At 54.5% G+C, this 135,817-nt stretch overlaps 12 protein-coding genes across 12 annotated transcripts; 4 read left to right on the plus strand and 8 right to left on the minus strand.

Moving 5' to 3' along the window:
* Positions 1-10,193: 10,193 nt before the first annotated feature.
* Positions 10,194-11,072, minus strand: CAMK2N1 (calcium/calmodulin dependent protein kinase II inhibitor 1). The gene is made up of 2 exons (XM_059830089.1): positions 10,913-11,072; positions 10,194-10,264 (listed from the first exon to the last, which is right to left on the minus strand). The coding sequence occupies exons 1-2, from the start codon at positions 11,070-11,072 to the stop codon at positions 10,194-10,196; spliced, it is 231 nt and encodes a 76-aa protein (XP_059686072.1).
* Positions 11,073-14,673: 3,601 nt separating this feature from the next.
* On the minus strand, positions 14,674-17,515 carry MUL1 (mitochondrial E3 ubiquitin protein ligase 1). The gene is made up of 4 exons (XM_059830065.1): positions 17,396-17,515; positions 17,205-17,292; positions 16,806-16,926; positions 14,674-15,986 (listed from the first exon to the last, which is right to left on the minus strand). The coding sequence occupies exons 1-4, from the start codon at positions 17,513-17,515 to the stop codon at positions 15,257-15,259; spliced, it is 1,059 nt and encodes a 352-aa protein (XP_059686048.1). The 3' UTR covers positions 14,674-15,256.
* Positions 17,516-19,060: 1,545 nt separating this feature from the next.
* Positions 19,061-19,951, minus strand: FAM43B (family with sequence similarity 43 member B). The gene has a single exon (XM_059830084.1). The coding sequence runs from the start codon at positions 19,949-19,951 to the stop codon at positions 19,061-19,063; it is 891 nt and encodes a 296-aa protein (XP_059686067.1).
* A 2,747-nt stretch (positions 19,952-22,698) lies between these two features.
* CDA (cytidine deaminase) lies at positions 22,699-24,546 on the plus strand. The gene is given in 5 exon segments (XM_059830092.1): positions 22,699-22,807; positions 22,810-22,992; positions 23,333-23,444; positions 23,684-23,741; positions 24,433-24,546. Coding segments are annotated over 5 exon segments (576 nt in total).
* Positions 24,547-27,415: 2,869 nt separating this feature from the next.
* On the plus strand, positions 27,416-38,849 carry PINK1 (PTEN induced kinase 1). The gene is made up of 8 exons (XM_059829997.1): positions 27,416-27,721; positions 29,782-30,093; positions 31,086-31,189; positions 33,183-33,365; positions 34,272-34,435; positions 35,705-35,832; positions 36,961-37,197; positions 37,601-38,849. The coding sequence occupies exons 1-8, from the start codon at positions 27,416-27,418 to the stop codon at positions 37,859-37,861; spliced, it is 1,695 nt and encodes a 564-aa protein (XP_059685980.1). The 3' UTR covers positions 37,862-38,849.
* Positions 38,850-40,593: 1,744 nt separating this feature from the next.
* Positions 40,594-43,533, plus strand: AGMAT (agmatinase). The gene is made up of 7 exons (XM_059830087.1): positions 40,594-40,949; positions 41,094-41,296; positions 42,080-42,128; positions 42,265-42,460; positions 42,807-42,986; positions 43,246-43,330; positions 43,460-43,533. Exons 1-7 carry the CDS (start codon positions 40,594-40,596, stop codon positions 43,531-43,533), a joined length of 1,143 nt encoding a protein of 380 aa, XP_059686070.1.
* Positions 43,534-44,105: 572 nt separating this feature from the next.
* DNAJC16 (DnaJ heat shock protein family (Hsp40) member C16) lies at positions 44,106-56,742 on the minus strand. The gene is made up of 14 exons (XM_059829933.1): positions 56,576-56,742; positions 55,577-55,643; positions 54,290-54,620; positions 53,234-53,418; positions 51,802-51,906; positions 51,043-51,201; positions 50,540-50,670; positions 50,164-50,335; positions 49,799-49,981; positions 49,488-49,564; positions 48,923-49,003; positions 48,721-48,819; positions 48,130-48,300; positions 44,106-47,696 (listed from the first exon to the last, which is right to left on the minus strand). Exons 1-14 carry the CDS (start codon positions 56,740-56,742, stop codon positions 47,300-47,302), a joined length of 2,325 nt encoding a protein of 774 aa, XP_059685916.1. The 3' UTR covers positions 44,106-47,299.
* A 207-nt stretch (positions 56,743-56,949) lies between these two features.
* CASP9 (caspase 9) lies at positions 56,950-64,378 on the plus strand. The gene is made up of 10 exons (XM_059830057.1): positions 56,950-57,081; positions 58,177-58,396; positions 58,922-59,002; positions 59,211-59,242; positions 60,196-60,372; positions 61,114-61,203; positions 61,930-62,077; positions 62,620-62,799; positions 62,987-63,096; positions 64,286-64,378. Exons 1-10 carry the CDS (start codon positions 56,950-56,952, stop codon positions 64,376-64,378), a joined length of 1,263 nt encoding a protein of 420 aa, XP_059686040.1.
* Positions 64,379-79,711: 15,333 nt separating this feature from the next.
* On the minus strand, positions 79,712-81,999 carry LOC132319315 (chymotrypsin-C-like). The gene is made up of 7 exons (XM_059829844.1): positions 81,960-81,999; positions 81,750-81,841; positions 81,579-81,676; positions 81,368-81,493; positions 81,151-81,287; positions 80,920-81,065; positions 79,712-80,257 (listed from the first exon to the last, which is right to left on the minus strand). The coding sequence occupies exons 1-7, from the start codon at positions 81,997-81,999 to the stop codon at positions 79,712-79,714; spliced, it is 1,185 nt and encodes a 394-aa protein (XP_059685827.1).
* Positions 82,000-83,728: 1,729 nt separating this feature from the next.
* On the minus strand, positions 83,729-88,080 carry EFHD2 (EF-hand domain family member D2). The gene is made up of 4 exons (XM_059829927.1): positions 87,884-88,080; positions 84,326-84,473; positions 84,038-84,172; positions 83,729-83,863 (listed from the first exon to the last, which is right to left on the minus strand). Exons 1-4 carry the CDS (start codon positions 88,078-88,080, stop codon positions 83,729-83,731), a joined length of 615 nt encoding a protein of 204 aa, XP_059685910.1.
* A 1,728-nt stretch (positions 88,081-89,808) lies between these two features.
* Positions 89,809-116,186, minus strand: FHAD1 (forkhead associated phosphopeptide binding domain 1). Its single transcript, XM_059829845.1, has 29 exons — positions 116,091-116,186; positions 115,648-115,854; positions 112,693-112,963; positions 111,444-111,526; positions 111,270-111,272; positions 110,949-111,179; positions 109,393-109,516; positions 108,442-108,572; positions 107,025-107,090; positions 106,522-106,626; positions 105,967-106,074; positions 104,495-104,578; positions 103,949-104,101; positions 102,863-103,058; positions 100,978-101,048; positions 100,532-100,669; positions 99,523-99,630; positions 99,214-99,303; positions 98,748-98,973; positions 98,153-98,234; positions 97,637-97,752; positions 96,650-96,809; positions 96,203-96,311; positions 94,707-94,842; positions 93,672-93,799; positions 93,204-93,299; positions 92,177-92,397; positions 91,031-91,196; positions 89,809-89,919 (listed from the first exon to the last, which is right to left on the minus strand). Exons 1-29 carry the CDS (start codon positions 116,184-116,186, stop codon positions 89,809-89,811), a joined length of 3,816 nt encoding a protein of 1,271 aa, XP_059685828.1.
* Positions 116,187-119,798: 3,612 nt separating this feature from the next.
* On the minus strand, positions 119,799-121,897 carry TMEM51 (transmembrane protein 51). Its single transcript, XM_009808175.2, has 2 exons — positions 121,557-121,897; positions 119,799-120,210 (listed from the first exon to the last, which is right to left on the minus strand). The coding sequence occupies exons 1-2, from the start codon at positions 121,895-121,897 to the stop codon at positions 119,799-119,801; spliced, it is 753 nt and encodes a 250-aa protein (XP_009806477.2).
* Positions 121,898-135,817: the final 13,920 nt, after the last annotated feature.

Consider the following 135,817-nt stretch of genomic DNA (forward strand, 5'->3'; position numbering starts at 1 on the left):
GGGGGGCCGGGTGGACGGGGAGGATGCTGGGGCCAATATTGAGTACCTAAAGTTTGGAAATGGCATTTTTGCCAAGCCTCCAGGCGCCAGGAAGACTTTGCTCCCTGAAAAACAGCTAAAAAGCAATTCCAGCTGAGATCTGGGAGATTTGGGTTCACCAAGCGTCACCAGATCCCAGCACCCCCAAAACCCAGCGGCTGAGCAGCCCGACGTGAGCAGCCCCGAGTTAATTAGGAGAAACAAGCAGATTATGGGGAAAACAGCTTCTATTTATATATAAATACTCCAGTAATCAGCAGCGAAGGGCAAGGGAAATCCAATAGAAATATGTGGCTGTTTAAGAAGCTTTTTGAGCAAAATGTTACACAATCGGTTGCATTTGCCCGGCTCTATCTCCAAGTCCCAGAAATTAAGGAAAAAAGAGAATGACCCCGTGTGCGGGGAAGGAGAAGGGATTTCCAGAGGCTTCTGCCCGTCGGATAAGGGGAGATGAGGAGTCCCGGGAGCCCCTAAATGCAGACCCCGTGGGGTGGATGCTGCTGCTGGAGCCCAGTGCCCACCAGCAGCTCCCTTTGACCCCAAACTCCCAAGCTTTGCACCCAAAATCAGCGAGCTCCGCGCCTTGCAACCCTGCCGAACGCACCGCAGAGGTAGCGTAGAAATACATACATATACGTGGAATTTCTTACATAAAAACACACCTATAGCTTTGCTGTGCTCTCAGGGGCACTCACGCCGATGCACGGCAGAAGCAAACCACGGCTGCTGTCAGTGGGCGCTGACAGGGCGCAGAAATAGCTGCCGGCCGCCCCGCGTTTTCGCACGCCGCCTTCGCCGCCTCCCGCAGCTCCGCTGTGCAGGAAAACGGAGGGTTTGGCGGGGTTTCGGCAGCCCCACACGTGCGCTTTGCTAGGCATCGCCTTAATAATGTTCATTATTATCACCAGCCTGTCCAATGCTCACCTTGGGGCTGGGAGCTCTTTAAGCACCTGGGGTTTGGGCACTTTGGGGTTGGGTTTTTTCCCCCCCATGCTCACACCCAGGACAGCTGCACTGAGTTTTTGTAATTTATTTATCCTGATAGCTATATAAGGCCTGAGGCTGAGGTTTGGGGTGTCTCAGAAGAGGGATGGGTGCATGCCTAGGGTCTTGGGGAGCCTGATCCTGCCAGTGAGCTGTGGCTGTCCCTGTTCCAGGGCTCTGCTTTTGGGGTGGCTGCTGTCCCCATAGTGCCATTCCCTAGCCCAGGTGAGGAAGGAGGTTGGCAATGTGTTCCTTTACGCTGCAAGGAGCTGGCATCACCACCCCAGGGTCACTGGTAAGTGTTTGTTTTGGCTCTGGGGGTGCCTGTGGCTTTGCAGTGTTGATTTTGGGGGTTGTGCTTAAATTGGGAGAATTGGGCCCCCCCTCTGCAATAGCCTTTTCTGGTTTTCTCTTTTTTTATGCCACCTGCGAAGCCACCTTTGCCGGGGGAAGCGTGCGCTGGGCTGGGACGCACGTGAGCGTGAGTCTTGCAAGCGCTCGTCCCCTCTGTGCGCAGCCTCTCAGGAGGTCCCTTTAATGGTTAAAATCATTAAATCTCCTGAACACACAGATATCATTGCAGATGTTCAAAAAGCTAAGCTAAAGATCTGTGAGCTTCCCCTCTCCCTGGTCATTAAATTAGGGGCTTTTTTGTTGTTAACCCTTTCTGCGCACAAGGGAGGGAAGCAAGGGAATGCAGGTAGTGTGACAAATACGCGTGGGTTTGCAGTGTGGAAAGGTGTCGTGGCAAATGTGTGCGCTGACCCCAGCCCCAACACGCTGGTTAGAGGGGGCACAGCCCCTAAAAGTGCGATTACCCGGGCTGCGGGGTGCAAATCCCTGGGAAGAGGGGGTCTGGTTGGGGCTGCAGCTCCTTGCAGCCCTCTCTTGCCATGCGCTTGTGTGAGCCGATGAGATGAGCCGACACCAAAGCGCTGCGATGGGTAGAAACAACGTATTTTGGTGCATAAAGAGGGTGAGCCTCCCTGTGCAAAATTACTTGGGGTTTGGGCTGAATGCACCCCGTGGTTGCTGATGTGACCCTGGTTTAAAGGCAGTGTATATTCCTCCCGGGGTGGGAGCCGGGAGCCAAAGGCTGATCATTGTGTGCCGCTCCGCAGAGGCTCCCTGGGAGCGGGTGATGCTGCTCCCAGCCTGCCTGAGCCCTGCAAAGTGCTTCCCTGTCGCACACCCCTTCCTACTTGGTTAAAAGTCTTTAAAAATGGTCTTCCCTTGGGGATACCCCCAGTCCCGGGGCTGGAGGTGGAGGCAGATGAGTGCTGGATGCTATAGAGCTGGTGTGCACGCTGCCTTTGGGGTTTTTACCACCCTTTCTCCCGGGCTCGAGCTGTGGCAGGTTGAATTCCTCCTTTTTTGGTTCTTCCCCAGCGAGGATGGTGAAGCAATGGGGTCGGTCATGCCACCGCGTTTAGGGACGGCTCCGGCTGCGGGATGTCCCTGCTGCGGGAAACGGGCTCAGGCCATGGACCCCATCCCGCAGCACAGCTTCGGGGCCGTGGGCCCTGCTCGCTTTTCCTCTCTCCTTGGGGCTGCGGCACGCCGCTGTGGCTTATGCAAGCGCCGGGAGCCTTGTGTAACTGTGCCGCAGCCGGTGGGCACAGCCGTGGGGGCGGGCGGCTGCGGGGGCCCGGCGGCATCCCTATGCCCAGGAGCATCCATGCACCCTCCTGGGCTCTCCCTCCTGCCTGCACCTTCCCTGGGTGTGGGGGTTTTTCCAGCATTTGGGGCTGTAGGATGAATGCTTTGGGGTCCTGTGGCTGTTTGCTTCTGGCTAGAGCCGGGAAATGCTATAGCAGGGCTCCGGATTTCCCAGCCAGGCTGGGAATTGAATTGGGAAGGCTGATACACCTGAAATGGGATGATCGGGATCTGTGCCGGGCAGCATTTGTGTGCTGGGATGGGGGGCACCTCCCAAACCCCGCCGTGGGGGGGTGTCGCTGGGTTGCAGCCTCAGCCTCCCCTTGCACCTGCTCCTGGTGCAAAGTTGTTATTTTTATTAAAACCTGTTGTTTTGCTGTGCCGGGTGTCCTTCCGAGCCCCCTGCTTCCCCAGCACCCGCAGCCAATTTGGGGCTGATCCCGTTGCCATGGAAACCGGTTCAGGATGCTGCCGGGTCTCATCCTGCTCGCAGCGCGGGACAACTCGCCTTCTGCCTTTTCTTAACCCGTGGCGTGGGGACGGTGTGTTAACCTGGGCAGTGAGGCTGGGGGTTCATCCCGGTGGGAGAAACCCGGGAGGTTAAACCCAGCGCGCAGCTCGGCTTTGCACCATGCTGGATCTTGCACGCCGCTCAAGCCAGCGTACAGCACTTGTTTGCTGTAAGGTTTTCCCCCCATGTATTTGTCTGGATCAGGTGAAAATAACCCTTGGGCAGCTTTCCGAAGGCATTTCCTCCAAAATAAGCCCTGGCTCTTGCTGTTTTTCACCCTGCTGGGCATGTTATAGGATGCTGTGGTTTGGGAAGGGCTGGGACTGCATTGCACCCAGCCGGGAGCTGAGCCCTGTCCTAGCTCCGCCAGCACCCACCACCCCTCACAATGCGGGTGTCCCAGGCACGGGGCTTCACCCCATCGTCTCAGCCAGCCCTGGGCAGGGTCTCTGCTCCGTATCTGCTTCCTTTGGCCACGACCGAGGGGAATTAGTTGTGCTTCAGGTTTAAATGATGCTAAGCTGAGGAAATGCTAATTAATTAGAGCTAGTTGGAAAATCCTAAGTGCTTCCTTGCAGTGGCATCAGGGAGAACCTCCCATGTATGTGTCCCCCTCCAAAAATACACATTTTAACAAGCCCCTTCAATGCTTCCCAGGCTTGGCTTTTGCAAGACGCCGGTGTGTCCAGCACCGTCGGGGATTTGGGGATACCGGGGGGTTAGGAGGGGGTGCTGTGGGCGAAGCCCTGCTGCGTGCCTCTGAGTCACGGCGTATTTGTTTGTATTTGTGTGGGGTTTGGAGCAAAAATGGGAAACAGGGAGCTGCGGGGGGGGGACGACACACACAAACACAGCCTGTGCCGGCTGCCTGCCGGGCTGACTCAGAGCTGGATCAGCCCCATCTCTGCACCCAGCGCCATGACTCACCCCCGGGTATTTTGGGGTGTTAAATCACGTGGCCTGCTCGGGGGTTTATTTTTGTGGTTTGGTTATTTTGCTTTATTTTCCTTTGTCCCCAACCCTGGGAAGGGGCTGATGCTCCAAGCCGTGCACACGGAGCTCCGGGGACCCTGGGAGATGCTCCGGTAGCTGCTTTGCTCCCCTTCTTCCATGCTCGCTCCATCAACAGCAATTCCATGGGGAAGGAGGAGTCGGGTGAGAGGATGCGTAAACCCACTGGGATGACCCTTTGCCTTCAAAGCAAAGGGCTCGTACGGGTGTCACACACGCATCTCTGCAAAAATAAAATATATTAATAATGGCAATGCCATAGCGTGGCGGGGAGCCCCAATTGCTCCCGTTTCCTTCGTATCCCCGACGCTGCATCGCTGGCAGGAGGCCGGGAGATTGCTATTGCAGCCACATCCCACCGAAACTCAGGGCAGAAACTGTTGTGGAAAATCTCCGGCAGGGAATCTACTGCCGAGGCCAGTGGGGCTGGGAACTGGGGCAGCCCCAAGAAGGCAGCGGTGGTCCTCGCCTGCCCGCTGAGGGTGCAAGAATGCTCCTGGGTCGCACAAATATGAGGCTGTGCAGGCGTCCCCACCCCCCAAAAAAAAAAATAATCCCCCAAACCGTTAAGATTTTACTGGGAAAACATTGGCGGGGTTGCAGAGCCTGGTGCTCTGCTTGCGCTTGGTTTTTATTTGAGCATCTGCTTCTGCATTTAGCTCAGAGTGAAACTTTTCTCATTTTTTGGTGAGGTGTCTCCCACTTGTTATTGTAATGCAACAGTTTGACACCTTGAGCAATGTATAAATTAAGATGTCTGATGTTTTGCTTAGTCCTCATTAGCAGGAACAGCTGTTTATAATATCTTAGAAATTTTTAACGCCAGGCTAAAAGAAAATAAGAAGCCTGGGGAGGAAGGCAGATCCACTTTCAGGCTCCCTGGAGCAGGCAGCAGGATGGATTTGGGCACTCCTTTTTTTTTTTTTTTTTTGCCAGGATGCTCCCAAGGTGGGAAATGCCACATCCTGGGAGTGGCTGCTTGACCCCCTCCAAAAAATTCCTGGTAAGCCTGGCTCCTCCAAGTGCTGGTGCAGGAGGGAACCTGCATGTGGGGCAGAGTTCCCCCATCCTCTGGAGATGTTTAGCTTGGGGGGGACACCTGAAAACCCTGTTAATGCTCAGCATGGGCCGGGGCAGCTGAGTGGCTGGACCAGATTTGGGGTGAAAAAAGTGCTTTCCCCATCGCTCACGGGGTCCCCGGGACAGGGATGCCCTGGGGATACCGACGGCGCTCGGGGACAAGCCCTTCTCTGCCCTCAGTTTTGCTGCCTCCGTGCATTATATTATTTTTCCCGAAGTTTTAGGCTTTTGGGTACTAATGTTGTGTCCAAATGTCCCAAGCAAATAAATCAGGTGGGATCACAGAGCCTCAGTGGCCTCTAGTGGCTGTGGGACAAAGAGCCCAGGGATAGGGGACCCGCATCCCCCCTAAATCCCCAAAACGAGCGATGGTTTGGGTCCACGCTGCAAGAAACCCTTCTCCCAGGGTAAAACCCAAAGACATAGGGAAACTAAGGAAAAAAAAAGCCCCAAGGCCCCGTTTGAGGGTGCTGCACCCTACATCCCTCTTGTCCAGCCCCATCGCCGCGGCTCCATCACCCGGCAGGGAGATCTCGAGCGTGGGAGCGAACAGCCACTGGGTTGTTCTTATTCCAGGGTTAAAAAAGGGTTGGGGGAAAATGGAATTTTTCAGCAGGGCAAATTTTCTTTCATGTTGTTATCCGTTTTCCATTTTGCTCGAGCGCATTTTATGTTGGTAACGCCGCGATAGAAAACATTAACGACACGCGGCTGAAAACAGCAGAGGTCTCGAGTGAATGGATCAAAAAGGGGTTTGATACTGTTAAAAATGATCGGTTTTGTCTTCCCCACCGAAGGTCACTGAAACTGCCCCCTTCTGAGTAACTGTGATTTTTTTCAAGAAGAAAAGAGGGAAAACTGACCCTGTTTTCTTCCCCCAAACTGTGGCGTTTGGGGCAGGATGGACCATCCCTGCCCTGGACACGCTGCTCTGCAGCCCCCCCCATCCCATATGCTGTCCCTCCTCACTCCCCCCATGATAAATAAATCATTTTGCAGGGGAGCGCTGGCCTAGTTTAACGTGCCCTAGTTTTGGTGGGGAAAAAAAAAAAAGAATATTTATTTTGGGCTGTTGCTACATGGGCATCCTTTTAGGGGAAGCGCTTTGGGGGGCTCCCCTGCTCCCCTGTGCTCTGCTTTATCCCGGCTGCAACCCATTGCCCTCGATTTTTGGGGTGTTTTTCTGTGGGTTATTGCAAACTGCTCTGGTGATATGGGAAATGAGTTGGGGGGAACACTGATGCAGCCCCGAAATGGGCATCGATTGCACTGACACCCTTAGGGCTGGTATCGTCCCCGGGGGGGGGGCTTATGCGATGCAAAGGGCTGATGCCGCAGTTGCTGCGGGGATTTAAAGCCCGCAGAAAAGGAGCGGCTTTAGGGATGGATGAAAATACACCCCCGGCTCTTGGGTGTAAGGGGCTGGGACTGGCTTTCCTGGGGGAGCAAGTGTTTTGGCACCTTCTCCCCATGCCAAAATCCCGGGAGAAATGGGATCAAGGCGCCTTTGGGGGTGGGATTTTGCAAGTGCTCTGGGTGCTGCCAGGACCTTTGCACCTCGCTTGTCCCTCCGTCACCCTGCATCTTCTGAAGTTGCCAAGTTTCCTTCAGTAAATAAACCTGCAAATAGCTCTATTTTTTTTTTTCCCCCTCTATTTTTTTTTTTTTTCCCCACCACTGCCAAGGCAAGCAGCCCATATGGGCCAGGGTTGGGTGGGTTTTTTTGCTGTTTCCATGGGGATTTGGCACTGGAGCTGCTGGGTGCCGGCTCCCCGGGAGGGGTTTTTTTCCTCGGGTCCCCGTAACCGGAGCCCAGCGGTGACACCAGGCTCCCTGCCCGGCATCTCCCGGCCAAGGTCACCGGGGAGACCGTAGGCAGCCAGCCGCCTGCGTTGGGCCATCTGTTAAATAATGGATGCAACAAACTCCTGCCCTGTGGCCAGCTTAATCCTTAAATCCTCCTTCGGAATATCACGTCCCAGTGATGCATGGCCGGGGGATCCCCGGCTCGGCCTCTTGAGCACATCCTTCCCCACCATCCATCCTGCATCCCTCTCTCCTCGCCCCTCCATCCCGCATCCTCCCCGTAAGTGAGCTCGCCGACGCGCCGGGCTCTCCTGCTCCATTATTTATGCGCTGTGCATGAAAGATGCATATAAAAGAGCGGTTTATAATTTAGCACAATCTCCTCTTCTTTCAGCCTCTCTTCCCCCTCGGGTTTCAGGCTTTCTCTGGTTCATCCCCGGCTTCTACCGGGTGTCGAGGGATCTTTGGGGGGCTCCTGGGGCCATGCATCACCCCATCCCCACAGCACCCGGTCTGGCACATCTGGGTTTGGGGGGATTTGGGTACCCAGGGGTGTTTTTTTGATGCATGGGAGACAGCGGGCAGTTGGGTCTGGCAGACCCATAGATCAGGTTTTCACGCAAAACAGGGGCTTTTTGGCAAACTGAATTAACCAGGTGCCGGTGGCCACATCCAGCCCATGGTTATGTGTCGTACGAGCCGCCCAGCGCTGCCTCCTCTGCGGATTTGGGATGCACTGCTCCTCCGTGCGCTGCGTCTGCTCTCCCCAAAGCCCTGGGCTTGTACCTGGGTGCTGGTTGGGGCAAAAACTATTAGATTGGGGGGGGAAAAATCCCTCCCGTGGGCCCATCTCATGTTTTGCAGGTGCATTGGGTCAGGCAGAGGAGGAAATCCCGGGGCCAAAGGGTTGGTGGTGCCTACTGAGTCCGACCCACGCGGCTGCCACCTCGGAGCTGAACCCGCTGGGAAAAAATTAAAATAATTAGGGATTTTTCAAGGGAATACCTCAGCAAGTCTCCCCATCCCATCCTGCACCCATGGGAGGCTGCGAGGGTTAAATGGAGAAATAAATAGTAAAGGCGCTGCGGAGGGGAGTGCTGTGCAAACTCTTCCAGCTTTGGCACCTGGAAATTGGGGGTGTTTGGGCAGCACCAGCACCTTGTCCCAGGACAAATTAACCAATTTGTCCCCCCCAGGTCATCACCGTACAAAGCAGCGCCAGCCCTGCTCAGCAGCACGCTGCTTTTATTGCAATATATTATTTTCTTTGCAACCAAACCCCGTCCCAGGGTCCCGTTTCCTCCGGCGTGATTATTTTCTTCCCCCAGCACAAGGGTTTCCTCGTGCCCTCGGTCGTGCAGGTGGGAGCGATAACAGCTCTTATTAATGCCGCTCCACTCCCGGGCAATGATTAACGACAGCGTTTGCAGGGAATCAGCCAGGATTTGGGGTTTGGTGGGGAGGGAGGTGATGCTGAGATGAAAATCCCCATTTTCCATAGGCTTTCCCAGCAGCGAAGGGGATGGATGCCTTTTTGGGGCCCCAGCAGCTGCTTTTGGGACCTCAGGTTGAATTTTTCCGTTAAATTTGTGCCTTGGAGGCATTTTCCCATCAAACAAACAAAAAAATTCCCATAAATAAATATGAGTTATAATTAATTATTCAGGGCGCAGCGTGACCCTGGTCGCAGGGGGTCCGTGCCAGAGCGTGGCGAGGTTTCCCGTGCTTATTTTCGGCATTATTTGGGTGGATGGGGAGGGATGCTCACAGCGCTGGGCCCCGGCAGCACGCGGGAAAGCACGGCAGATCCGCATTTATTTTATTTTTTTTTCCATTTTGTTTCATTTTCCTTTTTATTTGGACATTGCAGAAATAGCCCTGTGTAGTGGATAAAAGTGCAACATACACAATATTTAAGAAAAGGAGGAAAGAAAACCTGCCTTGAGGTCTGTCAGTCAGTCGCAAACAGAAACAAGACACCAAGCCCTCACGCAAGAGGTGCTATTTTTTCCTTTTTTTTTTTATGCACATCATGCAAAATAGTTAAAAAGAAAGATTAGAAAAGAGAAGTCAAAGAAAACCCCACGAGAGATCGACTGAGCCCTAGAAAGAGCAGAAAGCCCCGAGTGCTGCTCGACTCGGGGAGGGAATCGCTGCCCTCCGGCATCTCCAAGTGTTTGGCACTCTTGTGATTACATTAGATTAGGTTTTTTATATATATTTTTTTAATACAGTCTATTAAAGAGAGGAAACTGCCACAATATAAGGAAAAAAAAAACCAAGATCACCCACACTACAGACTGCATGGAAGTTAGAAAAGCCGAGCGTCCCCCCCGCCCCCCTGTACATATAAAATCTGTCCCTTTGCTCACAGCAACCAAGAAGTACAAGCTTTAAAAAATAAACCAGCAATTCTTCCTCTAGGTCCTTCCGTTATAAAAGTTTTGGTTTTCCCCTCGAGAACCTTAAAACGTGACTAAAATGAAATATATATATTATATCATTTTCCAACATCCCAAGACATCAACATAAAAAATCATAAGGAAGGGGATAGCGTGGTACATCCAAGTGCACGGATTCATTTTTGCAAGATTAAATAATGTAAACAAGGTGCCCGCTGGGAACAACCCTGGCCGGGGGGAGACCCCGGGGGCTGCCCCCCCCCCTTTTGCTGCCCCTTTTCCTCTTACCCCCTGATTTAGCGTGGCGCAAGGTTCGTCGGACCGAGAAAAGAAATCACAAGTAATTCAGGGCCGCGGCGTGACACCTCCGTTCATCCCTCGCGTCGGCGGGTTGGGGTAGGGGGTTTGGAGCAGGTGATTATTTTTCCAATTAATTTTTTTTTTTTAATTTATTATTATTTTTCTATTTGTCGCTGGGCTTTGTCTCGCTCGCCACCCTCCCCTCCGCGCGTCTCCTGGAGGAGCGGGATGCGCTGCTGTGCGGTGGGGATTGCAGGCGGGCGAGGACGGCTCTCCAAGTGCTTGCTCGGCGCGCTCGCTGCGGTGTTGTGGGGCTTTTATTTTTTGCCGATAACCTGTGCCATTGTAAACCGGCCCCCCATGGCCCCCCTCGGCTTCAGCCGAGCATCCCTGGGGAGGCTTTAAACACCGGGAGGGGCCTTTTCCGAGAGATTCTGCAGCACATCATCAATTCTATCATCTTCAATAACCACTGGAAAGCAGAAAAAACCATAAGGGTGATGTATACGCTGCCGCCGTGCTCTCTTCTCCCAAGGTCACCCCGGGGTGGTGGGCACCCTGGGGTGGGTTTGGGGGGGATGGCCCGCATCCCTGGTGCGGCTGGCGGCAAAGCTGGCCCGGAGCCGGCACGGTGCCCCGGGGTGGGTACCGGTACACCATACCTGACATCCCACGGGGTACCCGCTGCACGGTGCCCTGTCCCTGGGGAAGGTCCCTACGCCCTGGCAAAGTCCCAGGGACCCGGTGCCTTGTCCCCAAGGAAGGTCCCTTCACCTCTACGCCCCGGGATGGTCCCCAGGGCGCGATGCCCTGTCCCGGGGGATGCTCCCTGCTGCCCTACACCCCGGCCCAGTGCCCGGGGCGCAGTGCCCTGTCCCCAGGGAAGGTCCCCGCTACCCCCCGCCCCGCGGAAGGTGCTCGGGGACCCCGCTGCACCGTGCCCTGCCCCTGGGGACGGCCCCCGGGGTCCTGCATCCCCGGGGAAAGCTCCCTGGGAGGCGGCGCCCCGCGGGGTCCCCGCTCCCCCCGGGACGGCACCCGGCGCCCCATCCCCGGCGAAGGTCCGCGCGGTGCCCCGGCCCCGGGGAAGGTCCCGGCGCCCGTCCCCGCCGGCACCCACCTCTCTTGCTGCGGCCGATCTGCCCCAGCTTGGGCGGCCGCTTGCCCTGCCCGCCGGCGAGGAGGCCGTCGGGGCCGCGGAGGCGGACGGGGAAGGGCAGCTGCCCCACGGCCGCGTCCCCCGCCAGCTGCCCCTCGCCGTAGGGCGGCCCCTCCGACATGGGGGCGGCGGGGGGGGGCCCGCCGCCGCCGCCGCCCCCCGACAGCCTCCCGGGGCGCGGGGCCCGCGGGCCCGGGGCAGCGGCGCAGCGGGGCGCGGGGCGGCCGCCCCGTCACATCCCGGCCCGGCCCGGCGCTGCTGGCGGCTCGGCGGCTGCGGCGGCGGCTCCGGCGGCGGCGGCGATAGAGGAGCGGGAGGCGGGACCGGGCGGGACGGGGCGGGCGCGGCACGGCCCCCGGCAGCGGCACCGGCACCGCCCCCGGTGGGCTGCACCCCCCCCCCCCCGTACCCCCGGGATCCCCGGGGCGGCCCCGCCGGCCTGTCCCGCAGCGTCCCCGCGGAGCCCGGAGCTGCCGCGCACCGTCCCCAGGGTGCCCTAAGCTGCCCCGCAGCCGCCCTGGGGAGAACGGAGCTGCCCCACACTATCCCTGTAGAGCCTGCAGCTGCCCTACAGCAACCCCCGGTGAGCCCAGGCTGCCCCACAGCACTTCTGGGGAGCCCTGAGCTGCCCCGCAGCATCCCTGGGGAGCCTAGGCTGCCCCACAGCCGCCTCTGGGGAGCCCCGAGCTGCCCCACAGCATCCCCGGGGTGCCCCACAGCACGTCTGGGGAGCCTAGGCTGCCCCACAGCCGCCTCTGGGGAGCCCCGAGCTGCCCCACAGCATCCCCGGGGTGCCCCACAGCACATCTGGGGAGCCTAGGCTGCCCCACAGCCACCTCTGGGGAGCCCCGAGCTGCCCCACAGCATCCCCGGGGTGCCCCACAGCACGTCTGGGCAGCCTAGGCTGCCCCACAGCCGCCTCTGGGGAGCCCCGAGCTGCCCCACAGCATCCCCGGGGTGCCCCACAGCACATCTGGGGAGCCTAGGCTGCCCCACAGCCACCTCTGGGGAGCCCTGAGCTGCCCCACAGCATCCCCGGGGTGCCCCACAGCACTTCTGGGGAGCCTAGGCTGCCCTACAGCTGCATCTGGGGAGCCCTGAGCTGCCCCGCAGCATCCCCGGGGTGCCCTGCAGTATCCCTGATGAGCCCGGAGCTGCCCCACACTATCCCTGTAGAGCCTGGAGCTGCCCTACAGCAACCCCCGGTGAGCCCAGGCTGCCCCACAGCCACTCCTGGGGAGCCTGGAGCTGCCCTACAACATCCCTGGGGAGCCTAGGCTGCCCCACAGCCACATCTGGGGAGCGCAGAGCTCTCTGCAGCATCCCTGCTGAGCGTGGAACTGCCCCACAGCATCCCTGGGGAGCCCAGCACCCGTCCCCAGGGAGTGTGGGCTCAGCCCCACGTCTGCCCTGCAGACCCCAGCAGAAATGAGCCATCGTGGGGCCTCTGGCCCTTCGTGGGGGGCTGCAAGGCGGGGAGTTGTCCGGGCGCTCTCGGTTGTTGGTCCCCAGAATGTGTCCCTGCACAAGCCTCTCCCGGGAGGGCTTTGGGGTCGCTGCAAGCTTTCCATGGGGTTTTCCCCCCGGTGTTGCCGCAGCAGCGCGGGTCATGGGGGTTATTGCCCGGCAAAGCGAGCCAGCCTGGGCAAGGGGCGATGGGAAGGCTGGGGCTATCGTTTTGGGGAAAACCACAGCTATACGGGGGGGTTCGGGCATCCCTGGTGCATCCCCTGCTAAGCAGAGTGTTGGGGGGGGGACAGTGGGGACAGCAGCCAAACACCCATTTGCACAAGGCTGGGTTACATCTCCGCCAGCGGATTTCTCCGGAAGCGGGAGCCCGGCTCGTTTTGGGGCCGAGCAGGATGGGGGCATGGGAAGCACAGGGTGCCCTGCGACGCCGGGGCCGGGGCGCGCTGCTCCGGGGCTGCTCCCATCTCCAAACCCCTCGTTTGCTGAACTCCTCAGCTCCCGGAGCCACACGAGCCCCCCCCTCCCGCGCACCCCCGCACACCCCCGAGCTGTCAGCTCCTTACATAAGGTTGCGTCTACGCCCGAGATATCACGGGGGAAAGCTTGAAAACAGGAGGCAAAAGGTAACGGGGAAAGCACAGCCCCCCCAAAAGCGTATTTTTAGGCTTCGCGTGATGGCTCTGTTCCCTGGGGAAAACACCAAGGCTCGAGGCCGCATCCTGCACCCATCTGCCTGGGGGGGGTGACGTCCCCGCTGTCCCCATCGAGGGGACGAGGCTTTTTGGGGTGGTTGGTCCCCAGGAAACCACAGCCAGGGAGGGAAAGGCAAAGCCTTCATACGGCGCAGGGGGTGATAGGCAGTAATGGAGTGGAAAAGACTCCAGCCTTTAATTAACCGTGGCATGGGGTCATCAATAAACCCCAAAAAAGGGGGGCACCGGGTGCTCCGCACGCTGCCCAGGAGTCCGCACCTGGTAATTTGATCACGCAGAGGCGCGCAGGGACAGCAGAGAGGCTGGAAAAAGCAGAGGCAGCCCAGGTATGGCCAAAAAAAAGCCTCTAAATATGATTTTTTTAACAGCAGAAAACTCCTTTTAAGAAAGGGAGTCAGGGTCTCAGCTGGTCCAGATCCTAAATCCACGCTGTCGGGAAGACGGTGTGTGATTTGGCAGAGCCAATCCCTCGTGGAAAGCCTTGGAGGTTTCTTGTTTGTTTTTTTTTTTTCCCCACGATGCACTTTGAGCCACTGATAAAAGGAGATTTTATTTTCTGGCAGCAGCAGAAGGGCACGAAGGACAAGGCAGGGCGATAACCGCAGGGAGAGGAGGGACACCTTTGCCAGCGAGCTGGATTCTGGCTTTTCCCGCTGGGATACTGGCTTTTCCCACTGGCAGGCAGCGCACAGGCAGGCAGCCTCGCTGCGGCGGGCAGCCACCGCCATCTACAGCCGGTGGGACGGGCTGGATGAGGCCCTTCCCGGCGCTGGGGCTTCCCAAGGCCCCACTCCTCGGGCCGCTGGAGAAATTAAACCCATGGGTTTGTGCCACACAACCACAGCGGCCTCCGGACGCTGCCCGGCCAGTCTAGTTAACGTTTAACGAGGAAACAACTCGTTTCCTTGTTAAATTCACCATTTGTTCTGGCAGCCGATGGAAAATTATTATTTTTTAAATGTGCCGGGGGACGGGGAGCCCTCAGGGGGATGCGAGCAGCTCTGCCTGCCCGCAGGCATCGGATGGAGCGCAGGGTCTTCCCCCAAATCCTGGGGGCCGCTTTGGACCCCGGGATTTTCAACTCTTCCTACTCCCGGCTCCCAAACCAAGGGCTCCCCCACCCCTCCCCTGTGTTTCTCTAATCGAAAACTCGGTGCCCTCCACAGCAAACGTTAATTGAAGCGTCATTAATTCTCTCAGGTGCCATTACCGTACATGATTTACGGCAAAAGGGGGTAGTCAGGGAAGGGAATCTTCCTTTTCTGGGTGAAAGTTTGGGGGTTTTGGTACAGACAAGGGGGAGAGCTGTATCCGTCATGATCGGTATCAGATTCAGTGCAGAGGGACACGATCCCACCCCCCCTTACCCCGACCTCAATCACCGCTCGGGGCGATTTATGTTCCTCCGGTGATTATCAGCACAGCGTGTACCCCCCGGGGAGCGCAGAGGGGCAGCAGATTCCGTCACCCCCCTCAGCGTCATGTAATGATCCGAGACAAACACACTTCTTGTCCTATTTTATTACTTTACATCTCATTTTCTATCCCAGCTCAAGCCAAGCGTGGAAATCGGCCACAGCGTTTTCACCTCCCCATTCTCGTGTCCTGGCGCGATACGTCACAAACTGATTTCGCGGATGATTACAAAATTACTTGTGTTCACGCAAACCCCCCCCCAAGCTCTCTGAAAGCCCATCCTGCTCCGTCAGTCCCTGGAGCCAGGTGGCAGCGTCGCCCAAATTCTGCAGCCCCTGAGAAGCCGTAATATGTCTTTTTTTTTTTCCCTACAACGTTTTTATAAGCTGGGTATTTTAGTAAACCGCAACGCAAACCCCAAGAGTCTGACTCTTAACAGAAGAGGTTGAAACTGCATCCCCCAGCTGAGCGCCGCACCCTTTGCGAGGACTCCTCGTCTCCCGCGCCGAAAGCCTCCGGACTGCGACGTGAGCCCTGATCAGCTGGACCGTCGCCTTTTAAGACTTGGCTCTGCACCCCAGTGGAAGCACCCTGCTCACTCAAGCTCCCTCCCCTTCCCTAAAATCAACCACCCAAGCAGCGAGGCGAGAAAACCCCTTTGCGAGGGGCAGCTTTAATGCCAAAAGCTCGCCCCGGCCACAGAAATTTAACTGTTGTATAAGGGAACCACCCTGGAGATGGCCTGCCTGCAGATGGGGCACATTTTGGGCTCGGGGAGAGCCCGGTAGCACTCGTTGCAAGAGCAAACGTGCCCACACTCCAGGAAGACGCAGGATTTGGTGTTGCTCAAGCAGATGACACAGGCGTTTTTCAGCGTCTCTCCACCCTCCACGTTCATTTCGCGCATCAGGCGCTCCTGGGCCTGCCGGAATTCATCCTCCATTTGCTTGAGGTGCCGCCTCTCTCGGTGATGCCGGTATTGCTTCCGTAGGATGAAGAAGAGGACGGCGCAGGCGGCAAAACCAAAAATGACGGTCAGGATTTTCCAGAACCGGACGTTCGACTCTTGTTTCTGCAGCAAGGAGTTGAAATCCACGCTGCTCAGGTAGTAGGGCATGCCCTGCTTCGGGGGCTGCAGCTTGATCGTGGTGTTGTCCAGGACCAGCTCTCCCACTCCCGTCAGCGCTGTGCCCACCTTCAGCATCTGCTCTGTCTCCTGAATGCCCTTCGGGCGTTCTCCGCTGATGTAGTGTCCGATGACATCAGTGAAGGACTGGACAGAGGGATGAAATTTCTCGTACACTGTCTCCAGGCTGAGCTCGGCGGCGTCCAGTGGCTTCATCACCCTGACGGTGACGCTGGCACCTTCCTCCTGAGGGACCAGGTCGAAGGGAGTGGTGTTGGTTCTCTGGTGGATGATCTTCTCATAGTCGTTCCTGGAGAAGGAGAAGGGGATAAAGCAAACGCGAGCATTAGTGCTTCCCCCGAGGCCGGCAGGGAAACAACTTGTGGGCTGACCTGCCATTTTTGGGGACTGCCAGCCGCCACCTGCCCTGAGCGAAGTTTATCTGGGTGGGACTCACTGGAGAGCGGCGCCTTTCCCCTCATGGCACATCGCCCTCCGCCCTCACCTCAACACTTCTGCAGTCCCTGTGGAAGTAGCATGGGCTTCCACCATCACCGGGAGACCGCTTCGGCCCACCTAATTCCCCCTCATCTCCCTGTGGCATTCCCGGCTGGCAGAAACCGTCCCGCAAGGAGAAGCGCTGCCTGTCACACATGCAAATTTGATAAGCGTTATCCAATTAACCAAGGCTCAAAGAGCATTGCCATGCTCTCCTTTCAGCAGCTCTCATGGGCCAGGCTGCTCTCGGGACCATCCTCAGGTCCCCTGGGTGCAGGTATCACCCAAATCCAACTGAATTTCTGTTTTGAAGGTGCCGTTCTGCTCGGGAAATGCTGTCCTGTGGCCACCTCCATAACAGCAACGTGGGGCTGCTGATAAATGCTCTGCCCACGTTGGGTTACTCTACGTGCTCGTCATCTACAGCCCCTATACGAACGCTGAAAGGCTACAGCCCTGAAAATAGCCAAACGTGCCCCATTTCGGCAGCTGTAACGGGGCCACTGTGGGGTCCTGGTCTGGGGCACCTTGGTCACTCTGGCCACGCCTGAAGTAATTTCAGCATGTCAGGTCCTCCGAGGGCAGCTCAGCCGGTCTGAAAGCCGGATGCTCGTGGGCGCCGGGCACGTACCAGAGGTGCGTTGTTCGGTTCCACACCATCTTATGCTCCTGCAGCGTCAGCCTCTGAACGACACCCTTGCAGTTCTCCACAAACTGGCTGCTCAGGGTCTCCTTAACGGACCGCACCACACCTGAAAGACAAATCCAAAGTGGGTGTGAGATGCTCGTTAATTTTCTGCTCCGTTTCTTATTGTGTACAGTGAGTATGGGCAGTATCTGAACAAGATGGGGGGGCTGAAGAGCCGAAAGCTTGTGTTTTGAGCCATCAGGATAGCCGGTGGCCGCCTGACAAGGGGGAGATGAGCTGATGGGAGCAGAACCGTGGCGCTGGGGATGAAACCCACCCGGTGAGGGGGCAGTTGGGGTGAGGATGCGCCCCCATCGCCCCCGCTTTGGGCCCTGCCCCTACCTTCGATAACCGCGTAGGGGACGCAGCGCCCTGGCGCCTCCAGCAGCACCGTCCGCAAGTCCCCGTCCAGCCGGACCCTCCTGGCGCCCTGCGGGGAGGAAACGGAGGCCGCGGCTCAGCCGACGGGACCAGGCCGCGGTCCGGGCCCGGGCCCGGGCCCGTGCGCGCCGCCCGAGGCCCCTCGCACCCACCTCGAGGCCACGGGCGACGCGGGCCTTCTGCCGGTAGACGGAGTAGACCAGGGCGGTGAGGGCGGTGCTGGCGGCCAACAGCGCGGCCTGTGCGGCCGAGGGCCGCCCGCCGCCCTCCATGGCCGCCGCTGCCGCACCGTTACCGCGGCAACCGGCCGCCGGCGCCGAATGATGACGCAACGCACGACGCTCTGGCGGGCGGACGGCGACCATAGAGACGGGGTCCGCCAGGGCCGCCGCTCCGGGCGGGCGGAGACGGGCGGGGGGAGACGGGCGGGGGGCCCAACCCGGCGCTAAGGGCCCTGAGCTCCCCTCAGGGCTTTGCTGGGGGGCCGGGGGAGCCCAAATCTCAGCCCCACAGGGCCTGGGAGGGGGAAGGCGGGCCGGATCCCGGCCCCACAGGGCCTTAGGGGGGGTAAATCCCAGCCCCGAGGCCTTGGGGGGGGGCAGGCCAGATCCCAGCCCCTCCCGGGGTCTTGGGAGAGAGGCTAAACCCCGGCCCCACAAGGCCTTTGGGGGGGATTAGCCCAAATCCCAGCTCCCCCCCCCGGACTGCAGTAGCAGGGCCCAAATCCCAATACACCCAGGACCCCGGGGGGGTGGGGGGGCAGCTCCAGTGCCCCCCCAGGGCCTTGGTGGTGGTGGGCAGCCCAAATCCCAGCTCCCCGCTAAGTCTGGGAGGTGTCAGGCCAAAGCCTGTCCCCCCCTGAGCTGTGGAGGGGGGTTCTGCCCAAACCCCAGCCCTGTAGCACCTTGGGGGGGGTGGGTTTACACCCCCTCACCGGGGTGTGGGGCAGCAGCACCCCACGGCTCCGAAGGGCCCCCCCACTGCGAGGACATGGCTCAGCATGGGGCCCATAGGGACGCACCCCCAGCCCCATTTTGTAGGGTCGTTCTCCCGCACCCCACGCAGGGCCGCGGCCAGGCTGGCAGGTCCCTGCAAGCCCTGTGCTGGGGGGGGAACATGTCCCTGTTCCCCCCAGCTATCCCCTTGGCATTGCTTATTCTGGGAAAGCAGCAAAAGGAGAGGAAAAAATAGTAATTTTTGGTAAATTATTGATGTTCAAGGCCCTGGCGCTGCTTTTGGGGTGGGCATTGGGGGATGCAGGCAAGCCCTGCTCTCCAATGGGGGTCGGAGGGGCCAAACCCCCATCGCAGCCTCCCTGGCGCAGGCGGCCTTGTGCCGCCCCCCCAGCTCTATATTTAAAAAACCGAGTTGCCATGACTACATGGAGCGGCTCTCACCAGCCCTTGGTGCCGCAGGGAGGGTGCAGAAAGAGCTGGGACCCTGCACCCCCCCCCCACCGCTGGGCTCGGCTTCCCTTTCGAGGGGTAAATTCCATGTAAACCCCCCAAACTACCTCGGTGCTGAGCTTAACTCTTCCTCTCCCGTTTGCCAGGGCTTGGTCCAGGCGAGACAGAGGCACCGTTACACCACAGAAAACACACATCGACTTTATTATGGCCGCTGCGGAGGAGGCACGAGAGCGGGTTTGTGTGCGGGGGCCGGGGGGGTCCCCGGGGTGCAAACCTCCCCCCCAAGGGGTCTTCCTTGCAAATGAAGCCACCGTCTTGTCCAGATTCGTCCCCGAGGAGGGTCCGACTTCGGCTTGGGACGCGGGGAGGGCACCTTGTCCCTGAAATGGGGTGACCTGCTGCTGCTCCTCAGCACGCTAGGGGCCGGGGGCCACGCAGGCTGCACCCCCGCATCTCCCTGGCCAGCCGCAGCACGGCAGCGGGACCGCCGTCCCCCCGGGGTGCCCCAGTGCCGAAGGCCTCCTCCTCCTCCTCCTCCAGGATGGAGCTGAGGCGGGGGGCGCAGCGGGCCCTCTCGGCGGGCGGGCGGTAGGGACACTTGGCGTTGAGCAGCCTGCGGAGGGGCACCAAGGGGACGATGGCGTCGCCAAGGAGCTGCTGCTGGACATGGCGGAAATCGTTCTGCCTCTTGAGGCGCTTGAACTCGTTGAAGGCGGAGGCGGAGGTCTGGTAGAGGAGCAGGGCCATGGCGCGCGCCTTGTCGGCTTTGGAGACCAGGACGGCGTGGCAGCGCAGCACCACCGCCTTGTTCTTCACCTGGTGCCGGTAAACCCAGGCGAAGACCTTGGGGTGCCGGCGGTCAGCAGCGCAGTAGGTGATGCGGTGCAGGAGGTACGCGTGGCCCGGCCGGCGGGCTCCCTTCTCGCAGGGGGTCATACGGATGCCTTGGGGTCCCAACGTCAGCTTCATCTTGGCCCCGCCGGCCCCCGCGTCGCTCTTAGCCCAGATCTTGCCCACCGCCTCCTCCGTGCAGCCCTCGCCCTTGGCATGCAGGGTGACAGCGTTGCCCAGGTACCGCACCGTGTACGTCGGGTCCTCCTTGTTCAGCTCCACTTTCTGGCGTTTGCCGCGGAAGACGCTGCCCAGCCGCTCGAGTGGGCAGTCAGGCAGGAGGTCCGGGCAGGAGCGCAGGAAGCCGGCCAGCAACGCGGCGTAGCTCAGCCCCGGCCCCAGGCTCTTGCCTTTACACTTACGTTCATTTTCTACCAGCACGAACTTGCTCCGGCGCCAGGGCAGCATCTCCGCTCCGCCGAGGGGCCCCTCCGGCCGCCCCGCACACCTCCACTAATCCCAGCCCTGCTGCGATGGCCCCCGCCGACCCCCTTGCGAGCAGAGGGACACCCCCCCTGCCCCGGACCCAAAAGCTGGCTGGGGGGTGCCCCTGCACCCCCCCACCCAGGGGGGATGCCCCTACCCCGACGCGGTGGGATGCAGCTGCCGTATCCGATGCCGTCTGCCCACGGAGGATGCGGAGCCGCTCGGCCAAGGAACCGCCGCGTTCCGGCTGCCGCCTGCGCCTGCTGCGGGAGCGGCAGCGGCTGCGGGGACGCAGCTCTCCGTGGGCTGCTCCACCTCCCCGCGACGCCGCGTCGCCCCGGCCCCGAGCACGCGGGGAGCCGCCGGCGGACGCCCCCCGCCACCGTGCACGCCACCGGACACGCGCTCGGTTCACGCTCCGGCAGGGAAAGAAAGATGCTGGTAAAATAAAGACACCCCCCCACCACCATGCAGCAGCCAGACCCCCAGCACCCACCTGCTTGGGGGGAAATGAGGGCAGGATCCGGGGGGATGATTTTTGGGAGGGTCGGACATCGGCTCCTGACCCCAGCATGAGGAAAGAGGGTTTTTTTCCCCAAACCTAAGCATTGCACGAGGGGGTGTGCCGGGGTTTGCAGATCCTGCAGGTTTGCTGGCGTTTGTTGCCCCAGAAACCCCATTTTTTTCCCCATTATTTCCAAGCCAGCCAGGTCCTCCCTCTTGGGCTGAGCTTTTGGCTTTCAACCTGTTGCTTTTAACTCCGGCCAAGGACCAGGGATGGCTTCTCTCTGGGGAAAATGAAATGCCATTTCGGAGCAGCACAGCCTGGGGGGGATTTTTGGGGAGCGCTGCAGGTTGCCTGTGAGATTTCCGCCCTGCAGTGGAGCCTGAGGCTGTTCAGGATTCAGCTCCTTTCGTTCAAACCCTAATCTCCACTTTTTTTTACCACCTGGGGCTTCTTGTGGGTGCAGTGGGGAGACCCCTGGGTTTGGGGACCCACAAAGATGCTCTGGCTGCCTTGGGATTAAAAAATGGGGAGGAGAAAGGGGTAAAGTAACAGTGTGTGCCCCCAGTTTTAGTCCACTTGGGGAGGAAAACCCGAGCGGGGTGTTGCAGGGAGCGGGAAGCCATTTCCCAGCAGCTCCCCAGCTTTTCTACGGTTTGAGCCAAGCAACTGCAACCTTAAAATAGCTGCTTCGCAGGCAGGCAGCGCCAGTCCCGCTTCTCTCGCTGCCGTGGCCTCGGCAGCATCGTAGGTTTTTGCAGCCAAAATAATAAAAAATGCACGAGTTTGTGTGGTTTTCGGCTTTTCTGCTGCCGTTCGGGGTGTGCGGTTTGCTCCAGGCGTGAGGATGGTTTCAGGGAGGTGCCAATTCGTGAATTAGTGCAAATGAAGAAGTTTTCTATCCACACCAGCCTCTATCTCTTGTGATTTCGCCCTCTCTCTGTTTTCGCCCTCATCAACAGAGGTAAGGACTCTGGATTTCATTGCTTGGTGTTCATATCGACAGGGCAGGTTTAAACCCTCCCCGGGAGCTCATTTATTTATAGATGCCACATTATTTAGGAGGGGGGTCCCCCTGCTCCGGCCTTCTCCTGCAGTGCCTCCCACCAGCTGCTCTGGGGCTGGTTTTCCTTTTCTCTCCCAGGTTTTGGGGCGATCGTGCTGTGTAATGGGGTGGGGGGCACAGGAGTATCGGCAGCTCATTTTAGATGGGAAAACAACCAGGATTTGCACTTTGAAAGCTGAAAAAAGAGCTCTGAGCTGATTCAGGGCTGCCAATCCCTCCTCTAGCTGCCTATTGCCTTGACTGACTGCCCTTGCAAGTAGCTAACTGTTGTCATTAGGTTCCAGGGTGAACAAGCACCTGCACAGTGCGAGGAAGGTGGGTCCCTCAGTTGTCCCCTGGGACAATACTGATCTCAGCGTTCCGGCTTTGATTTCCTGGGGTGCCCGTGGTCCTCTTGCTGCCCCACGCTCCGTTCACAGCGCCCGGCGTTTACACCACATCGGAGGCTGCTGCCAATTCAGGCACCACGTCTCAGCCTGTCATGACTTGTCAGCAGCGCCAAGATTTGCTGGCAAAACCAGCGGATAAGGTCAAAATTCTCCCAAAATCCAGCAAACTGGACAAAAATCCCAGTGATAAATCAATGGGGGCCATGACACCGTCCTTGCCGCCAGAAAATGGGGCATTAAGCTCCTCCAGCAAGGGGAAAAAAAGACATCTCTTTAATTAAAGAGCAATTTGCTGATCAGCCAGACATCCTGGGAGTCCTTTACCCGGCGTGGGCTGATGCCCATGGAAGCACCAGCTGAACCGAACTTGGGCTTGAGCGGCGTGAGGGCATCCCGGAACGGGCTTTTATCGCCTCTGTCTTCAGCCAGCTTTCCCTGCTGCCCAGCAGCCGGTAGTTAAAAGACCTGGGAAAATGTGTGTGAGAGAGATATATATTATTTTTTCTGTTTTCAATCAAATTAATTTATTTCTTTTGATCTCACTAATCAGGAGCTGTTGTTCCTTCCCCCCAGGAGTGATTTAATGACATTTTCCCGTGGAGCCGTGCAACCAGTTTTCAAATGGGGAGGAAAAAACCACCAAGGCGGCGGGGAAAAATGCTCTGCTGGGACAGAGAAGAGGTAAAAAAAAAGAGAAATTGGAAAAAATGAGACAGCAGGCAGGGAGGGGACGCAGGAACCCCCGAGCCCGATGCTTTGGGGGTCAGGGATGCTTCCCGGAGTTCGGCCGCACGCCGGGGCGTTATCCCGGCGGGGCCGGCCAGCCTGTTTTCCAGGCGAGGAAATATTTAACCGCGGCGTCAGCGGGCAGGGCAGGCGGGTGCAGGCATGGAGGGTGACGGGCAGCGCCCGGCCCCCGCTGCCCCCCCGGGCCGCCCCCAGGGTGAGTGCCTGCAGCTCCTGCTGCGCCGCAGCCGGGAGGCCAAAAACTGCGCCTATTGCCCCTACAGCCGCTTCCCGGTGGGCGCCGCACTGCTCACCACCGGCGGGGAGATCTTCTCTGGTAAGCCGGGGCTGTGAAACCCCCCCCTTGCGTTTTGGGGTCCCCCCCCGCAACCCTTTGGCCAGGCATGGGGGTGCAGTGGGGTCGGCACAGGGTGCTGGTCCCCTCCACCCCCGTCTGCCTCTTGGCAGCCGCCATCCCAGAGCGAGCCAAAGATCGTGGCGGATGGGAAAATACGGGAAATAAATAGGGGAAGCAGGGAATGCGTTGGCGAGAGCCTGGGATTGGGCGGTGAGCACGGAAAATGGCTTTTCTTTGCAAATTCCCCCTCCTAAAATCGCCCGGAGGGAAGCCGGTGGGGTTCGGGGTGGCTGAGCGGGTGCCGGTGGCTTCCCCGCAGGGTGCAACGTGGAGAACGCCTGCTACAGTCTGGGGGTGTGCGCCGAGCGCACCGCCATCCAGAAAGCCATCTCCGAGGGGCACACCAGCTTCAGAGCCATGGCCATCGCCAGGTAAGGACGCGCCGGGCTGGGGGGGCCAGCGGGAAGACCCCCGGTGCGCCCAAGGGGCAGCTTCTGCTGCAGCAGCCTGAGCGTTCTGGGGGGGGAGGCAGGTTTTTGTATGATTTTTTGGAGGACTCGGGGGGAAAATCTGCTGTGACTCCGTATTTATTGCTGCATGAAGGTCTTCTGCAGGTGTGTCCCCCCCCTCCGACCGCGAGACTGAGCTCTGTGCCCTTCTCCTTTGGCAGTGACATGGGGGACCAGTTCATCACGCCCTGCGGCGCCTGCAGACAAGTGATGAGAGAGGTGACAGCTCGCGCGGGTGCCCCTTGTCTCCTGACCCCAGGCATCATCCCCTGACCCCAGGCATCATCTCCTGACCCCAGGCATCTCCCCCCAAAACACCCGGAGGTGCAAAGTGGGGGGGTTGCAAGCCCCCAGCCCCAGGGCCACCTCTGGGCTCCTCAAATTGCACTATCCGCTGGGAAAGGGGTATTTCTCCCTGTCCCACGGGAGCGGGTGCCCGGCAGTAATTCATTAACTCACCCTCCCCAGGGGGTTTTATTTCTCCCGGGAGCTGCTGGGTGCAGAGTTCGGCCCCGGAGCTGTCGCCCCAGCCTGAAAATGGGGGTTTTCCTGCAAAAGCCGAGCTCCCCGCGGAGCCTGTCCCGCTCTCGCCTCCCTCCTCCCTGTGGGCACCCCCGCACCCACAGCCCGCTTTTGGGTGGTTAATATTTAACGGGTCGGGGGGCTCGGTTTGAAGGCTGGATTCGGCGGGTTCGGAGGCACCGGGGCTCACCCTGGAGGGGGACAAAACCGCAGGATCTGAACCCAAAATACCTCCCAGGGCAGGTGACGCTGAAAAGCCACCCCAAAATACATGCAATAGAGGGGGATGCTCCCCGCAAACCCATCAAAAAAAAAAGGATTATTTAGGTAATTTGAGGAAGAAGCGCAGGTTTTGTATTGGGCACTTCTCCCCCCTCTTCTCCTCTAGTTCGGCACGGACTGGGACGTCTACCTGACCAAAGCGGACGGCACATATATCGTCAAGAGGTTGGAGGAGCTGCTGCCGCTCTCCTTCGGCCCCGAGGACCTGAAGAAGGTGTGAGCGGCGCGGCCGCTACCGGCCTTTGGCCTTCGGCAGCAGGGGAGGGTGGTTTTCCCCAATTTCCCCAGAGTGTAGCGAGCTTTTTGGGGACGATGCAATGGGAAATGCGTTTATAGTGTTAAGTTATCCGTTCCTCTCGCTCATCTTCTGATTCAGTGCTGATTCACAGATGCCAGACCCACCTCGCCCCAGGGAAATGGGGAAATTAAATCATAGAAATTCCCTTTTATTAGGAAAAAAGTGTCCAGATATCGCTGTAGGCGAGGGGGAAGTTCACAGACAGAAAAGGATTTGATGCACGGCTCAAGGTCGTGCTTGTTGGTACAGAAACCACTCCCGAATAATGCAAAATCATTGTTTGGGAAAATGCTGAATTCTTCAACTCTAAATGAGAAGCAAAAAGGAAAGGCTCCACTGACCCCAGCGGTTATTAATAAGCCAATTCAGATTAGGTGATTTGCTGGAACTGGACAGTTACCATGCTGAGCGTGTCCTTCGCTCCTTTCTCTCCGGCTTATTTTCTTTGCTTTTATGCCATTTGTGGGTATGAAGAGGGACAGGAGTCCCTGAGAGCTTCTGGAGGGTTTTCTGTCTCCAGAGTAATGTCGTTTGCTGATTGTAATATTAATTTAATTATGCACAATGAAAAATGAATGTGTTAAATTTCCCAACCAGCGCTGGGCTGGGCATTACTGCCTATGCCCAAGCGAAATAAAAGCAGTCTTGCTTTATCTCCTGCAGTTGCAGCAAATGCTGAATGACAGGGAATGGGAAGCGGGGCCCCGGGGCTGCCAGGCAGGACTCGACCAGCGCACTGCCTGGCCCAGAGCGTGGCCAGGGCAGTGCTGCCCTGCTTGCCCGTGCACAGGCCGTGCCCAGCTGTGTCCCCGGCTGTGCCCTGCGTGGCACTGCGCTGCGCCCCGCTCCATGCCCTGCTGTGCGCTGGGCTGTGCACAAGCCGTGGCCACGGCAGTCCTCTGCTCCGTGCCGTGCCGTGCATGGGGCTGTGCACCACTGTGTGCTGGGTTGTGCCCTGGTGTGCACCAGGCTGTGCCCTGGCTGCGCGCAAGCCATGCCCAGGGTGGTGCCATGCTCCATGCCCTGCTGTGCACTGGGCTGTGTCCTGGCTGTGCTCCACTGTGCACCGGTTTGTGCCCTGCTGTGCATCCGGCTGTGCCCTGGCTGTACACAAGCCATGCCCAGGGTGGTGCCATGCTCCATGCCCTGCTCTGCACTGAGCCATGCGCAAGCTGTGGCCAGGACAGTGCTCTGCTCCGTGCCCTACCGCATGCTGGACCGTGCAGAAGCCGTGGCCAGGGCCGTGATCTGCTCTGTGCCCTGCCGTGCCCAGGGCTGTGCCTTGGCTGTGCACAAGCCATGCCCAGGGTGGTGCCATGCTCCATGCCCTGCTGTGCGCTGGGTTGTGCCCTAGTTTGCACCCTGCTGTGCATCGGGCTGTGCTTTGGTCATGCACAAGCCATGCCCAGGGTCGTGCCCTGCTGCTGCCTTGCTCCATGACCTGCCCTGCAGCAGACTGTGCCCTGGCTGTGCGCAAGCCATGCCCAGGGTCGTGCCACGCACCATGCCCTGCTGTGCACTGGGCCATGCAGGAGCCGTGCCCAGGGCAGTGCCCTGCTCCATGCGCTGCTGTGCCCTGGCTGTGTCCCACTGTGCACCGGTTTGTGCCCTGCTGTGCATCCGGCTGTGCCCTGGGCCACGCACAAGCCATGCCCAGGGCAGTGCCCTGCTCCATGCCGTGCTGTGCATCAGGCTGTGCCTTGGGCACGCACAAGCCATGCCCAGGGCAGTGCCCTGCTCCATGCCGTGCTGTGCATCAGGCTGTGCCTTGGGCACGCACAAGCCATGCCCAGGGCAGTGCCCTGCTCCATGCCGTGCTGTGCATCAGGCTGTGCCTTGGGCACGCACAAGCCATGCCCAGGGCAGTGCCCTGCTCCATGCCGTGCTGTGCATCAGGCTGTGCCTTGGGCACGCACAAGCCATGCCCAGGCCAGTGCCCTGCTCCATGCCGTGCTGTGCATCAGGCTGTGCCTTGGGCATGCACAAGCCATGCCCAGGGTCGTGCCGTGCTGGTGCTTTGCTCCATGACCTGCCCTGCAGCAGGCTGTGCCCTGGCTGTGCACAAGCCATGCCCAGGGTCGTGCCACGCACCATGCCCTGCTCTGCACTGGGTTGTGCCCTGGTTTGTGCCCTGCTGTGCATCGGGCTGTGCTCTGGCCATGCAGAAGCCGTGCCCAGGGCAGCGCGCTGCTCCATGCCGTGCTGTGCCCGGGGCTGTGCCCTGGCTGTGTCCCACCGTGCACCGGTTTGTGCCCTGCTGTGCATCCAGCTGTGCCTTGGGCACGCACAAGCCATGCCCAGGGCAGTGCCCTGCTCCATGCCGTGCTGTGCATCCGGCTGTGCCCTGGGCACGCACAAGCCGTGCCCAGGGCAGTGCCGTGCTCTCTGCCCTGCTCCATGCCCTAGGCACACCCAGCTGCGTCCTGCTCTGTGCCCTGCACTGCACAGGCTGTACCTTGCCTGCAGCCTGCTGCACGCCCTCTCCTGCACCGGGCCGTGCACCGGCCCTGCACAAGCCGTGCGCACGGCCGTGCCCCGCTGCTGCCTTGCTCCATGCCCTGCCGTGCACCGGGACGCGCTGCCCTGCACGGGGCCGTGCCCCGCGGTGCCCCGGGCCGTGCTCCGCACCGCGCTCCGCACCGCACCGGGCTGTGCCCCGCCCGGCTCGTGCCCGCCCCGCGCCCCGGCGGCCCCGGCGCCTAGGGGGCGTGGCGTTGCGCCGCGCGCGGGTGACGCCCCGCCGCGGCCCCGCCCCCTGAGCCGCCGCGGCCGTTGCGCTGAGGCGGCGGCCATGGCGGTGCGGCTGCTGCTGGCCCGGGCCCTGCGCCTGCTGCCGCGCTGCCGCCCGCCCCGCGCCCCCCGCCACGACCCCCGGCCCGACCCCCGGCCTGCCCCGCCGCCCTCGCCGTGGCGGCCCTGGCTGTCCTGGCTGCCGGCGGCTCGCCGCCTCCTCCTGCGCGGGCCGGCCAGCGGGCTGGCGGCCGTGGCGCGGCGGGGCCGCGGCGGGGCCTGCCTGGCGCTGGCGATGGCGCTGGGGCTGGTGGAGCCGCGCCTGGAGGAGCAGCGACGGGCCGAGGCGGCGTGCCGCCACATCCAGGTGCGGCGTCCCCTCGGGGGGGGCTGCTGCGGGACCCCCGGGCCCGGGGCTCCCTGGGGGAGCCCCTCGGGCACCCTCCGTCGAGGGCAGGGGGGGCCCGTGCTGTGGGGAGCCCCTCAGACACCCCCCGTGAAGGGCAGGGGGGACCTTTGCTGTGGGGAGCCCCTCAGACACCCCCCGTGAAGGGCAGGGGGGACCTTTGCTGTGGGGAGCCCCTCAGACACCCCCCGTGAAGGGGAGGGGGGACCCTTGATGTGGGGAGCCCCTCAGACACCCCCTGTGAAGGGGAGGGGGGGACCCTTGATGTGGGGAGCCCCTCAGACACCCCCCGTGAAGGGGAGGGGGGACCCTTGATGTGGGGAGCCCCTCAGACACCCCCCGTGAAGGGGAGGGGGGACCCTTGATGTGGGGAGCCCCTCAGACACCCCCTGTGAAGGGGAGGGGGGGACCCTTGATGTGGGGAGCCCCTCAGACACCCCCCGTGAAGGGGAGGGGGGACCCTTGATGTGGGGAGCCCCTCAGACACCCCCCGTGAAGGGGAGGGGGGACCCTTGATGTGGGGAGTCCCTCAGACACCCCCCGTGAAGGGGAGGGGGGACCCTTGATGTGGGAAGCCCCTCAGACACCCCCCGTGAAGGGGAGGGGGGACCCTTGATGTGGGGAGCCCCTCAGACACCCCCTGTGAATGGGAGGGGGGGCCCTTGATGTGGGGAGCCCCTCAGACACCCCCAGAAGGGCAGGGGGGGTCCTTGCTGTGGGGAGTCCCTCAGGTACACCTCCCCATCTCCCCCCAAGGAAGGTGGGGGGCACTGCTATGAGCAGCCCTCAGGCACATCCCTGAAGGGGGACTGCTGTGGGCAGCCCCACAGACACCTCTTCCTCCCTAAAAATAGGGTACTGGGGAAGCCTCTCGGTCAGCTGCCCCTCACCACCCCAAAGCAGGTACCGGTGGGGTCCTCACTCCTTGTCCCCCCACAAAGGGAGGGGGGCAAGGCCCTTGTGATGGGGGCCTCATGTCCCAGCAGGCTGGTGTCGAGCCCCCAGGTCTGTCCCCTCTCCCTGAGACAGCCGGGGTCCCTGCGAGGCTGGGCCAGGCCGTGCTTGGCAGGGCACTGGGGACGGACGGTGCTGAACGTATTTCATGGGTAAAAATAGACCTTTGCTGTTCAGAGCCAGCTGTCACCTGCCCCACTAACCGGCAGACAAACACGTTCCCACAGAGGTTCTGCCTTTCCCTGAAGTTTCTCAGGATGCTTTCTCTCCCCTGCCCTGGCTGGGTGGTTAAATTTGCTGTCTTCCCCCTTCCACCGTCCCTGAATCTGTGTCCTTTTGCCACTGGGCCCATCCTGAGGGCAGCCACTGGTGCATCAGGGTCGTAGCCCGTGGAGAAGTGTGCTTGGCTATATCGGTCCAGGTGACAGCTGTGGCACCGCCAGACCTGTAGGATCATGAACGCTATGGTTAAACTCCAGAACAGCCCTCCTGTGCTTTGTCTTCTCTTGTCTTTTTTGATTTCCTCCCTCAGCTTTCTCCCATCAATGATTCACTCTTCTTCTAACTAACCAACCCTCGTACTTGGCTGCCACAAAAGCTCAGGGCATTTTTTTTCCATCTGTTGTTGCTCTTAATTGGATTTTCTTTTAAATGCTATTTGCTCGGTTTATTTATGGAGAGGGAGAAAAGTGTAATAGTGCATCTCTTTTTAGAAGTATTGTTAGACTTGTCTTTACAAAACATATTTATGTTCTGGATTAGCAAATGACTCCCCCTCCCCATTCCTCTTCTTCCCATGCACTTACAGCACCCTTGGAAAGGGCACCTTAGGTAAAGACTGTTTTAGGGGTAATTTGTTTCAGACAAAAATACACGGTCTGCAAATTATTTTCCCTATGGTTACAGTGATTTTGACCTAATGGTTAGAGCCTGACTGTGGCTTTCAGGTTGGACCAACCCAACGGGATGCGTAGTACTGCTTAAACAGTAAGGGAGTTCTCCTTCATTGGGAAGTCTTGAATAACTGAGCAGGTTTTTTAATCATTGTCTTTTCTTACTCCTTTCAGACAGTGTTTGTCGGAAAGAGCAAGCCACAGAAAGATCCCCTGAGCTCCTTCCGCTGGCAGGGCTTCAAGCTGGAAGAGTATCTCATTGGCCAACCCATCGGGAAGGGCTGCAGCGCCGCTGTGTACGAAGCAGCTATTCCTTTCTCTTGCAATCATCAGGGACGTGCAGAGAGAAGCCATCTCACAGGGCAGGGGCCAGCCGTGCAGCGGGATCATGGCTCGGCTTCACAGGCGGCTGAAGAGGAGCCCGTAGAGAAATACCAACCAAAAGAGGCTTTTCCGTTAGCTATCAAAATGATGTGGAACATTTCGGTAAGGGGTCGGTTCTTAATCTGTCTGTCACTTGGAAAGTCGGGCTGAAATGTTTAATGCTTAAGTGTTGAAAGCACTAATTATGTAGTGCACGATGAGCATGTCAAAACAAAGCTGTTGATATGTGACATTGGAGACGTCGATTGTTAGCGAGCAGTCCCAGAGAAAGGTAATTAGCATTCATCTTTCCTCTGGAATCGACATTGAGAGCTGCTGCTGCTGGAGTTGTTGGTTACGGAGGTGATGTTTCCAGAAGAAAAGCTTTTCTGAAGCTGGCTGTAATGGCAGGGTGGAAGAATGGGAAAGCCACTGCTGCCAGTGCTTTAGGAATTGGTGTCCTTGTCGGTGTCAGGATAGAAATAGATTTTCTTCTGCAAAGTGCGGCTGAGGTGCGAGTCAGTGGTCACAGGGGTGGGGCAGTAACCTGCGTGCTGGGTCCCCTTGCCGTGAAGTGAATGGGCGAGATCCGTGCTAGCGTTTCCCAGCCCGAGTGACTCTCTGATGATTCAAACCCTCAGTGTGGCTATTCCACATTTAAAAAAAATCCATGTGGGTTTTGCCATTGAAGAGGTTTTGTGGCACTTGATGTGACAAGTTGATATTCTAAGAAAGTCTTCCAAAATGCCAACATCTGAAACCCCTTGGGCTCCAGAAATACCCTGGCATTTAGCCATGGGCTTTTCCAGTCAGGTCTTGAGGTTGAAAATGAGTGTTAACGTATAGCTCAGAGTGCTAACAGTCGAGGATGCATTTGAAGAGACAAATGGATTTCTTTCTGCAAGTAAAGGCCTTGCCACGTCCCTTGGTAAATTCTTTTAAGTAGTTAATTGCCTTCTCCGATTTTCAGAGTAGAGAAGGGAGCCCCTTTGATCTAGTCTCAGTTGATCTAATTCCAGATACAGTGCCAGCCTCAGGATTATCTGTTTTCAGTCTGTGTTGAGGCTGGATGATTTTGGAGCTTAAACCAACGTGGTGTGTAATTGCTGTTGCAGGCTGGTTCGTCAAGTGAAGCCATCCTCGATGCTATGGGCCGAGAGCTTGTTCCAGCCACGGGGGTTGCCTTAGCCGGAGAATATGGAGCTGTCTCTGGCCACAGGTACAGCCACAATGGAAATGGCGGTGGTTCTCAAATGGTGACACGCTAATTTTATCTATCAATTAATTTTGCAGCACATCTGTGCTGTTAAGAAGATGGCGAGAGGTTTCTGTAATAGTTCCTGAAAGCAGATAAAAACGAAGCCTTGGGATTATTCGTGGCTCAGGAGGCGTGTGCATATGTTTTGTCTAAACGGTGGTGCCTTCAGAAGTGCCGCATGCCTCAAACATCATGCAGGGACAGGCTGCTGGCTGCCTTGGGGATTTTTCTCTGGTGTGCTTTTCTCCAGCACAGTTAGGAAACCGCATAGCAATGCTGCTGTTCAAATAGTGATTTAACACAGTCTTGTTTACTCTGAGGAGCAGATTGTGGCACGGCTTGTTGGCGTGCGGGGAATACCTACAGCTAAGCTGTACCAGCTTTGATGGCGTAGTGCAGAAAATGTGTCGAAAGGATACACCAAGAATTGGGGACCCATCCGTCCTGCCAGTGGTCTGATAGTTGACTGTGGCCAGGCACTTCTGTGCCCTGTGTCTTAGTTTCCACATGTGTGAAATGCTTTGTTATGTGCGGATATTGTTAAAGGCTAAGAGGAGCTAATTAAAAATCATTTAAATGTGTGTCATGGTGCTTTTTAATTACAGAAATATACGCCTACAATTGGTAACAATTTGACTGTATTAAACATCAAACAATTTGACTGTAATACAATTTGACTGTTTTATTTTAGAACTGGTTTGGTTGTAAAATGGGTGCTGGGCAGAGAGGTGGAAACTGTTCTAGTGCAGGGAAACTGGCAAGAAAGAAAATGGAAAATGACTTGGTTCCCATGCTTTCACCCGACTGAGAAGTGAACAAACAGCACGAAGGTGGAAAATTCCATGGAAACTTCTAAATTATCTTGAGTTAGCTTTTTGTTAAAAAATGTGTCTTTTTGTTCGATTTGAAACAATGGAGTCTGCAGTCCAGATTGTCTGATTTAAATTTCAAACACATCTCAGCTGCCAATACAAATGAATAATGAATGCTGTGTGGTACGGCGCTAGCTGAGAATGCAACAGAGCAGCCAAAGGGATGTTTGACATTCAGGGGATGAGAGGGGAGAGAGATCTGTTTTGCAGATACAGATAGGTAACCTGCCTTTCATTGTAGTGAGTGCTTCCTGCCTGTGCCGTAAAATAGAGGGTCTAAATTGATATGCCTAGTGTGAAGTTGACCTTTATTTTGTGTCTAACAAAGTAATTGTGTTTGGTTTTTTTTTTTCTCTAAAGCTGCTGTTGTAGTTCTTTTTGAACTGAGAAGCAGCCTGTGACTAGCTCTGCCTTTGTTAGCAGCATGGAAAGGCTAGTAGGGTTTGGATAAAATTAAAGGCTGCATGTAAAGCATAAGGATTTCCGGCAAAGTTTCGTTTGCAGCACGGGTAAAGCACCAGTATTTCCTGTTCAGCCATCGTATATAGGGAAATCCACTTACAACACAGTCCTTCTAGCAGCCACAGGTAAAGTCTTGGTCTGTGTACCCTCCGCTGGTGTATCAGCACTGCCTTGATGATGGTTCAGGAAGCACCAGGGTAGATGTTGAACTCTGGAGGAAGTGCTGGGTCCTGCCCGCTGCTGTGGTGGACCTGCGCAGGCTGCCGGTGCTCTGCATCAACGTGGGAAACGCTGGGCTGAGGCACCAGTTAGGAAATTGGCCGTAAGGGCAGGGAGGTTGCTGTCCCTGTTCTTTCTAACCAAATAGTTTCCAGGATGTGAACGTTTGAATATTTGCTTAATGTGCAGTCCTGTAATCTGTACTGGGCAGCCTTAATGCTCTCTCTAATAAGGTTTTCGCTGCAGAATAAACGTGTTTGCACGCTGCTTTGGAACCCTTTGGTGGGGAGGACGGGCCATATTAATGAAAAGTAATTCCAGAAATAACAGAGATGTGTCTGTTGTAAATCAGAACTGACCAGGAGATCGATGTAATCTGTGGTATCTATACTTCTGTGTAGAAAACCTGTCCTTGGGAGGAAGAAGTTGCAACCTCATCCGAATATAATCCAGGTGATCCGAGCGTTCACATCCTCAGTCCCTTTGCTGCCTGGAGCCTTCGTGGACTATCCCGATGTTCTTCCGTTAAGCCTGAATCCCAGAGGGATCGGTCACAGCCGCACGCTCTTCTTGGTGATGAAGAAGTAGGTAGAGAGAAGCTTGTTAACATGACTTGGGCTTTTTGTGACACTGCCCAGCAAGCAGGGCTGTATATTCTGCTGCTACACGGGTCCTTGCAAAGATTTGGCCTGGGCTGCTGCCAAAAAGCAGAGTATGCTCTTGGAAACGCTTCCTAAGACCTGTTCCAAGTCCTTGAGATTTTAACTCTAGTTCAACAATGAAGACAAGACGTTCTTTTTAATAATTACCCCAAATTCGAGTAAGAAATGTGGAGCTTATCCCCATTTGTCTGCCTTTCTAAGTCTGAACTTCACCCCTAGTCTGAACACGTCGCTAGAGACGGAGTAGAATCAGTAATGAGATTTATTAGCGGTCGGCATCTCTGGCTTTCTCGGTTGGGTTTTGGTTTTGATTGCCTATTGCAGTGGCATTGACATAAAAGCACCTTCTGTTTCCCACTCCTTTGTTCTGCCTGCGTCTGGAGAAGTGCTCTGTTCTCTCTGTATTTCAAGAACACATTCTTGCTCCTGATTAGCACATCTCCTCATTTTGCTCATACGATCTGCATTATTATCTGCCTCCTCTTTCAAAATATAACACCAGTACATAAAAACCTGTAAGAATGACAACTGTATACCTGTAGCCCCTCGCCATGCTGTTTAAGAGGCTTCTTTTACTTGCAGTTGGTGAACTCGGGCAAGAGCACTGAAAATTCACTGGTGGGTGGTGTTGCAAAAGAGAGGATTTGAGAACAGCAGACAGGGGTGTGGTGTCAGGATGAGGCTGGGAGGTGGGAAGGCATCGCGGAGGTCAGGAAGAATCTGGCACATGCAAGCGTGCTGTATCCCCAGCCAGACAGCACTGAGGTTGAACCGCAAGCGATAAGCTTCCAGGATGCTAATTCTGAGGTTTTCCTTGTTCTGAACTAGTTATCCGTGCACCCTGCGCCAGTATCTGAGGGAGAGCAGTCCAGATGTTTGTCTCTCCACAATGATGATTTTACAGCTCTTGGAAGGCGTGGACCATCTTGTTCGACATGGAATAGCACACAGAGACCTGAAGTCTGACAACATCCTGGTTGAATTTGATTCTGGTATGTAGATCACTGAGTAGAAATGCCAATTAAGTCATGCACAGTAGTGATGCAGTCGTGTAGGCAATTGGGGAAGTCTTACCCAGGTGTGCGTTTGGGGGAAAAATGAGCATCAAACCCTTTGAAGAATCTCAGGTTTAGTTTTTAGCTTTACTGCTTGCTGCCACTGCAGCACTGGGGAAGTAAATTATCCTGTCTTCTGTGCCTCAGGTTTTGGATCATTAAAACGGACTTGAAAGGAGTGTTGCACTGTAATCAGATGGAGAGAGGCAGAGTATTGCTAAGGTGATGCATTGCAGAAGCACAGCAAACGTTGGCTGGAGCAGTTGGGCATATAATAATGCCACACTGACAATTCTGGAGGTGCCTTTGCTTCAGGCTCTTGGCTCTGTCATCTCTCAGTAGCCAAATAACAGGGCGGTTCTTAAAAATCTCACCTGACGGTCAGGTTAATAGTGCTGCACGCTGGATGATGAAACATGAGTTGAAAGGCAAGGGACCCGACAGAGTGTTTAAGCCAAAAGCAGCATTTTCATTGTCTGGTTCTCCTGTCAGCCTCTCTAACTGAGATTTTAATTACCTGAGCTCTTTTTCAGCATGACTGAGATTTAAATGGGCAGGAAACAATAGCAGGCAGCCAGATCTGTGTAATTAAGGGTCTTGGTACAGCAGCCAGGGAAGGTTTTCAGCGACACTAATGCCATCCTTCTTTTCTTGAAGGAAAAGCTTCTCTGGAGCTATGCTGAATGCGGTTAGGAATGATCTAAAGCATCGATTTTTCTGTATTGGAGTCTGGAGAAGTAATGATTCTACTTTGCAATGTTTGACTTGTCATCAGGACAGGGACTGTTAACTAATGCAAAGTTTCTCCAGCCTTTTGCTATAGCTAAATATATAGATATACATCGGTAGCTTTTGCTATAGATAAAAACAAAGGGGAAAAATGAATTTATTCCTCCATCATGGATGAGTCTCTAGCCTTATATGTCTTCAATTTTATGTATCCGCGCGTTTTGTGAGACGCATGTTCCATGGGGAGCAGTCATATCCTCTAAAGAGGAAACGGAATAACAAGTTTTGTTTTAATAAAACCGATATTGCACCTAATAATACAGAGGCAAAGCAGGAAAACAGCATGTGGTTGTGCTGATTCCTGCGGGTTTTGAAATTGTTCCTGAAGACTCTCTGGTGTCCATGTGATGCGGTGTCTAATTCAGCTAGGTCCTCTGCAACTGAACGCTAACTCTGCTAGCCCCGTGTCGTTCGCAGCTGGCTGCCCCTGGCTGGTGATCACGGACTTCGGTTGCTGTTTGGCAGATGAAAACGTCGGCTTGAGACTGCCTTTCACCAGCTCTTACGTGGATCGGGGCGGCAATGGCTGTCTTATGGCACCCGAGGTAAATCCCCCTGTAGTAATGGTTTGTGTTGCTGGTTGTCTGCTTATCCTGCTGTCGGGACTAAAAAGTTGCAGCCCCAGCTGTGGTGCAGGCTGTGATAGGAACTTGAAAAGGGGTGGGATTAGGTCTAGAAGCAGTGGAGGGCATGCGTGCACATCACCTTGCTGTGATTTGTCCCTGAGCCTCCCCCCATGTGCACACACCAATACTTGCTTATGTGGTCTCTGCTGGTGTGTGTTCGCAGTAACAGCAGTAACAGCTGAAAGCCTCTGTGATCAGATCGATCATTTTCTACCTGTTCCTGCTTATTGACATTAACTCAGTCATGCAAGACAGTACCCGTCGCTGGTTACTGCATAACTAACCTCACCTTACGCTCCGTCATGTCCCATAAAGTGGCATAGGATGTCCATGTCCTAACTTGAGTTATGCTTGCTAAACATCCTTGTGTTAATAAAAAAAGTCCTCTTCAGACCTGTGCTGAGCAGTTGTCGAACAGACGCCTTGAGTGCTAAAAGGTGAAACGTAGTCAGTTGGTGTTACGAGGCAGAATTGACCTTTCCCACAAAAAGTCTGCTCTTCAGTCTTTTCTTGGGCCCCTTTCTGTGTAGCTATTAAAGAAGTTTATGCATCAACCTTGTGTTGCGACAGTAGTTTTTGGATGAAGTTCAAGGTGGTTGTGAAATTATTTACAGTTCCTTTTTATTTCTCTGATGATAACCGTAATAAAAGCGAAGACACCCTTAACTGTCCGCTTGACCTGGAGCACCGGGCCTTGCATTGCTTAAGTGCTGATGCAGTTTTGGTTGGTCATCCGCAAGTCTCCTGCCTACCTAAAATCCCAGAGTGAAATAGCTCTTGGGATTCCGTGAATACTGGTCAGGGGCAACAACTAAAGCCTGGGCACAATGACCAAACTCCTCCCGGTATCCTGGTGAGCTGCTCAGTGCCAAAGGCTCCGAGCATGCCAATAGGGAATATTGACAGCAGAGATTTAGACAAAACCTAGCTTTGGTTTCAGCATCTCTGTTTATTACAGCAGAAATACTGACTTGACCCTTGAAGATTAGTTTTAGCACAGAGCCCACACTAGAGCTGTTTATTTGAACATCGCCATCTCTGTGGCAGGTGATCACAGCGTCACCTGGTCCGGGCACGGTGATCAACTACAGTAAAGCCGATGCTTGGGCTGTTGGAGCAATCGCCTATGAAATCTTTGGCCTGCCCAATCCTTTCTATGGCCATGGGGACTCCACTCTGGAAAGCAGAAGTTACCATGAAGACCAGCTGCCAAGCCTGCCCGATCACGTGCCCCCTGAGGTGAAGCAAGTGATAAAGATGCTACTTCAGAGGGATCCCAACAAGGTAAGAAGCTGTTGTCTTGAAGAAGTCATCTAACCAGCCTTTGGAAGTATTGTTTGTAGATCATTTTGCTCGGGAGGGCTCAGGACTGTAATCCTGATGATATTGCTGTCTAGATAACTATCAAAGACAAACAAAAGGTCTTTGCTGAAATACAGTGCGGCCTCTCACATGCGACACTGAATAGTTTCGGGGATTTTAGTGGATGTTTGTGTCAGGGATTGGACCTGGGGGCGTTACGTGCAGTTGCATGCTATTAATGGTCACAAAGAGCTTTTTTATTCACAGGGACTTGGCGGTGCCTTAGAGGAGGCCTGGGGGACTTTGGCAGTGTAGATGCCACATGCTATCGATGTGACAGGATTGCAGCAGGATCAGCTAATCTTCCCTCTCCTTCCTTTTGCAGAGATTGTCTGCTAGAGTTGCTGCCAACGTGCTTCACCTAAGCCTCTGGGGTGAAAGCGTTCTAGCGTCCAAGATCCTGAAACCCGACCAGATGATCGCCTGGCTTCTCTGCCAGTCTGCGGCCGCTTTGCTCATGGATGGACTGGTGGATAAAAGCCGGATAGAAACCAAAATGAAGATGTGCTTTTTGGCAAACCTTGAGTATGAAGACCTCTGGGCAGCAATATTCCTGTTACTGGCCTGGAGAAGTCGGTCTGGGTGAAGAGTACCGTCTGGGACACGACTGTGTGATAGATAAATGGCACTTTCTAAAGGCACATAGGAATCTGTCTTTTCTGTCTGCCTGGAATCCTGTAGTGCTTTAGGGAACAAAACCGCAGGCCTGTGTTTGAGGGGTTGAGTGTTAGTACATGCTGCTTTTCTCTCCCTGCTAGAGGAAATGCCCTTGCTTCATTACTCTCTTGGTGTGAGGGTTTGCGGACCTTGCAGGTGTCCTGAGGTACGTGCCTGGTTTTGCTCACGTTTGGGAATTCATAATTGACTTCTAAGTTGTGTGTTGAATGAAGCAAGTTCCCTTTCAGAAGGGGGTGTGTGTGGGAGAAGGCACTGTCTAGCTGCTCTTTACACGGAAGCATCACGGATTTAAACAATACACCAAGAAAGCTGAGCTGACAGAGGGATGTGCAGTCTTTGTTTTCTTAGGGAAACCAGTGGTGGTCTTAAGATGATATTTGTCTGCAGCCACAGATGGATCTTGCTATAAAATGACCGCCTAAAAGCCTCCTAGTGAGGTGCTGACCGGTAAGGTGAGCGTCAGGAGCTGCTGGCTTCTTACGATAAAGCACCATTACATATCTAGCTAGTTGCTAGCAAAATAGCGCAAGTACAATGAACCCAAAACCTGCTTATGTTTGTTTCTTGACTGTTGTATTTGTGCAGTGACTGCTGCCGCAGGGTCTAAGGCCGAGTCAAACTGTGTCTGGTTAGGGATAATGCTGCAAACAAAATGGGGCTGAGCAGCAGTGCCTGCTTAGAGTTTAGTGGGATGCTTTTCTGTTTTACCTACCTGTTTTTTCTGTTTAACAATGAAGTAATATCCTTTGGTCGGGGAGGATAGGAGACATCGGTGTTTGGACAACAACAGTCGTGTTTATGAAAACATTGTTGGATTTCATGTCTGTAATTGTGTTTAGAGGAACTTGGGGAGAAAGTTATTTATGCTTGCACAATAAATTGAAGATTAAGCTCTGCTGCTGAGTGGGTTCTCTAAATCTGTTCATCTCTGTTCCTCGGATCCAGGCTTTAGGCTGTGGCGGCCTTAGGGGCAATGTAGCCCTGGTTCAGTGGCATCTTAAGAGATCATTTGGCTCTTTTCAGTCCCATTTCCGAAACACATTATTTTATTCCACAAAGTGGAGTTTCCCGAAGAGGAACAGACCTTGCCTTGTGAATGTGCCCATTTCGTACTCTCCTGACAAGTAAATCACTGGCTGCTCCTGCAGTTTCCAGGTCGATGATACCATGTGTCAAATGGCTGATAGCCCTCAGCAAATCATGGTTCAGTAACGTGCCATCAAGGTTTCGCATGCTGAAACGGCGTCTAGTTCAGCAATGGTGCGGGGAATGGACCTGCTCATTTTGCCTGTGAACACAGCACACTGCTGGGGCTGTAAAGAAGGCTCAGCAAAGAGCACAGAGCTTGGGAAATCTCGGAAAATGAGCTCTTTGGGCAAAAAGTTGCAGAAAATGAACTTTTTAGTCTTGGTCTGACCCTAAGCGAAGCTGCTGCTGCTTTTTCTTTGATGCAGAGTTCTTGCAGCGCATTTTTAGCTGGGATGGCTGCCTTGGATTTGTGTGCGCACTCTCCTGTGAGCTCTGTGCCCCTGTATCTAGTGGCGAGGCCAGTTCCCCGGACACTTGTCTCTGAAGCTTTTTGAAGAGTAAATACTGTCGCTTTCCTGGTAGATCTCCACTCTGACCTCTCTTTCTATTGTTCGGCTGTTTCTCTGAGCCAGCAAGAGCTGGGTAGCTCAGCAAGGTGCAGCTCTGCTTGTTCACCTGCTGAGTCTTTCCTTGTCCATGCAGTACTGGGTGTGGAATACACACATACTCCCTATCCAAACCAACTGTGTGGAGCAGGCTTTCTGCTGTGAACATGCTCTGGTTTTCTTTCCCCTTGATTTTCCTCCCAGGTCCAATTGCTACACGAGTAGGGAGCAGAATTAGGAGCCGGAGCCATCTGATTTTAAGCGTGTCGTTATTAGGCCAACCAGGCTTTGATCTGTGCTGGTTAACTGCAGACACTGGAAACTTACTTGCTTCCCCTGGAAATCATCTCATTTCATCTTTCTGTCCTCAAAAATGGCCTAAAACGCTTGTCCGGCAGCACCGCCTCCGGTTCTTAAATCCCTGTTATCGCTTCTCCTTTGCTTGCATTTTGTCTGTCTACGGTTCTGCTGAGGTTGGATAGTTTTCTTGTTTTCTTTCACTGCCCGCCTTTTGTCAATGAGACTTTTTTAATCATTCTTCAGCATTCCGGGTGCTTTTGGAAAGTGCAGTTTAAAAGTATATACTGTTACTGCAACAAATGCTGCCTTACTTTCTGCAAATGCCCAAGGGGAGCAAAACTGGAACATTTCCCAGCATGTCCCTCTCGCCCTGTCGTGCTAATCCCTAGGCAGGCGCTTGTTGGAGACCCTCGAGCTGAAGCCCCTTGCTGCCGCGTTTGTTCCCGGTCTTTGCCAAGAAGCAGACTGTGCCGTGGGGCAAGGGGGCAGCCGGGAGGGGGAACACAAGGCCGGAGCCGAATCTCTGCCCTTCCCTGAGCAGCGGGGTGTCTGGCCGCACTTTGAACCCTGGGGAGGGCGGAGGGAGGGATGGCGGAAGCGGCTGGCTCTCTGCCTGGCTGTGGCACTCCAGCCGAGAAGCAGCAGCCTCTGTGGTGCCGCTCGCTCCGCTCCGTGTGGGGCAGAGGTTCGGAGCCTGTGGGGCAGGATGAGGCGCCCGCTCTGGGCTGGTTGCAGCCAGCTGCTGCCCCGGCAAGCCGGGCTTTGCGCTGTCAAGCTGCCTGCGGCAGCCACCCCACGCCGCAGCCCGTGGGCCCCGGCTTCTCTGGCCGCCTCCGGCTCCTCGCCTGGTGCGTCTGCAGGGCTCCTCCTGGCCCTGGGTCACGGGGCCCCTTGCCGCTGGGGCTCGCAGTTCAACGTGCCCCCCAGTGCCCAGTTCGTGGCCCGGCCCGTGGGGGTCTGCTCCATGATGAAACTGCCCGTTCAGGCGTCGGCGGAGGGACTGGACGCAGCTTTCGTCGGCGTCCCTCTAGACACGGGCACGTCCAACCGGCCGGGAGCAAGGTAAGGGCTAGCCGTGGTGCCAGGGAAGCCAGTGCTTTAGCTCCGGCCGGCATGGCTCTCCTCCTGCGAGAGGAGCGCTGGGTGTGCGGTGCTGGTATCGGGAACTCTGCCCAGCAGCTTTTCCCTGCTGTGCTCTTTTCCCAGGTTTGGCCCACGCCAGATCCGGGCCGAGTTGGCGATGGTGAGGAGGTACAACGCCAGCACCGGGGCAGCGCCTTTCGACTCTTTGCAGGTGGCTGACATTGGGGACGTGAACGTGAACCTCTACAACCTGCCCGACAGCTGCCGCCTCATCCGAGAGGCCTACCAGAAGATAGTGGCCTCCGGCTGCGTGCCCCTCACCTTGGGTAAGGACCCTGCGTCTCCCTGCCCTGCCACCGCATCCCTGCTCATCCAAACTCCGTCTCCTCCTCCCCTCCCCCCGAACGCGGTAGAAGGTGAGCGATGAATCTGTCCCCTGCACGGGATGTTGTGCTAAATCATGGGCTAAATGGATAAATCATGGGTAAATTTACATGCTTTCTGCTAAAATTACTGCTGTCAGCAATGCCTCTTGTGTCAAAAATGGGGAGAATGAGTCAGTCAAGAGACTATTTCAGTGCACAGCCTGAAGCTGAACTGCAAATCCGATCAGCAGTGTGCTTTTGGTGTCCCCTTGAGCAGGACCCAACGCAAGAGCAGTTTGCATCTCTCTGGAAAGCTTCAGGCTTGAGCAAGCGCCTGGCAGAGTGCCACTTTGCACGAGGTGTGATTTGGGGGTGTGTTCGAGTTTCCAGCAGTGGCAGCTTGGCATCACTAAATGACGCGAGTATAGAGTAACGAGGGGCAAATTATCAGTTACAGTGTCCTCAGAAGTGAATCAAGAAACTATTTATAAGCCCAGTGAAGGGTTCCGCTCCATGGACTGCCCCTGCCAGCAGTCATGCATCTCCAGTCCTCCCAAAGAGGGAAGAGAAGAGAGGAAGCAATCTGCACCCGGGAGCCTCAGGTTTTCCTTCAGGAGTGAAGCCCTGGGATGTATAAAAAAGTGCAGGATAAATGCAATGGGGGGGGAATCACCTGGGAGCAAACATAATGAGCGCTGGGCATCTCTTGCAGTGTGTTACACCCTCTTCCCTGTCCTGTTGCAGGTGGAGATCACACCATAACATACCCCATCCTGCAGGCCGTGGCAGAAAAGTAAGTTTCTGACCTGGAGATGTAGAATAAGGCCCTGGGAAGGAGCCTTGGGAAGGCTCCTGGTTTGCTCTCCACGGTGGAGGCAGGGCCATCGCGCACGGGATGGGGAGTAACGTGGCCACCCTGTCTCGACTAGGCACGGTCCCCTGGGACTGGTGCACGTGGATGCTCACACCGACACCGGAGACAGAGCCCTGGGGGAGAAGATCTACCACGGGACCCCGTTCCGGCGCTGCGTGGAGGAAGGGCTGCTGGACTGCAGCCGCGTGGTCCAGATCGGCATCCGAGGCTCCTCCTATGACCCTGATCCTTACAAGTACTGCCGGGACCAGGTAAGTTTGGCCGCAGGCATGCACCGAGTGCCGTTTTCTTTCCCTGCCATTAGTATTTCCACATCATTAATATTCCCTTAGCTTCAGCAGGAAAAGAAATGTCTCTTCTGCATCTTGTCCCACGCCAGCAGCTTGGCCTGCAGGACAAGCGCTCCCGGCGCACCGAGCCGTTAGCTGAGCGGAGAATAAGAAAGTGGGGGTGAGCGGAGGCTGCTTCAAGATGCACCTCTGCACCTTGGCCCTGGGATGAGGATTTATCCCGGCAAGAAATCCCCGGCGGGGCAGGGGATGCTCCGCTTTGCCTGCCTTTCCCTGAGTGGGCGCCTGCGTCTCTGTATGCCCACAGGGTTTCCGGGTGGTCCCGGCCGAAGAGTGCTGGAGGAGGTCCCTGGTGCCGCTGATGGGGGAGGTGAGGAAGCAGATGGGGGACAAGCCTGTGTACATCAGTTTCGATATCGATGGACTAGACCCCGCATACGCCCCGGGCACCGGGACGCCGGAGATAGCCGGGCTTACACCTGCGCAGGTAAGGGGGAACGCAGCTTTGTTGTCCAGTGGGGACATTTTTGCTCCCATTAAAGGAGGTCATGCTGCTAGTGCAGCAAAGCAAAGGGTTAGGGAGGCCAAGGGGCATTTCGTAGTCGTAACGAGGAAAGGAGATGTTGAACTGGTGTGATTTGGTCTGTATAGGCTGGGTTTCCTTAGCTGCACAAGGGGAAAGCAGAGCCCTGACCAGCCTGCTAGGTCAGATGTGTTTCTTGATCCCAAATCTGTTTTTTTCCTAGGCTTTGGAGATTATTCGTGGCTGCAAAGGACTGAACATAGTGGGATGTGACCTTGTAGAAGTTGCACCGATGTACGATGTCTCTGGTGAGTCTAAAGATGGTTGAGAGTAAGAAAGACGTGAGCCTGGCGGAGGCGGCTGACCGGCGTGGGTGAAAGCGGTTGGGCATTTACAGCTTGATTTTTTTCCCCCTGCCCCTTTTTGTCTTTTCTTAGGTAACACAGCCCTCCTGGGGGCAAACCTGCTGTTCGAGATGCTCTGCGTTCTCCCCAGAGTGAAGACGATGTGAGGGCAGCTCCCGCCTGCCCCACGGGCAACGCAGCTCCGACCCCAGCCGAGGCTTTCCGTGTCCTGTTCCCCTCGACCAGTCGCAGGGAATGCGTGCTTTGCAGTAAGGAATAAATGCCATTTACCACAAGAAAAGGTAATTTTAAGCTGATAAACTGTAGGTAGCAGCTGGGTTTGAACAGCCCATTTAACTGGTGGCTGTAGCTTTTGAGTTTGCCTGGGAAAGGAAAGAGGCGGTTAATGGCGCTTCACCTCTGCTTTCACCACTGGAATTACTCACTTGGCTCATAGGGGCTCATTGCAAAACTGTCATGGTAAAAGGTTTCTCCCATTAAGCCGCAGCAGCAGGACAATGAGTGTAGAGGAAGGGAGCGCAGCCAAAGGTGGCCTGGGGCTCGTGCTGAGAGCAGGGGGATATTTGACTGAATTTCCTGCTGGGAATAACCAGGCATCTCCTATGGCAGGAGCAGTTTAATTGCCCCTGGAATTTCTGAGCTGGCGCAGAGGTGTGGTCAGTTTGTACAGGGAAACGCAGAGCCACCTCATCACACATTAAAATAGTTTATTTTGGTTGCGAATCTGTAATTGTCTTAAAACAAAATGACATCAGTGCCTGTTCACAAATACAAAAAAACCCAAAAATAAAAAAGACAAGTTTGCCAAATAAGTTAATTCCCCCCCCCTCCCAGTATCAAAAGTGCAAAATATGTACCTAGTTTTCAGTCCTACTTCTCAGGCTGCGTTAGTGGACTAGTTCCTGGCAGGCTTTCGGTGAACGGCAGAGCGGAGGCAGGCAGCCGCGGGTGGCTGCTGCCCACCACGCTCGGTCCAGGGAGGAGTTTTGGTACAACCTTTAGACTGGGGGCCTGTATCCCTTTGCTTCAGCTTCTGAGCGGTATGCGATTGCTCCGATTTCACTAGAATAGTGCACTAGGACTGAATTGCCTCAATCTTTGGATTACCAACTGCCACGTGCATAACAGAATCGCAAGTGCGTTTCGCTGATGATATGGTTATGATATAGGTCGAGTGCCACTGGAGGCGGCAGGTTAGAAAATGATCGGGGGGTGACGGCTCGCGACTGCTGGGAGAGGGCGGACGGATCTTGGGTGTAAGCAGCCTCTGACCGTGCTCTTCTACAAGAAAGCAAGCACCCAGTGCTCCGCAATGGACATCAAAGCTAACTAAACGAGGGGTTTAGAATAGTTTGGCATTTGCTTCAGCCCATGAAAGAAGTTTTTCCATAAAACAGCAGCACAAGCCATTAGTCTGACCTGATTAAAAGCAGCGGAGGACAGTTACCGGTAGACAGGAGCCGTTTTCCCATCCAGTCACAGCCGGCAAGGGTGGTCCACGGCAAGCACTCCTTAAACAGAAGTCAGTTTAAAAGGGGAGGTTACCTGTGCTAGAAAGAAAATTAAAAAAAGGATTCCAGCAGGTGTGCAGCACATGGACTGTATTTTGAAGGCCATAAGGCCTTACTTGGGGCAGGGCTGAATTCCCTTGCTGTAGCACAACTAGGCACGTTTTTTAATGTGTCAAGGGTTTCCGACTAGCTGAAGAGACAGCAGAGACCCAGAGACTATTCTTTTTTTTGCTTTTGCAAATGTTTAAAAAGTTATGCGGAGCCTTCCGCTGCACTACAACCTTATTCTAGCCACGTCCTGCACGACAAGCTGCGGGAAAAACACGAGTGCTATGGCGATTGCGCCAGCCAAATGAAAATGAAGCCTAGCAGCATCAGGCCAGCGTTTCGTTCCCCCTCCCGCTCTATTTCAGCGGTACGTGTGCGCCTTGGAGCTCTTTGGCAGTGAGAAGACCTCGCCTTCCTTCCTTCCCTCTACTCTAGTGCCTCACTCATGCAGCAGCACAAGCTGAGTCCGCTGAGCTAAAATTAAGTAACCTCACGTAGGGTCAGTTGGTAGCATCATAGCCTTTATTTGGAAGTACATTATACACGGTGTTTGAGATACCTGTGGTGGTCAAAGCACACCAAATCCGCTCCCAGGGTGGGGAGGAATGCAGCAAGCCAAGGGTTTGTGAGCAACTAGGTCATGTAGGCAGTAAAATGACTTGAGCATTCCTGGATTTCGTAGGGGATCACAGCTAGCTCAGATTGGCATAGTTATTTCTACTAACAACTGGCTGCTCCGCTAAGATGGTAACTGAGGTGGCAAGGGCCGAGTGAGCTTTTAATTACACCATGTGCTCAACCAAGTGCTCTGCCGTCAGGTTCAGTGCCCTACGGCAAATGCCGCCCCGCTCGGACCCCCGTGCTTTGGCAGTGCTGTAGCCTAACAGCGACTTGGTACTGCGGGAGTGGTGTCTGCCTCAGAGCAGTGAAAAGGAAGCACAAACCCCACAGGATTTCAGTGCCGGCCGCGAAGAGAATCCCTGCTGCTTTGCTTTATCGCTTGAGGAGCAGAAAGCAGCTGTGAGGCTGCTGCTTGCCTTCCCTCCACCTTACAAAGGGCCACCCGTTCCCCCTGTGGTGCTGAAAGTGGCTGTTGGAGCACTGCTAGAGCAAAGCATAAACCAAACCCTGCGCTTTACGACTCCTCTAGCTTCACACAGACCTATGAGTTCAAAAAGACAAAAAAATCCCAACGCAAACAAACAAAAAACCAAGGCAGCAGCCTGCATGTTGAGAAACAAAGGTTTGTGGCAAGAGGGAAACAGGTGAGAGGCTGAAACTGAGCATCTTAAACCCACGTCTAAACCAAAAGGAGTTTCACACGTAAGCGATGGTCTGATGATACAGCACTTCTGGGGCAACATTTCAAGAATACAATCATCGAAGAATTAGGTTCCTTGATACAAAGAAAGGTTGGTTTGTACTACAGATGTAAGGGTGTTTGAAAGGAGCCTGGACCGACTCCCTAGCAGCTAGGTAGAGTTTCTTTTACACATCTACTGGCTCATAGCAGCTCACGCCTACAATCTGAGGACACAGTTAAAGTTATGGCTCTAGGATACATCGTCTAAAATCGACAGAAGCAGAAAGGCATTTGAAAAATCAATGTGACATTTAAATGGCTCAACACCTTTACAGTATTTACGGCCGTGCAAAACCCCTTACCTCCCCGGTTATGGTTTAGCCGGTGAAGCTGCACGTGGAACTATGACACAAGGAGCATGAAACATGCAGATCGCCTACGAGCCCGCACCACAGGTGAGTCCCAGCTACCAGTTTGCTACGAGGGAGATGATCCCGACTGTACTCTATATCACGTACCACGGGGAAAGCCGATAAAGTACGACTGCCTGGTGGAAGGAGGCCTTTCAGAAGGGCAGGGCCTGGGAAGGTCTGTAGGGTCTTGCCGGTGTTACACCATGCACCATGGGCTAAGCAGACGGGAAAGGGGAGAGAGAACCACGACCCCACCTGCGTCACCAGCCACGTTCAGTCCAGACCGAGTCACCGTGGCAGAGAAGTCACGGGTTTTTCTTCAACCGAGGCAAAACAAGAGATGGAAGGGGGGCGACTCAGGAAGCAGATGCGGCAGGACAAGAAGGGAAAAACAGACTTCTTGGCTCTTGGGTAGTACGGCATCTGAACACACAAAGGAGTCGGTGGAGGGAATTACGGTGCGCTTGGCTGTGCTCCCGGGCTCCAGACGCGGGGAGATGTTTTCTAGTCGCCGGCCCTAGGAGAGTTCATCTAAAACCTAAGGTCCATTCGTCACGCTTGTTTGTGTATTCCTGGAAAGAGCTGTCCCTTGTTATCTTCATAAAAAGTTTGTCCGTTAGAATCTCTTTAAAATCCCTCAGTCTAGTGCAGGCCACGAGGGGATATAGAACCTCTGTAAGGAACCCTCAAGGAGGCGTTCCATCCAAAAGGACAATTTGTGTAATTTGTTTTTAATGGATCTAGATCCTGGGCTGCAGGAGGATTTCCCTCTGGCTTCCGTGTGTAGTGAGGAATTGTAATCCTCGCAGGATCCCAGGGTTCCCCCCTCATCCCCCGATCTGTGAGGCTTGAAGAGGCAGAAGTATTTCTTGTGGCCGTTCAGAGCCAGGACGTAGCCTGTGTAGTCGCGCTCGAGGAAATGCTTGTCGTACTGGTTTGGGATGGGGGCTGCATCCTGTGCGAACTCTAACAGGTACTCCAGCCATTCTCGATGCTTGTCCAGGCTGAGAAAGGAGAAATGAAGAGAGCTGCTCCTGGGGGAAGAGCAGAGGAGAAGCAGGATCAGCACATCTTGCAAGTCAGGCTGGATTCCTACCAGACAGGTAAGTGTTTGTAAACAAGGGCAGGCGCAAAGCTGTGTCGCCACAGCTCCTTTTTTAACCCAATCCAGCACAGGTGACAATTACCTAGAGTGCAACAATGTCATGCTCTCTATTCGTTGAAATGTGGGTGCAGCCAAAGTGGCAGCAGCGCCAAACCTGTCTGGCCACCTTCACCGCGTATGGCCAGGAAAGGCCACTGAGTTTGCAGTGGCTCATTGCCGCTAACGAGTGCGGAAGCTGCTTGGCTCGCCAGAAGCATTCCCTCCTGGCAATTGAGCCAACACCACTCCTAACTTGTCATCAGAGCAGCATTACACAAGTTATTTAAACAGGAAGAGAAACCCAGGAGAGGGCCCCAGCCTACCCTGTGAACGTGTAGACTTCCAGGGCAAACTTCTGGAGGAGGATGGTTTTGGTTGAGTTGGACAGGATCAAGACCACGTTCATGTGACCCGGCCTCAGGCGTACCAAGTTGCTGTTGTAGTTGATGTCTGTTAGCTCAGTCACCTCGACGAAGCCCTTTTTGGGAATCCTGCTGCAATGAAACAGTGACTGAGTGAAAGGGGAACCAAGGATTGGGAGTGACTGAGGATGGAGAAACCTTGAACTTGTTCCCTGCCTCCTTACACTGTGCCCTGTAGCTAAAGCCAGTTTAATCAGTGCAACGGCCAGACTTAGATCTTTCTCAACAAGTCAGTCAGAGCTTTACCTTTCCCCCAAGGACGTTGTCTGGGCAAAACTCAGCAGGAATTGCTTAATAATTAAGTTTGTGCATCCCTATCCTTGCTGGCCCGGGTCCTGGCTAACCACCGCTCCTACTCGCCTCGCTGTGCCCACACTGCCCCGCGCTACGTCCACGCAACTCTGGCACTTCTCCACTGCCCACCTAATGCTGCCCGCGCGCTCTCTCTGCACATGTGGCAGAAAACATTCCTGGATAAATTAGAGAGGGAACCTGTTACTCTCTTTGCTGAAGCTCGCGTCGTTCTTCTCGGTCTTTGTGGCAGTTTCTTCTTTCTCAGAGGGAGGAGAGTCCCTTGTATCACTCGAATCACTGCAAAGGAAGATTATCTTGTGTGTGTTTAAGGTGCCAGATTGGATTGAGGTGCTATTGGCTGGACAGTAAGATCCCCTAGGATGTTTTGGCATGCGCTCACCTGAAAGCCTGAACAATAACGGTGCCAAAGAGAATGAAGAGCGCAGAGAAGAGCAAGGACAGCAGTGGCATCATTTCTCGCCTGAGGGGAAGATTTGCAAACAGCAATCAGGTCCACAAGTTGCGCGGTTTCTGCTAATATTTCAGCTCCCTTCTACCTCAAGTAATACCATGCAGTTTCCCTAGAAACTTGTCTCGTTTCCTGGGGTCTTAAAGATGATCAAGATTTTGAGCAATGTCCTGCTCCCACCCAAAAGGAAGAGGATAAAAATGGATCCATTTTAAACTAAGGTGACAGGGAAGTGGTGAAAAGCAACAATGGATGCGTGTTTTCAGGAGCATAACATCCACGCTCAGCCTCAAGGCCAAAGTACCCAGGATTCGAGGCAGAAGCTAACATCACTGTGGTGTCAGCGCTCTTCACCTAAATCTCCAGAGAATACAGGCACCTATGTGTCTTGATATGTTCTCAATTCCTGTTAATAAGAACCCAGTTCTACTATTCATCTGAACAAGGTAACAGCAATCCTGCTCCCTATCGAGACTCATTAACACCCCATCCATACCAGTTACTGTGAAACAAACTGTCCCAGCAGTCCGAGATATAATCCAGCATGGAGTAGAGCCATCGGATAAGGAACATCTGTTTAAAAAGAAAAAAGCAAATGACAAAACCGCCTCCCAGGACCCTGAAAGGACTCCCACCCCTTAAACAGAACCCTGGGCTGAATTAGCTTCGGGACGTGCCACGAGCTTCCTTCCATGAGCAAGAAAACTTCTAAGAGTCTCGTTTTGGTATTTTAGAATATAAATAATGCCCATGAATGACCAAAAGGTACCAAAAAGGTAATGCAGTTGTTGGGCAGCTGGAGCTTACCGGAGCCAGTTCGTCATTCAAGTCTGCCAGGACAGTCTCTGAAGAGAGAAGGCCGGGGTCTGTCCTCAGCTGGTCCAGGAGATCCAGGAGGATGAAGTTGTCCTCCTTGCTGCCTTGCCAGGCCTCCTCCAAGGTTTTATAGGCGATCTTCCCTGCGTTATTGCGTCTCTCCAAAATGACCACCTGGATGAGCCAATAACATCGCAGATATCAGAGCGGAAGGTACTTTTTACTAGATAGATGTTACGCTTCAAATCGCTTCCCAGAATTAGGTGTCAGATCAAGATATAGCATCCTACATAAAGTGATGTGAGTTAGAATGACAGATGAAAAGAAGAAAGGGAAAAAAAAAAGGAAACCCTCACAGCTGATTTTCCGCGATCCATCAGCAAGGCGTCCGCAAATTCTGGCTGCCGGTCATTATAGATGTGCACAAACTTCAGTGTGTCTTTTGTGTTGGCCACAGCAAAAGTCAAAAATGCCTCGTAAGCCTCAGCAAACTTATCGCCTTCTCCGGTAAGTAAGACCACACAGTACCTAGGCAACACAACGAGATGGAGGATTAAAAGCCATTCTGAATGCGAGAGGAAACGATCATCCCCTTTCCGCTAGCCAGAACTATCCTGAAGAGCCAGAAACCTATCAAACAATGCGGATACCCAGCATGATCCAATGCAATTGTTTCCTTTCTCCCTCAGAATCAAACACAAGGTGGCTTTATGAGCAGCCCCAGAGCCTTACTTTCGCTGACGGTGAGACTTCTTCACAGGACACAGCTCCTGGAACAGCCTCTGGTTGGTGAGTCTGGCCACCATGAGGAACTTATTCTGGGAAAGGAAGTCGTCAATGAGCTGCTTCTTCATATCTCGTGCCTGGCGAGGACAAAGAAAGCAGAGGTCAACTCTGAGCAGGGTGAAGAGAGTACAAAGCTGTTGCGACGTTCTCATCTGAAGCCTGAGGAAGGCTGCCAGCCATCACAGTCCCGCTGAAATCACCCGAGACGTTTTGAGGCCCTGAGACTGAGAGGCTACCTGCAGGCACCCTCCTCAAAAGGACAGACACCATAGCTGAAGCCTTCCCTCCCTCCTAATGGTCACTCTCTGCCTCTTCTGAAACCCGAGTTTCTGCTGACAACGAATACTTGTTAAACTGAAACGTGCCACTGACCAACCTGTCATCGCAAGCTCTGTCAGAAAATCTCAGCGTCCATTTCACATAAGCTCTCAGGGAGGACTGAGCAATACCTGCACAACATCAGCGGGCCTGTCGATGTGCTCCTTGAAGATCATCATGGTGGGAGTGTAGACGTTGATGTTGTACTGACTGGACAACTCTTCGGTGCCTCGGAGTCCGACATACACATAACCAAAGGACAAGTAATCTCGGTAAGCAAAGGCAGTCAGCTGGACAGGAAGAAAGCACCGGCACGTGTTTACATTAGAGAGCAAACAACATTTTTTTCCCCAAGTGCCTGTGGTGACTTTGCTTCGAGAACACCTCCCGCTGTTTAAATGTCATTGGGCATGCGCTGCAAGAGCTAAAAGCCCTTCCTCTCCCTTGCTGAACTGCAGTTTGCATTCTCTTAATCATCACACAGGGAGCCTCAGTGGATCCACAGTGTTATTTTACAACCTGATGTTTTGCACGGTAGCAGGGGCTTCTTCGGAAACGGGCTTTCCGGTAACCCAAATTAGATGTGCTGCAAGATTCTCTCGTTACCAATAAAGTACATGCCTCTGTTGCCGTAACCTCCGAAACCCACCCACACCTTCACATCCACTAAGGGTACATCCGTGGCAGGACGGAGAAACAATCTCCGAATTAAGTCAGTCATCTGGCCATGCCATTTTTGAACCGACACAAATCAACTTGCTCTCCCCTAGAACCAGTCAATAGTATTTAGAGGCATCGGTCCACCTCGGCTCCTCAGCAATATCACATTTTCTTTTGGAACAGCTGGATTTATTAGCAAGTCAACAATGCAGCAATAGAAATCCTATTACCTTGTATAATAATGGCACAACTGGCATATGATCAAATAGAAGGACGTGGGGCTTGTTTTCTTTCTTCCAGTTGGAGAGAAAGCGGATGTAGTTTTTATCTGTAATCTTTAAATAGAATCAGCACATTAGTTTAACCTCAGAGCCATTAGACACATGCAATGCTGTACGATTAGGTGTCTGAATGAGAACCAAGTCTGGAAAAGGAAAGGTACGGAAAGCAGACTGTGGGTTTGCCTTTCCAACAGGTATGCCTGATCTGTGCTTTTTTGATACAGGAAATTAATTAAAACCATCAGTCTTGACTCCCACCAACCCTATTAGCGATTGCACCCTCTGTTGATGCTGTTCCAAGTCAAAGCTGATGCCACTTTTATTCTAATAACTGTTCACTGGGGTCATACACTTTATACAGAGTGGGAAGCCAAGGGTTAACAGGCACCTGTGAGCTCCATGAAACCTGCTCTGTTTCAGCTTCGGTACCTCTTTGACCTAGAGGAAGGAGATAAAAGGGAGATCACAGCTTGTTTAGGGGCCCACAGGGAGAGGTGCAGGCTGCCAGCTCTGTTTTTGAGGAACGCCTGGCTGCAGGAGGTGAAATGGCTGCTCAAGCCATGGAAAGGGACAGCAGACCCTGCTTTTGGGGTGAAAACTCAATACCTGGAGGACAGCAAGTCAAGAGTCCGTTAGGAAAGGCAGCCCTCGCTGAAGACCCCAAGGGAAAACGAGGTGAGGTGAACAAGGCTCCAGGCAGAGGACAGACAGGTGAGAGCGCTGTGGGGGCTGACCCGGCCACATCGCACTGAAAGGGGTGGTGGGTGCTTTAGGACTCTGCCAAAAATAACCGAGCAAGGCCGAAATGCAGGAATTTTTTATCTAGTAGGAGGTTTTACCTATAACTTCGAGGGTTCAAAGGTCTGAATCAAAACTGGACGAAACAAACAACAGGTCTCTGTGTGGGTGAGTTTTAGCAGACAATGCCTACAAGTTAATGAGTGGTCCTTAATTTGCTGGATGAAACCCTGAGAAAGGAGAAGGGAAGTGAAATCCGGCAGGCAGGTAGGGCACGATCCCAGATCCCTAACCTAGGGGTAGCTTTCGTACAGCTCCGGCAGCCATCGGGTATTACAACTGGGAGAGCAGCAGGCAGACAAAGTTGCTGGCGTAACCGTGTAGTAGCGGGATTAGCCCTTTCACAAGGAGAAGCGTTATGGAGCCACATCACGCAGTTGCTTCCAACAGCTCCGGGGTTTGTAGCTGTAATTACAGCTCTCAAAACACCTCGCTTCACGAGCCTCAGTCGGATCTTCTCGTGTTCGTGACACAGATCAGCTCGGGGGCTGAATTAAACAGATTAGCCACTGAAACAGCTAAGGAGAGATGAATATCCAGACAGACACGAGAAGCAGCACGTGACACTCTTACTAGAGCATACCTTTTCTACGAGATTCCCCGGCAGAAGATTCTCCACGAATTGCCGCAGGTTTTCTCGAATGACAGCGTTGTGGAAGAAGGTTATTTTCCCGTTAATGAGCCCTAGTATGGACGGTGTGCTGTGTGCACCTAGGTGATGGGCGAGGCGCCTTTCGTACCCAGCGTGAACGACTCCGATTCCCACTCCTGAAAAAGGAGAGTGGGTTCACGTGAAAGATCACCAGCAACCCAAAACGCCTAGTAGAAAATTGAGGTTGAAGACCTGTTCCCTTGCCCAGCACCCTGCTTGGGAGTTATTCATGGGACCATCCCTCATAACTCTGTACTTTCCTCCTCTTCCAATCCCTTGAACATTGTATTTAAAACTCATAGCTTTATCTAGTGGGAGAGACAGAACATGCTGTCCTCTTTTCCTCTGTCCACTGGTATTTCATGTGCTACATTAAAACCTCAAGGAGAAAAATCTTAGTAAGCGGGAACTACAATGCCTTTGTTTTCTGCTGTGTGCTGAGTTTGTGTTTTTCTGGAAGCATGTGCAGACAACATCTGCAGGCAAAACAAGGAAGCTGGGGTTGGAGGGGCAAGTACAAAATACCTCCTTAGCATCCAAATGTGTTCAATAAGTCTCAAAACTTCACTGTATGGTAGTGGCCCTAAAATCGTGGACATATTCTGCAGGGATCTTTGCTTATCAAAGCCGTCCAAGTGCAGGACAAAGAGCAATGCAGCACTTTAGGCCACTGCTGGTGGCCTAAACTCGTGGTGGTGCGATCGACCCTCGGCCACGTCATCATTTACGATCATTGGCGTTGGACTAAGCCACTAGCCATATGGTCAGGAGGAAAGGCATCTTGCCTTCATGATCTATGGGACTAGTTTCTTCCTCGTTTCTAACATGTAGCCTCATCAATTATGATGTTAGTAACACACAGGAAAGCGTTAGGATAAATCCCCGAGGAAATCTATGGATTAAACTCAGTCCTCCAAAGCTGAAGGCGATCATTGCAGCCTCGCTGGGCGAGGGACACGTGCCCAGCCTGAACATTCTTGTCCTTACCCAGCACCTCCAATTCCTGAGCGACTTCTTTCCACACAGGCTCGATGTGGATGCAGCTGAAACACCAGTCCGAGGTTATTTTAATGAGGTAAGGTTTCTTGAAACTATCTGGCACGATTTCATTGATGTAGTGGGAAAAATGGAGCAAATACTTCTCGTCGGAGGTGTCGCGCCTCTCCGAATTGAAGGGGAAATGGAAGAAGGACTCGTCAAAATAGAAGCCTTCGTGGAAGTGGTGGAATTGGCGATGCTGGTGCTGAGAGTAGCCCTGGCTTTCCCCGGCATCTCCGTAGCGATCAAAGTTTGCCCTCTTTTCCTCGTTGGAGAGAATCTGGGAAGTAGATGATAGAAGAACGGTCACCTGAAACCGTGAGGGGGAACTGCCCTGAAAATAATTCCTTAGTAAATAACTGCAGCTGCAAAAGGACAGGCTATGAGGGAACATGCGGCCTTTCCTGCACGTCGGAGGGATAAATATTATGGAAAAGGGAACTATCGCATCACCTCCAGGCTCGATATAGTAAATAAGGGTAAAAAAAGCCAAAGCCCAAAGAAAAGGAGCCTATAAATCAAGACTGCTGTACCCACTTCTGACACCAATTGCTCCTCAAGCCTGAGCGTCACACAGTCTGAGCATTAACACTCTTTTCTGGAGCGGCTTTTGCTGGCATCTACTTGAACATTGAGGGTTTTCTCAGCACTTCAGAAAGTGCCAAAAATTTTACTGAGTAGCCAGAAACCCCACAGAGAAACTGCATTTTTCAGCTGGGCGATGAAGATTTGCTTTATTTCCGTGGGCTCAGCTCGCTTGCTGTGAAGTTTTGGGTCAGCTGCTGCAAACTGGGGCAGCTGATTTCAAGAGCCGCCCAGGAGTGATGTGCAAATAACTACTTATGCAAAGCATAACTTGAAGTGACTAAAGCCCTGCGGTGATTAACATTGCTTACATCACCCCCAAAATGCTTTTATATAGGTGTGACGTGGACAAGACGGCCACCCAGCTGTGCGGGGCTCGGCGAATACCCGCTCCTCCCTCGTTTGAGGCTTTTTAGCGAGAACAGGGCAGACCCGTAGCAAAACATTTGCAACAGAGACCACCCTGGTGTCATCCAGCGGCTCTCTGTCGAGAAAGCAGGTGAAAGTTTTCTGGTCGGTAGTGTCTGCCTCCACGGGGTCGAGCACCATTCCCATGTAGATGTACGCAGAAAAAGCACAAAGCCACGTATGGAAAAATAAGGTCACTTAACTTCTAATGACAGCATGAGTTTGGCAAGAAAAGCATGTTACCTCGTAGGCCTTGCTGATCTGGATGAATTTGTCTTCTGCTCCCGGGTCCTTGTTTTTGTCAGGGTGCCTACGAGGCAGAACCAGAGGAAAAGGGGGTCAGCAGTTCCCCGGCGGCGCACAGCGAGCCGTCAGCCTCCGTTCAGAAGCGAGAGGGATGCGGACAGTTAGGGCGTGTGGCAGCACCCCCTGAGGCTGAGATCAGATTTTATACCCAGTGTGTGCTCTCCCTACCCAAACCCCATCCCAAAACGCAGCACCGGGAGGCACACCGTGCGCCTGCAGACCAGTCCCTCTGTCTGGTCCGTCGCCAGTGGGTCCGAGGCAGGATGAGGGAGCGTGTATCTCCCCTACCCACTACAGCGACGCATCCCTCAGCTGCTGCCCTACATATCTACTGGGTTCTTCCTGTAAAATGAATCCCGTCACAGCCCTCGAGGATGTCTCAGACCAAACTATGCAGGCTCTGAAAGCTCTGGGTGAGGCTATTTTCTGAGGCAACACCTCGAGCCTGCGCCTCGGTGCACAGCGCCAAAGCGAGGGACATGACAGTTGTGGATCCAACGCGTTTCCCTTCGGCACGGGGGTTGAGTTGCCCTTGGACATCGATGTATCAAACTGAGACCTGGACGCTGGCATATTAAAGGTTCCCAGTTGAGTTGGGGAGAACTTTCCCCCCCCGTAGCCAAACCCTGGGAGGGTTTTACAGCACGGACTGCTAGCGTGAAGGTGTCTGCCTGGTTTCAGGATGACTCTTGGGCCCTGAGGAAGACCCAGCGCTTGTCTCTGACCGCCTGCTGAGCCTCGTCTGGCGCGGACAGCCAGGTACGCTGGCTAATGCCACCACCCAGCAGCGTAACCCGCTCCTCAAAGCGCAGGGCCTAGCTCTGTCAACCGAGAGGACGCGAAACGACACCGTGTGGGTGTCCCCGTGTCCGTGTGTCCGTCCCGCCCCGGTGCTGGGGAGGGGATCAGAGCCCGGGCTGGGGGAGAGGCACGTACCATTCCCGGGCGAGCCGCTTGTAAGCCTTCTTGATATCGGCCTGGCTGGAGCTCCGGCCGACCCCCAGGACGCGGTACGGGTCGAAATCCCCCGCCGCGGCCTGCGCTCCCAGCGCCGCCAGCAGCAGGGCGGCGGCCCAGGCCAGGCCCGCCCGCCCCAGCTCCATGGCTGCGGCGGGCAGAGGGCCGGCGGAGGCCCCGCGGGCTCAGCGGGGGGGGGCGGACGGACACCGGCGCTGAGGGGACCGGCGCGGGCCGCGGACGGGCCGCCCTCACCCACCCTGCGCCGCCGCTTCCGGCGCGCCCGCCCCGCCGTCACCATAGAGACGGCGCCGCTTCCGGTCACCGAGGCGGGCGGCTAGAGCGGCGGCGCCATGGAGGAGGCGCAGCGGCGGGCCCTGCGGCGCGGGCGGGCGCGGCTGGTGGCGGCGCTGCGGGTGGCGCCGCTCTGGGACCCGCTGGAGGAGCGCGGCCTCTTCACCCGCCCCATGGTCGAGGAGCTGCAGGTAGGCTGGGGGCGGCCCCCGTGTCCCCCCTCAGCCCCGGGGGAGGGCCCCATGTCCCCCCTCAGCCCGGGGGACGGGCCCGGGGGGCGGCCCCCCTGTCCCCTCAGGCCCGGGGGGAGGGCCCCGTGTCCCCCCTCAGCCCCGGGGGGAGGGCCCCGTGTCCGCCCTCAGCCCCGGGGACGGGCCCGGGGGGAGGGCCCCGTGTCCCCCCTCAGCCCCGGGGGGAGGGCCCCGTGTCCCCCCTCAGCCCCGGGGGGAGGGCCCCGTGTCCCCCCTCAGCCCCGGGGGGAGGGCCCCGTGTCCCCCCTCAGCCCCGGGGGAGGGCCCCGTGTCCCCCCTCAGCCCCGGGGACGGGCCCGGGGGGCGGCCCCCCTGTCCCCTCAGGCCCGGGGGGCGGCCTCCGTGTCCCCCCTCAGCCCCGGGGACAGGCCCGGGGGGCGGCCCCCTGTCCCCTCAGGCCCGGGGGGCGGCCTCCGTGTCCCCCCTCAGCCCCGGGGACGTGCCCGAGGGAGGGCCCTGTCTCCCCTCATTCTGGTGACAGGCCTGGAGGGTGGCTCTTGTCCCTTCCTACCCCAAGGCCTGCGGGTAAGAGGCGTAAGACCCCCCCATCTCCTGGTCCATTCTTGTCCCTGCCCCAGCTGGTGCCCGGCATGGGGATTTCTTGGGTCCCGGTCCCACCCTGGTGACAGCCTTAAGGGGCCCCGTCTCCCCTCTGTTACTGCTGACAGGCCCGGGGGTGTCTTACCTTGTCCTGCCCGCTGGTGACAGGCTGGGGGGTGCCTGTTCCTCCCCTGGGGACAGGCTGGGGGTACCCCCTCCTCTTCTCCCCCCAAGCCCTGTGGTGGGCTGCAGCTGGGTGTCCCAGTGGAGGCAGCAGGGCTTCGTGGTTGGAGCAGGGTCGGGGCTGGGGTTCGGGTGGCTGCTGGGGGTCTCCGTGACTCTGCCCGCCGGGTCTCAGTCTCGTTCACCCTGTGTAGATTGCGCGAAGCAGGCCCCCACGTTTCCGCTCTCTGGGCGCCAGTCGGAAAGGCTGACTGGGCAGAGCGCCTTGACTCAGAGCGAACACGCGTTGTCCCGGGTTTTCCTCCTCTGCAGAGCGCTGGCAGCCGAGGAGAGCAAGCCCGGCAGCTGGTTATTGACCTGGAGACTCGAGGGAAACAGGCTTTTCCTATATTCCTGTCGATCCTGCGGGACACTGGGCAGGGCGACCTCGCAGACATGCTGATCAAGGAGTGCGAATGCCTGCTGGCACCGCCACAGCTGGTAGACCTGAGGCCTGTTGAGCTGGACTTACGTGGAGAAAAGCATAATAAAAGTAAGTATTAAGGGTGTGGTTGTTTTCCGGGCAAACAGCAGCATGGTGGGTGGCAGCTGGGATCCCTCTTGCCATGGGTAACAGCTGAAGTCCTGGTTTTTATTATCCTGGAGCATGGCTTATAGAGGTGACCATGCAGAGCTGTTGGGAGAACGTCCCGCTTTCCAGTAGCGGAAGCTTTTAAGCTCCAGCTGTGTGCCCATGGTGTTAGGAGCTTCATTCTCCTTATTTTTGCATGCAGCCTCTGCGGTACCTTGGTGAAAAGAGATTTTTCCCTGTCCTTGCCATCCTGCGCTCTGCTGAATCTGCATGCAGATCCAGCTTGTGCAGCTGTATGGAGAAACTTTAGTCTGTTGAACCCTGAAAAGGGGAAAAAAGACGCAATGTCATATCGCAGCCTTACAGCTGGGTTGCTGTGACAGGCAGCTGTTGGCTCAGGTCCTTCTCGGGACCCCAGATTGGTTACTTGTAGCATGAAATTGTAAAGGGGAGAAGGTGAGACCCGGCTGTCCTGTGTCATTACAGATGTGAACTTTCCTGAACGTTTATCCATCCCAGTCCAAGCCGAGAGTGAAAGACCTCGAACGCCTCCCGCGCCAGCCCGGGGTAAGCTGTGTCCCAGGCTATTCCAGAGAGATGGGGTGCCAAACGCTCGTTTCCAGTGTGTGGCGGGGTGGGAAGAGGGAAGTTGTACGTGTCGCTGATACACCACAGGCGACAAGGCAGGATTGACATTAATTCCAGGAGAAATGGGTGTAACATCTCATAGTGAAGCGCAGAGAGCTAAATGCCATGTCTCTGTTGTGTGTTGTAGGTTTGGCTGTTGACAAGAGGAACCGCGATCTGGTTAGTATTTGGTTAGACCAAAAGTGTTCCCTATTAAGCAAAGGCTCATGGGTGGCTACTAGGAAATAACCCTGCGACAGCGGGTTTTGCTTCTTACTATCTGAGCGATAGCTCGGAGGATGATGCCGGTCTAATAGCGCTGATAAGCTCAGAGGAGGTCAATCATTAGCCAGATCCTTCTTAGGATTACCATAGCTGTAGCACAAATAACGTATCGTAGAGCTAAAGGTTGTGCTTAAACAGTTTCCAGCGAGGCAACTGGTAATTTCCGAAGGCACCAACTCGTGTGTTGTCTGCGAAGCAGCATTTAGACTTTGTAATCGCAGTGTTGAGAAACAGAAGCCGGGAAAACAATAATGAATGCACTCAGCGCACCTTGGCACGTTGGGAGATGCATCGGGAAGCGAGTATTGTGAATATGGCAGCGTGTGGGTCTGGAGTCACCTTCCGGCGGCCTGTGGGTATCTGATGCAGAGTGAATAGTTTGGCTGTGTACGCGCGGGGCTCATAGCTGTATTGATGCAGGTGTTTGGGTTGCCCTTGTAAAATTCCTGCAGTGCTGTCATCAATGGTAAAGCTGAGTCTCTGGGAGATTTATCTATCCATTCTCTTGGCTCCTTGTGTGGGCTCTCGTGGAGAGGTTTGACGATGATGTCTAAAAAAAACTCCCAGAAACTTCAACTTGCCATCGGAGACGCTGCAGGCAAAGAAGCAGCCAGTTTTCTGCAAAGGCGGTCCCCGATTTGGCAGGTTGTTTTGCGTTCACCGGCTGCTGATAACAGTGTGCATGTGGAGAAAGGATGCTCTTATCCGTCCCTAGGCCTGGAGAAATGAAAAAGCCGTGAAACAAGTTACTTTAAGGACTCCCATTCCTCGTTGGCATTGCGTCCCGCTGGATTAGCCAGCGAGCGTTCTGAATCAGAGGGTGTTTAATTGCAATGTGTGTCTGCCAGGTTTACCAGCTGAAAGCGGACCCGTGCGGACACTGCCTGATCCTCAACAACGTCAACTTCAGTAGGGACTCGGCTCTATCGACTCGAGACGGCTCCAATGTGGACTGCGAGAAGCTGGAGAAGCGCTTCAAGGCTTTGCGCTTTGACGTCCTGACTCGGCGGGATCTTGAAGCTCAGGTGAGGCCGGCCATGTCCAGCTAAGGTGAGGGATGAGAGGCGAGCCCCCAGAAGCGATGGGAGCACGTTATGGGACGTACCTCCGTGTTGGCAGCACGCCGAAAGCCCCAGCCTGCGCTGCACAAAGAAATAAATCAACCTCTTGCGTGCTCTTATTTTATTTTCGTGCTGCAATTGCAGGAGGAGAAAGGACCTTGCACGTTTTCACTCTCTCGCCCGAATTTTGGTTCCTGGTTGTGATTTGTAGGGAAATTGGTGAGGCTGTATTTCTCTGCTAGCTCTGACAGCCTCTGTGTTGTGTGCAGCCAGGGGTGTGATTTGCCTGTCTGTGCAGGTCTCAAAGCGGCACAGGGAGCTTAATCATCCGGAGCGGCCGCTGGAAGTAAAACAAGGTTCTCTGCTCACCCACCATCCCCTAATCAGCAGCAGTGCGTTTCAGTGGATAAATTGCGTGGAAGTGTGTTTTGGTTTATGTTGCTGTGTTGTAAAGAATGCAGTGAGGAGAGAAATCTCTGTAATTAAAGCAACCAGTGTTAAATAAGGGCAGAACTGCAGAAATACTCACTGTCTGCTGATGGTTTTTGCCACCTGTACGTGGGGTGCATGTTATCCCGTGGCAGAGAGGTCGACCGGATCCTTCTGAGTAGTGCAGCTGTGATAGACTGATAAGGGCAGGGCCTGGCAGTAATCTGTGGCTGAAGTACGGTTCGAAAAACTCTTACCGTGACGTTTTCAACATAGGAAATGGTTTCAGAGCTGCAGAAGCTGGCGTGGCGGGACCACAGCGCCTTGGACTGCTGCATCGTGGTCATCCTTTCCCATGGTTGTCAGGTGGGTTTGTCGCACCTCTCCCTTTGCTCATTAGCCAGCCTACCCATGTGGGAAGGGTTTAATTCCCTGCGCTGCGGTCTCACACAGGGTGGGAGGGAAATGGTCTGTAGTGACTAATCTGATGGCCGTTTGGCCATCGCGGTACGTTGCAAAGAGTTACACTCTTGTATCTGGGCTAAAGAAAATGGGAGCTTCTCCAGTGTTGCCTGATGCAGTGTTGCCTGTGGACAAGTGTTCTCTGTTTTGGAAGTTGGGGTGTGTAATTCAGAACCGAATGATGGGCAGAGAGTGAAGGGAGGTAGCGCTAACCTTCATACTGTGGTCATTTAGTCCTTCCTGTCTCTCCAGCTCTGACCAGGGAGATGCTATTAGTAGTAAAGCCTATTTATTGCAAGTCAGAGGCCTTGAAGGACGAGGAGAGGAGAGCAATTGTTAGGGAAATGGTGTATGGTATGTGCCCGTTGTCCCAGAGGATGATGAACCCTGTTGCTGGAGGAGGCAGGATAGGAGTTGGATAATAAGAGGAGTCGGGTTGCTGGGTTTTAGTGTGTTTCAAATGACTCTCGGGCATCCCCTCATCCTGATGTGGTGTGTGCATTTGCACAAATGCAAAGAAGTGAGATTTGTTCTGGTAACTCTAGGCTCCAAAGCACCTCATCAGAAATGGACTCCCTTGGAACTGGCCTCACTTTCCGCGTTACTAGCTCCTGGATTTTCCTCTTGCAGACGAGCCATATTCAGTTTCCCGGAGGCATTTACGGAACGGATGGAAAACCCATTCCAATAGAAAAGATTGTGAACTATTTCAATGGGTCCAATTGCCCGAGTTTGAGAGGAAAACCCAAACTCTTCTTCATCCAGGCCTGTGGTGGAGGTGAATCTTTGTTTTAGCTCCCGAAGCGAATCAGCTGTTGGGCGTAAGCAGGCTTCGGAGATGTGGTTAGACTTTGGGTTCTTGTTCCTTTTTTGTTCGTCGCCTGTTTCTCCAGCTGTCTTCTCTTACTCTCGGCCACATATTCTCACTGCTAGCATGGGTTAAATCTAAGGGCTTGGACACGAGCCTCTCGTAGGAGGGCAGTATCGATTTGTGTGTGCTGGAACTCTTTTTCTGCACGTTAGGGATGCGGGACAAAAGGAGGGAATTAACTGCAGCACACAGCCAGGCAGTGCACGCCGACTGGCCGCTCCAGGTCTTCAGCCACGAGGTTGATGGGGAAGCACGGACCGTGGGTGTTTGTGTGAATCGCCAATGGCTCCGACTCAACCAGCGCAGCTGAAGGGCCAAAAAGCTTTGTTTCGTTGGAGGACCTTTATTTTATTTTTTTTTTTTCATCTTTTCTTAACGAAGGATGTATGATTGCTGAATGCGTGGGTAGGATGAATTTCAGGGGTTGTCTTCGTGCCGCTTTTTTGCAGAACAAAGAGATCGAGGCTTTGTAGTGGATTGCGATTCACCCGGCGATGAAGCTCCTGGAGGTTCTTTGGAGTCGGACGCGACTCCTTTTCAGACTCCGGCGGGTAACGTGGATGAGCCGGATGCCGTAGCCAGTTTGCCCACGCCCAGCGACATCTTGGTCTCCTACTCAACTTTCCCAGGTGAGATAGGCTGTGCAAATCCTTTGCTGGGTACCGGGGAAGTAGCAAAATAGTTGGAGCTTCATGGCCAAAGTTCGGGCAGTTAGGGGCAACTAGCTCCATTGGAGATGGCACCCAGGGAGGGGCAGTAGTGAGATGAGAACAGAAGACTGGCTTTAGCAGTAATGTTCTCATTCTTTCTCTGCAGGTTTTGTCTCCTGGAGGGAGGCGTTGAGTGGCTCGTGGTATGTGGAAACGCTGGACAGTGTGCTGGAGGAATATGCCCATTCGGAAGACCTGCTGAACATGTTACTGCGGGTAAATGTCTTGTTTTCCTGCTTTTTGTAGTCATGATGAAGGAAATAGAGCTGCAATCAGTTGGGGCATTGAGGCCTACATGTAAAAAAGGAATGAGGATACTGAGCGTTCAGTTTACAGATTAGTTAATTGGAGGTACTGTGAAGAGGTCTAATTATTAAGAAAGTGTCTGGCATTAATCTGCCAAAAATCTCTTCAAGGCTTCTCTAACGAGAAATAGTTCTGAAAATACAAGCTTTAATCTTTGCCGGGGAAGCTGCTAAAAAATTGCCTTAGACCAAAGTGTAGCTCGTCCCTACTCAAAAGTCTGAACTGGTGGGACATGGGGCTCCGACATGAGCGTGCCACCACACATCTGGGCAGATCACACCCTCAGGGAAGACCCGCTGGGTTTCTTGTGCCTGGAGATCTCCATGGCTGCTTTCTCTCTCTGGGTTTTGTGTCTTCTGGAGCTCCTGTGACACCGTGGTAAATCTTGAGGAGCATCTTGCCCTCGGGAAGATGATGCCAGGTGTTTGTGTTCACGTATCCTGGTGAGCAAGGAGTGCAATGTGCAGGGAATGTGGAACCAGTGTGGCTAATAAGTGTTTTCCTTTGTGTGCCCTGTTGATTAGAAAAGATTGCCAAAGTTGGGGACAAGCATAGGTACTTCTAGACACTTTTACTGTTCTCTGTGAGCAGGAGAAATGTCTTACGTGGAGGCGGCAGGGGAGAGAGGACCTACTTTTTTGTTGTTTTCCTGATAATCGTGGCGCTGCTTTGGCATGTGGTGGCACGGCAGCTGTTGATTTCAAGGGAGTAGAATGAGACCCTCTCTCTGCCAGTTGGCATTCAGTGCAAGGGAAGTGACCTTGGGGAAACGACAGGCATGTCTGGAAGAAAATGGGTGGAAAGGGAATTTGCTTTTAAGTAAACGCTAAAAGGGAAAGAGGGAGTTGTGGTTCATGCCAAGAAGCACCTGCCTGAGGCAGCAGTGGCTGGTATGCCTGGGGTTTCATGAAAGGTCATGTTCCCTCGAGTCTCCTTTCTTTTTGCCAGCAAAAATGTCTCATTTTAGGAGACCTGCCTGCTCTCCCGTCCCATGGTCCCATTCCCCATCCTTGCCATCATGCTTCCCGTGAGAGGTCGTGCCCCGTCGCGCGAGTTGGAAAAGCGTCCCGCTCCTCAACTGCTCTCCTTCTGTTCTCAGGTGGCAAATGCTGTCTCTGCCAAGGGGAGGTACAAGCAGATCCCGGGCTGTTTCAATTTTCTCCGTAAAAAATTCTTCTTCATGTGTAAATGACGTGTGGGCTCTGAGGTCCCTGCCAAGTGTGAGAGTTACCTCCCCGTGGCTGCATGAAATCGGCACCAGCCGTGACTCGGCGTCGATGCTCCCGGTGGCTTTTGTCTGTCTGTTGAGATGTTTGTCTTGAGAAATGTAATCTGTGAATGCTGGCCTTGCTGTGAAATGGAGATAAGATGGAGACTGGCGCTGTGCTGATGGGAAATGTTAGGGACGGAGCAGGGATGGGTGAAGGAAGCCCCTTTGCCGGGGCACGTGCTGGCCCAGAGCCTTTGCGCTCGCGGAGGAGAGCACCTCTAGCTCACCGTGATGCAGTCGTGCTCAGCCTCCAGGTATTTTTTTTGGTGATCATGATGTTTGTGTCCTTTGCTGCCTCGATAACCAATTGATGGAATCAAGGCCTGGCGCTTAAGTGGAATGGAATGATTTTTGCAATTGATGTTTCTCGTTTTCAATAAAATGCAATGAAAAAGGAAAAAAATCTTTTGCAGTGTATTCCCTCGTCTGTTCCATCTTGTGAATGCCATTTCAGCATCTCCCAAAGGCTTCTCTGAAACAGGAAAAGCAAGAAAAACCTTGCTCAAGTCAATTTTTAGCCTTCTGCGTTTCTAATGCGGCTGTGCCAGCATACAGAGAAGGCAGCTCGTGTCCTTTCGAGGAGTCGATCGGATGCTAAACAGGAGTTACAGCAGGAAACCAATGAGGATTCCTTTGAATAGGAGCTGAGTTAAAGCGCTTGCCCTGAGGAGCTGCTGCGGTGACGATTTCAGGTCAGAAACCCTGCACGTTACTGGGATTTTGGGGAAAACATCCTTGGAGATTGAGGAGCTGTCCTCGGGAGGCACTGCCTAGGTGGGGAAGGGAAGCTTCAGCGGGCTGCCGCACTCACAGCGCAGAGCCAGGACGGGGTGGAGAGCCGCATTTGTGGCTGCTTGGCCTGGCCCATCTTCATCGCACAGGGCGTTTTATGCTCTCAGGAAACTCTGCGGGGGTTTCAGCACTGCAAAGGCAGATTGTGCTGCACCCCTTTGCCTCTGCACTGCTGTGGGGGTGAGGGATGCTTGTGGGTGGGATGCTTGGGGGTTTACAGGGAATCTGCTTCCAGTTCCTACTGCTCCAGGAACAGGGTCCCGCAGGCGTGCATGCCTGGCCATCCCCCACGCACCCCTGAAGCATCTGTGTTGGGAAGAAAAGCCCCTCAGTCACTTGATGAGCACAAGGACCCTCTAGTTATGCTTTGTCCCCATCAGTTTCAAAAGGTGAGCCGTGCAAAGGATGCTGCCCTGTGTGGTGGGGGCATTTTGGGCTGCCATGGTTCTCGCTGGGGAGGGATTGCACTCCCTGCTTTGCGAAAGGACCCACTGGGGCTGCTGTGAGGGACAGGGACTTGGTGGAGCGAAGCCACATGGTGGGGGAACATCCCTAGGAGACCCTAAAGCCACGCAGCTTTGAGGCAGGTTGTGCTTTGCCTTAGAAATGGGGAAGGAGCAGGACCTTCCCTGGCTGGTGTCTGGGATGTGTGGCCCCTGCTTCCACAACATGGGAGCTCAGGAGTTGGGGGGTGAAGGGATGGCTGGAAGCAAGGAGCAGTCCGCATGGGGCAAGGCAGGGAGGGAACAAGGTGGGGGAATGAGGCAGGGGGCTCAGGTTGAGCCAGTTAGGGTGATGCTGGAGGCTGAAAGGGCAGGGCCAGGGCGAGCTGGGCAGGAGTGGGATCCATTTTTTAGGTATCACTCGATTGCAGCATCCTGCTGATCTACCAGCTCCTGTGATGGAAGGAGGTGAAAGCTGGGAAGAAATGTGAATTAAGAGTTTTATTTAAAAAGAGAAAGAAAAAAAAGAAAGAAAGAAAGAAAAAAAGCACTGTATATAGATTTTTTTTTTTTTTTTTTTTTTTTTTTTTTTTTTTTTTAAGATGACATGGTGGAAACACAGTAAAGAGGAACAGAGAACCGTGGAAACAAAACAGATCCTAGGTACTGTCTGTCTTCGTCCTCTCCTTGTCCCCGGAGCCGGTGCTCAGCCAGCGGAGGAGCGTTCCCAAGGTCCTGCAGCCCAGCAATGCAGGTGAGGGCAGCGGGGGCTAGCCAAAGCTGGGATGTGGCTACAATGGCCTGGCCGTGCCCAGGAGCTTTGCGAGAGCTGAGTGCCACAGGGGTTCCCCCCTCTCTGTGTCCCTTCCCTGTGTCCCCAGGCTGCGGGGGGGTGGGGGTGTATAGGTGATGCCGGGGCTGATCCCATCTCCCCTGACTCGTTTTTCCCTTGGGAAAGGAGACGGTTGGTTGTCATCTTCCAGGTTGGGATGAAGAGGAGGCAGAGGAGGCTGGCTCTCGGCGGTTCTGCAGGCGTGGGTCGTCTTGGGGGTGAAGACGACCGCCTGTTGTGACTGCGCACGTCATCCCAGGCCCTCTCTGGCCACGACACTGCTAAGACTCTCAACGGGTCGGTGGCTGCGATGGAGTCTGGCACAGCGACACCCCAAATTTTCGAGTTCTTTAATAAAGAAACCTTTGAGTTAAACCTTTGTATTAGACTTCGAAGTTCTTGACCTTCAATTCTTTTGTTCTTAAATTTAGTTAATTTAACTAACTTCTTAACATTGTAACTTGAAGAACTTCTTTTATTATTAAAGAACAAAAGTTCTTTAATGAATAACTAACTTGAAGAAGCCAGAGGAACTTAAAGAAGTTTTTTAGTTCTTAAGAACTATACAATAAGTAAGTTCTTAGTTCTTCAGTTTAGTTCTTAGTAAAAAAACCCCCCAAACTATTAAACTTTTAGCTTAAAGTTAGTTAAGTTATTAATTTAAAAGTTCTTTTATTTTTAACTTTAAGGTCTTAACTTACTTAAGAACTTACAGTTCCTCAATTTAAATTTGGTTAAGAACTTTTGAAGTTCTTGAAGAGTGAACTTTACTAAGTTCTTCAAGAACTAAAGAACTTACTTAGTAAGTTCTTTATTAACTTGAAGAACCTAGTCTACCATAAAAACTTTAAGTTAATTTCAAGTTTTTAAGACCCTGAAAGTTCTTAATGAAGAACAAAGACCTTAAAACCTTAAGAAAGTTCTTTAAGAAAGACAGACCTTTACTAACATAATTTTAAAGAAAGAACTTCAAAAAATAATAACAAAGTTCTTCAAGTAATAAACTTCATTTCTTCTAGGTTAAAAGAACTTTATTTTTTAATAAAACTTTAAAGAACTATAAATAACTTAAAAAGACAATAAAAGAACTTAAGTGTGTAAGAAGTTCTTATGAACTAAAAAAGAACTTAGTTTTTAGTTAAAACTTTTGCTTAAAGTTCTACAAACTAGAAGAAGTTCTTTAAACTTATAGTTCTTAATAAATGTTAAGAACTAAACTTTTTATTAATAAACAGACCTTAATAAAGGTAAACCTAATTAATAAGAAGAACTTGAAGAAGTTCTTATTAAAGACATAAAAGACCTTGAGACCTTTAAAAGAACTATAGTTTTTAGGAAGTTAACTTCAGTATTAAAAGTTTTTTTAAGACCTAAAGAACTATCAGAATTAAGAAGTTTAAAGTTCAGTGTTAATTTAAAGAATTTTTAAGAACTTCTTAAGGTCTTAGTTTCAAAGGTCTTTAAGACCTTAAAGTTCTTAACTTAAAAAGACCTAAACTTGCATTTAAGTTGTTGAACTTTTTTAACTTTAAGAAATTAAGGTCTTAAGAAAAAAAAATGAAGTTAAACTTTTAAACTTCTTAAGAAAGAACTTAAATGCAAGTTTAGGTCTTAAGAAAAAAAAATTTACAAGTTAAGTTCTTCTTAAAGTGTTAAAATTCTTAGGAAGTTAAAAAAAACTTTATAAGGTCATAAAGTTAAGAAGGTAAAAGAACTAAAAAGTGTTTAAGAAGAACAACTTTAAAAAGCAAAAGTTCTTTTAAAAAAATTTTAACAACATTTAAAAGTTCTTTTACAACAAAGAAGGTAACACACACACCTAAAGGTCTTAAGGTCTTAACTAAACTTTTACAAGACCTTCTACACTTTAAAAAAGTTCTTCTTAAGAACTAAACATAGTTTATAAAGGCCTAGAAACTGTTTTAACACTAACCTTCATGGTGTTCTGTATAAAAAGTTTTAAAAGATACCCTTTAAAAATACCCTTTTAAAAAATATCCTTTAAGGTCTTGTATAAGCTTAAAAAGAAAACCTTAAGCTAAGGTTTTTTAGACCCAAAGGTCTAAAAAGACATTTGTTTTAAAGTTTAGTTGTTTAAGAAGTTCTTTAAAAAAAGTTTTAAAGAACTAAAGGTGTTGAACTTCATGGTGAAAAAAAACACACCAAAGAAAAACCCCCCAGTTTATGCACTTTTAAAAGTTCTTAACGTAAGACCTTAGCGTAAGCTTTTAAAAGTTCTCTAATATAGAAGTTAGGCACTTTTTAAGAACTTATATACACCTATAGTGTGTCAGGTTCTTACCAGTGTATAAAATTAAGGTCTTAAAAAACTTTAAGTTTATAGTTCTTAAAACTTTGTACACTTCACTAAGTGTTTAAACATGTCTAAAGTTCCCAGGAACTTTAGTTGTATAAGTTCTTACACTAGACACTCCAAAGTTTAGAGGTGTTTAAACACTTCTTCATTAACACTACACTTTTGTATCACGTTAGATCTTACACTCAAAGCTCTTTAACTTGAAGGGTTTTTAAAAGTATTTTTATATGTTTTAGAGTGTATAACAACAGTCTTTTTAATTAAAAAGTTCTTTAAGGGCCTGAATTTATAGAGTATTACATAAAAAGTTAGAGTGTATGAAACAGTCTTTAACCGTTTAGATGAACTTTGCATGTAAGTTGTACAAAAGTGCTTGTATTAACTTCAAGTTACACTTTGTTGTTGCACACTTCAGATTGAGTTCTTTAAAGTTACTTTTAAGAAGCGTAAAGGTAAATGTGTAAGTTAATACAAGAACTAAAAAAGTTCTTTTTTGAAAAGAACAAGTGTAAACATTAAACTAAACTAGAATCCGTGGGTATTTTAACTTTAAAACTAGTGTAGTTTAGAGCTCTTTTATACGGTTTTTTAGTTTTAAAAAGGACCTAAACTTTTTTTAATGTTTACACTTTAAAAAGTATGTTCTATAAAGAGGTTTTTACAGAAAAAAGAAGCAGCGTAGTTTAAACAGTTTATGTAAGTGTAGATATCCACACATCATTGTATAACAGCAAACCTACTCTTTTTTTTAAACTACTTCTTTAGACCTTTAGATCTTTTAAAAAACTTGAGTTTTGAAGTAAAAAGAAGTTTAAAAGTTTTAGTTTATACAAGAAGTTTAAAAGTGCCTTCAAGTTTAGATAAACTCAAACTTCAAGAGTCCTTTGTTTTGTGGAAGTGTGTAGGTTCTACACTGCTATAGTATAGTCCTTAAGAGGAACTCTTACAGAACTTAATGCAGAAGTGTATAAGGTCTTTAACTACATAAGTTTAAAAAGAAGTTCTTTAACTCCATAAAAACCTCTGTAGAGTTTTAGAGTTTAAGATTCTAGTATAGAAGAGTTTTATTAGAGTTTACATAGATAAGAACTCTAGAAAGTCATAAAATTTCGAGTTTAACCAGCAGTTTTCAAAAATCTCTTTATAAACGTTATATGTTTAACCACAAAAACCCTCTAAGGTTAGCGTTACAGTGAACTCTCTAGTTTTTTAAACTAGAGTTTTTAATCAAGTGTAAAAGAGTTAAAACTATAAAAAGTTTAGAGGGTGAGTTTAAAACTCCTGTTTAAAACCTATAAAAATTTATACTCATAGAGTTTCTGAACTCTTTAAACTAAACTTTACCTAGCTAATTAACTAAAGGTCTATTTTAGAGTTATAGGGTTTTTTAAGTCTATAAAAAATTTATAAACAAAAATTTTAGCATTTTTGAAAAACTCTAAACTCAAAAAAAGAGTTAAAACTTTATAAACTCGAGCTTATAAACGTCTCTCTGAACTTTTATACTCATGGAGTTTCTGAACTCGAGAGCTTCAAAAAATTGTTTATACTCTTTAAAAACTCTCAAAAAGTGTTTAAACTGGTGAGTTAAAATCCTCTGGAGGATTTTAAAAACTCTTTAACAGGAGTTTTAAACTTCTCTTGTTTAAAACTGTTAAACTTTACCGGGAGGTTTTTAAAAACTCCAAACTCAAGAGAGTTACATTTAGTCTACAAACTATCTATAGACTCCAGATTTATAAAACTAGGTAAATACTCAAAAGCATTTAAAGAAGATTTTAACTCTTTACAAGATTTAAAAAAAAAAAAAAAAGTTACACGAACGATTACAATCTTATAAACTTTACAAAAGAAATTTAACTGAAAAAAAACTCAAAAGAAGAAGAGTCTTTAAACACTTTTTAAGATCATACTGTATTTTACATGTGTTTTAAAGAAGATTTTTTTTGAGTTTACAAAAAGTCATAAACTCTAAACAAAAAAGGTGAAAGGTGAATGCTTTTTAAACTCTAGGAGTTTTTAAAAGTCCTTAGGAGTTCGAGTGTCTTTCAAAAAAACCTCTAACTTGTAAAAAATCTTTTGGAGAAAGTTTGTAAAATAAACACATTCTAGAAAACTCCAGGAGTTAAGACTTTAAAAACCTCTAGAGGTTTTTAATTTTGTAGCTTTTCAGGTTTTTGAGTAAAAATCTTTCCATAAAACTCTAAATTAAAGGATTTGTAAGGTTTAAAAAACTGTAAAAGATTTGTTTAGAACTCTATAAAATGCAGCCTAAAGTGTTTTGAGTTTTTAAGAGTTTAAACATCTTTAAATGCTTTTTTTTTTAAACTTCCACTTTTAAACTCTAAAAAGGTTTATATTTTAAAAAGGTTTAAACTCTTAGAGAAGGAAATTTTAGTTGGGTGAAAATAGTTTTACAGGTGAAACTACAGTTAGGATAAAAACTTTACTAAAACCAGGTTTTAATAAAAAGTAGACTTCAACAAAACAGTTGTTGGTTTTATAGATAAGTTTTAAAAACCATAAAAAAAAAATGTACTTAAAAGTTTATTAAAAGGCTTTCTGAAAGATAATTTTAACTTTTTTAGCCTTTTTTGTTAGTTATATATTGACAGGTTTTAAACCTAAGTTAAAGTGTATAAACGAAACCCTTAAAAATCTTGTTATAAAAGTTAAATTTTAACTTTTAATTTAATTTATTTTTTAATTAAATTTTAAAAAGTTACAAATCCTTTAAAAAAGTTTATAAAACTAAGTTTTAGAAGTTTATAAAGGTTTCACTAGTTATAGACGAAATAGTTTTTAAACTATACTTTTTACAACTGTGAAATCTAGTTTAAAACCATCTTTTAAATTACAAAAGTCTATAGCTACTTTGCAAGAAATTTTGAGATTTTATAAAGTTTAAAAAACTTACTTAAACAAGTTTAAACTGCTTGAGGTTTCTTATAAATACTTTAGGTAATCTATAACACTTTTTTAACATCTTTTTTTAAATGTAGATAGAAACAAAAAGTTAAACCCAGGTGATTAAGTCTCGCTTTGAAAAATTTCTTTACCTAGATAAATGTAAGCTTAAACTTTTTCAGTACATTTGTACGTTGTTATATGGTTTTAATCTAAAACAGCAAAAAAACCCCTAGATTAAAAAAAGAACTAGATTCAAACTTCTTGATGAATAAAACTTTACACCTAAAACCTTTAGGTTAACCAAATAAAGAATAAAAAAACTATAGGTTTAGTTATTTTAAACTTAACTAGAGGGTTTAAACCAAAACAAATCTTTAGGTCACATTTAGCTTCTATGTAAAAGTTTTAACTAAACTCAGTTAGTTAAAACCTAAAAGCCAATTAGGGAAACTTTAGAAGGTTTTTAAACTGTTCATTCTGAGTAGGCTTTGATAGAATGATAAAGCTTTAGGTTAGAAGTTTAGAAACTTGTTTACATGTCATTCAAACTTCTAACCGAGAAGTTTAGTCAAACCTTAAAAAATCTTTGATTTACGAAAAACCTTCTTGAGCTGCAGTTTTTGAGGTTTACGTTTCTAAACTTCTATAAATCCATAATTTGATAAAGTGATTAGAAAACCTATAGATTTATAGATTTATAAAAACTTCTAGCTTTAATCAGTTTACCAAAACTTTTTAAACGTTTATCAAACATCGTTACAAGTGTTAAAAAGAGTTTTAACTTAGTAGGACTTGAGATAGGCTTTTGCACTAACACCCAATACTTGAAATCAGTGACTAAAACCGAAACCTTTGGGTTTCGGTCTCACGTAAACTGGTTATCCTGGGAACTGTTTGGACTAAAACTTTCATTATTTTTTAGACAGGTTTTAAAAAACTGACTAATAAAAATATTAGGGTTCTTACACACTGGAATAACTTAGCCATTAATGACAAACTGTATATAAAAATTAAAAGTTGTCAGACTAAATAAAACCAGATAATAATTTGAAAAGGTGCGGTGTTTTTCAGTCAGGCTTTAAAAACCTGACAAAAACCTGGTTAAAACTTTAATTATTTTTTAGAGAAAGAAGATCGACTAAAGAAGTTTTTAACAGTTTAAACATTTCTTAGGTAAGACCAAGCAAACAAGATTCTTTCATTTGCCTACACAGACCTTGTTTTTTTAACATTTTTATAGTCAACCCTTTTTAAGCTCAACCGACTGGTTTACACCCTTCCTTTGCTTCTTTACGGTTCGAACTCTCAAGACTTACTGCAAGGGAAACAGTTTTGGCCATTAGCTGTGAAAAACTTAGTTTTAGATTCCAAATTTTAAAACCTTACAGTCACCTTCAAGTATGACTTAATTTAGTCTACTAAAACGCCTCTAAGTCAGAGACTGAAAAATTGTCACTGACTCCGATGAATCTATAGACTAAGGAAAAGCCCAACTTGGGTTTGACCTTTTGTGAAAAGTTTTGTAGGTCTAAATCCTAAATGGTCATAGGTTGCAATTACAAAAGCATCTCAAGGTAAAAAAAATGGTCAGACCTTTTTTAGGTGGAGTTTTAGAGGTACAACAGGAACCCTAAGAATAATCTAGAACCGATGGATACCCTTTGTGAAGGTCCAGCTCTTCCCATATGATTTAAAACCTGAAGTGGTTAAACTTGTACAGTGCAAACCCTACACTTCTCGGGTTTAAAATTTCTCTCCAACCACGTACGAGGTACGTTTCAAAAGCTACCTCCATTTTTTTCCTGGTGTTAAAGTTTGGCTCTGAAAAATTTATTGCTTTATACACAATGCTACCTTTATGGTGGGTCTTTTAGTCTTTAAACAGTAATGAATCTAGGTTTCAAGGAGTTGAGTCTAACTTGTAGAAAAAGGTTACAGCGATCTATAAACCTTTACTAGCGTCTTAAAAGCTTTATGAAATCACTTTATTTTTAGTGATTTAAGGTTTTTATAATCTAAGAAACCCGAAACCATGAACAAGTAATGGCATGTAAGATTTTGGAACACATTACTCGGTGAAAAGCTGGCTTGCCTTTCGGTACTGATGGCGTTATGGTCTCGGTGTAAAGTGACCAAAGAGCTGCCTGCCCAAAAATGGGGTTTGCGACCTACAAAGACCTTGCCTTGCCTTAGAGTTCTGGTCTGAAGTTCTGACAAACTTTTATTTTTAAGGTTTATTTTATTTTATTTTATTTATATATGTATTTATTTTATTTTGTTTTATTTTTTTAAAAAATGTAAACCAACAATGTCTCCTACATGTACGAAATTTTTTTCAGTCCCATTTTTTTAGTCTAAAGAAAGATTTGCCCTTTAAAGTTAGGACAAGTTCCTTTAGGTTTAGGGTAAAGTGCCAAAGACTAGACAAGTGTATTAAACCAACAAAATGCGGTAAGGTTTTATGCTGAAAAACAGAAACAAGCCAGACTTGATATTTAGGCTACAGAATACAGTCTGTGAAGTTCTGGAGGTTTTTGTAATTCACTACCTAACTTACCAATTAAAAAACCAACGCAACACTCAGCCTACAGTACAACGTTCAGGTTGCAACGGCTAAATCCAAGACGGCAAACAACGTGTGGATGTCAAATCCTGTGTAAAAGCTTTAGGCTAAAACTTTCCCAACAATGCGGTGGTGTTAACCTGGTTCTAAAAAGTGTCACAACTTTCACACAGGTTTGCAACTTTCGCCAGGAGATACAGTCAAATGTAAGGTTAGGTTGCCTAAGCAGCACCTAAAATTAAACTAATGCCCCTTTTTAATGATGTCTAAATAATTTGTACAGGTAAACATTTTTTCAACCTTTAAAGTTTTGAGTAAGAGGTGGACTTTTTTATTTACCATTCTCTTAGCGTCTAGGTGTTTAAGAGGGATTAGACAAAGGTAACATGTCAGACTTTGTAGTAGCTACCACTTCCATGACAGTACTATTAAGGGTTTGTCCCCAGCTCCCTTTTTTTGGCCAGGTGAGAGTAAATGCCCTACCCAAAATGTTTCTGCCTATCTTTTGATGTACTGGTTAAAAGCCATTGAAGTATACAAAACCTGATTAACAACCACCGCTAAGGTTACCTGGGCTTTAACCTGGACGTTTTACAAGTTTAAAGGCTACCGTAAGCTAACCTTTGGCTTGGCTGCAAATACCCTTTCATGCGTTAGGTTTGGCATTAAAAAAAACCAAAAAACAAGGGGTTGTTTAAATTTGTAACTGTAGGTATACGCAATTTTAGCTTAGAAATACTACTATTTAGCAATTGACAAAGTCAGGTTTAAAGAAAACCTGTTGGTCCTACCTCCTAGCCTAACATTTCTTGTTTATTTGCTACTTTTTTCCTATAGAAAAAGGCGTTGTTTTGTGTTGAAGGTTTTGCAAATTTTGAGCATCTACGCCATTTTACTTTTTCTTATTAAAACGTCCGCTTTTGGCCACATGAAGGTGGCAAGGTGAGAGTCCCTCCTGTAAAACCGAGTCACCGCACCTACACGGTTGGTTGTTAAAAGTTCACTGAATAGGGAAAAAAACCCCCAAGCACATTGTATGACTGACTTAAAGGGGTTTAAAGGTTTAAATAGGGTACAATCCTCAGGGTTTCAATAGACAAACCTTTCGAGGACCTTACAGAACCTTCTTTTCTACTCTGTTACAAGGTAAAAAGCTACGTACCTTATGGTTTGTGTTTTAAGACTGTAAACTAAAAGAGCAAAACTCTCTTTATCTAGCTGTCTAAAACAACTTAGGGCGGACATGTAACGGTAAACAAAAAAAAGGTCTTGTCTTTCGTTTACACTGGCTTCTTGACATCTCATTGAGCCATCTCAGACTGTTCGCGCAAGAGTCCCCTGGAACCTCCTGGACCCCTGGAACAGGACCCAAGGGTCCTGTTAAAGGACTAAGCTTTCAGATACCCTTTCTTTGACAGGCAACACTGGCCAAACTTTGGGGTTCCCCAACGTACAGAATCACAGAATCACTAAGGTTGGAAAAGACCTGTAAGATCATCAAGTCCAACCACCAACCCAACCCCACCATGCCCACTAAACCATGTCCCACAATGCCTTGGCCACACGTTCCTTGAACACCTCCAGGGATGGTGACTCCACCACTTCCCTGGGCAGCCTCTTCCAGTGCTTCACCACTCTGGTTCTACACTCTACTCCAAGCTACAGCTAGTTTGCTGCTTCCGCCCAGTTCTGTTCGCTACAATACACAGCCTCGGTTTGCTAGGACTTGACCGTCTCCGGTCTTACAGACAGCCCAAAACAAAAACCTCCCTCGAGATGGGATTTTACACCCTCACCACCGTGGGGGTTCACCTCTTTCCCTCTTTTAAAACCTGCTTGTTTCAGAGCTGCCCACACAGTTGCCTCTCTCACTCCTAAAGCGATGTCGGAGCCCAGGTAGCTCCAGGAACATTTAGGCAGGGCAAGGTGCCCCATGGATCATGGGTCTATCTCTCTTGACCTAGATTTCATCCACAGACTTTACCTTCTCACTGTACAGTCACATCTTTAGGTTCAACAGCAAGATTAGAGGGTTCACTGTTTAATCCTAACACTCCTTTGACAGTGACCTGCACTAGATCGATCGAATTTGACCAGTGCTGTCTCCAATTAAAGCTTTAGGCTTTACCACTTGGCCTAAAGACCAAGCTTTAGGCTTTACCACTTGGCCAAGTTTGGCCACGTAGCTTTTAGGTCTTCCTCTAGGTTTTTTCTGCTACAGCGCAAAGCCTTGGGCTTATCTAACTTACTACCTGTCGCAATATTTCTTTATGTTATATGTCATGCTTACGTGCTCCAATTAAGCTTCCAGCCTGCTGAGAACTTACTGAGACTTTTTTAAAAAGGTATAAGCCTGTTTGTTAGATGTCCAAAACTTAGACCGTCCTTTATCGCTTTAGACTAACATACCGGTAACAGCTTCTCTTAATGTGCAAAGATGAAAACAGGCACCTGCTACCTTACCCATGGGCAGTCTAAGGTCAAAGGCTTCACAAGTGACAGGTTGGCAGTTTAAAGAAGTTAAACATTGGACAGGGGGATCGTTCTGCCAAGGGACATCTACCTTTTCATATTTTAGGGCACAGTAATAGGCTACCCTGTTAGCTTGGACTGCTCAAATATTTGCTCTGTCCAGCCTAATAGGGTAGCATTCTCCTAACTTTTTAGCATTTTTTTCCCTTTAGGTGTCAAACTGGTGTTGCTCATCTCACTTAAAGGTGACAGGTGTAATAAAAGCAACCTTCTTCATTTTAAATTTTTTTTTACAAAGAGGTTTGTTTTTTTTTTTAAGGTTTAGAGTTACACCCTGACCTACCGTACTTTGAAACTTGACGGTTTTAACTGTGTAGGGAACAGTTTTCAAACTTGCCCGAGGCCACTTGAAAGTTTCCAAGTAAGTGGCCAATGTTTGAAAGGGTTGAAGGTTGGGCAGGTAGATCAGGTTAAAACCTACCCGTCCGACTGAGATTCTCTCTACCATTGACCCTAGGTTACAGTTGTCGCTTAGCCTCAAAGTTCATCTAGCAGAAGGACAGAGGGGAAAGCAAAACCTACCTTTGGATAGATGTTATCTCACAAACTTCAGACTGCTAGGTTTTTAAAATCTACCTCCCCGACTCTTTCACAATCTACCTGCATTCCTCTAGAGAGGCAGACCTCTGTACAGTTTTAACGTTTGCAGCTTTATAAAAAAAAAACCAAAACACCAACCCAAAAAACCTTCCAGGCTGGGACCCCAGCAAAACCCAACACCTTACAGGTTGTTGGAATTTTTTTACATGTCATTATTTACATCTACCTCTTCAAGGCATTACCTTTTGGCACTTGCATCTGCCTAGTCGGTCTCTAGAAAAAGTTTTATTTGCTACCTAGGTCCACCTCTTTTGGCGTTTGTTACAGTCGGTTTACTCCTCATTTCTATTTATGCAACTTGTTTCCCTCCTTTGAACAAAAAAGTCACGTCCCAGATCCAAAAAAGGTCACGATTTGTTGTCTTCCAGCTCACAATGGCCACCTTAGACTCTTTCACCTTGGCAAGGGTAATTACTTTCTCATGGAAACTTTATAATATCCTGGGATATCCTGGGAACCAAGACTTGCTGTTTCCCGAGGTGCCAGACTGGTGCCAGAGCCCAGCCCGTATAGCCTTGCCCTGGGGGTGCCGGTCCCACATCCCACTGCCAGCTGGGAACGCCGAGCTGCCTAGGGTCACCCTTCCTAGTTACATTTCAGAAGGTCCAAGCAGCTGGGCTTTCGTTACTTCTTCAACCTCTACCTTAGCCTCGAAAGGATTGCCTGGAGATTCTACCACTTCTGCCATGAGAGAAAATTAAAAAAAAAAAAACCAACCCAAACCCCCAGAAGTTTCACCTAAAGCATGTGGGCTCTTCAGTGATGCCCCTGAGCAGAATCTAACACTTCCACATTATGATCTCATCGCTGGTCAGTGGATGGGGAAGAGTCCTGGGCTTGCCCCTGACGCTGTCGATTCCTACACCCTACGGACCATCGCAGGCTGCGTGGGACACGGCCCACTGGGTACCACCTTCCAGCGCCGAGGCTTGCCGTAGACCGCGGTGATGCCCAGCGCTCCCACGCCCATCAAACCACCATCAAGGAGGGGACACGGCGTACCCGTGGATATACACATATGACATGACAGCACGTCGCAATACGACAGGCTGCGACGCTGGCCAGCGCCTCCCGCACGCTTGGGGTCCTGCTCCCCAGCCCCTCCGCTGTCCCCCCGGTACACGCTGGAACACCCCACAGAGGAAGGGTCACACCCCACATCGTTCACGTTGACAAACGCAGCCTGTATCTTCCCGTCCCAGGCAGCATGGGCCCCATGCAAGCGCCCCGACCGCCCGACCCCAGTCCTGCTTCGTACGCAGGCACTACACACAGGGCATCCCCCTCCACACATCCCACCGACAGGCATTTATTACCCCGCCACATCACGGGCACCATCGCTTTGCCGTAGGACTCAGCAGAACATTCCCAGACCCTTGAAAACATTCCCACCCCGCGCCCCTGCTTTGCCCCAAGCCACAGCCCAGGCAAGCAGCTCGCACGGCCCCGCTGCTCTCGCCCGCGCGCTCGATGCCCACCGCAGGTCCGGCACAGGTCGCCGGGCTGGCAGCAGCATGACTCCTAAGCCGGGCGCCGTCCATCATGTCCCCCACCGAGCTCGAGGCACTGCTGTTTGTCTCTGCTTGTCGTCGTCCTCCTCCCGCTGCGAGGCTCCCCGCTGGGCTCCGGCAGCCACGGCGAGATGATGGTGCAGCGTTGCCACCACCTCCCCGAGGCTCCGGCATGGCGGGCGGCTCTGCCCAGGGGTTCACAACCCGGCACCCGTCGGTGCCTCTTCACACCCGCTCCCATAAACACGGCCGCCTCTTTCCCCGGCAAACCCCATCTCCCCCATGGCAGCCCCGGCTCCTCCCGGCGACCCCGCAGCCAGGACACACACACCACTCCACTGGCCCCCCGTCACCTTGTTTCTCCAGCCACCGTGGAAGACCCACGGTAAGATGCTCAGCTTCTGGGCCACGTCGCAGGTCCTGGAGCCGGAGCTGGCGATGCCGTGCAGCTCCCAGGTCCCCCAGCTCCACCCAGGGTCCCTTGAGCCCCCAGGACCAATCAGCCCCCCTCAAGCCCCCACGACCAACCCAGTTCCCTCCAGACCCCTATTAAAAATCAGCTGTCCTCAAGTAGCCCAGGGCCAGCAAGGTCCCCTGAGACCTCCCAGGGCCAGCCAAGTCCCCTAAAGCAGCCTGGGATCTACCAAGTCCCCTAGAGCCCCCCAAGTGCCAACTGGGTTCCTTAGAGCCCCCCAGGGCCACCTGGCCAGAGCCCAGCCCCTCTCTCCCCAGGCCACCAGCCAAGCCTCGAGCCCCTACACACCATGGGCATGGCTCCCAATCCCCCTCCCCGCAACAGGGGCGGCTTGCGGGATGGCTGCCCACTCCGCCCTCCCCGGGACCCTGGCCAGCCCCGCTGCACGACTCAGGGGACCCTCAGGAGCACACGGGCCAAACCTCGGCATCGCTGCAGACAGCCCCTGGCCCCAGCACGTGCCCTTGCCAAAGAACCAGCGGGAGACATGAGGACAGCACAGCACTTTTGTCTTTATCGCACTCGAGAGTCGTTGCACCGCGTGCCGCGTCCTCAGTTTGCGCTCATTTTCTGCCAATGACAAGACACGGGGGGGGTCGCGGTGAGACCCTCGGCTGGGTGGGCAAGGGGACAGCGGGCTCAGCCCCTCCACGGGGGGAGAGGCAGGGGCACCCACCTCGTTGATCCAGTCGATGTAGGCGGACACCCGCGTGAAGACCGTTGGCTTCTTGGCCGTGTTGCAGCCCAGCCCAGAGCCGAAGCTGACGATGCCGTCTACCTCCCAGAGCCCCTCGCGCTGGCAGTTCAGGGGACCGCCCGAATCCCCCTGCCCAGACGGACAGATAGACACTCAACACCTGCTCCAGGGCACCCCACCGATGCACCCCCACCTTCCTCCGAGCCACCCACCACCGCAGCTCCAGCCCCTCTCCTCCCACACTTCCCACTGGGTCCACAGCCCCGCACCACTTGGGCACCCCTGCCAACCCATCCCCTCCCTGCACCCACACAATCACTGAGGTTGGAAAAGACCTGTAAGACCATCAAGTCCAACCACCAACCCAACCCCACCATGCCCTCTAAACCATGTCCCACAGTGCCACGTCCACACGTTCCTTGAACACCTCCAGTGATGGTGACTCCACCACCTCCCTGGGCAGCTTATTCCAGTGCTTCACTGCCCTCCCAGTAAAGACATTTTTCCTAATATCCAGCCTGAACCTCCCCTGGCACAACTTGAGGCCATTTCCTCTCGTTCTATTGCTAGTTACGTGGGAGAAGAGACCAACACCCACCTCCCCACAACCCCCTTTCAGGTAATTGTAGAGAGTGATGAGGTCTCCCCTCATCCCCCTCTTCTCCAGACTGAACACCCCCAGCTCCCTCAGCCGCTCCTCATCAGACTTGTGCTCCAGACCCCTCACCAGCTCCGTTCACCACCCCACCCTTGGCCGTGGGCAGCCACCCCCCCATGGTGCCAGCACTCACATTGCAGCCGGAGACGACGCCGTCACCGCCAGCGCACACCATGGTGGTGCGCACGGTGCTGCCCCACCAGTCCCTCTGGGAGCAGATCTCGTGGTCCACCACGGGCAGCAGTGCCTGTTGCAGGACGTCGGCCAGGGGCCCGCTCGCTGCAACGACAGCCACACCTCGCACCCTGCGCCCGCAACCCCCAGCTCCTCCCTGGGGACCCCCCCGGACCCTGGGGACGCTTACTCCAGAGGCGTCCCCAGCCGGTGATGTAGCAGGGGTAGTTGTTCTCCAGCGTCAGGCCAGCGGGCGGCAGGCAGGCAGCCTGGATGTTCTCGTTCTCTTCCACCTCCTGCACCAGCTTGATCAGGGCAATGTCATTGCTGCGGGGAGAGCCGTTATGGGGACAGGAGACCCCGAGCCGTGATGCCCCCCGCCCGCCCCGACACCTCCTGTCCCCTACATGATGAAGAAGGAGTTCCACTTCTCGTGCACGATGATCTTCTCCACGCCCACGGCCACCGAGCCCGGCTCATCCTCCTCCGACAGGACCTGCTTGCCCAGCACTACGCGGTACGTCAGGCTAGAGCTGCCAGGGGAAGAGAGGGGGGCATCAGTCTCCACAAACACCTTGCCCCCCCGATGCAGACCCCCCCCGACACCCCAGCACCCACCTGATGCAGTGGGCGGCTGTCAGCACCCAGTTGGGGGCAATGAGGGTCCCGCCGCATGTGTGGTGCCAAGCCCCAGAGCGGGTGTACTGCAGCGAGATCTGCGACGGCATGGGCACGGCGTCAGCGCGGGGATGTCCCTGGCCCCCTCCCCATCCCCGCGCCCCATCTTACCTGCCACGGCCAGCTGTGGGGCTGGGCATCTTCGCCGCCCACCACGCGGGTGCCCAGCAGCGGTGGCACGGCCGGCTGACCGCATCCGTAAGCTGCGTGACACCCAGCAAAGGGACATCAGCGGCCGCCTGTGCCCCTGTGCCCGGGGCCACAGCGGGCGCTGGGTGCCCGTCCCCGCTGCTCCATCCCCTCCCCACCGCCCGCACCCACCGTAGCCCAGCAGCACGGCGAGACACACAGCCCCCAGCATGGTCGCACAGTCCCGAAGCGCCGCGGCAGGGCCACTCGCCCCTCTTATAGTGCCCGCCACCACTGGGGACCTTGGTGTCACCCCTCCTGCCACTGACATATGGTGACTGTCCCACGCCAGGGGGGTCCGGGGGCTCCCCAGCCCCATTGCCCCGTCTTATCACCCTTGCCCATCCCACCTGGGAACGACCACATCTGCCCGTCGTGTGCTGGCACCACACCACGGCACGGCAGGGTCGCCTGGCCCCAACTTGGGCACGGGCAGGTCCCTCTTGGGGGACAGCTGGTGGGCAGCCCCCCGCCCATGCTGCTCTCCGTGGGGTGCCAGGCAGTCCCATTGCACCCCAACCTCAAGCACCAGCCGCCCCAGGACGTGGCCCCCCCCCAGCCCGCCGCCCCCATGCCGCTGCAGGGCCAAGGTCCCCTTATCTCACGTTCCACGTGGCCAAGGCCGGCTACATCGCCGTGGGTGCCTGCGGGGCCGGGGGGGGCAGCCCCTGGGCACACGGGCAGATGCCAGCAGGGATGCTGAAGACCTTCGATAACGCCACATCCACACACCTGGATCAGGCCCCCGCTGCTTCCCACGCCAACGACCTGGCGCTGCCACGGCTTGCCCCTGTTCTCCGCTGCCCGGCCGGGGGGGGCCGGCTCCAGCTGCAGTGACCGGGTGTCCACAGCTGGACCCTGCTCCTTCCCCCCACCCGAGCCCCCGACACTGACATGACGCACCACGGCAGCACCCCGGCGCCCTGCACAGACACCCAGCACGCTTACGAAATATAATATTTATTTGGGATTAAAATAAAAAAAACAAAACACACCCCCCCCCGCCCCGGTACCGCTGCACGGGGGACACTGCGGGACAGACGCGCCTCTTTACAGCTCCCCCAGAAACATGTGAGCCTTGATCGACCGACGGGAACCGCTCGTGGCTACAACATTCGCCCTCCTGGGCTGAACACAACACGAAAAAACGTAATACAGCTTGGCGAGCCAGCAGCTGCCTTTCCGTACGCCTTTTACCAAAATAAAGAGACACAGGCAGGCGGGTGCAGCACTGCTCGGACCCACGGGAGCTGCACGCCAGCGGGGTGGGCTCCCACCCGAGTGCCGCACACACGGACCCTGGACACACACAACACACACAGCTCCTCCGCCAGCACCCGGCCCTCACCACGCTCACCCACAGCGCTTTCGGCGCAGGCGTCACGGCGCGTAGTGGTGAGGCAGCCACACGTGGCAATGCCAACAGGCACTGAGCTGGCGTGGCCACCGCGACGCTCACCCGGGCAAGCCCCCGTCGTCCTGCAAACCTCACAGTGCATGCACAACACACGACAAGCCGGGGACAGGCGTCCCGGGCACGGCTCCCCCGGGACTTGGCAGCAGCAACCTCTGGCACGGCCGCGGGCAAGGGACAGGGTGCTGCTGCCCGTGACGCTGCCCCTCGGGGAAGGAGCAGCTCGGCGGGGGGGCACGCTGGGGACGCAGCAGGGCATGAACAACACCTACAGACACCACAACAAGGGCAGGGGGGAGCTGGGGCTGACTGGGCTCTGCCAGCAAGGCAGGCACTGTGCCGAGCCCGGGCCAGGAGCCTGCCAGCAGCCCAGCCTTCGGGCAGTCACAGGCGGCACACGGCTTGGGGAGTGCTCCCGGCACGGTTGGCACACGCGGCATTCCCGGCCCGGGCGCCGCAGACCAGTCCTGCCCAGCCCCGCGCCCCGTCACTGCTTGAAGGTGGACTGCAGCTCCTTGAACGCCGCCTTCCTCTGCTTCAGCTCCTCCGCCTGCTTCTTCTTCTCCTCCTGCTCCGCCTTGATCTCCTCCTCGAAGCGGCTAGCATCATGGATGGCTTGCACCTGCAGACGGTAGCACGTCTGGCTGGGTCCCCCGAGACCCCCGCCAAGCTCTGCTGCCCACCCCAACATCTCCACCTCCTGCCCACCCATCGTCCCCCAGCGAGCCGGCACCACATCACCCTCGCGCATCACTGCTGCGCATCGGGACCTCTCGTGCCCCGGCACTCGCCTCACCTTGGCCTCGAAGAAGCTCTTGGCACCTTTCACCCCCTCCGTGGAGACGTCGATCTCGGAGAGGCGGGCCAGAGCGTGCAGCCCGCTGTCCTCCTGCAGCTCGCCCGCCGCCGCCTTGCGGAAAATCAGCAGGAACTGCGAGGGGAGACGGTGGCATCAGCTCCCCCGAGACCTCAAAGCCACCGCAACTCCCTCCCCACCTTCGTACCACCACCCCGGCCCAGCGCTGAGCTGAGCAGCAGTCGGGGACACCTCCTTGCCAGCGTGGAGCCCCCCCCAGCCCCTCACCTCCCGAAAGCTGAGCTTGCTGTCCAGGTCTTCGTCCACTTCCTTGATCATGTTCTTCAGGCCCAGGTGTGTCTGTGGGGCCCCCAGCTTCTCCATCATCAGCTTCAGCTCCATCAGGTCAATGAAGCCGTCTTTCCCCGCGTCGTACCTGCAGGATGGAGGCACGGTCCAGTCAAATCACCACGGGGCACAACGCGCATGCAGCCCCCCCGCACCTCTGTGTGTACCCCACAGCCGGTGCCCGCGCTGGCCAGGGAGCGAGGCGGCAGGGGACCGAGGAGGGAACAGCCAGAATCCAGGCACCAATGGTCTTGGATGGCTTGCCAGGCCATGGGAAGCTGCCGGTGGACCACTAACAGCCCCCTGGAGCATCATCCGGGATCGTTTCTGCTTCCCTGCGGCACTTGGCAGGAGAAACCCCTGGGATGCTGCCAAACCTGCCGCTGGCTCCCTGGGCCAGGAGCCCGAGCACGCGCTCCCCTGGACTGCTCCAAGGGATAACGGGCCACCGTGTTAAGCCTCCCAGGCACCGCTCCCCCCCATTGCCCCTCGGTCACGACCCACCTTCCTCTTGGTGGAGTCAGCAGCCTGCCCGGCTCCCAGGGCTTTGGCACCGGGCAGCCCCTGCCCATTTGACTGCGGGGACCGTGAGCCCACCCGGTGCGGCCACCTCCTTCCCCCTATGACACCTCCAGGGGACCGCTCCCGCCTGCCCAGAGCCCCTCGGCCTCCATGCTCCAGCCCTGGCTACGTGCCTGGCTTGGCCGAGAGAGCCGGGCGCGTCTCTGTTTACCGAGCCTGCTTACGGACCCCAGCAGGGACACCCCTCCTCGGACCCCCGCCTGCGACCACGCCACCGTCCCCTCCGGCCTCCCGCCACCTGCCCCGCCTGCACGGAGCCGGCCGCTCGCCCTGTTTGCCGGCTGCTGCACCGTGGGCTGTGCCGGCGACACGCTGCCCCGGAGCCTTTCGGCACGGCATAGCAGGCTCTCGCTGGGGAGCCAGCACGGATCCACGCTTCGTACGGCTGCACGCTTCGTACGGCTCCACGGCACGGGCAGCTGCTCTCCCCGCCGTGCCCCTGCGAGGCTCGCTGCTGTCACCTCGCCCCACCGCCCTTCCTGGGCACGACTGCGGGCGCAAGAGGAAGGCCCTGCGGCACGTCCCAGGGCGATGCAGAAGTAGGCAATGCAGAAGTAGGCGAGCAGCTACCCAGCTGCAACCTTTTTTTTTTTATTCTCACTTGTCTTTTCTGTGCCTGCAGGCGCTGCAGCAGCCACGCAGAGCGCCACGCTCCCCGCGCCGCAGGGCCGTGACTCATTTGTACCTTCTCTGCTGTGGTCCATGCCGCAAGCGGCTCCTTCCTGCTCTCCCACGCTGCTGGGGGCCCTGAACCAAGGCTGCCCCCCCCCCAGCCCCGCTCACCTCTGCCTGCCGCCACCGCCGCCACCCCGGGAGCCAGGCTGGGGGAGCAGCGCCCGTGCGCTTTCTGCCTCCGAGTCCCCTCTCAGAGCATCGCACCAAGACTTTCTCTGCAAGTGGCACGTTTGCCAGCGCGGCCCTGCCGCCTCGTCCCGTGCAAGCCATCCCCCAACCACAGGGTGCTTCCTCGCTCCCCTCCTCTGATTTTCAGGGACGCAGACACCCCTCTGCTTTTCCCGCGGAAGCTCCCAAAGGGCAACATCTGCCCTGTAGAGAGTAAAAACCCTTCCACGCGTTGCTTTACCCTGTACAGCCCGGATCATTGCGTCACGAGGACGGCAGCGGTGGCAAGGGCAGCGTGGCAGCGCTTGGCTTGACAGCATCCTTGCCTTGGGAGACCCCCCCAGCTCCCAAGCCCCCAGGAGCCGCCCCGCCGCCTTGCTGGAGGGCGCGCAGCCCCGGCGCTGCTCCTTTCGCTGCAGCGAGACGCTGCAGGTGTCAGAGCAAATGCGTCTGCTTCACGCGCCCGGCTCCCTCGTCTGCGCAGCACTGGCCAGACTCCCGCCACGCGCCGCTTCCCCCCCACGCCGCCATCTGCGCCGTGGCCACAGCACCCACGTCCTCGGCCACCCGTCTCCGCCGGTGCCAGGAGCGGTCACTCCGGCTGCGGTTCTTCCCCGGGGGACCCCAAGCATGGTCCCCCCGCACCGTGGGCTCCCTTCTGCTGCAGCACAAGAGACTGCTAGCAGCAACCTGCACGTCTCGCTGCCTTGTCCACATGTGATGGGGACACAGCCCTCCGGGAAGAAGCGGGGAACGGGGGGGGTCCTCGCACTGCCAGGGATGCTGCGAGGGCACGCCTGCACCCCGAAGAGCCTCCCAGCCTTGTGCTTCGGGACTCACTGCCTCCATCCCCTTCGCTTTCTCCAGCGCTCGGCCATACTCAAGCAAGACCACCCAGCACGCTTACACGGACTCATCCCTGCCCTGGTGCCGGCCAGGACAAGGGGCAGCAGCACGCCCCAGCCATGCCTTCGCCTCCGCTGTCTCCACGCTCTCCGGAGCCGTGCTGCCTCCACGCTGCCTGCACAAAGCTCCCAACGTGCTGCGGGCTCTGCGGGGATGCTCCTGGCTGTCCCACTCACCCCCGACTACTCACGCACATCCTGGCGTGACCGTGCTCGGAGCCACCCCGATTTCTGTCTCCCCCTGGAAATTTCCAGGGCTCGAGGCTCGCTGCCAGCCTTCCCCCGCGGGGCCGGGGGCCGAGCTGGTGGAGTCACGCTCCACCATGTGTGGTGGCACGCAGCGCGGTCAGGGATGCTGGGGACACGCTGCAGCCCTGGGAGCTGCACCGCTGGCGGAGAAGTGGGGGCCCCTCGGCACTGCAGCAGAGGGTACGCAGGGGTACCTTGTGGTATCCTCCAGCCCCCCTTCCCCAGCCTCAGCTCAGGGTGCCGGGGTCCCTCCTCCCAGGAGATGGGGGACAGGGGGTCCCTTCTGCAAGGATTTGGGGTGCGCAGGGGTCTCTCCTGCAATGAGCTGGGGGAAGGGGTCCCTGGCAGCCCTCCCGCAAGGTGCTGGAGAGGGGAGAAGTCCCTGGGATCCCTCCTGCAAGGAGTAGGGGGGGGGTCCCAGCCATCCCTCCTGCAAAGAGCTGGGATGGGGGGGAGCCTCCTGCAAGGAGTCAGGGGGTCCCCTCCCGCAAGGAATAGGGGGGTCCTCTCCTGAAAGGAATGGGGGGTCCCTTCTGCAAGGAATAGGGGGTTCCTCCCGCAAGGAGTCAGGGGGGTCCCTCCCACAAGGAATAGGGGGGTCCCCTCCCGCAAGGAATAGGGGGGTCCCTCCTGCAAGGAGTCAGAGGGGGTGCCCTCCCGCAAGGAGTCAGGGGGTCCCTCCCGCAAGGAATGGGGGGGTCCCCTCCCGCAAGGAATGGGGGGGCCCTCCCGCAAGGAGCCGGGGGGCCCTCCCGCAAGCACGGGGCGGGGTGCCCAGGGACACCTCACCTGCCAGGAGCCGGGAGCGGCCCCCCCACCAGCAGGATGCCGGGGTGCCCCGGCCGGGCGGGCCCCGGTGATGCCACCCGGGGGGGTCCCCGTCCCCCGTCCCCCCCCCCCGACCCCCGCCGGCACTCACTGTCGGAAGAGCCGCTCCATGTCGCGGAGCTGCCGCCGGGAGAACTCGCGGAACTCCCCGGCGGGGCTGAAAACGCGGCGGCCGCCCCCGGGCGAACCCTCACCGCCCCCCGCCCGCCCCGCCGGGCTGCCCGGTCCCGGCCCCGGCTCCGGCCCCCGGCCCCGCCGCCCCGCCAGCTCCTCCGCCGCCGCCGCCATGGTGCCCGGATGGCCGCTCCGCCCCGCTCCGCCCCGCCGACGGGGGCGGCCCCGGGGGCCGGGCTGGAGCCCCCCGGTTGGGCTGCCCCGGCCCCGGCCCGAGCCGCGCCGCCGGCCCATCGCTGCTCCCCCCGCGGCGGGGGCTGCCGGGCACCGGGGGGGCTCCGGTGGGCACCGGGGGGGGCTCCGGCGGGCACCGCCCCAACCCCACCGCCCCCCATCAGCCCCTCACCGTCCCCCCGGCCTCCCCCGCCGGCTGGGACAGCTCTCCGCGGTGCTCCCGTCCACCGGGGGGATGTCCCCGGGATGGAGGTGGGATTCCTTAGGATCGAGGGAAGGGAAGGGGCTTCTGCAGCCCCAGGTGCCTCTACAGACACCTGCACCCCTTCCAGCTCCAGCCATTACCAACCGGGGGGGTTGGCAAGGGTGGGATGGAGGTGATGAACATCACCTACCCCAGCCCCAAAGCGCCGGATAAACCCGCAGAAGATGCCCGCGGCGCGGACGGACAGGCTCACAGCGCAATGGTTGACTTACGCAGGCATACAAGGTCATGCCTTGCCCCAAAATCAGCCCAGGCCATCACGCAGATGGAAGCCCACGGTACATCTTGCGGGGAAAAAACAGGCCACGCCGCTAACCGGAGCCCTGCGGCACAGCCGCGCGGTCCGCGCCAGAAATTAGGCATCGGCCATGGCGCGCCCCTGGGTGCCCAGCAGCCCCGGGGAGGCTCTGCCCAACAGCACGCCTGCGGACAATGCGGTTCCTGCGTCAGCAAGCTGCAGCCCCTCTGTGCTGCTTTCAGACCTTTTTATCCTATTATAAAACTCCCCAAAAACCAAACCAAACCAAAAAAACAAAAAAACCCAGCGGGGTTTTGCTCACATCCAAATTATCCCTGGCTGAAAAGATCTGCAGAGGACTCAGCCCAGGCTGCTCCGAGTGATGCCAAGGCAGTGCGGCTGCAGGGGCGACATGCGCTGAAACCGTCCCCCGTAAAGACACCCCCCCTCAAAATACTGCTGCTCCCCAGAAACTCTGCTCTCACCCTTGCTAACAGCAATAGTGGCAGCACAACTGCATTTGATGGCAACAGCAGGAGGGCGAGCGAGACCGTGTCGTTGCCCCATTCCAGCCGACCGGGATCTTGCTCTCGTCTCCGCAGGCTCATTCTCACGCTGCTGCTGTAACACATCAGCACGGCCGATGCGGCTCCTCTTCTTCCCTTCCCGATACTACGTGGTGGCTCGCCATGGTGCCGGTCAGCGCTGCGCTCTGGCGTTCCTGGGGCGCTGTGTTTCCATACTGCATCGTGGCTTATGCTCCAACTTCCCCATGACACCACAGGGAGTGGAGGACACGGGAGTCCCACGGGATGATCCAAGGCAGGCAGGCTTCACGTGCTCGAGGCCACTTCAGCAGCGACAGGACAGACCCCACACAACTGACTTCACACATATACTGTATACACAGGGCTGTATTCACACACGTATATATTTATATACACAGACGTATAGACTGGGCTGTATCCACACAACCTTTTCTACTGCCATAAACCCCACCATGTAGTATGGGACACGTACTGTGGAAAATAAGGTCCTACACACCATACAGTCACACCAGCATGTCCAGGATCTACAGGGGCTCCTCAAAACGCACTCACACCTCGTACCACGTCCAACATTAGAGTCCACAGCGCGGCGACCCGCTCCTACCGCGGACCTTCGCCTAGCAAAGCCCCACGTGGTGCCTCTCCTGTGTGCTTCCCATCTTGACGGCTTCTGCCGTGCGCTCTTTGGCCTTCACCTTTCCCGAGCAGAAAGGCTTCTTGGCTCCAGGCTGCAGAACAGAGAGACATCGAACACCACGTTGGCCCGTGAGAGCTCAGCATGGCCTTCACACAGGCTGCGGGCCATGCGTGACCCTCCCTTCTCCCTCACCCTACGTGGCCCAAACCCATCGATACAGCTGCCTACGCACGCATCACCCTCCAGCTTCAGCAGTGGGGATGCTGCCGTGCAGCCGAGCCCGGCTGAGCAGCAGGGCCCCGGGACGCCCAGGCTCTTGGGACGGTCAGACAGACCGCAAAATCCCGAGTCCCTGACAGACGGAGCTGGCTGCTGCATAAAGTGCAGGAGCTGGGTATCGCATGGAGCTCCCAACTCTTCGCCTGGCATCTGCCCCGCCGCTGCTGCAGAAGAGCAGAGCCACCCGCCGTACCCCACAGCCGGAAAACTGAGCCAGACCCACCACATGCTCCTAGCTGATCCCAAAAGCTAGGTAAGTGCGTTACGCGGTGCTCTCAGCTTCTGCCGAGGCTCCACGCTGGGCTCCTTCGCATTTCTGGCTGCAGCAAGCACTCCGCGGAGGTGCCCTACGCCAGAGATGCATCCCCAGAGCCAACAACGCTCTTGCAACTTTCAGGCTGCTGATGCCCTGGGGGTCTCCCACCACAACCCCTGCTCTTCCTTTGCCAAAGGCCTCCTGAGCCGTCACCTCAGAGAGCGCAAAATCACACGGCTGCACCTGCGAGGGGACAGCTTTCCTGCGGCAGCAGCCAGCTCACTTGCTCGCCCTTTCTCGCCTCGCCTCCATTGCGTGCAACCAAGGGACTGGAGGGCATCCTGCCTTCCCAACTCTGCCTTCTGGAGAACGGGCACAGCCTGGAGGCTCCTTTGCCTTGTCTTCTGCAAGGCTCTGGATAACACCAGGAGTCACCTTCCTTCTACTTGCAGGATTTGCCTCGGGCATCTTAGCAAGAGCTGAGCCTTCAGGCTGTGCCGCACATCCCTCGTGCCTTCCTATGTCATCGGGGCAGACACAGCTTGAAGCACCTCGCTGCACTGCTGACCACCGTGACCTGCCCTTGAACACTCGGGCATGGGGACGTTTAGCTCCTGGAGCTCCAGGTCTCCTCGTGAGCCTGGCTCGCCTGCTCCCGCCTTCTCACCTTGTGCAGTTTGGCTGCTCGCAGCAGCCTCTTCCCCTGGCTCAGTTGGAGCTGCGTCCGCTCCAAAGCCTCTTTCAGCAGAGCCTTCTCTTCTGCCTCCCTGTAGGCTTCATCTTCTAGTTTGGACATCTCCTCCTGGCACCTTCGCAGGGACGCTTGGCTCAGCCTGTGCAAACCGGGACGGGGGGGGTCTGTCACCCGCATGGACCCCTGGACCCCCAGCTGGGTCCTGGGAGAGACCGCTTTCGAGCAGCACCATATCGCACTTGCGTCCCTCCTAGGGCCCCCCCCACGCCATGGGGTGACACTAAAGGACATCAGAGCGGCTAACACCTTGCGAGGACCTGCGGGTGTTTTAGCAAGCGTTTTCCCTGCTCCGATTCTTTACGACATGGAAAAACCCCTCTCCGCCTGCCTTTGCTGAGGCAGAGGTGCCACCTCTTCGAGGCTTCCCCCACCTCACACCCACCCCCAGCCACCCCACCCCGACGGCTGCGATCCCTTCTGTTCAACGTACGAGCCCGGAGAGGGACTCTGGGTGGCTGTGTCAGCACTGCTGGCTTGGAGATCGCTATCAAACCTCTTGCCTACTTTGAAAACGGCAGCATATTTACACCAGCCCAGAAATATCTTTCTACACCGCTTTTTCCGGTGTTGCAGGCAACCAGACTTCTGCATTTCTGCAGCGAGCAGCAGCGGGGCTTGCACAAGCGCACCCATGGGTTGATCCCTGCTCCCTAACACATAACCTTGTGCGGCAGCATCACCTTCGGTCTGCACAGCCCTTCCCATCGGCTCCCAACGCCTGCCTTGGTCCTGCTGACGCTGTCCCTCCACCCCAGCCGATGCTGCCACAGGGTCCGGCCACCCCGGACTGGGGAGTCTGCCAAGGTTTCCCCGACTCCGACACTGCTTAACTGCACAGGGCCCTGCAAGGCACCATTGCAGAGAACCAAGAGGACATTTTGCTGTTTCTCCTAACACTTAGTTTTTATACTGTGGCCACAACACAACTGGTCCCAGGCGGATGCACAACCTGGCAAGGGGCTGCACCACTCCGTTCCCCAAGTTCCCCATCACTTTGCATCCCAGGACACGGTGTCACTCGGACCCGTGGCCAGTGACAGCCACCTTGCCTTTCGGTACCTGAGCTGCTCTACGCTGGCCTTGTAATCTTTCAGCATTTCTTCTTTTCTTTCCAGACGGCTCTTGAGGTTCCTGATCTTATTATACAGAAGCTCCAGGTCCTTCCGTCTCTGCAGTCCCGCTTTTTCCCTCTCCTCCTGAGGAAGGTGCTTCAGAGACGGCATTCCTGACAGCTCCTTCACCTCCATCAGGCTTCCCAGAGCACCAATTACGTCAAGGTACTGTAGGAAGAATAGGGAATGCATTATTTACTAGGCCTGCCAATTCCTCTGCCACATAACATCGCACCGCTCAGCCATCTGCTTTCATTCTGCTCTGAGAGAGATGAAAATGTCGTGAGTAAGCTGCTGCGTGCCTTCCCCTTTGTTTAATTTCCACCCGTGCTTTCCCTGGGCGAGCTTTTCTGAGCGCTCCTAGAAATACATCCGGCTGGGGTTCATCCGTGCCTTTGGGCTGAGTGCTTGGAGAGGTGGCACACCGCACCGGAGCACATCCCAGCTCCGCACCAGCCCCTTTCACACCCGGCGTTCGATTCCCAGCCATACGACTCTTTGGGGTTGGATTTTTCCTTTTTCAAGATGACCCATTTTCCCTGCTGGACATTTTTCTGCCCTTTTCGGAGGGAAGAGACCCACTTTCACAACCCACCCACCACGCTACCAATGGACACCTCCTCTAGCAGCCTCCTCCATCACCCTGCAGCCTCTCTTGCATCATTTAGCAGGCGTTAAAGTTGGTGGAGGTCTCTGCCCTCACCAACCCTCCCTCTGGTTGAGGATCAGCCCTGACTGCCCAAGGGAACACCCCCAAAGACCGTAGGTGGGAAGGGGAGAAGGATGCGTGGTCTGGGGTCCTGAGACGTCCCAGCAGACGCCCGGCATGCCCTGTGTCCTGCAATAGGCAGTTCATCCTCGACCACATTCTTGCGGAGCCCTGATGCCAATCGCTTACTTCTGAAATGCATTTGAAAACAATCTACCCTCTACAAGTGCGGGGTACCATCTTAACACGTCTACCGCTGACGTACCATCTTCTCGCCGAGGTCTGTCGCATCAACTGTCTGCGAGCTCGCTGCCCCATCAGTGGCCCGGTATGAGCCCCCGGTAGGAACACAGCCAGGAACCTGCACAGACAGGGGAAGACCAACAGAGCCCACAGATCTCCTGGCTTTGGATTGAGCTGCCGTGAGCCTTCCTTCTGCTGCACGGGAAAACCGCCCTGGCAACGCCGCGGTCCGAAGCCTCCCACCCCGGTCAGCCTGCAGCATCCCTGAGCAGCGCTGCGCCAAGGGTGCTGGGCAAAAGGGACAGAGGGTGATCCCCTCTGCAAGCAATGCCTTCCATTAGGCTGCATCTTGCACGCTGCCAGATTTTACACCTCCCTCTCTCTCCCCTGGCTTCTTATTTAGTATATCTGAAAGCCTAATTCTCCCTATTCCAGGGAATACTTCTTCAGTGAAGCCACAAGCACCACGAACCACAAACAGCCTTCTTACCTTGCTGGCCTTCAGTTTTGCTCCCGACACGGGTGCAGGTTCCTTCTCGAGACCTGTTTTCTGGACTGTTTTCTCTGGTAGGTCTTTCGTCAGGACGACCAGCATCTCTGAACCCTTCTTCACGACAGCTGGAGGCAAACAAACACTCAACAAGTTGTTCCACTCTCCGTACGACACGCTGTGGCTTCATACCACAGCCACTTTGAAGCTTGCCAGGCTTCCCCTTACGGAGACTGTGCACGGAGAGAGGCACAGGCTGTGGAGTAAAGCCTGCACCAGCCTTCCCTGCAGACATCACTATCCGAGTGTTTGGGCATTGCTTTCTCTACGTAAATAGGATGCAAACCTATTTGTCAGATGGCAATTCAGAAACTGCACCACAAACCGCTACTCGTAGCTACTAACGGAGATGGAACTGCTTTTCCCTACTGCTCTCGATACAGGGATATACGTGATGGAAAGGGATGGAAAAAGAACGAGTTAGGGCAAGCAGAAGATTCTCACAACATACAGTACTTGCAAGGCTTTGCAAGATCACAACACCCAAGGCTCGGTTCCTTCAGGCGACAGCTGCTCTCTCTTGCCTTGAGCAGAGCAGCACCCGAGCGCGGGAGTGATTGTGCACAGAGCCGGGCGCCCGCTCGCTTCTGGCTCTGACTGCACGGCAGCTACCGCTGCAAAACCCTTCGCCAGCTGCCTCTCTTTGCTGACTCCTGCAAACGCCACCTCCTCACACGTATACACTTACCAACACTTGATGCCTGCGAACGACACCAAGTGCCTTTTTAAAGCCTGTAGCTGCGCCGCGGGTTCTTCAGGGCTGTTTTCCTATCACCTGCACGCATTAACACACGCGCACGCCAGAGCTGACTTTGCAAGGGAAAAACCCGAGCCCATCGCAAGTGAAGAGCCTGAGCCCCTGGCACAGCCCATCGTGCCTTCTCTAGCGTTACGTGCTCCACCGGCGCAGACCACCCCGGGGTCTAGCAAAGGCGAATGGACGCATCTTCCCTTTCTGGTGACAGCCACGCTTACCTGAGGGATGCGTCTTCTCCAGCACCTTTATTCTCTCCCGGAGCTCGGCCAAGCCTTCTTTTTGGCGCTGGATCGTTTCCTCGTGCCTGAGGCCTCGGCATTTCGCGCCGAGGTCGGCCAAGTCCAACGCCGGCTCCTAGAAGGAACAGCCCAGCCGGTTCTTGCCCAGACTGCATCTGGCTCAACACGAGCTCAGCTTAAACCTGGCTTAAGCACAGCCTTGCTGAAAGACACCCGTCACTCGGCACGTGCCAAGAGCAAAGCCCATGGAGCGTCTCTCCCTACACCCTCTCTGTGGATTTGTGGGGTAGAAGAGCAGCGTCAGAGACCAATTCCATGCTCCGCTGCACCAGCCACACTCCGGTGAGGACATAAGCCCTGCAAATGCTCCAGAAAGCTGGGAGAGGCGCGGTGCGCGGCTCTGAATGGCCATGTCAGCATTTTTCTCTTGCACTTTGTGCTACCACGGAGCATTTACTGTTAGCTACGCACAAATACTGATACACTTTGTGGCCTGCATTTATACACTATCTCATGCATTATTCTCTTTTAAACTACACCCGTGCACGCAGACGCACGCATTCCCCTATTTCAGCCCCGTCCAGCTTGCTGCATCGTGATGAACATCCAAAAATCTGGGACAGGGCAGGCCCATCATCCCACCCTGCACACAGGTAATGTTGGCTGCAAACTGCCCGTTCAGGTCTGGCCACCGTCGCCCCACAGCACTGCTCAGCGAGACACGGTTTGCTCCCGAACCACGGCTTTGGCTGGGCTGCACCTCCAGCGCTCTGCGCTTCCCCTCCCCGTCGCGATGTGCGGAACAGGACGGGCGATACCTCCCGCTTGTCATCTGGCTGTGAGTCACCGCTTGGCCCCCGCACATCCAGCCTTCCTCGCTGGCACGCTGTCTGCCACTGTTGTGGTACAGGATGTACGATTTCTACAGTCCCTCCATCTGCTGCTGCAACCACCTTGGAGTTCTTCCCATTTCTCGCACCGGGGAAATCAAATAGGAGTTCAGCACAGGAGGACAAGGAACATTTCATCCTGTCCTGTGCAACAAGCTACCCCTACTCCTGCGCACATTCAACCTTATAACTCCTGTATCGCCAATACAGCCAGCATCTACGGCTGAGCAAGGTTGGGAGATGGAGGGAACGCTTGCACATCTTTCCGTAAGCTGCTATCCCCTCTAATCGGCAATTATTGCACACACAACACTTCACGGTTCCAAAGTGCTGTACAAACATCAGCTCATTAGCCAGCAGCAATGCCTGCTGCCAGCACGGCTACCCCGGCTCGCAGGCAGCACAGGCAGCCCTCGGCTAGGGAAAGGGCGGCCAGCGATCCTGCACTCCTGCCTTCAGCCAGCTCTGAGCAGACACGAGGCTTGGCTGGGCATTGCCAGGTCTCACCGCGAGGCTGAGAAACACCATGTGCGTGATCGATACTCTCAGCAAACCCAGACCTCGTCAACCTCCGTGCGGGCTTACCCTCTCGGAGGCTTCACCCGCCTGCACTGGTGTCCCAGGAGCATCCTCCGGTTTTTCCACTGTTTCTCGGGAGGCATCCTTCAGCGCTTGGCAGCGGGCTTGAGCTTGCCTGTGCCAAGAGATGAGACCGTCGTGGGACACCGTGACGGATGAAGGTCACCCAAACAGCTTGCGGAGAGCAGCACCCTGGGCACCCGCCGATGACTACCACGGCGTGGGTGGGAGTATTCACTTAGCTACAAGTGACTTAGTTACACGTCCACTGGCATGGGCTCCACTAAACCCCCGTTTCAGTTCACGTGGCACTTCCATAGAGACAACATTGCTGAGCTCTATTCTGATGCTCTCATACATGCCTTTTGCTCCCGGGGAGATACCTAAATGCCATCAGCTGCTGGGAATCTACAGAGCAGCTTTTGCAAAGCATCGGGTCATGGCGGTGTGTACCTTAACTCTTCAGCTGCTGCTTTCAGGGCTCGATCCTTCTTCTCCGCCAGGCTGGACACCTGGGATAGCTTCTCTCTGAGCAGGTTCAGTTCCTGCTCTTGGGATTTCACCCTGCTCAGGTTCCGCTCCAGTTCCACCTTCTGCTTCTCGCTCAGCTCCCCTAGGCACACAACAGCTTCATGGGTTTCTGGCTGTCTCATCACCCAGTCCTGGGGCACCCGCAGTTCTCGGTGAAACGAACTTCACAGATGCGTCCCCTTTTCCCAGCGCACCTCCGCGGGGGCTGTCAGCAATAACGGAGCTTGTCCCCGCAGACCCTTGCCCTGCCCTCCATAGCAGCCCTCAGATCCTGGGCAGTGCCAACGGACCTCGCTTTACTAAATCACAGCGCAAGGCCAGTCTCTCTGTGTGGGCTTACGCCAGAGTAATTGCTTGCTACGGCAATTTTCCTTCAGACTGGAGAATCACAGGGTTGCCAGCATTTCCTGACTTGCAGACTTACCTTCTTACCTTCCTCGTAGGCTCCATCCCCACGTTCACATTGCACCATTACAGGCAGCGAGAGCAAGCCATGCGCATCCCTTAGTTTTCAGGCTCAGGCTCATTTCTGCCCGCAGGGTACTCCCATAAAGCCTCTCCAAAGCACAACCATGCCCACTGAGGAATCCCAGGCAAGGCTCTCCCAGTCTACTGGCTCAAAGGAGCCCACCAGTGGGATTTTGAGAAAGATGGCCTCAGCTTTGTCCACCCGATCTCCACCTGGTTACCCCTCGCTCACCATCACTGCTATCGCTTAGCCAAGGACAGGGAGGAATTCACCCACCCAAAGGGAACGGACCGCCTGCTTTGCCCTCAGCAGGGCAACTCCTTTGCTTTAGGATGGCGACATCTATTTCCCATTATCTGCATGTGCCCACTAGTACCTCCCCTTGTTACTGCTCAGAAGAGGGACGGGAAGATGGAAACCACGCAGTACGCCTCACCCACCTCTCATGTCCGACATCCTGGCTCTGGTTTCCGCAAGCTCTTTGGTTAGACTGGCGATGACAGCCTCCTTGGACAGAAGCACGTTCTGCACCGCTGTCAGCTCCTCCCGGAATTTCCTGAGAAAGATAACTGCAAATCTCACCGTGCATTCGAAGGACTCATTTCACGGAGCCTGCGCACGCCTGCCTGAGCTGCATCTCATGATTAATACATACACATTACTTTCTTAACTGCCTTTCAGTCCCCTGGGTTCGTGCCTGTGGCACTGGGACTTGCCAGCTCTTTTACGCGGAGCCATCCGGAGGGGACTGCAGCTCACTCACACGCTGTTCGGCATCACTTTGCTGCACTTAAGACCATCTCAGCCTAGCAAAAGGGCTCTTTTCACCATCACAGACAAAAAAGATCTCAGGACAAGTTGCGGTCAGCCCCTCGGTCTTCCTTAAGCTCTCCTAGCGATAACTGCTCTTCTCCAAGCCCCTCTGAACAAGACCACCATCGGCAAGTGCTGCTCACCTCAGACAACTGTGCGACTCTGCGGCAGGAGAAACCTCCAGCTGAGGTCCCAACGTTGACTTGCGGGCATCACCCCGAAACCCTACAGGACACAATAACAAAGGCCAATTGCTTCTTTGTGAGGCATACACATTTGGACCGCTTGCTTCTGCTACGTACATCCTTTCCTTCAGGACAGCGTTGAAGACTGAGGACCATCTGTTTTGCAAACCCATGTCTCTTAGGGTCCAGTTCCAACAGTGTTTCAACAGTTCCTTACATCCTTCCTTGCTTGGGATCACTTATGCCCAGGTGCAGCCCAAAGTGCTCCAGTCTTGTCACTTTAGAGGACAAAGAGCCCTTCTCCGGTGGGAAAACTCTATGACCGTGGTGCGCTACCAACAGTCCCCAAAGCCACTGAACAATATACTGCAACTCCCTGTGAAATGGCTTCTTCAGGGACTCACGCAGCCCGTCCTGCATGCAGGCAAATCTCAAACCAACAGCTTACACAGTGCTTTCCATAGCAGCAAATGCACCACTCCATCTCTATATAAATTTCACGTTAGCTGAGAAGGTTCCCAGTACAGACTCATCCCACACAAGCCTTAGCTACCTTCTATTTTTCCCATGAGCGCTGCATTTTCCTCCTCCAGCGTCTTCTGCTGCTGCTTGGCCTCCAGCAACCTGTCCTCTAAAGCCACAATTGTCAGGGAATGCTGCTTGCTTTGCTCTTTATATTCCACTATTTCTTCCTGCAGTTTCCACCTCCGTAATTCGTTGTCCTCCCGAATGGTCTTGAGCTGCTCCTCTCGCATGAGTACCTGCTGCTGTAACGTCATCTATAGGAAACAAGACGTGTGATCTCAGTTGGGAGCGTTGCGTGTGTTTTCCTTTGGGATCATGATTGGCATCATCTCTCTGGGCTGGCAGTCAGAAGCACAGAGGGAAGGGAAGGTTTTCAGGGAGGGGGGAGGCTGTAAGTCTCTGCCCCCTCATCAGCAGGGACCGGGGAAGCCTTCTTCACCGAAACCGCATCTACGCCCCATCCCCTGCCTGCACACAAGGGCTGTTGGAGCTACCTCTTGCGTCGCGGCTTCCTCCAGCTTGTGCATGGCTTCTTCCAGTTTGCGGTCTGAAACCTCCTGCTCCTTTGACTTCCTTTCAATTACCTACATAAGGAAATTAGCAGTAATTGAGAAGTTAACAAGCTTGCAAAAATCCACCTTTCTCTCTGCAGATATGCATCTATGTGTGTTTGGGGGGAAAAACCCACCACAGTCTACCGACAGCCCCTGACCAAATGGGCCACCATGCTACAGAGTACTCTCAGATTTATTTATTCCACAGGTGTGAGCAGTTCTGCTTTACCTCCCGTGCATGCCACTGACCTCAGTCATGCTTCTCAGTTGGCTCTCCAGGTCTCGGATCTTCTTCTTTTCTTCCTCCACGGATTGCTTGCACTTGTCCTTCTCCTTGGCGACAGCGCTCTCCAGATTCTGAGAATTGACAGCCCACAGTTTCAGTAAATTAAACAATCGTACCATTTGGCAAAAGACCTTGACTCCAATGAGGAAAGCATCCATGAGGGTCGCTGCTCTGGAGCAGGGGCATGTTATGGGAGAACACCTTGGTACGACACGAGGCGACTCGATGAGGGAGGGGATGAGAGTGCCTGGGGAAAGGTAGAGCAGGAAGACCAAGGAGGAGCCGCTTAGCTGCTCCTTACCAGCCTCCATAGAAAACTTGATGCCGGGAAACAACCATTCCCGAAGCAACAGACACACAAGCACTCTAGAAACCGTCTTACAAGACCACCACAATAAGCCCATCACAACACACAGACACAGCAGAACACCAATTCAGACCTTTACTAACACTATGTCCTGCACCAGCGCCATCGGCTCGATGACCTGGGCTCCCCCGGGACCGGGGGTGACCCAGCGAGAACCCGCCAGGCAGCCACCCGCCCTGCTCCACAGGGGTTATTCTTTTCCAGCCAAAACAGACCTAAAAGGAGTTCAGCATGGGGAAGGGAGGGAGCAAAAGGCTTGCAAGGAAGCCTACTTGTGCTTGCACTCCGTTTACTACAGACAATGCAATGCCTTATTAAGCTCACGTATCTGGATGTTGCTCCTTGCTTTCCACTTTCTCCCAGGGACTGACCGGCAGCAGTGCATCCTGCCATTACCCAGACGCTTTCCAGTTCCACTGTGGATATTTTGGGGAGTTAAAATCACCCACATCAATATAGGAGGATATCCGATAACCAGGCTCTTGGGACTGCATCTGGACAGTTCAGGGCTAGAGACTTCTTCTTCTCACTAGGCAACACTATTACAGACACCTATTTTTCCTGCATAACAGGAATTTTCCTAAAAAACAACCGTGCCACCGTACCTCTTTGTTCTCCTTGTCCTTTTCCAGTATAATTTGCTTGATTTTTATCTGTAGGTCTTGCTCGTGTTTCGCTTCCAGGTCCTTCACGTGCTCCTGCAGCAAAGCTGCCTGCGACTCCTGGACCCTCTCTAATTGGGCCTATGGGGAGAGAGCAGATACCGGGGAGTTAAAGGAGCTGCGTTAGCAGCAGGGCAAGAAATAAACATCCTGCATAATTCAAAAAAGAGATATACCCTCCATCCTTGCCACATTAGGGATACAGACACCGAGACGCTGACAGTGGGCTCTGTCTTCCCCATTCCCCTGCCTCTCCTGCAGACCCAGGGACCTCTGCCACCACGCATTCCCAATTCCGGTCCCACACCGGCTCGCTTCGGACTACCATTGTGTTTACCGACAGAAAGATCCCCAATCAACTTGGTTTACGTACATACACATTTCTATACCTGTAACATCTGATTCCTCTGCGCAGTGTCCTGACTGTTTTCCAACAATTTCTCGAGAGCAGCCAACAGCCCTGCAAAAGCCAACGGGGTCTCGCTGTACAGGGTGCTCACACAGCCCACGTATACCACCTGGAGCATCCTCGGAGCCTGGGGATGCCGCTTGCCTCCTTGTGAAACTCGCTTTGGCCACCGCTGACCTTCAGCCCTGGCCCTTGCCTGATGGTGGGGGTCCGCATTCCTCCATAGGCAGCAGGGAGAAGAAGGGACCACCACTAGCTTCCCACACGGTCACCCTCCACGCTCATTGGGATACCCAGAAAACACACTTGACATGGGTTTCCCTCCCGAGTTGGTGCAGCTGATGTGCTGGTGTCGGCTATTGGGGAAGGAGAGTCCCGTGGGCAACAGTTCTGCCTTGCACCCGCAGACCCTCACTAGCCTAGAGACCCTCACTAGCCTCTGGCTACGGGATTCAGGCTCAGCAATCCCCTCGGAAAGGCTCCTGGGGCCAGCCGACGGTTTCCCCTCCGCACTTGCTGGAGGCGTGGCACATTCCCACCCCTGGGAGATCATTGCTATTGCCGAGACCTCGCTGGAAGGGAGCTTGACTGCGCACACAGCCCAGCTGCCTGTTCCCACCAGGAGACTCCATTTTCCTTGTCACACACTGTCACCCGTTTTCCTGCATCACCCCGTCTTCTCCAAGCCCGACACTTCTACAAGAGCCAAGGATGGCTCGTTGCTGCACGATGCTCCTGGTGCTATAATTACCACTCTGCTAACCACAGCAGCCTCGCAGCTCCTCCTGCACCCTCGCCGACGCCGCCCCGCTCCACCCCACTGCCACCCAGCACACGGCACGTCCTGCACCCCTGTGCGATGCTCAGTGCTGCCGTGAGAGCGATGCTCCCCCTCCCATGCTGCTGTCGGAGCCGTTACTCCTCTGCAGTGACACTCCACAACACACGATGCTTTGACACAGACCTACGCTTTGCTTTCCACGCACCCTTCACCTAAACTCGTTTTCAGCAAACTACGCAGCAATTACTCTGCTGCTCCACAACAGGGGTTGCTCAGGAAAGACAAAATAATTCGTAACCTCAGAATCACTAAGGTTGGAAAAGACCTGTAAGATCATCAAGTCCAAAAGACAAGACCTCAAGACAAGGAGTTCAGGTCTCAGCCAGCACCATGGCCACAACTGTGACCAAGAAACATTTCCTATATGCCACCATGGGAAAAAAACCCCACTTTGACTGAACAACCATGACATCGATAGATCAGGCCCACCACACGCAGCCATTGCATCCCACAGACAAACCCCCCTGAGTCCTACGCGTGGCGCTGCCGACGCGGGGTGACCGGTGTCGCAGAAGCAGGCAATGAGCGTGCACGCTGCCCGAGCACACCGACCCCAGAGGAAAGCCTCACTCCGTGAGTGTCCCTGGACAAAGACAACCAGCAAAGGCACCAGCTCCTTGACTGCCATCATGGCTTGCTAAACCTGGGGTGCAGGGAGGGATCTGCTCTGCGAAACAGAGGACTGCTTGCTTCTCATTAGAGCGTATAACTTCATCACACCTGGAAACGTTCCCAGACACGAGTCCCACGAGAAGGACCTCTCGCTCCTTGCCTGCTGCGTTAAGTCTGGGGAAGGCTGGTGCTGCGATGTGCAAGCCTTGCTGCCTGCTGTTACCCCATCCCCTCCTCGTGCTCTCTCCCCTAAGGTTTCTTAGTTGCCCAAACTGCCCAAGATTTGCACCAACGCGGGGCCCTGGCATCCCCAAAGGGTGGCTGGTGCTGGGCTTTCTCCTCTACAACCGGCGAGCTAGGACATCCCACCTGGAGCAGGTTTGTTCCCAGCGACACCCAGCGGGACACAGACCTTTGCTGGAGGCATGGAGGTCCATCCCCGCGCTGGCCAGGAGCCGCTCCGTGTCCTCCAGCCAGGACAAAGGGACACGTGCCATTTCCACCACCGCCGCCCCGATGGCCGAGACTGAGGGGTCCAGGCACACCGCCTCCAGCCTCGCCAGCTCCCCTCGCAGGCTGTCGCTGCTGCAGGAGCTCCTCAGGCACACCTGGAGAAAATACAGCCAGTGAAGAAGCTGGCCTCCACGGTGAGTGAGCTTCTGGGTCTTGGCAAATAACACATCGTCTCTGAAAAAGTCCTGGGTACAACCACATGAACACTTTGGTATGACACTGCGTTATTTGCAGCTCGAGTACTGTGTTCAGTTTTGGGCCCCTCATGACAAGAAGGACATTGAGGTGCTGGAGCGTGTCCAGAGAAGGGTGACGGAGCTGTTGAGGGGTCTGGAGCACAAGTCTGATGAGGAGCGGCTGAGGGAGCTGGGGGTGTTCAGTCTGGAGAAGAGGAGGCTGAGGGGAGACCTTATCGCTCTCTACAACTGCCTGAAAGGGGGTTGTGGGGAGGTGGGTGTTGGTCTCTTCTCCCAAGTGACAAGCGACAGGACAAGAGGAAATGGCCACAAGTTGCGCCAGGGGAGGTTCAGGCTGGATATTAGGAAAAATGTCTTTACTGTGAGAGTGGTGAAGCACTGGAAGAGGCTGCCCAGGGAGGTGGTGGAGTCACCATCCCTGGAGGTGTTCAAGGAACGTGTGGCCGTGGCACTGCGGGACATGGTTTAGTGGGCATGGTGGGGTTGGGTTGGTGGTTGGACTTGATGGTCTTACAGGTCTTTTCCAACCTTAGTGATTGTGTGATTCACTTCATGGGTCAATATCTTTGGTGGGAAAGCTCCTGGCAGGCCCAGAGGAGGACACACTTCTGTGACACCTCCTATTTCTTTCCAACCACACTCACCTCTCGCTGATCTGGAGAGCTGCGTGCTTGCTAGTGCTGATGCACAAGAGTAGCTTTTCTCTGACCTATCCTCAGGCCAAAAAAAATGCCCTGTGCCACTTATCTCCTGGCTGCCACTTGGTCATCAGTGTTTAAAGGACTCACCTGGAGCTCCCACAGGGATTTCTTGAACACCTCGACATTTTCGGACACCTCCTTTTCCTTGGAGAGCCTGGAGCTTAATTCCTCCTGCAGATGCTTCTCTCTCTCATGACTTTGTTGGTTTTCTTCGGAGATCTGCCTGACCTTCTCTATCACCTGGCAAAAGCATGCAGAGGAGAATAAAGCACTATATAAACACCCTTTTCCAGCTGAGGGAAATATCCACTGAGACACAGACTGTCTCAGTGGGCAATGATTAAAACTTGGTGCAAAATATCAGCCACATCAGACTCCTGGGCTTGTCCCCGTTGCAGCCCACTGACTCCATCCAAGCTTTGGGGGACAAAAAGGATCGTGTCTCCTTCACATCATGGAGCAGTGTCATTAACCTGGGACAGCTGCTGCACAGCTTATGACTTGGAGAAGCTTGGATGCTACCAGCAGTACTGTGCATGGAGCAGGCGGCGCGGCCGTTCTGCAGCGGCCGATTCGAGCCAATTTGGGCTTTGGAGGCACCGAGCATCTCCGTGCGCTGGTATCCAAACTCACCTGCTGCTCCGTTACGGCTTTCCCTGCAACTCCCGCTGCTGCTGGAGAACAGACTTGCATCACTTGGGTTTTGAAGGACTCCAGCTACATCAGAGATTGACACAGGAAAACAAAAATCACTGATAATTGATATGAGCTCTGCTGGTCTGCTCTACCCAACCCTGCACACATCAATCACAGAATCACTAAGGTTGGAAAAGACCTGTAAGATCATCAAGTCCAACCACCACCCCAACCCCACCATGCCCACTAAACCATGTCCCGCAGTGCCACGGCCACACGTTCCTTGAACACCTCCAGTGATGGTGACTCCACCACCTCCCTGCCATCAACAACACCGAGGCCCTGTGCACACTCTTGCCCTCCCTTCAGGACATTGTTTTAGCTCACGCACCTTTTTCACCGTGCAACTTTGCAAGGGTTCCCTGACACCCCTCCTTTGACCCCGCCGGCAGCGAGGCACTGCGGTTAATCACATCCATTACATTCCCTACAAGGTGCATGGTGTGGTCACCTCTACCATGCACAGGGGAGGCTGTCGGCTCCCCGCCACCAAGGACAACGTGACTTCTGAACATCTCCTGCCCTTCTTCTGCTGAGGGATGATTACAATGACTGAGGGCTGGTCCGCATGGCAAAGGACAGACTGCCTGAGCCAGGCGGTTGCTCCCTCCCACGCTCCAGCAGGGATTTCTGACGGCTGACTCCTATTTTCTCCTGCGAAACAGTCGGGGCAGGCTGGGGACAGCTGGGGATGCCACCCCCAGCCTCTCTGCAGGAGCTGACAACCATTCCCACCCAGGTCAGCGCTTTACACTTCTGCATGGCAGCTGGTGCTGGCTCCTCCCGGGGCTTCCACAAACGGCTGTCCCTGTGCTAACCTACATGGGAGACCCAAAAGTCTCCACCTGCCCTTAAAAGCTTGAGGTTGCCCTTTGGCTCCACTCTGCACAAAAACTGGGGTTATTTTCCAAATACGTGATAAAACAACTCATAGCTTTTTCTCTCTCTCCTTGACTGGGGTTCCTAACAAATTCGTGCTAGCAAAACTCTGCGTTGCAGTTTAACGGGGTGGGGAACAGCCTTCTTGTGCGAAGCATGGCTTTATCCTGGTGATCTAGCACAGTATTATTCTGCAACGGTCTGTCTCTGCCTGGAGCAGCTTTACCTAGGCACAGAGGAGGGTTTGCGTGGGTCCCAGACAGCGTAGCTACAATTATAGAGCGTATAGTACTGCATTTCTGTATCCTATTAAACACGCAGCATCTTCTACGATGCCTACACAAATCCTGTGGGTAAGCCTATTACACTGCACCCGACGACAAGCTAAGCCCCGTGCCAGGCTTTGGTGCTCAGGACTCTGCATTTCCTTTCCTGCACTCAAGCACAATGTCCTTCCCCACGGGAAAAGCCGTACTTTCGCTGCCTTCAGCCCAGACTCAGGATGCTCCCCATCCCTGCCTCCTCCCTACCTGCTCCTTGGCCCGCCCCGCGTCAGCTCTCAGCAGGCGCTCCCTGCGCCCCATCTCCTGCAGCTGCAGAGCTTGCCTGGCACAGGCTTCTTGCAGCTCCTCCTCAGCCTGCAAAGAGCATTTGCATATCAAAGCAAGACCAGAAATTCATGCCATAAGCACTTCTACGCCAGCTATCCACTATTCGCATCAGATGAGTCCAAATTTAGCTTTGAAATAGCAGCAGACAGGCAGCAATCCTTTTGCGGGGGGGTGGGCTTGCCGCATCGGACGCTTAACGCTGCTTTTTGCCCTGGGTTTTGTCCTCGGGACATTTTCTATCCTTGACCTTCTAACACCGCTTGCATAGGGCAGTCTCTGCTGCACAAGTTACCTTCTTCCCTGGGGGTCCGTGGAAGAGCTCGGCACATCTTGACCCCTTACCCGTACAGCCTGCGTGCGTGGGGCTTGCTGGCCCTAGTCCCACACCTCTGCCACCCGTGCCAGGCGGCCGACGTACCTGTCATGCCCGTCCCTCCCTGCCCTCCGCCACGTGCCCCGCAGCCGGACAGTTACCTTGGCTTTCTCGGCTAGCTGGTTTCGGATGCTCTCCTGCTCGGCACAATACTTCTGGACTTCCCCCCGCAGCCCCTCCAGCTCGCGTTCCAGCTCCCCGATGCGCTGCAAGAGTCCCGGGACAGCGCAGGCTCTCACCGGAGGAGCTGGGCACTGCCTCTCTGGAGGATTTTAACTGATAAGCAATACATTTCCCCCGTCTAGCCCGTTTCATTTACCCTGGAATTTTCTTCCAACCTATATTTACTGCGGTTAGATTGGCTTTCAAGTAGAATTTAAATCTTATTATTGACACCATTCTCCTGCATTGCAACACGGTGTTACAAATTTTTACAGGAGTTTACGTTTCTCTGGTTCGCTATGCACATTAGGTGCCTTTTATTACAGGAGCCAGATTCAAAACAACTCCCTTAAAATGACCAGGTAATTATTCTCTCAACGACGCATTCCTGCAGTCGCTGTTCTCCCGTGTGCTCCATCACCCCAAATGACTTGAGACTCACATTTCGGCACACAATTACTTCTCGCTCTCCAAGTTCATGCTTCATTTCCTCTTTAATTCTAGAGCACTAGAATGAAAGGCAACCGAGGAAAAGAAAATCATCAGGGCAGGCAGATACCATCATTTCTGCAGCAAATGTCAACACATACTTCGGTGCTACAGCCCAGCTAAGTGCTCAGATACCTAATGGGTGGTGGAATGCCATGATGGGGCCATCGAGGCACTGAGAGCACGAGAGCATCCGCACCTGGAAATGCCCGCATTAAAGCATTGCCTGGCTGAGAGAAGGACAAGCATCTGCAGGGAGTACCCAACAGAGAGAAATCCCTCTGGCCTTAGAAATATTATAACAGGGATAAGGGGAAAGGACCAAAGGAAGCAAATGCTTCTTAAAAACACCCATGGTAACCTGACCGGGATGGTGACGGACATTTCCAGGCTAATCATCACTGTATCAGACTGTGCTTTGCAGCTTTGAGTTTCAGGGTATCAGGGTTTCAGAGACCGACCCCATTCTGCCTGCCCCGAGCACTCAGGTGCCTGTCCCGCGAGCTTGCATGCACCAGCTCCCGCATCCCTCCAGGTCTTCCCGCATCCCTCCGGGTCTTCCCGCATCCACGGAGCGGGGAAAACCGCAGAGGGATGCTCTGGGATGGGCCCTCTGCCTCGACAGGAGCACCGTGGGCCACCAAGTGCCACCAGGTCCCCAGCAGGATGCTTCCCCGGGATGCCTGGTCCCCCTCCCGCGCACGGCGGCTTGAGCGCTCATACATATCCCCTTTTCCACCAGTTCAAGGGTTGATCCACGCCATCCATCTCCAGAGAGCAGCTCGGGGAGGATGGTCAGCCAGGTAAAGGCTGGCAGGTGGGGTGACCTCTGCCTGCACCCCAAGGGTCCCATGCATCATTTCCATTACTTAAAATTCACAGTGAATCACCGAAATCTCCCGGTACAGCGCCTAGTCAGCCAGCCAACACGCAGCACCCGCTCTGCACTTATTATGCAGACAATGCAGCTCTGCCAGTTGAGGAGGGAGCCACAAATACAGAGAAACAACCTGCTGCACAGGCCGCTTTCTTTAAGGGAAAAACCAGGCTGGGCTGCAGGGAGCCACATGAAGACGGGGTTTCCATGGCTCCTCGGGAGGATCTTGGCACGAGTGCTTTGTGTGTACAAACAGCTACTGTGCTCACAGAAATCCAGGGCACACAGTACCTGCATGCAGAACAAGGAGGGGGATTGAGCTGGGGAAGGCGACACCGCTCCGTGGGCATTGCACGGCACCTAGACACAACCGCAGCCCCATCCCAGTGGTATGGCTCTGCAATTTCTATTTGGGTGCAGCCCGGACCCTAGATTCCCACATAATCCATACGCAAGACTGTAAATTCCTGAGCCCATCATTCGGGACGTTAACCTTGGCAGACACGACTGCTAGCTGGTTGTCCTTTTCTTGGTTTTCCTTCTTCATTTTTGCAACATCTTGCTTGAGTTGCTGGATTTTCTGCTCCTTCCCGGCAATCTCCCTTTGCAGGCTGGTCACTAGACCTGAGGAAAGCAACTCGGGTGAGAGGCTACCCGAGCGTGTCCCTGCAAAAGCCGCTGAGCGGCCATCCTCCCTCTTTGACAAGCGTCAGACTTGGAAAGCAGATTCCGCTTTTGGCACGCCGTGCTGGACACTGCTCCCTGACAGCATCGCTAACAAGTTCCTCGGGGCCTCGCAGCACATGCTGCCTGGAGGACGAGCAGCTCCCTACGGATCCATTTTCGCTGCGTTACTATGTCAGATCCATGGCTCTGCTGCCTTCTCCCTGCCAAGCACCGATCCTGCTCCCTTATCTCGGGCGATGAAATCAAGCAGAACGCTTTTGCTAATCTGAATGCAGTACGAAAGCCAGTATTTCGTGCACACACTACATTCCCCGTGCCTGATAAAGGCAGAGGTAAAGGCCATTGGAAAAGGCTGGCGGTCCGAGGTGGCCCTTGCAGCCGGGTGCAGCCCCGCAGCAGCACGGCTGGGCAGCCTCCCCCACGGGGTGCACGGCAGCCCAGTAAGCAGCACCGCTTCCGAGCGGCTCAGAGCCTGCCCTGCAATCGGTGCTTGAGGCTTTTTTCCCCTACCAAAGTTCTCCGTCCCATCACTCCCTGCCTTCGGTCCCCACATTGTCCCTCTCTCCCGGGGCACTCATGTCAGACACTGCCTGCACCTCCCGCAGAGCTTCAGGGCACGGAAATGAGGGCTTGGACGATTTCTACGAGCCTCTACAAATCAATTTGTTGCCAGAAGAGTTTTGCCAATGCTCACTCATTTTGAGGAGCCAGTCCCAAACTGCTTCGTGCCCCTAAGAGAGCTCCAGGGATACAATACCTGCAGCCAAAGAGTGATCCCTCTTCAACTTCTCACTTTCTTTCCGCAGCCTTCCGATCTCCCGGTCTCTTTCGTAGAGGGAATGGCTGAAAACCTGGCTCGAGCCTTTCTGCGCATGGCTGATCTGCAAAACACAGATTGACCCGTGTCCCTCGCCGGATCACTTATTATCTTTATTACAGCCCCCTTCGGAGAGGGAAATCTAGCGCTTCCAGGTCACACTCTGATGGGGTTACTCTTTAGCATCTTTGACTACCTCTCAGCAGTCATTGCTTTGGATAGGATCTTCTTAAATTCATTTTGGCTGTTCAGGCTGAAATCCTAATGTAAAAGGCAGGGAGAAGCAATGCCTCCCACTGTCTGCCATGCCGGGAATCCATGGCTGGGGCTGCGTGACACTGCTAACGTGGTAGTAGGCAGAAATGCCTGCAGATTTATCACCTTCTCAGGGCATACATATTTATTACTTAAACGCAGATCCGGAGCTGCTAATAACTCATGTTCGCACTTCTGCTGCAAAGACAGTTTTTACAGTCCCTACTGGAAATGAGGAGCTGGGAATAGTCTGTGCTATCCACCTCGGCACATCATCGCCACACAGACAGCACAAATACACTTCCCGCTGCTCAAATGACTGGTTTCACGAAGCAATTACTGGAGGGTATAGAAGAGTGAATCCACAGGTGGAAGAGGATTTTGTCAGAGAAAGCAAAGCCACTGGGAAGACAGGCACCACACATCATCTCATCCTGGTGCAGTAACAGCAGCGATGCTGACAGCACCCTGAAATTATATCGCCTTTTCTCCACCAGGAACCTGCTCATCAAAAGCTTTTCTTCATGACAGAGAGTAGGATGAGCACAAAGCATTTCACAGCCTCCTCCAGACTCAGGATTAGATGGGAGGGCAGGATGCAGCTGGGATGGGCTGGCGAAGATGCCCAGCTGCTGATCTGTGTCTTGCATCACACCAACACCTTGGATTGACTCTTTTCCCATGCTGGAGATACTCGGGAGGACTCTCACGCTGTCTCTCCAAGACATTTGCTGAGGTGTCATAAAATGTGGATGCGTGCTACTAACATATCCCTGGAGAAGACAACTATAAGCCCTCTCTCCTCTACCCAGCCGCCTATTTTCACCAGGACGCCCAGGGGCTGGGCTGCCTTTGGGATGGGTATTCACCCTGCAAACGCCACTACGCAGTCCACTCCTGGGGCAAGGGGGGCGAGGGGGAAGCAGGGGGTGCGGCTGCCTGGCCCACGGTGGTCGTGCCTGCCTTTTCTCTGCCAAAGGCTGGTTAAGCTTCTGTTTCCCTCTCCACTGCGGCATTACGGATCCTACCCCATACATGGGACGTTTAAGTACCAGCTTCTTTAAGGGAAGCTTGCACAGAAAGCAAGCAAATGTGCAGAATAAGACAACTGGAAATAACACATCTCCTTCAGTTCCCCTAGTTCCAGACCTGCTCCTCCTAAAAACTGGGTGTTAAACTAAAAATACATGTGTATCAGAGAGGTATTTCCCCTGCTTGGTGCCTGTTGAGGCATTCAGTACCTGTTCCCTCAAGGCTTTGATCTCCTCCGTTTTGGCTCTCAGCTCGCAGTCGAAGGTGAGCAGCTTCTGGGTCAGCTCTACCTCGTTCCTCGCCGCCGCCTGAGCCAGGGTCTTCGCCATCGCCGCAATCTCATCCTGCAGATCTCTTATCACTGCATCTTTCTGGTTTGATTCTGTTTCCAAACCAGAAAGGCGACCGATTTCCTTGTCCAGTCGCAGAAGCTTTTCACCCTGCGGGCAGATTACGGGTGCCGTCCGACCCTCTCTGGCTACGGACATGCCGGGCTGCCTGCTCCAGGGGGTACCGACTCACGCGTGGACCTGCTTGTCCCGGCTTCCCGCGTCCCACCGCACCCCCAGAGTCCCCCCCCTTTAGTGACAGCCCCTGTGCCCGGCTGGGACTCGTGGTCAGACACACGACCACTTGGCAGGGTTTGCCTGCTATGCCAAGGACCAGGGCAGGGATGGCATCCCCCACACCTTCCCCAGCATCACCTTCTCCTGCAAGAGGAAATCCGCGTCGTGAGTCCCCAGGGAAGGGGCTCCCCCCACACCATCGCCGGAGACGCTGGTTGAGACTGGAAGAAAGCAAACACCACAGCAGCAAACATCAGCATGAGAATTGGTTGCAGGTAGCGGCAACGCTTCTTGCGGCATCCCTCTCGCTTGTCTCAAAACTACCCTAAGGCAGCGGCTACTTCATAGTCCATGAGCTCGGTTCACAACCGGAAGAGAAACCAACTATTTGGCACTAAAAATACACCAGTGCAAACAGTCTGCACAACAGAGAGGAATAATACACCTCTGGGAAGCAAGAAAGCCTCAAGGGCAGCACAGACACCGCAGACAAAGGCTCCTCTGATTTTTCAGCATTGCCCAGCCCCACAGAAAGAAGCTACGCTTTTACGGCTTCCCGCGTGTGAATGGCTGTGCTCACTGCCGTTAGTGTGTGCGGATCCTTTTGGCTCTATTTCCCAAAAAACCAGATGAGTACGTGCTAACTTGGAGCGCGTGCTTCCCTCCCTTTACCTGCACTGCAGTTTCAAATTCTGCCCATCCACGCGTCTTTATGCGATGCTGCTGGGACTGCACGGTACTGCCTCTGCTCCGGAGCACCAGCCGTACTTTGGCACTTCACTATTGTCTTTGTGTTGCTTATGGCTGCTCAAACAACCCAACCCCAAACCAGGAAAACAACCGGATTGTGTATCAGGCCATAACAAGCTACATTCATGGCAAAAGTCTTGTTCTCCAGCTGTACTATTCCCCCAAATCCCTGCCTCTGCTCCACCGCTACTGCATACTTTATTTTGAGAAGCATATCAGCTATGGACCTAGTTTAAAAGTTCCTGCACTCAGGACAGGCAGTAACTGCACTTCAAAGGAGGAAAAACCACCACTTCAAACAGGAGATGGGAATAGGTGAATCACCGGTGCAGATAAAGTTAGTCATCACCCTTCCGGGTCACGCTCAAGGAAAAAGGAAGGGGAAACATCCCTCTCAGCTACGAGGGCAATGGTATTCCCCTTTGTATGTCACAGCGCATTTCTTAACTGACCCACGTGCCACCGAGGACTACACACGGTCTCCGATTAGCTCGCACTGGACAAGGACTCGCACCCAACTGCTGCCGACGCTCGTCACTTCTCAAAACTGCCTCCGCTTGGATCAACTCCACTCAACGCTAAGTTGCTCAGAGAGGATACCAGGCTACGAACCACCAGGTTTGGCATCGGGGAGTACCTGGCCTCGCCGCGGAGGTCCTACTGAAAGCGGCCGGCGGCACGGTGGTGGCCACGCTCCTAGCCCAGCCACTCACGGGTCGCTTCCGCAGCGGCGGATGGGGCACGTGGCCGGCTGCTCTGGGAGCCCAGCTGCCGGGAGAGCCGGGGGGATGCTGCCACTGCAGCAAGGGGAGGTGGGGAGGAGACGCAGGTGTTGAAGGTTTGGACTCTGCAATGAACTGGAGCTGCCCGGTCCATGCCGTGTGACGTTTCACGGGGGGATAGGACATCTGCGGTGGAAAGAGACCATGATATCAGCAAGATTTTAGGAAGGTTTTTAGCCCCTGATGTGTGTGCTTTATGTCATACAAAACCCAGGCACAGATCTGAGTGGAAGCAGAATTCCAGTTCTTTTCCATTTCCATTGCCCAAGTATTGGATTTAAATCAGGAAGCCCAAATATTTTGCTGAAATTGAAAGAAATTATTGGGGTTTGCTGCTTTTTAAGCTCTTCCCTCTCTCTCTAGATTTGACCACCCTAATTCTGCATGTCGTTCGCAAAACCTGGAAGCCCTCATTTCACGCCTCTCCTGGCTCACACGCCAGCGGTCCTACCCTGTTGCTCCTCCCATTCACCATGCGGAACCAAAGCCTCTCATGGCATTCCTGGCTTGCCATCGTGTTTATCAGACCTTACGCTGGGCTTGTCAGATGTAATTAGGACGCTATCTGCTATTCACAGAATCACAAAGGTTGGAAAAGACCTGTAAGATCATCAAGTCCAACGATATGAGCAGAGCTTTCCAGTACGGGAGAGACGAGCCACCATTAAGGTCTTGTACGTTGGCTCAACTACAAGGGCTGAACATCTGCCGACGTGGCCTGGGACCTGGCCTGGATGCAGACCTCCAACACCCGGCTGTTATCCTGGCATCTTACTGAAGGAGAGCCAAAGACCCCAGCGCACGCTCCCCACTACTCCAGCACCTTGCCTTCTCCCAGAGCACATCCAAGCCCCATCGCTTTCGCTAACGATGCGACCCTGGGCGCTTGCTGACAGCTGGATTCCACCATTGCATTATGCTATCCCTTTCCGGGCACTTGTGCTCTGAGGCACGGCTGGGATGTGAATCCTAGCTGGGTGTTGCTCCTCTTTACAACATGTTCCTCTACTACTACTGGAAATGAGAGAGACCTCCCTATACCAGACACCATAAACACTTCACAGGGTGCAACGCGGAGGTGATTTACTCTCTGCAGTCAGCAGGGTCAGGCTTCAAAGCTCTTCCACCAAAGGAGGATCACAGAGCCCAGAGCAATGAAGAGGCACCCACAGGGCTTCCTCTGTGTCACGGTGAAAAACTGCTTTTGTGCTTTTTTTGCTTTAGTGTTGAAGCACTGGCAGAGGCTGCCCAGGGAGGTGGTGGAGTCACCATCGCTGGAGGTGTTCAAGGAACGTGTGGCCGTGGCACTGCGGGACATGGTTTAGTGGGCATGGTGGGGTTGGGTTGGTGGTTGGACTTGATGGTCTTACAGGTCTTTTCCAACTTTAGTGATTCTGTGCTTTCTGGGCACATCCTACACGTGCACCTTTGGAAACTAAAATGCTGATGGTTCCAGAGACAACAAAATTTACCTAACCAGTTCTGGCACCCCAGCTGCCCCGGCTTCATCGTGCATCTGGGCATTTTTTTAACCTCTCTTGGCCAAGGCTTTTTGGACAACTTTGGATTCAGCAGGTCAGCTTGCTACACCAGGATTCTCGCAGAGACCTCCAAACCCAGTATCTGGGTGCACAAACTGGCTGACTCCAATTAAGTTTTATTCATACATGGGCACTGCTAGGAGACCAGGCTCTGCGATTCCCACTACCAGGCACGCTACACACACAGTTTTTTGGGACTCTGCCTCAGTATCTGTTTTCTTGGATTCCTCAAGAGCCAAAATAATAAAAATCATACTAGAACTTATCAGTCCTTAACTGGTTTATAACCCAAAGGCTCAATGACCTCCACAGACATCCCTACACCATTCTTTTCCTGGAGACAGGAGACTGCCACTACGTTCGACCACATTCTTTCCCAGTTTACAGTTGCTTTGGGTTTCTCTTGCACTCCGAAGTCAGCTGCGACGCCCTGGCCATGCTCTGCAGAGCAACACGGTATCTCCAGCTACGCATGCTGCTGCCGAGCAAAGCGCCGGTCAGGGCTGCACCTTTTAGTTTGCCCTAGGTTTGATCCAAACCCCAACTTCTCTGATAGTAAGCAGCTTCTGAGGAAACTTAAAATGCAAATAGAGGAAAAGGACGTTTTCCAGACCTATCTTGCTCATGTCTACCTTGCTCTGGGGAAGGTGTCCCGTGCTTTTCCCTGCTGAACTACCTGAGTTTCTTCAGCAGAGGGAGCTCAAGCTTTTCATTCCCCCCCCACTTCCCCAAGGATCACCCAGACGAGCTTGGGAGCCTGCTCCTGCTCCCTGGGCATCAGCACCCACCCTTCCCTGGGCAGCCCCATCCACCCTTCCCTGGGCAGCAGCACCCACCATTACCCGAGGAGTAGCACCCCACCCTTACCTAGGGAGACCCATCTACCCTTTCCTGGGCAGCAGCACCCACCCTTCCCTGGTCACCCTTCCCTGGGCAGCAGCACCCACCCTTCCCTGGGCAGCAGCACCCACCATTACCCAGGCAGCAGCACCCCACCCTTACCTAGGGAGACCCATCCACCCTTCCCTGGGCAGCAGCACCCACCCTTCCCTGGGCAGCAGCACCCACCATTACCCAGGGAGCAGCACCCCACCCTTACCTAGGGAGACCCATCCACCCTTCCCTGGGCAGCAGCACCCACCATTACCCAGGGAGCAGCTCCCCAGCCTTACCTAGGGAGACCCATCCACCCTTCCCTGGGCAGCCCCATCCACCCTTCCCTGGGCAGCAGCACCCACCATTACCCAGGGAGCAGCACCCCACCCTTACCTGGGGAGCCCCATCCACCACCAGCTCGAAGGATGCTCCCCCTGAGCCGAAGCGCAGGATATCCCCTGGACTCACTTTCACGGCCGCATTTTGGACCTGGCAGCCGTTGACGAAGGTGCCGTGGGGGGAGTTGAAGTCCTGAAGGACAAAGCTGTTGTCCGAGGCGGCGAATTCGAGGGCTGCGTGATGATCTGCTACACCTGCGGACTGGCACGGGCAATCAACAGGCAAGCAGGGAAACCTGCCGGAAAGCAGCTCAGGTTTTGTTAGCGATTTGCCAAGCTCCCCTCTCCTTGCTGTACGTCTCTGCGTGAGCAAGCTGGTAGCCCCTACGCTTTGCACGGAGGAATCCAGCGCATAGTCCTCCCCGCATCCAAACCACCGTCCGTTTTACACCCAGCGCACGTGTCCGCCCGGGAGCCCGGCGGCTTCCTCGCCCCTACCTGCAGGACGATGTCGGACCCTTCGTGCCTGCCTATCGTCATGGTGTGCGGTTTCAGCTGAAAACATCCCTCCGAACTCCTTAGAAAGGCTTGCATCATCCAGCCCCTTCACCTGCAAGGCTTGCATTAAAAAAACCACAACTATTCAGTTAGTAATCCCCCATCCAACACACGCAACTGAGCCAAGAACGTCTTGACCAACTCGTGCACTAGAAACTGTACAAAATCAACCCAAATGTGGCTCTTTCCCGGCCGGCAGCACGGCCGCAGCCTCGCAGTAGCCTTGGAAACCCCGGCTGAGCCGGAGCCTGCTGCCGCCCTCCTGGGTGCGTTTTTCTCTTTGTTTTGTTTTGTTTTTTTTTTTTTGCTTCTCCTTTTTCCAAGCAACTGGCCCAGCAGCACAACACAGCTCCGCGCCGGCTACAGCTCCCCTTGCCAGCGGGTGACACACACAGGAACATTTCTCTGTCTATCAAAAAACTCACAGGGGGTCAGTGCAAGCTGCCGGGGCTGCCAGCGAACATTTTTTCCCCTTTTTAACTTATTTTTTATTTAATACCATGCACACACACACAAACAGGTCTTGCAACCTCGGGCAAGCAGATAAACATGCTGGGGACACCATCACCCATCTGCACGTGTCTCCATCAACGTACCTTCACCCCAGGCCACCGCAAGCCCATTTTCAGCAGAAAAAGGGAAAATAACACATCCGCCAACAACCACCCGCTGGCAGCCTCCTGTTTGGCCTCGCCAGTGCCAGCGACACTTGAGCCTCTCTCCCCCCATCCAAGCACCCGACCCTGATCTCCTGCCCCACTGCCATCCAAAGCTGTCTCCCCTTCGCCGCCGGCGAACGGCACCCCAAACGAGAGCCCCTAATTAGCGCAGGCTCCCACCACTGCACTCTGCTAATTCCCGTGCCTTTTCCTGCATTGCTTTCCGAACGTCGTTGGCGCGTCTTTCAAGCGCGATTGCGGTGAAGTTGGCTGGTTGGTGGGGGGGTTGGTGAGCTGGGCACCGCTCAAGCACCCGTGTCCCCCTCCATGGGTTTTGGGAAGGTGGGAAGCGCGGCAGCCCTATATTGCCCCAAACCACAGCATTTCCCTGAACCCCAGCGTTGTGCCATACACACCACGACTATATTCCTTTTGAAAAGCAGCCCAGGCTTGCTGGAAACGAGCCTAAACCTCGCATTTTTGGTAACAGCAAACCCCAAGATTGCTTTTTGGCCCAGTCCCGCTCCAGCGGCTGAGAAATTCCCACATCATCCGGCCAAAACACATAGGAAGCGGAGCGCAAATTCACCCTTTGGCCAAATTTGCAGGCACGCAGACAGCTGCGAGAGTGGCTATTGCCCCACCGGCCTGCAAGTCAACAGCAAATCCGTTCGGATGCACGCACGTGAAACCACAGCGCTTTCCCCCCAAAATAAATTGCCCATCTACAAATATCCTGCAAACAAAGGTTTCCTGATAGTCCCAGGGCTGCTCCAATGCTTGGCAGGACCCGAATTCCAACCCTGGACGAAGGGGCTGCTCTGCTGACCGGGTCAGGTTAATAACAGGTTTGCACATCTTGCGAGTTGCCGTTGACCATGAGTTACCTTTCAGAGGGATATAGGTGCAATCTTAAACACTGCACGGGGAAACACATCCCGATTTCTTACCTACCAGCGTGTCCTACCTGGGAAAAACATCTCCACCATACTCACCTTCAGGAATAACTGGTCTCTTACAATATATTACAGTGCCTCCTCAATTTCACACAGGGACAAGCCATCCTAGGAGAGCGATGGTCACAGCTTTGGGATCGCTGGCACTTCTCAGCATCCCACATCCCCCTCTGCTTTCCATGTACTGTCAGAGGGCGAGTATGCAAGTAGCTGGAGATGCCTATTACCCATTCAGGCATTTTTTGCATAATTACTGCATTAGTCACAGCCCGTTTCACTGCAGTAACTGCACTTTATGTCATTTTTTCAGCTCTTTTCCTACATGAGACATTGGGAAAGATTCTGCTTTCGCCAGTCTGGTTTGTTAAATGGGACTTTCTGCTAAAGCAGCTCTATGAAACTTCAACTCCCAACTGCTCAGACAAGAGGACTCACTTTATTAACCCAATATTTACCCAGATTTTCTAAGACAACTGTTAGCGTTGTGTTTCTTCACCAGGGAGGGAGGACGTCGTGCCTTGCCTCCCGCTGCAGGCAGGCTCTTAGGGGCACACGTGCCCGGGAGACAACTTCCAAGGAGCTGCACCACCTTTCTAACCCCCTCAACAAGAACCACAGGGGACTCCCTGCCCCAAATCCCTCAAGCTGGGGTATATTCTTCTACTAATTTTTTCCTTCTCTTCAATAAGGGAGTCTCTTATTTAGTGGTGTTATTTTGCCCATCTGAGGTCATGCCTTGGGGCACAGCAAAGTGAAATTCCTGTGATACAGCAGAAATTACGAGATGCAATATGAAATAATAACAAGAGAAACTGTTATATGGATTTGGACCAGCATCTCTTCTTTGCCTTCGCTTTGGTCACTTGCACTCCTCTCGTACCTTATAGCAACCATATTGCCAAGTCAACCTCTGCTGAATGGTCCTTACCTACATCGGTATCAGCATCATACCAACAAAGCCACATCCGTACCGGCAGCCCAGAGGCAGAGGGCAGATTAGCCACACCGACATCTGCCACAAATTCATGGGAGATGCTGCTCTCTACCCACACCACCAAAATTCAGACCACTCGAGGGAGCCCGCGGCTGAACCTGCTGACGACTGCCGTCGTTCGCTTTGCTGAAAGCCCGGGAGGCAGCACGTGGCTGGGATGCCGGTGCAGCGGCATCCGCCCTAAAACATATAACTGCTTTTATACCGCTCCGGCTTGCAAACCTTGGGAAGGGCCAACCGCGCATGAGTGCACCCACACACAAACACGATGTACAAAATATTTATTTAGAACAGGTCTGTTGGCGCAGCATGCTCAGCAGTCCTTTCACCCTGCACACCCCCCGGCAGAGGTGCGCTCAGACAGCTCCCAACCCCCTGGATTTATCCACTTGCCTCGAACGGACCGTCCCTTCGCATCGGAGCACAAAACACAACAGAGAAAGCAACCGAGGCAAGTAATCCATCCTCTCCCCGAGGAGCACAGGGCCCGTTTCAGCCCGCTTCCCACCAGCCAGCACAGACCTTGGCAGGAGTCGGGGCTGGCCATGGGCCACCATCCCAGCCCCGGACGGGAGCGGGGGAAAGCTGCAGTGCTACTCCGGCAACGCGGTTTCCCTAACTCAGAAAGAAAAGACACCAAAAAAAAGGAGCGTTGCCCTTTTCCACTTGGAAAATCCTTGTTTGGTAACGGTTTGGTGGCTTGGAAAAGTCTTGCTGGCACAAGGGGGAGAGGAGATACATTGGGTGGTCCTTGTGTGAAACACCACAAATTACACTTTTGGTACTTCCAGCGTTCATTTACTTCAGAGCGGCAGAACTACTGGCATTCAGGTTTCTTTCCCCACGGTCTTTTGTAAAACCCTGTCCTGGGAAAAACTTGTCCTGTCGCCGTGCCACAGCGCTACGCACCCACCGTGTCCTCCACGTCACAGCTTCCAGGGAGCCCTGACCGCTTCTGCACCCCCAGGCTGAGCCCCTCTTAGTGTGTTTTTCTCAAAACCAAAACAAAAACCCCCAGCAGCATCACAGATTCCTCTTTTTAAGTCATTTGCTGGCTCTCTGGTGCTTTCTCCTGGATCTCCTCGTACTTGGGCGGAGGGGTCAGCGGCTCTATCGTGACAGGGGCGGTGCTGTTCCCCTGCGCCAGGTTTAGCCTGATGTCCTTCAGGTGCAGCTTCTCCGACTTGATCCTCCGGACCTTCAGTGGCTTCAGGCGCTTGCTCAGGCGCGAGCCGTGCCGGCTGGGCTGCCGCTCCGTGCCGGGCTCCGCGCCGGCAGCTCCCGGCGGATGGGTGCTTTCGTCGAGCCCCGTCAGCGACTCGTAGGAGGGCAGGGAGACGCTGACCCTGTTGCTCCTGTCTGAGTCTCTGGGCTCGGAGTAGCCCGCGTTCATCACCTCCTCGTAGCTGGGGACGTAGTACCGGGAAGACACGTCTTCGTCCTCTTCTTGACTAGAGGGGAAAAATTAAGGCTATCAGTAGCACAAAATTTCAGCTTCTGTGTGGGCAGGGGATGGAGAGAATAAAACCGATCTCCCCTTAAGACCTTAACAAATTTTTTGCCCTTCTACATTATATACCAGTTCCTTTTAGTTTGACAGAACAGATCACAACCCCACCTACATTCAGACACATTTTTATTTCCTTGTGACATACGTCCACCTTTGATCATCACTTTCTTTGCACACAAAACCTCTTTTTCTATTGCACAACCATGATTTCTTCCCCCAGCAGAACACTGCCTTCTCTCCTCCCCTCTCGATAATCAGTCAAAATACATTTGAAAGGGACGTCACCCCTCTGTCTTTGCCATTCAGATGTCCTTTGGGTTGGGTATCTACCTTGAGTTTTTCTGCAAGGAGATTCAGCTCTGCAATACATTACCATCTATGCCACAGGTACCTGCACGTAGCCTGCACGCATATACTTGGCGTTTCTTTTGCCTTACGGAGTTACCTTTAGAATCTAATAGGGAAAAACAGTTTTCTGGGTGGATCTGCACACAGAGTAATGCTCTGCAGTCCCCGATGGCAGCTCTCCCCCGCAGCATTCCCTAGGCAGCAGCCAGCAGAGCCATCGTCTCCTCCTGCCACCGCACACCCCACGTTGTCCCAACGCCCCTCTGCCTCTCTCTGCACAGACACAGCCCGCACCGGGGACCGCGCCGATTCCCCGGGCTGCTGAGATGGCCGAGGACTTCTCCTGCGCCCCGTGTTTGTCCAGACTGCGCCTGCTGTGGCAGCAGCCTTTGCTCTGCTCGTTGGAGTTCCCTGAGCAAACAGCAGAGCCCTGCAGACTTTCACCGGGTCTAAACTCCATTTCCACTTGCTGCCTATGCTGCTGCAGCTGAAAGGCTGCTTGGCACCTCCGGCTGCACCCAGCAGCTCTCCTCTCCCTCCGCAGCCCCTCGACCGGCTTGCAGCGGCGATCCCACTCTTCTGTGTTAACCATTAACCACGACTCGCAGCGTTGCCTCTCAGCACGCTGCCTGGGTACTGACAAAGCCAGGAGTGGCACGTCTCAGCCACGCTGGCTTGGCCATGGCTCCATCTAGACCCCAGCTTACACACAAACAACGCCTCCTTTCACCTACAGCACCATAAATACAGCTGGAGTCATTCCTTCCTGATCTCCATAAAGCATTTCAACCCTAAACCATGACGTGTGCTTGCCTTTATTTTAGCATATGCTGCCATCAGCCTTACTCTCCTTGCTCCTGATCTCCTTGAGCAAGAATAACAGCTCTTAGTTTCGTTCCTACACTCGATCCCGCTCCCTTTCTCCCCAAAAAGCCTCACCTGTCCTCCTGGTGCGAGGGCTCTGCAGATGCCTGGTGCTGCACGCAAGCGATATCTTCGCTTTGCCTCTTCTTGTCGCGGATATTCAAGCAGATGGAGAGCAGCAGCAGCAGCACGCCCGCCCCCACCAACACGTATGCCACTGAGAAGGTCTTGCTCTTCAAAATGCCTCCGGTGCCGCGGTCAGGCTTGCTGCTGTTCCCGGCGTGAGCGGCGGGTTTGTCGGTGGGGACAAAGCCGGGGACGAGGTTCCAGACAGCCATGATGATGCCGAGGACCAGCATCCCCAGCCCTATCGCCGTCAGGGCGTAGTGCGAGCCGTTGGCCCGAGACTGGGCCATCGCTCCTGCTGCTGGCTGGCTGGCCGGGCTGCCCGCACCTTACAGCATGGCTCGGGTTGAGGGGGCTGCAGGCCTGCTAGCATGCGTGCGGTCCCCTCCCCAGGCAAGCGTTGACCTCTGGGAAGAGATGGAAAGCGATGGTTAGCACACGGCGGGATGCAAAAGCCGCGCAGCTACCATTTCGGTGGCCAGGATAACATCGTTTTATTCCACTAATGCTGGAAATCTAATTCCACCGCGCCTGCGGAGAGCACGTCAGCACATAACACGGCAGTCGGCAGCAGGATCTCTGCTGGCCGTAATCATCGCGACCCTTTGCTACTTTCCCGGCTGCGATATCCACCAATCTTAGGAAAGAAACGAATTGCTAACATTTGCTAAGGACTTAGATTGACCATCCTTAGGAGCGTGACAACTGACCTCTTCACAGCACCAAAAAAAATGCCACCAAAATAAATTTCACTGCTTAGAGAAATGCTCCACACTTTACGGAGCTGAGCTGCCTTAGACAAACGGCCATTGTCGATGCAAACTAACCTGAAACCGCTCAGAAACAAATCTCTAGCTGTACAACTTCTCTTTTTCCCCTCTTCGAGACGGAGCAGGGCTGTTGCGGCGCTGGCTGCCTGCCCGGCAATACCTCCCTGCCCGGAGAAGAGAAAGCAAAACTGCTGCTCTCCCAGCCGAGCTGTCCGAGCTCCGCCGTTCCCGACCCGCCGGACCAGGGGTGGGAACTCCTCCTCCACCGCCTCGAGTGAACGTCTGCGTTTCCTGAGTCACCAGGACCAGATGAGCTCGCTTTCCAAAAATAAACACACCGAACCGCATCTCCTGGCCGCTCGCCTCCCTGAGCTCGGCTTGTGAAGACGGCTGCTGCGAGTGCAAGCCCTTCCTGCAAACCACGGGCGAGTAACTCCCATCCCTGCAGCAGAGCTCCCCCGTTTCCACCTGAGCGAGCCTTGCCGCAGCCTCCTTTGCAGCCTCCCAGTTTCACGCATGTGCCAAAACCCACACGCAAACGTGCCACGGCATTCTCCTTGCCTCCCAGGCCCCGGTTTCTCGACGCTTGTTTGTGCTAGAAGGTCCCAAGCTTCACGTTTGCTTGTTTAGCTCGAGCGCAAGCCTAGTGTGCAGGGTCAAGGGCCAGAATAAACCAGCGTTCCCAGAAAACAGACCAGTTCCAGCCACTTGCAGGAAAAGACACGCACGCAAGCCCGGAGAGGAGAGGAGGAATCTCCAAAGGAGCTTCTCCATCGTAGCCCACTCACTGCCTGTGCCCAGCACGGCTTCGGAGACTCACCGAGGGATGTCCCAGCCCCTTTAGACGCAGCCCTGGTCCCACATCGGGGTTGTTGGCGTTCGCGTGGATCCAGGCAAGGCAAAGTCTTTGCTCCCACAGCCTGTCCGGGGTTATCAGGCGAACACGAGTTGCCAAGCCCTGCCCGACGGGAGCTGCCGGCAGGCAGGCAGGGGCAAGCCCGCCGTTCCCCGTAGCACGGCTCAGTGCCGTGCCCAGCCCCACTGCCAGGACCAGCGCCGGGCTGCTGCCATGCCGCACCGTCTGCCCCTTGGGGAAGGCATCCCCTGCCCCCCCAACCTGTCCCCGGCTTTAATTCGGTCCTAGCAAGCAGCTGCTGAGGATGCGGCACACGCTCCATCCGAAAGGTCCCCACCAACGCCCCGAGAGCAATCGCAACTCAGCAGCCCATCCTACCTGAGCGCTTCTGAGCCTGCGACCGCCGGTCCCAGAAGCGGCCTCTGCCCTCCTACACAAAGTCTTCGCTCTCCGCCTGCCCGCACCCTGCCCGCCGGGCACTGAGCGGGGAGCGACGCCTGTATAGAGCACTGCCCACCTCTACGCTTCCCAAACAGCCCCCTCGGCTCCGGAGAGCGCCTGCAATGCAAACTCACCGCACGCTCACCGCGCTGCCCAGGCTCATAAAATCACGCACAAGGCATGTTGCATCACACGTCCTCTTCCTCCAGCCACCCTCCACTGCATCAGCCCCCGCTCCCGGCCGCGCCAGCGATGCCCGAACCCATGGTGAGGACCACCGAGGCTCTGATTTATCAGCACCCCTGCTTCTCATTTTGGGTCTTCCAAACTTGGCCGCATGGGCGGCTGTTGGGTTTTTCCTTACATATTTATCCAAATGAGGTCCCACCTCCATGCTGTTTGGCAAGGCATTTGACAAACAGATATCGGCCCGCTGAGATTTCACTTGCAAACTGCTGTGATGGCTTTGGGGCAGGGAAATTGTGCTGCACACACGGTGGGCACAGAAAACACGCAGGGCTGGTAACGTTTACCCGTGGTGTATAAACCTCTGTGCCCATTCCCGATCTCTCTGGCTTCCCTTGGGCACCTCACCCCTGGAAGCGGACAGGACTCAAGCTTCTACATTATCTCTGTGCCTGAAAGTTTGCCGCAGATCCCTCGCTGTGCTGCCCTGCAGCCCAGGCAAATCAGATTAAAGCAGGAGACTTGACATACAAGTCTGTCTCTCCATTGAATTAGCTCTTCTTTTGGCTTTCCAGAGCGCACTCCGATCGCTGCTTTAGCAATAACCCTGGTGCCCTGACGTCAGCGGCCAGAGAAGGGAGCTGCTGCTATCTCTGTCTCGGGTCCAGCGTCCCTGGCGCTGTCTGGAGCAGCGGGGACGGCTCCACCGAGATGGATACCGGTCAGCACGGCGAAAGGGTGCTGCAACTTGAGGGTTCAGGGAAGCCCCAAACCAGCCACTGACTCGCCCCCAAAATCTCGCTGTGGCCGGTACTGCATCTCCAAGGTGGCATCTCCTGCAGCCGTCCGGAGCAGAGCAGGGTGGAGCAGCACACACACAGTGCCGTCCTGCCAGATCCAGCACTTGAGGAATTCCCTGCTCTGGTTGCACTGGTTTAATAACCCTCGAGGGATTTTTTCCTCCGTGATTTCTCCCGATTTGCTTACCACAGCCGCCCCAGAGCACTCTCCCACTGTGCAAAGCCCCAAGCACCCGACCCTTACTCGCCATCCTTATACCACATCAGGCGAGCCCGCTCTCTTCTTGCCCCCTCCAGCTTGCCGGCGCCGCAGAGCCGGGGCTCCCCTTGCCAACATCACCTCTCCATCAGGCGGGCGAGCGGTAGCCAAGCACTCCGGCCCCCCTCCAGCCCACATCCTCTTCCCTCCACCCATGGCATGGGGTCTTCCCTGCAGCCAGACCCACCTTCGTCCCCATCCCACGCACGCCTGTGGCACTGCGCTGGCAATGATTTACACCAGGATCTCCGAATCATTAAACTCCACCGGCGCAGCGGCAAAGCTGGGGGCTCCCACGCCTCCTCCGCACTCGGCCGGGCTTCCCGCACCGCTCACTGGCTCTCTGCAGGCTGCCAGAGCCAAGGGACACTTTGCAACTTCTCTTGGGACATTTCCGACTGTTAATTCGGCACGGGAGGACTTGGGATAAGCCCTTTCTTGAGCACAGCATGCCAACACGCCTGAACGCACCCCAAAGGCTTTTGGCACGGGCACGCAGGCGGGGCGGCAGCAGATAGCATCTTCCCCTCTGCGGGAGACACCGGCCCTCCCTCCGCAACAACCGTCCCACCGCGGGGACGCAGACCCCCCCGACGGAGTCAGCCCTGGATCGTGCTCCACATCTCGGTGCTCCCGGTGAAACGCCAACGCCATCGGGGTGACTCACGAGGAAGCACGACACCCATCGCTGCCCACGGCGGCACCCATGCTCCTCTGCCCTCCGCAACCTTTGGATTTTTCCCCTCCCATGACATCACCTTCCCACTCACGCTCCAGCAGCAACACCTTTGTCATGGGATCACGAGAGATGAGTCTCCAGTTCGGGGAAGAGGTCAAACCCCGATGCAATCACAGGGCATGGGACGAGCTTGCTTGCAGGGCTTCCTTGCTCCCGAGCAGGAGTCGGAGCACGATACATGGCTCATAGCATGCCGCTGCGGAGCGACAAATCCCTTTGGAACCTGCCTCCGAAAGCCAGCGTGCAACTCCAGCACCTGCCGTAAAACGCGAGACTAATTTTGTGGAAAATGTTTTGGGGAAAAAAAAATAAAAAAATCTATTCTTCAAACATCCAAAGAGCCTAGAGCCCACTGCACGTTAGCTTACATCGGATGAGCGGAGCCACAGCTCTCCCTCTTCCCAAGCTGCTCCCAGGGCTGGCGGCGGTTCAGCACCCACCCCTTCCAGCTCCCTTCCCAAGTTACGGCCACGAGTTCCTCCAGCTCCTTTCAACAGCAATCCTCAACACCGGAGACCAGTTGCTCGTGCGCGGGCATTTCCAGAGAGCTTTACACCTTCTGGAGGCGGAGCTGGAGATCCCAGGGGGTTTGGCCCCAGCCCGGGGTCGAGCGAGCCCCAAAATGATGGGGGTAACACTGAGCCAGGCTGGGATTCACCCCACTGCGCAGCCCCGGCGCCGGGGGACGGTCAGCCCCACACCAGCTCCTCCGCAGCAGCGCCAGCGCGCAAGGTGCTACCTTCATCTCCATGCTTACGCCCAGACTGCCTTCTCATTAACCACCCACCCTGCTAATTAGAGACCCCAGCACATCCTCACAAGCTCGTGCTCCGTAACTATTCCTGCAGCGGCAGTAACCTTGCGGAGAGCCCTCGTTACACACGGCTTCAATCCACCAGCAACACAAAACTCCACGTGGAGTCAGAAAACCAACAGGTCAGGACTCCGGCGATATTTTATCTTCTTTTTTTTGGCCTTTCTCGCTGCCCTCATTATACCTGCCCCAGCAGCAGGGACGTTTCTGGCCAGATGCAGCTCGGGGATGCAGGGAATTCCCCTGCCCCAGTGGGGAAAGCGGCGAGAGAAATACCCAGAAATACCCAGCTGAGCTGGGAAATGCAACATTGCTGCTAATTTAGCCAATTCCTGTTTATTTGGACTAACACCCAGCCCATTTTAGAGCATCTCACCAGGGAATACAGAGACCCGGAGGGACAGCCCCACGCAGACTATCAGAGCTTTTCCACGTTTTGCTGCTTAACCTTCCTGCCAAGAGCGCCCAGGAATGCACCCACGTTCACCGCTCTTTGCATTCCCTACAGGCATTTTAAGAGCTGTTTCACCATCTTTTTTATTTTATTTTTATTTTTAACAACCCCTCCCCAGTCCCACTCTTGCAGACAGCACCAGGCGAGCAGCAGCCTTTTCTTAAAACTCTGCACAAGGTGCTCCCCCCGTCCCAGCCCGGTGCCAGCCCACCCCGGAGGGTGAGCCCAGGGCCCCCGGCGCTGTGGCTTCCTGCAAAACAAGGGTGTCACGGGAAAGCAAAGGCTGCCCGGCCCGCTCGCGGGCTCAGAATGCCGCAACCCGCCCGGCCGGCCGCCGCGGCCACTGCAGCCACGCTGACGGCTGCAGAATAACAGCAACAGGGCTCGCAAAACACCCCATTTGCACAAGACAGCGCCCAGCCCTTCTCCAGCTGCTGGCATCTGCCACCGCCACCGCGTCCTTCCTAACTCCGGACACAGGCGGGCTATCAAGTCGCTACCGGTTTAAGAACTGGCACAGATCACACAAGCCCCAGTAACCGCATCCCCCGAGCCTTAATCATCACCCTGCGGCAGCCAGCCATTAGCTTGAACTTCGCCATCGACGTGCGGGATGCTGCCTCCCAGACTCTTTCTCTCCCCGTAATTTCATTACGGCCATCAGAGCAGTGCTTGCTGCAAACCAGTAATGGACTCGGACCAAGAGTCCTTTTAAATTTATATTTAAGGACGTTGCCGTTTACTCCTGGGGATAACGCTGTCGCAGCCACTGAGACTGCGCCGGCACGAACTCACAGCAGCGCCGGAGGTCGGCGAGCCCTCGCCGCGTCCCAGCCCGCTGTGTAAGCCGCATCCCGCGGCTTTTCCCCAGCCTGGCTTGCAGATGTAGCTGGTGCCAGCCAAACACCCCCCGGCCAGGCTCTGCTAAAGCAGAGGTGGGGGGGTTGGGGCGTTTGCCTCTCTCTGGGCTAGGAAAAGGAGTTGAATCGCCAGCCTACCCTGTGCGCCAGGCCTGGGAAAGCACGCCAGCCTGGGAAAATCCCAGCGCTTTGACGTGGTCTCCTTCCTGCTTTCCTTTTGATTCCGCTTGGCACCTTTGTGTTTAGTTTTGGGTTGGTTTTTTTTTTGTTTTTTTTTTTGTTTTTAATTTTCCTAATCTGCTGTTTCCTGCCAGAGATAAAGCCGTTCCTCCCAGCAGCCTTCCCATGGTTTTTGGTCTGTGACCTCGTCCCGCCTCCGTGCCAGCCACCACGCTCTCCTCCAGAGCCTTCCAGCGCTTCTAGACATCATCCATCTGCCCCTCTGATCTCTTCCAAAGCCGAAACCGCCATTCCCACTGCCTCGGAGAGCTTCCCAGCCCTCCCGGAGTGCTTTAAGCAGCTCCTGTCACACCACGGGAGCCCCCCGAGCCTTATCTCCCCTCCCCAGAGCTCCTCTCACTGCAAGCCACTACCCCGGGATGCCGCGCTGCCATCGGCCTCGCCAGTGCCACCTTCCTCCTCCTCAGCCTGGATTTTCAGCGACGTCCTTCATCTCGCTGCGCCACGACGCAGTGTCGCCTCACCCCGCGCTTTCCAAACAGCCTTCTCCAAGGAGCGAGAGCCCGGATTTAAACCTGCTGCAGACGGCAGAGAGGAGCCAACGGGGCAGAAAGGGAGAGACGGGCGATGCAGGGGGAGGGATGGAGCCGGCCGGGCAGCCAAGCGACGCGCGGTGGCCAGGCACAAAGCAGCAGTGTTCAGCCGGTCGGGCACAGGTATTTTGACCGGGATGGAGGTTTGCCAGGGGATTATGCCGCTGCACACTACCTGCACAGCTCGCACAGGATAGTCAGCTGCTTCGGCAGAGCCCCGACGCCAGTTTCTGCCTAATAAATACACTGGGAAGAAGAAACGCATCGAGTGGCGTTCGGGAGACAGACACGTACCTGGGCTGCCGGAGGGATCCCTCCTCCAGACAGCCCGGCCCGGCCGTGGCTTCCCAGGATCTCCATGGGAGCGTGGCTGCGGGCAGTGCCGCGGCGCCGAGCGTCACCAACACTCAGCTATCTTCAGGGCACCGACGGCCAAACATTCCTCCTTCCCCAGGCACTTCCCCTTCCTGAGGATTTTCCCACCTGTGTAATTACCCACAGATAAAATCAAAGGCATCTCACATACTTCCGAGTCATTTCGGTCGAGGGCTGGGTTTGACATCCCAGCACCCACGCATTCCTCATTGCCACCTGGGAGGTTTCCCTTTCTGGCTGTCACACCGAGACGTCCAGGGCCTTGGACGGCTGCAGGATGCTCAGCTACATCATAGAGCGATGCAATGCTGCTGCACTCCACCGAGGTCTGCGCCGGAGGAGCTTTAAGGAGCCTGAAAGCACACCAGCCTGAAAGCCGGGACCGCACCTCCTGGTGCAGCTTCATCTCCCCCAGGCTCCACCACACAAACCTGAGGGCAACCCGTCTCACGCGGGATGCGCTCGCAGAACTGCTGATTTCTGCTCATACAGCCGTGCTTCCCAACAAACCCAGCTACGCCGGGCGCAGAGACGCTCGCTCCCACCACATCACCTCCAAAAAGCAAATACCGGCAGTCTTTGCAGACGACTGCTTTGGGACACGCTGCCAACGGCAGTCGCTGCTCTCCCGAAGCCGGGGAGTTTCAGCAGGGTGCAGGCAGCCCTCGACATGGGTTTCCCTCGCGTGCAACCTCCGCAGCAGCAATGCACCTCAATCTGCTTCTATTGCAGCGGCGCTGGGTGTACTGTGATTCCCGAGACAGCCCGTTTGTAAGTCAATACGGGCAAGACAAATGCTGGGATTGCACCTAACGCGCACAAACACACAGAGCTGGCTTAGAGGGAAAAAACCACCCAGGCAAAGCTGTCAGCAATAAAGTCAATAAAACCATCCCCCAGCACAGTAACGAGTCCCAGTGCTCAAAGCCTGGCGAGGGGCTGTGACAAAGGCCACGCTTACCGCGGGTGGAGCGGGGCTGGCAGGCTTCCTCCCCTCCCAGCCGCCGGCACCCGGCTACCGAAACTCGCAGCCCCCGAGAAACACCCACCGTTGGCGCTGATGGGGCTTCCTACCTGACCTCGCCTTCCGAACCCAAGGATATGGTTGTTCTTCCCATCCCCATCAAGACAATACAGGAATTAATCACTGCAGCAGGCAGAGATAGGAGCTTCCTAAAATAATTGTGACTGTCACAGCCCGTATCCCAAAACCGCAGTGCAGGAGGGTGTGCCCACCCGGCGCACACCTTGGTTGACTAACCACACGCGGTGGGGGCCATGGCTTCACCGGCTGCAAAAAAACCACCCGCTACAGTGGCTGACTCGCTTTCATGGTGGGATTTCTTTCTAAAGCAACACTTGGGAGATGTTCGCAGATTTGCCGGAGCCCTTGAAAGCTTCAAGCCACTCTTCCTTTTGCAGTAATGATGGGATAGGAAGAACTAGAACCCCACAGAGCAGCGTGCAGTTCATAATCCACCCGGCACGGACCTGCCCTGCGCAGGTTTCCTTCTCTTTGTCTCTGTTTGCTTTGCAAACAGGCTCACGCACACACCGTTCCTTGCACCTTCCCCGGACTGACGTCTTTGAGCAATGGGTTCGTGGTACGTGACTGGCCTGCCACGCTGCCATCCGCGGGAACCGGCCGCAAAGACACCGGTGGGTTTGGTGTGGGGCTCATCTCACACCCCCCTTTCTCTCAACACTGAGCTGATCCTTCCCAAAAGGACGGCTGCGCTTTTCCCAGCTCTTCGGAAGGCCACCCCCATACCCAGAGGGGCCAACGAGGTGCCCCAAGCCCACGTGTCACCAACGGGTGACAGCGGGGCCAGACCCCCCGTGACACCGCTGCTCCCCAAACGCTGATGCCCCAACCCTCCAGTGCCCGTGCGCCCACACCCTGGTTTGGGGCTATCTCCCCCGCAGCCTCCCCAGGGCTGGTTTCACCCTCCCGAGCTCGGGCTGAGCTCCGGCCAGCGGCCGGGGACCCCCTGCTCCCCTCCGAGCCCCCATGGCCCCCCACGCCTGGCAGGTCCCAGCCCCGGCAAGGTGCCCCGGTGCTGGGGGTGCGAGGACTACAGGGCAAAACCCACCGGCTCCGGGCCCTGGGTCTGAATCCAGCCTGGTCCTGTCCCGGGACTGAGCCTGACCCGCTCCTGCACCTTGTCCTGGGTCGAAGCCTGACCCGGTCCCCTCCGCTGTCCCGGGCACAGCGGGACCGAGCCCAGCCCGACCCCGTCCTGGCTCCGACCCCCTCCCGGTCCCGGTCCCAGTCCCGGTCCCAGTCCCCAGCACGGCAGACCAAGCCCAGCCCGACCCTGTCCTGGCTCCGACCCGCTCCCGGTCCCGGTCCCGGTCCCGGTCCCCAGCACGGTGAACCGAGCCCAGCCCGCCCCAGTCCTGGCTCCGACCCCCTCCCGGTCCCGGTCCCGGTCCCAGTCCCGGTCCCGGTCCCGGTCCCCAGCACGGCGGACCGAGCCCAGCCCGACCCCGTCCTGGCTCCGACCCCCTCCCGATCCCGGTCCCGGTCCGAGTCCCAGTCCCCAGCACGGTGAACCGAGCCCAGCCCGCCCCAGTCCTGGCTCCGACCCGGTCCCGGTCCCGGTCCCGGTCCCGGCGGACCGAGCCCAGCCCGCCCCGGTTCCCACTGCCCCGCCGGGGCGCGGCGTGTCCCAGCGCTCCGGTCCCGTCCCTTCCCGGGGCCGGGGGTCCCGCCACCCCCGGCCCGGCCCCACGTACCTCCCGGCGGCGGCAGCGGCGGGTCCCTCCCGGGCCGGTCCGCCCTGCCCTGCCCTCCCGGGGCGGCGCTTGCAGGGCCCGGCCCCGGCGGCGGGGGGGGCCCGGGGCAGCGCTCCCCGCCCGCGGGGCGGCACCTACAGCCCGCGGAGACCCCCGCGCTGGGCGGGCTGCGGGCGGCCGCTCCCCTCCTCTGCTCCCCCCTCGCAGGCGTTTCCAGCCGGGCTCTCTCTCACCGGGCTCTCACCGGACCGAGCCGACCCCGGGGGGGGGGGGGGGGCAGAGGGGGATCTGCTCTCCTGGAAGCCCTTTGCATCGCCTTAGCCTGGCCGGGCTGATCCTGCCACCCTCTCCTCCGTCCCCTCTCCCGAGCTGTGGTTTCTTTCCCTCTTTTCGAAAAGTTCTCAGAAAGTCGGGGGGTGGAACTGCACAGGCTGATTTTGGTTCCCCTTCTCCGTAAGGTCTGCGCTTCCAGCTTGGTCAGGAAAGGGATGTGCTACGGGGGCAACTGAGCAAAACCGGTTCCTTTTCCCACGTGAGTTGCGCAGCCAGGCGTGAAGGGGACGGGCTCCAGCCTGCCTGCGTCCCGGGGGTCCCGGCACCCCGGAGGCTGCTCCTCCAGCAGTTACTTCCTGCAATTCCTACAAATCCATCCTGCCATATATAAAAATTACCCGCTTTTCCGCACCTCATCCCAGGCGTGGGTCACGGCTGGGGCTGCAGGTTGTGTCACCCACTCCAAGCGGGGTGCGCACAGTGCTCCAAGGATCACAGCCCCCGTTTCTAGTTTCAAAACCAGCTTGCGAGGGATCTGGGTTATGAAACTGGCTCATGCAGATAAGCAGCGCCTTTCCTCAAACGAGCCGTTCCGAGCACCGATTGCAGAAGCCCTGTTTTGAGGAAGCACAACCGCTCAGGCTCATCGTTCTGTTCCACAGGGCAAACCCAACATCCCCACAAAGCCAAGCCTGTGCTCCCAACAAGCCTGGAAAGTGCTTTTATCGGGTCGCTGCCCTCCGCAAACACTCCCAGTTAACCACCCGCTCACCGGGAAGAGCGGTTCCGGGTACGGCCCTCACCCGGGCTGCTGGCTGTGTGCCGTGGTCTCGGAGCCAGACAGTCCCGTGGTTTCCAGGCTGAACCGCAGCGACCGACCCCCCGGCTCCTGTCCCCAGTTACTAATGAACAATTAACAGCCGAGGTTATGCCCGGTGTCGTGGGCTGCTCCGGGGTGTGGAAGCGGGGAACATCCACACATTTCCGTGTGTATCTATGATGCGACTAAACAATCTTTCCATGCGATATACATGCAATAATCACAGAACTGGGAACACGCTCCCTAAGCAGCAGCACGGTGGCTGCAGCTGGAGGCTGGGCATCGGCACAGGTTGTAGGTGGGTTTTGGCAAACCCCGCTGTAATTAATGCCGCGTCCAGTGGCACCCCTCCCCGGCTGCCATCCCAGCAGCAATTGGGACTTGCATTTTTGCAGGCCTTTCTCGCACCCAGCCGTAATACTAAACACCAGCAAGGACTCCAATTCTGTTGGAGAAGACACTCAGGGTGGTTTTTTCCCCAACCATGAGTGAAAAGCAGCATTGCTACACTTGCTGGACCAGCCACTGCAGTTTTTCCTGTCCCTTAAGCCCTGCAAGTCCTAACGAAGGCAAAAACCATCACGAACCCAACACAACTTGACACACACCATCCCCTCACGTGAGTCAGCGTGCCGCAGCCCTGCCTCGGGGGCACCGGTGCTCGGATGGGGATGCCGGGTGGAAACCTCCCCCGTTTCCCTGCATCTTTCCCTACCAGCACAATCCCGAACCGAGCCGATGGTATTTTCCACTGACTCACCTGCCCCGGCTCCTCCTCCCGGCGCACGGCAGCGCTGCCCTTCCCCGCTCATGATACCTTCCTTCTCTAATCGGCCAATTTGGAGAGCCGTGCTATGAAAAATAATAATTTATTAAATATATTTGCATATAGTTTTTTTTTTTCCTTGGACGGATTGTTTTGCGTTTTCAAGCTTGGCCGCCCGCTCAGGCAAATTCCCCCCGCTCCTTCCCCTCCCCGCAGCACCTTTCTGCATCAAACACAAACCCATCGTCCCCAGCAGCTCCGGCAGTCGGTAGCTATAGCAGGGAATCGTCTTCTCTGCAGCTTAGCTGCGAGAAAGCCGGGGGGGGGGAAACACACTTTACACAGTGACTGTTGCTGATCCTGCACGGGGAGAGCCCAGCCCGAGCCGGAGCAAGGTCACCCACCCTGCAGAAGAGCCCTGGAGACCGCTAGCACAGAGGGGACATTCATAAAGCGGCTCCTCACGTTCCCGCTCTCCAAAGCTGAATATTGGCCAGAAATGGCCTTTTCTGCATTAAAAAGGCGAGCCGGAGGCCGCTGCGTGTTTCTGCGACAGCATGCTCAAGCCGTTTCAGGTCTCCCTTTGCTCAGTCATTCCCTTCAGAGCAGATTTCTCTTTTCCCCTGGCGCTGCCGACCCTGGCTGGTTTCCCCATCCTTAAATAACGGGTGCTCGCTCGCACCCCTGGGAGGGCAGAGCCTGGACGACTGCTAATGCACCTGCCTTCTCCGCCGTGCGCTAATGCATTTGCGTGCATTTCTAAGGCTTGTTTGTCTTTCTAGCTACAGCAGCCATCCTGGCGTGGGGTATTTATCTACGGGCAGCTCAAATCCTCTCCTTGCAAACACTCACCACCCAGTCTGGGGCTGGCTGGTACCTCTCTGGGGTGTTTATCCAGCCAAATATATGGGATGAAGACTTTGCTTGCACAGGAACACCAAGAAGGGAACAGGAGCCCCGCCGGGAGCCGTCAGCAGGCAACAAAAGGGCCTTTCAGAGGGGTATTTGATGCCCTGGTGCTTGCTGGAGATGCCAGGGACTCATGTTACCCTGCTTTAGTAGCAGAAATCGGTCACCAGTAGTTTTCCCCCGCTTTTGCCTGCTCAAAGGAAAGTGCTCAACACCTACGTTAAAATCACCGCTGCAAAGCCTAGCCCGGAGCGCAGCCACGTCCGTGTTTGGGATTCCTCCAGACCTTTCCAACAGCGAGCCAAAACCACTGCTCCGGGTTTGCCCTGGAAGAGGAAAAGCCCATCCATGCGAGTCAGGCCAGCAGAGCCACCAAGATTGTATACCTGTGTTTATACCGAGAGTTCTTTTTTTATGGTTAATTAGCAGCAGAAATATAACACACCTAGGGCTGGGGAGGATGCTCAGGTTTCTACTCCATCTCCCCAGTCCCACAGCCCCAGAGCCGCCCCTTCCCTTGCCAGCGCAGCCTTTCAGGAGCGGGGAGGTTTGATTTCCCCCCCTTGGGCTGCGGGACAGTCTTGTCCCAGGCGCTTGCACCCCTCCATGAGAAGCAGGTTGGCAGCGGGGAAGATAAATTTCTGCACAGGGCTGCAAAGCTGCACCAGCAACCAGCACAGGAGAGCAAAACAGGGGGGCCCGGGGCAGCCCGAACACCGACTAAACGATCCCTCCCTGGCAGCACTAATGACCTGCTGCCCCATTGCCCAGACCAGGCGCAAAAGCCCCTGCGGTGGCGAACCCCCACGTGCCACACGCAAACCTGCCCTCGGGGGCCGCATCCAGCCCCTTCCCCAGCAGCCACAACCCGAAGCGCCCGGCTCCTGGCTCGCCGCGGCTGCCGGTGCGTGGGTAAACACGAGCACAATATTTGCCAGGCACACCATCTGCCTGGGGAGCGGCCGTGCCGCAGCCATCTGCACCGGCAAGCCGCCCGCTCCCAGCCGGAGCCTGGCCCCGAATTCCCAGCCCAGGCTCGTTTTCCCAGTGTTTCCCATGGGGACATGGAGCATGGCAGAGCCCTGGTTTTCCCCCGGGATGCAAGTCCACCCCAGCCTGCTCCATGATGGGCTCCCTGCCCAGCTGAGGGCTTCACCCTCAGATCCCAGTTCCCAGCCCACACGCACTGGTCTATACTGGTATCTCTCTTCCCCATGCCTTGGTATCTATACCCCGATTTAGACAGCCCCAAGGCTGCAGGCTGGGAACCTGCTGCGCAAGTGGAAAAAAAGATGAAAAGCAGCAGCCCGGGAGGCATTTCTGCACGCTCCCGCTTGGCACAATCCTCGGTGGAAGGATGCGACCTGCCGGCATCT

Source organism: Gavia stellata, chromosome 27 (genome assembly GCF_030936135.1).
Source record: "Gavia stellata isolate bGavSte3 chromosome 27, bGavSte3.hap2, whole genome shotgun sequence".
NCBI classification, from domain to species: domain Eukaryota; kingdom Metazoa; phylum Chordata; class Aves; order Gaviiformes; family Gaviidae; genus Gavia; species Gavia stellata.

Excerpts from the sequence above, each read along its gene's own strand:
- CAMK2N1 (XM_059830089.1), bottom strand. The coding sequence starts at position 11,072 with ATGTCGGAGGGGCCGCCCTACGGCGAGGGGCAGCTGGCGGGGGACGCG. Across the intron at positions 10,265-10,912 it reads GATCGGCCGCAGCAAGAGAG|TGGTTATTGAAGATGATAGA; the intron begins GTGGGTGCCGGC and ends TCTGCTTTCCAG.
- MUL1 (XM_059830065.1), bottom strand. The coding sequence starts at position 17,515 with ATGGAGGGCGGCGGGCGGCCCTCGGCCGCACAGGCCGCGCTGTTGGCC. Across the intron at positions 17,293-17,395 it reads GCGTCGCCCGTGGCCTCGAG|GGCGCCAGGAGGGTCCGGCT; the intron begins GTGGGTGCGAGG and ends TCCTCCCCGCAG. Across the intron at positions 15,987-16,805 it reads AACCGAACAACGCACCTCTG|GAACGACTATGAGAAGATCA; the intron begins GTACGTGCCCGG and ends CTCCTTCTCCAG.
- FAM43B (XM_059830084.1), bottom strand. The coding sequence starts at position 19,951 with ATGCTGCCCTGGCGCCGGAGCAAGTTCGTGCTGGTAGAAAATGAACGT.
- PINK1 (XM_059829997.1), top strand. The coding sequence starts at position 27,416 with ATGGCGGTGCGGCTGCTGCTGGCCCGGGCCCTGCGCCTGCTGCCGCGC. Across the intron at positions 27,722-29,781 it reads CGGCGTGCCGCCACATCCAG|ACAGTGTTTGTCGGAAAGAG; the intron begins GTGCGGCGTCCC and ends TACTCCTTTCAG. Across the intron at positions 30,094-31,085 it reads AAATGATGTGGAACATTTCG|GCTGGTTCGTCAAGTGAAGC; the intron begins GTAAGGGGTCGG and ends TTGCTGTTGCAG.
- AGMAT (XM_059830087.1), top strand. The coding sequence starts at position 40,594 with ATGAGGCGCCCGCTCTGGGCTGGTTGCAGCCAGCTGCTGCCCCGGCAA. Across the intron at positions 41,297-42,079 it reads CTGCGTGCCCCTCACCTTGG|GTGGAGATCACACCATAACA; the intron begins GTAAGGACCCTG and ends GTCCTGTTGCAG. Across the intron at positions 42,461-42,806 it reads ACAAGTACTGCCGGGACCAG|GGTTTCCGGGTGGTCCCGGC; the intron begins GTAAGTTTGGCC and ends GTATGCCCACAG.
- DNAJC16 (XM_059829933.1), bottom strand. The coding sequence starts at position 56,742 with ATGGAGCTGGGGCGGGCGGGCCTGGCCTGGGCCGCCGCCCTGCTGCTG. Across the intron at positions 53,419-54,289 it reads TCAGGAATTGGAGGTGCTGG|GAGTGGGAATCGGAGTCGTT; the intron begins GTAAGGACAAGA and ends CTCCTTTTTCAG. Across the intron at positions 50,336-50,539 it reads AAGTCTCACCGTCAGCGAAA|GTACTGTGTGGTCTTACTTA; the intron begins GTAAGGCTCTGG and ends TGTGTTGCCTAG.
- CASP9 (XM_059830057.1), top strand. The coding sequence starts at position 56,950 with ATGGAGGAGGCGCAGCGGCGGGCCCTGCGGCGCGGGCGGGCGCGGCTG. Across the intron at positions 60,373-61,113 it reads GGCGGGATCTTGAAGCTCAG|GAAATGGTTTCAGAGCTGCA; the intron begins GTGAGGCCGGCC and ends TTTTCAACATAG. Across the intron at positions 63,097-64,285 it reads TGCTGAACATGTTACTGCGG|GTGGCAAATGCTGTCTCTGC; the intron begins GTAAATGTCTTG and ends TTCTGTTCTCAG.
- LOC132319315 (XM_059829844.1), bottom strand. The coding sequence starts at position 81,999 with ATGCTGGGGGCTGTGTGTCTCGCCGTGCTGCTGGGCTACG. Across the intron at positions 81,842-81,959 it reads CGCCGTGCTGCTGGGCTACG|CTTACGGATGCGGTCAGCCG; the intron begins GTGGGTGCGGGC and ends GGTGTCACGCAG. Across the intron at positions 80,258-80,919 it reads GCGTCGTCTCCGGCTGCAAT|GGGGATTCGGGCGGTCCCCT; the intron begins GTGAGTGCTGGC and ends CCGTCTGGGCAG.
- EFHD2 (XM_059829927.1), bottom strand. The coding sequence starts at position 88,080 with ATGGCGGCGGCGGCGGAGGAGCTGGCGGGGCGGCGGGGCCGGGGGCCG. Across the intron at positions 84,173-84,325 it reads GCAAGCTCAGCTTTCGGGAG|TTCCTGCTGATTTTCCGCAA; the intron begins GTGAGGGGCTGG and ends CTCCCCTCGCAG. Across the intron at positions 83,864-84,037 it reads AGAGCTTCTTCGAGGCCAAG|GTGCAAGCCATCCATGATGC; the intron begins GTGAGGCGAGTG and ends TACCGTCTGCAG.
- FHAD1 (XM_059829845.1), bottom strand. The coding sequence starts at position 116,186 with ATGCAAGCCTTTCTAAGGAGTTCGGAGGGATGTTTTCAGCTGAAACCG. Across the intron at positions 106,075-106,521 it reads AGCTAGCCGAGAAAGCCAAG|GCTGAGGAGGAGCTGCAAGA; the intron begins GTAACTGTCCGG and ends TGCTCTTTGCAG. Across the intron at positions 93,300-93,671 it reads CAAAACTGAAGGCCAGCAAG|GTTCCTGGCTGTGTTCCTAC; the intron begins GTAAGAAGGCTG and ends CTGTCTGTGCAG.
- TMEM51 (XM_009808175.2), bottom strand. The coding sequence starts at position 121,897 with ATGGCCCAGTCTCGGGCCAACGGCTCGCACTACGCCCTGACGGCGATA. Across the intron at positions 120,211-121,556 it reads CCCTCGCACCAGGAGGACAG|TCAAGAAGAGGACGAAGACG; the intron begins GTGAGGCTTTTT and ends TTTCCCCTCTAG.